A 144179-nucleotide genomic window follows, 5' to 3' on the forward strand; every position below is an offset into this window, starting at 1 on the left:
TAACAATTATGAAGAGAAGCAGGTGGGCCAGTTAGGTGAACACTGCAACTCCTCTCTCCCTAACTATAAGCTTTATCAAATAGAAGAGTTTTAAGTTCATTCTTGAAAGCGATTACAGTGTCTGCCCCCCGAACCCAGATCGGGAGCTGGTTCCATAAGAGAGGAGCCTGGTAGCTGAAGGCTCTGGCTCCCATTCTACTTTTAGAGACTCTAGGTACCACCAGTAACTCTGCATTCTGGGAGCGCAGTGCTCTAGTGGGACAATAGGGTATTAGGAGCTCTTCTAGATATGATGGTGCTAGACCATTTAGAGCTTTGTAGGTCAATAGAAGGATTTTAAACTCAATCCTGGATTCAACAGGAAGCCAGTGCAGAGAAGCTAATACAGGAGAAATATGATCTCTTTTCTTAGTTCTTGTGAGAACACGCTGCAGCATTCTGGATCAGCTGGAGAGTCTTAAGGGACTTATTTGAGCAACCTGACAGTAGGGAATTACAATAGTCCAGCCTAGAAGTAACAAATGCATGGACTAGTTTTTCAGCGTCGTTTTGAGACAGGATATTCCTAATTTTAGCAATGTTACGAAGATGAAAAAAGGCTGTTCTTGAGGTTTGTTTTAGATTGGCATTAAAGGATATATCCTGATCAAAAATAACTCCTAAATTTCTGACAGTAGTGCTGGGGGCCAGGACAACACCATCCAGAGTAGCTATATCTTTAGATAATGAAGTTCTGAGGTGTTTAGGTCCCAGCACAATAACTTCAGTTTTGTTAGGGTTTAACATCAGAAAATTATAGGTCATCCAGGATTTTATATCTTTAATGCACGCTTGAAATTTAGCTAGCCGACTGGTTTCGTCTGGTTTGATTGACAAGTATAATTGGGTGTCATCCGCATAACAGTGAAAGTTAATGGAGCGTTTCCTAATATTGCCTAGAGGAAGCATATATAAGGAGAATAGAATTGGTCCAAGCTTAGACCTCCGAGGGTTAAAACAAATTCACAAAAATAGCACTTGATAATATAAACTCAAATATCTATGAAATTAGAAACATTAAGTTCAGAAGAGACATGTTACCTCTCTACAAAAAAATCAAGACTTGCCTACAGGACTTCTCAGTTGATTGAATCTCTGTGTGGCTTATGTTAACCTCTACTTAAATACAGTTCTAGAAGATATTGACATACTGACAGGTAAAGAGTCATGCAAACTGGAACCACCCAACCTAGGGGCAGCAGAACAAGCAGTAAGCTATGGGTGAAATCTCCAGAGGTCCAAAAATGTTATAATTACTGGAAACAACTAAAAAGGGTAAATTGTGAGGCTAATCCTGCCCATTATGCTCATCCTGTTGGGATTGGACACTAAAGGAAATCAGTTCCCAGCATCTGTTGAAAACATACATCTGCATGCTCGCACAGTCATAACACCATGCAAGCATATTACCGTATTCATTCATTTCTTACATTACTAGATAATGATTTCACAAACTACTGGAAAGAAAAGAGACTGATAAAGCACATGATCAGCCTTTTATCAATAAAGACAGTTACAATATGGTAAAAGTAATACAATAATCTATGTCTGAGTTCCATTTAAATGCATAGTCTTCAGGGTCCTGGCATCACACATGCTGGCTCACTGGGATACTTTAATAGAATAGAGCCACCATTAATGTTACACTTCTTTCCTACATTAAAATGTCAGCTGTGAAAATGGCTTATTAGGATTCTTCTATCAGACACTGTAAGTTATAAAGAAAGAACAAAAATCTGAGAAAATTGAGAAATTTTATTAAATGATGAGTCTTCTCCTTTGCAGTGTTTGCTGTGGAGTCAGGACTTAGCATGGGCACCCAAACCGAACTTTGTAGTCAAGGCACAAGCCAGATTCCTGGTCCGTATTGCGGCAAACCAATCCCTCATTTTGATCGTAACTGAAAAATGATTGCACACAGTTAATGGATCAGTGATGATATTTAGAGCAAGGAGACCATTGAAAGCAAACAAGAACTTAACCGGGTACATGATGAAAACCATAATTATTGGTTAACTGATAAAAACATGCTCTAGTTTATTAAAGTCAAACAATTAAACTCAATTCTCCCCCATTTGTCAGTTTGATGTCAGTTGTAACTTCTTTTCAAATGTTAAATGATGCAGATATCCAATGAAAAGAAACTATGAATACCAAGAAATTGGGTTATTCCGGTTTCATCATTAAAAGCTAATAAAGCGCCGCTACATTTTAATGATTTGGAATCTTTGGGAAAGGTTGAGAAGTATTGATCTATTGTTGGGGTGTTTGTAGTAGATTGTACATTTAACGTTTCAAAATTATTTTCCTATAAAGCTACTTACATAACAGTCTGCCCTGTGGAGATGGCTGGGGTCAATGTGTCAGTGGTAACAGCCTCAATGGACAGTGGGCTGTCACAGATTTGTCCTGGGTTTTCTGTCCTCAGGTTAGTCAAACTCTCCCAGTCCCCTGTTCCACTGGGAGCATCCCGGTTATACCACTGGGTCCAGCACACTGCAAGGAACAAGAGATTTGCTGGAGGGAAACTGCAGAGCCAAAACACCATTCTAAATAAATACTTTGGCACATAAATAATGTAAAAGGGGAAGTACGTATAGCCTACGATGTAGCCTTCTTAAGTGGCCTTGCCGTTGTGAGGATTTCTACTTGTGTGCCAGTATGTCTGTGTTGTTCTCGTGCCCTTTTTATAAAAGGTCCCATAGCATGAAAATTTCACTTTGAGGTCTTTTAACATTAATCTGTGTTCCCCTGCCTGCCTATGGTCCCCCAGTCGCCAGAAATGGTAACCGGTGTAAACAGAGCCCTGGGTTTCCTGCTCTGCCTTTCAGAAAATGAAAGCTCAGATGGGCCGATCTGGAATCTTGCTCCTTATGAGCTCATAAGGAGCAAGGTTACCTCCCCTTTCTCACCCATGAGAAAGAGTGAGAACATGGCTTTCAAACAACCAAAGTGGCAGTTGGCCAAGGCCACACCCCCACCTTGACGCCGCCCCCCTCAATAGCTACAGACAGAAATGGCACACTAAGGAAAGCTCATTGTGGGACTGGCTCTAGTGGCTGTAATTCTACACCAAGAGTGAATTTTGGGAAAGAGACTTCAGATACAGTATTAGGGGACCACTAAGGTCTATATATAAAAGCATCCAAAGAGCACCATGTCATGGGACCTGAGAATAGCAAAGCCGAGAGTGACAGATTAGCTTTGGAGGATGTACTGACTCAGGAAAAGTTAACCCTCTCCATTTCATGACTTTCATGGAGAGGAAGAACCCGAATACAAGTAGAGGAAAATGCGACTCTACCAAGCCACAGCCAAGTGGACAATTCACAGTAGTTGCCGTCTGCGGTGCCACGACACACTGTTACATTTCAGGGGAGGCACTCGCCAGGCTACGGCGTAGAGTACGTAGCTACACAAAACAATGTGCGGACCTATGGCTTGAGTTGAACGCAGAACCCTAAATCAAGCTTAACACTGCACATGAATGTGTTCAGACATACCTTTACAGAAAGAGGGAGGGCAGCTGAAACGAACACGATAATCATTACACCTCTTACGCCTGGATTGGTCCTGGTTCCTGCAGACAAATCCTCTAGTGGTGTCACTTCTGAAAAAAGAAACCGTAGTATGCTAGTGGCATGGCTTTAAGAAAGAAAATGTCAGTCTGTCAATCTTTCTGTTGGTCATTTGGTCCAGACTTTATCATCTTCATAATGATTGGCTGGATCACCATTAATGGACACTCTTGGTGCCTAGAGGATGGGCACTGATAGCACTGTCATTGTGAGCATGTTAGCAATAAAAATTAGCTTGAACTCAACAGGTAATCAAACATGTAGTAGCAATATCAATGCAAATTAGTAGAATACAATATGAATCTTTGCATGAAACCCAGTCAAATTATTCACACTTTCAGTACTTACACATAAATCACATCACCTGCTGCAGCCGCAGTGAGTCCAGAAAGAGTTCTCGCCTCAATAGCTAATGGTGTAGAGCAGATCTTTCTTGGGTACGCGTTGCGAAGATCAGAGAGGGTTTCCCAGTCTCCAGTTCCAGAGGGGTCATCTCTGTCAAACCAGCCTGTCCAGCATCCTGGACCAAGGCATTTAAGTTGAGATAAATTAGCAACAAGACAACTTTTCTATACAAAGTGAACCACTGACTGGTTAAGTCTGTACTTTAAATGTGAGAATTGCCAGTGAAAAGAATTTCTAACCTGGTTTAGGGAGTAAAACTAAGTCAGACACTCTGGCTGTCTGCTGGTTGCTTTCTGGTAAAAAAGGTAATCAGAAAAGCTTTTGACTATTGTGACTGAGTACATTTGTGATTATAGAGTCAAAATTGTAAATGTGATCGTGACACTGGATTACGGTTATTGAGTTGAACCTACCAAAGAATAATCCTGCAACAATGGCTACGCTCAGCTATTATAGACAAAAGAAAATAAGTTACAATCACAGACTATGGCACAGTGCTTATAAAGAACATGTATATCCACAGAGAAAAAAAAAATATATATATATAATAAAGTGATACATTACCAATTGGATCATGATTGCAGATAAAGAGGGATCTTTAAACCTGTAGGAGATGTTCGCATTTAGGAATACATGTGCATTACCAAAGTAAGTTCAAGAGTTGCATGAAGTGATATAAACATGCATTGAAGTGCATGTATAATATTTAAACACATCTCAATTTTAAATAAATCTTCATATAAAAAAAAACTATACCAAATTAGTTTATAATACCATACATTGTTAAATAAATATCCCTGAAATTACATTCAAAATATTAAGCTCAGAGGAGACATTAGGTTACCTCTGGAAAAATAGAGAGACACCCACGGGAGTTCTCAGTTGAACAGTTGTGTGAACTTCTGTGTGGCGTATTGAGCCCGTCTCCTGTCCCTTTAAATACGGTTTGTGAAGATAAAGACACAGGCGGTCACAGTCACAACACCGAAACAGGCACCACCCAAAGGAAACTATGCCCCATTCGAAAAACTAAACCAGATATGTCGGCACAATATTTCTCACATTCAAAATGGTTGAAAAACAATGTTTCTTGTGATGAAGCAGCTGAGGTCATGCCACTTCTTACGGACATTGACTGTCCCAGATTTGTTTGGTTTTAGCATTATATTATTAGTTAGAGTAATTTTTGGGTTAAAACAAAACAGTAGTGTTAAGTTAGTGTATTGGTAAATGTCTATTAGTTATTCTGTTTACTTACCACACCATGTGCTCCAGACAAAAGGAAAGGAGGAAATACTGATTCACTTCCTCTATTTATACTGGATGTGATGTCATCGGTGCCACCTGGGAATAACAGGGACCGCCCCCATGATTATGTTGTTTTTCCAACTGCCAGCGTTCACATGGTCGGGATGTTCTTCTTCTTTTGTTATATTGCCGTTTGGCATAACAACTTGTTGCATGACTGCCACCAACTGTTCGCCGTAGCCGAGAGCATCAGGTGTGTGAAAACACGGAGGCCACAATAACAAAAGATTTTCTGCTGTTTTTCTTATGCGAGCATACAAACAGCACATAGACAGGTGTTTGTTTGTGTTATCTGCAGGACAACAAATACATAGGCCTATACAATTTATACATAGGCCTATTTATGAATAATTTGAAACATGTTAAGTATATGCTTCTCCGTGAACCATCACCTTATCTCGGTGGAGAGGTTTGTGTGTCTCTGTGAACCTGAGGGCTGTGTTGTCTGGAGCTTTGTGCTCCTGGTAGGGTCTCCCAAGGCAAAGTGGTCTCAGGTGAGGGGCCAGACAAAGAATGGTTCAAAAACCCCAATGAAGAAGCAAGGTAGAGATGGAGTGACCCTGCCCGGAGGAAGCCCGGGGCCCCGCCTGGAGCCAGGCCCAGACGGGCGGGCTCGTCGGGCGAGCGCCTGGTGGCATTTGCCACGGAGCCCGGCCGGGCACAGCCCGAACAAGCTACGTGGCTCCCATCTCTCCAGCCCATGGGCCCACCACCTGTGGGAGGAACCGTTGGGGTCGGGTGCGATGCCACATGGGTGGCAGTGAAGGTCAGGGGCCTCGACGGACCAGACCCGGGCGGCAGACGCTGGCTCTGGGGACGTGGAACGTCACCTCTCTGTGGGGAAGGAGCCGGAACTGGTGCGGGAGGTGGAGCGCTACCGGTTAGATCTGGTGGGGCTTACCTCTACGCACAGTCTCGGTTCTGGAACCATACTCCTGGATAGGGGTTGGACTCTTTTCTTCTCCGGAGTTGCCCAGGGTGTGAGGCGCCGGGCGGGTGTGGGGATACTCACAAGCCCCCGGCTGAGCGCCGCTGTGTTGGAGTTTACCCCGGTGGACGAGAGGGTCGCCTCCCTACGCCTGCGGGTTGTGGGGGGAAAACTCTGACTGTTGTTTGTGCATATGCACCAAACAGGAGTTCGGAGTATTCGGCCTTCTTGGAGACCTTGACTGGAGTCCTGCATGGGGCTCCAGTGGGGGACCCATTGTTCTGCTGGGGGACTTCAACGCACACGTGGGCAATGATGGAGACACCTGGAGAGGCGTGATTGGGAGGAACGGCCTCCCTGATCTAAACCAGAGTGGTTGTTTGTTGTTGGACTTCTGTGCTAGTCATGGATTGTCTATAACGAACACCATGTTCGAACATAGGGATGCTCATAAGTGTACCTGGTACCAGAGCACCCTAGGCCGAAGGTCAATGATCGATTTCATAATCGTTTCATCTGATCTGAGGCCGTATGTTTTGGACACTGGGTGAAGAGAGGGGCAGAGCTGTCAACCGATCACCATCTGGTGGTGAGTTGGGTCAGGGGTGGGGAAGACTCTGGACAGACCTGGTAAGCCCAAACGTGTAGTGGGGTAAATTGGGAACGTCTGGAGGAGGCCCCTGTCCGACAGACTTTCAACTCACACCTCCGGGCGGAGCTTTTCGTGCATCCCTGTGGAGGCTGGGGGCATTGAACCCGAGTGGACAATGTTCAAAGTTTCCATTGCTGAAGCTGCGGCGAGGAGCTGTGGTCTTAGGATCTTAGGTGCCTCAAGGGGCGGTAACCCACGAACACCGTGGTGGACACCAGTGGTCAGGGAAGCCGTCCGACTGAAGAAGGAGTCCTTCCGGGATATGTTATCTCGGAGGACTCCGGAGGCGGTTGCAGGGTACCGAGGGGCCCGAAGGGCTGCAGCCTCTGCCGTGAAAGAGGCAAAGCAGCGGGTGTGGGAGAAGTTTGGAGAAGACATGGAGAAGGACTTTCGGTCGGCACCAAAGTGTTTCTGGAAAACTGTTCGCCACCTCAGGAGGGGGGGGGAACCATCCAAGCTGTGTACAGTAAGGATGGGACACTGTTGACCTCCACTGAGGAGGTAATAGGGCGGTGGAAGGAGCACTTTGAGGAACTCCTGAATCCGACTAATCGCCCTCTATGTTAGAGGCAGAGCTGGAGGATAACGGGGATTGTCGTCGATTTCCCAGGCGGAAGTCACTGATGTAGTCAAACAACTACACAGTGGCAAAGCCCCGGGATTGATGAGATCCGTCCAGAAATGCTCAAGGCTCTGGGTGTGGAGGGGCTGTCCTGGTTGACACGCCTCTTCAACATTGCGTGGAAGTCTGGGACGGTGCCAAAGGAGTGGCAGACTGGGGTGGTGGTTCCTCTTTTTAAAAGGGGGACCAGAGGGTGTGTGCCAATTATAGGGGTATCACACTTCTCAGCCTCCCTGGTAAAGTCTACTCCAAGGTGCTGGAAAGGAGGGTTCGGCCGATAGTCGAACCTCGGGTTGAGGAGGAACAATGCGGATTCCGTCCTGGTCGTGGAACAACGGACCAGCTCTTCACTCGCAAGGATCCTGGAGGGAGCCTGGGAGTATGCCCAACCGGTCTACATGTGTTTTGTGGATTTGGAGAAGGCGTATGACCGGGTCCCCCGGGAGATACTGTGGGAGGTGCTGCGGGAGTATGGGGTGAGGGGTCTCTACTCAGGGCCATCCAATCTCTGTATGACCAAAGTGAGAGCTGTGTCCGGGTTCTCGGTAGTAAGTCGGACTCGTTTCAGGTGAGGGTTGGCCTCCGCCAGGGCTGCGCTTTGTCACCAATCCTGTTTGTAATATTTATGGACAGGATATCGAGGCGTAGTCGGGGTGGGGAGGGGTTGCAGTTTGGTGGGCTGGGGATCTCATCGCTGCTCTTTGCAGATGATGTGGTCCTGATGGCATCATCGGCCTGCGACCTTCAGCACTCACTGGATCGGTTCGCAACCGAGTGTGAAGCGGTTGGGATGAGGATCAGCACCTCTAAATCGGAGGCCATGGTTCTCAGCAGGAAACCGATGGAATGCCTTCTCCAGGTAGGGAATGAGTCCTTACCCCAAGTGAAGGAGTTCAAGTACCTTGGGGTTTTGTTCGCGAGTGAGGGACAATGGAGCGGGAGATTGGTCGGAGAATCGGGCGCAGCGGGTGCGGTATTGCATTCAATCTATCGCACCGTTGCCAGGACGAAAAAGAGAGCTGAGCCAGAAGGCAAAGCTCTCGATCTACCGGTCAGTTTTCGTTCCTACCCTCACCTATGGTCATGAAGGCTGGGTCATGACCGAAAGAACGAGATCCAGGGTACAAGCGGCCGAAATGGGTTTCCTCAGGAGGGTGGCTGGCGTCTCCCTTAGAGATAGGGTGAGAAGCTCAGTCATCCGTGAGGAGCTCGGAGTAGAGCCGCTGCTCCTTTGCGTCGAAAGGAGCCAGTTGAGGTGGTTCGGGCATCTGGTAAGGATGCCCCCTGGGCGCCTCCCTAGGGAGGTGTTCCAGGCACGTCCAGCTGGGAGGAGGCCTCGGGGAAGACCCAGGACTAGGTGGAGGGATTATATCTCCAACCTGGCCTGGGAACGCCTCGGGATCCCCCAGTCGGAGCTGGTTAATGTTGCTCGGGAAAGGGAAGTTTGGGGTCCCCTGCTGGAGCTGCTCCCCCCGCGACCCGACACCGGATAAGCGGACGAAGATGGATGGAATGGAATGGATGGATGGAATGTTAAGTATATGTATGTATCTTGGCAGAGGCGTTTGTCCACAATAAACAGTTTATTGTCATTGAAATATTTTCAGTGAACCAAAGTCGCCTACATCAAACGTCAGTTGTCAACAACGCGTCACCAACTGGGAAACTCTGTTAGCAAAATCTAGCCCGAGTTTCCCACCTCTGATTCCCACAGGAAGTGACCTGAATGGTGACCTTGGCCCTCATTTATGAAACGTGCGTACGACCTAAAACAGGCGTACGACGGGCGTACGCCGATTCCTACGCAAAGCTCGGCATTTATCAATTTGGACGTGAGCGTAGGCTGCGATCAAATCTCACGTCTGGTCTGAACTCGTGTACGCAAGTTTTCGAGTCAGTGTGGACTTGCGGTGCAGCATATAATCAGTTTAACAGGAGAAGGAGAAGTCATCAGTTGATCACTTATCAGCAATGGCAGATCTGGCTCTTTTAGAAGACCTCAATGCGCCGGTCTGCAACATTGTTTTAGCCCGTGGGGTTCTGCACAACATCGCACAGGAAAACACGGTGCCATAAATGTAGCGATGGAGCCAGATGACCCGATGCCCAGAGAGAAGTGTCCAGAACAGCCATCAACTGAGGGCTATACCAAGGAGACAGGATATTATTCCTCACTTTTAAAAGGTAGCCTATGTTTGGCCTTATGTTTGGCAATGATATTCAATACAGGAAACATGACGATGCACAACCTTTTTATTTATTCTTCAGGTTTTTGTTTCTCTTTCAAGTGAATGATTTATTTCTGCCATTGACCAAGTTATTTTGGCTTGTTTTTCCAGCCCCTCTGCTGTCAGGAGACAGGGTCCAGCACGGGGGGGGGCGGAGGACACGCGCTCTCCCTCAGCTGTTGCCTCGTTCCGACGAACACGAGTAAAATAAAAGACACTGCATAAACTCCGCTACCGTGTGTTTATTTAATTATAGGTACACCTACATGTAGGCCTAATAGATTGCAGTAGAAGCCTGTATATTACTATTAGGACTATAGAAAATGTGTCAAGGATGTATAAATTAAATAGGCTAAACTTCAGCTGGAGTCCGATTTACTACGGCAACACTGTTGACCGCATCAGTGATCTCTTTTCATCCCGCATTCTTTCTACAGCCTTTAATACCAGTTTTCAGGCTGCCAAATAGTACACACGTTAGTGCAAATGAACCGGAGATATCAGCCATGTCGTAAATTGTAGGGGCGAGGCCTCAAAACCCAGAATATATTGGGGCGTGATATTTAAATGACGAGCGTTTCCAGCCGCCGCATTTATCAATGTACGACCATTCTTACGCTCGGATTGGTGTGATACCAACTTTTCATGAATCCCACGTGAAGCCTGTCGTAAGATGATTTCTGCGCTCATATCTGCGCTGGTTTCTACGTTAGGTTGATAAATGAGGGCCGTTTTCACTGGAAAAAATGTTTTTCCGATGTCCATGAACGCACGGAAAGTATGTTTTGTAATTTATTTGTTTTGCTTTCTGATTGTTTACATGAAATGGTTAAGTCCTAAAGAGACAAAGATAAATGTGTTTCTAAACTTATGATTAGAATGTCAGACTGTTTACTACTTAGCGGTGGTGGGGAAATTATTTCATACTTACCTGTAGATGATGAGAAGGCCTATTTAAGCAGTTGGCCTCGAGCAACTCGGGGGTTAAGATGGCTTGAGGGTGTATCTGTGTGCACTTTTTGTTTTGCCAAAGTTGATCTAATTTTCCGTTGTTATGAGATGAGTTAAGGCCAAGTTATTTAGTTTATTTGTTCTTTTGATTTTTGTACATTGCTTTTGGTTACATCTGTCAATAAACCACACTGGGGATGAAATGGACACAGTTTCTCGAGTCTGCCTCCTACTTGGTTGACTACTCCGGTCAGGCTTTCTCATATTTGGATATAAGGTGTGCATCTCCCCCAGTCTTCATTTTATACCTTTAGATACGTTTTTCACACAGACACATGCAAATTAAAGGGAATGCGTGTATGTAGCTACACGATACACAATAGACATAGTTTGAATTTATGTTTTTTTTATTTGTGCAATGTATCTCTGCATTAGTGCCTAATACTACTTAATACTTCTTCTGAGGTCAGCGCCGTCGCCTGCGACAGAAACACTTAATTTGGCCTGGAGACAATGACTTTTCGGAGACTTTGCAGTAGCTAGTTACAGTTTTTACCTATTGCTTACACACTTTTTGCAGAATTTGGCTCATTATGTCAAAATTCTACACACAAGCCAATCAGACAAAGCAGTTGGGGATTAACAACTCACATAAATGCCAAAATCAAAACTTGACAAAATGAAATTCTTGCAACAAAATCATACACACAAACACCATTTGAATTACTATTTCATATAACCAGCAACACACTAATGGGCTTTATATAAAACACTGCAGTCTTTGGGTTTCTATTCTTATTGTCATTTTCTCAGACTGTAAAACTCAAAAGTAGAATTTCTGCAGTAATCAAACGAGTTTTTATAAAAAAAAACAAGCATTCTTACAGAAATTAAGAAAAATAAAATCACAAATCATCAAATTTAGCAACTAAAAAAAGTTAAAATAAAAAACAAAACAATTACTGGATAAATTACTATTGGGAAAAAAACATAAACTTGTGTTGTGTGTGTGTGGTGGGGGGCTGGGTGGGGGGGCTCATGGATCCCGCTTTCTGTTCGGATATGGCCACAAGACCTCGTCAACATCACAGGCGATGTCTCTTCCACGTCCGACTCCTCTCTCTCTTTGTCCTCCTCTTACTCTGACTGACTCTCATTGCCTCCATGCTTGCAAAGTTCTCAAAATGGCTTACCTGAGGCTTATTTGTAGTGCTAAAGCTCAGACCGATTGGTGTTCTGTTTTCTGTGCAAGTATTTTCAGGTGTGTATGTAAGTGCCTACAATTGCCAAATGAGTTTAGCATTTTGAACAGAATGTTTTCCCAATGACAACAGGAGATTTGGTTTTTGAACAAAGTGTCTAATGTAAGAAAACGTGTGTAGTGTTGTAGAATTGTTGACAATGTGCTTAAGCTATGGTTACACTGTGTTTGAGGTATGCTACAAGAAGTTTAGGTATTAAAGCTTTGGTCTAAGCATTAGTTTTTAGTGTGTATGCAATGGGCAAAAACTGTAAGCGATAAATCCATCTGAACGGCTATTTAGTCATCTTTTTCTCATGATATAACTCTTTGTCTAGAAATTTGAATGTTGCATTTGAAAGGGGAGGCTAAGAAAATTAAACTGCTGGGTGTTGGATTTTTTTAAAGTGGCGTTTTTGTTCTAAAAAGCCTGTTTACACACATTTTCTGAAAGCATGCCTTATACTCTCAGAGGTCCGTTTCAGAGAGCAGGTTTGTGAAAACTCTGAGTTTGTTAACCCTGGGATGAGGGAAACTCTTGGTTTTCCATTTCAGAAAGAGAGGTAACTTAACCTCATAATCAGTTACTATGGTAACTGTCTGAGGTTTTCTTCAGGAAACCTCGAGTCTCCTCCCAACCTCTCATGTTTCTTCTCACTCATTTCCTCATTCATTCATTCAGTCTGTATCAGGCGCGTTTTAATGCAGTTTGTAATCTGCATGAATAAAAAAACGTATTGGTTTATGGCAGATTATAAAACTTGTTTTTCTCAAACATGTCATGTCCTTTTGTCGACGATCCTGTTGATGAAAAAGCTGTATTACTTTACAGAGAGTTTACGTCGGGAGATGATATCGAGTCCCGACTAGATGTATTTTCATTTCCCACATAACCGATTTGAGAGGTATTTTTTTCACAGTCCATTAGATATGTAGATACCTTATCAGTCCTCATATCACTAACATCCACCATTGTGGACAGGCTTTAACCCTTGTGTTGTCTGTCGGGTCACGGGGACCCGTTCAGTTTATTTGACTTTTTGCATTGGCCTTCGGGACTCTGGGACCCGTCCCGTATTCAATCGTATTTCTCTACCACCGCGGCCTCAGCCTTCGGGTCTCTGGGACCCGTCACATATTCAATCGTATGTCTCTACCGCCGTAGCTCTGGCCCTTCGGGTCTCTAGGACCCTGGCCAGTATTCAATGGTATTTCTCCACTACCGCGGCTCTGGCCTTCGGGTCCCCGAGACCCATACATTATTCAATCGTATTCCTATACTACCGCGGCCTCGGCCTTCGGGTCTCAGGGACCCGTCCCGTATCCAATGGTATTTCTCTACTGCCGCAGCTCTGGCCCTTCGGGTCTCACGGACCCATACGTTATTCCATGGTTTTTCTCTACTACCGCAGCTCTGGCCTTCGGGTCTCTCGGACCCATACGTTATTCAATGGTATTTCTGTAGTGCCGCAGCTCTGGCCTTCGGGTCTTGGGGACCCATACGTTATTCAATGATAATTCTCTACTGCCTCAGCTCTGGCCTTTGGGTCTCTCGGACCCATACGTTATTCAATGGAATTTCTCCACTACCGTGGCCCTGACCCTTCGGGGCTCTGGGACCCTGGCCAGTATTCAACATCCAAGGCTTGACCTTGTCCTACTAATACACTTTTATTATACACACAGACACACACACACACACACACACACACACACACACACACACACACATTCTCTGTACACATTTGTCTTGTTGTTTTTCATCTTGCTTCTGCTTTTGGACTTTTGTACGTTTTGTACTTGGTTCAGCATGGCCCGTCGTATGACTCTAGATTTCAACCTGCGTCAGGGTTTCTGCATTGCAAGATGCAATGTCCCAGAAGAGGAAGGAGATGAAAGAGAAGAACAAGAACAAGAAGAACAAGACGACGAAGAATACGACGAAGAAGACGACGAAGAAGAAGAAGATGAAGACGAAGAAGACGCCCACCACCACAACAGCAACTCTGACGAGGAAGACGAATGCAAGTCCGAAAAAGGCTGCAGCGACGACAACGGCGAAGGAGAAGACGATGACGACGACCAAGACGACCGAGAAGAACAAGGAGTCAACGCAGAACAAGAGGGTGGACAAGAAATGGGAGAAGAAGACGAGGAGGACGAGGAGAGGGAAACGTTTGTGTCGAGAAATGGCGAAATCTAATGGTCCTCGGACACGTATCATCCCCGTAGCCGTCAAACTCATGGCCGCGGCACCAAAGAACAAGAAGACGACGGAGAAGACAACACACACGCGCTACTCCTCCACAGAGCCCGGGTCCCACAGAGTACGCTGCCACGCGCGTCCACGACATACTCTCGGTGTTTGACCGGTTTGTCACACCGCGAATAATAGACATTGTGCTGGCCGCCACGAACCTCGAGGGCCTAAGGAAATTCGGCAACGACTGGAAATCGATGGACGCCACGGACCTGTGCGGATACATGGGGCTGCTGATCCTCGCCGGCGTGTACAGGTCCCGAAACGAGGCCTTGGAGAGCCTGTGGCACGAGGAGAACGGCAGGGCCATTTTCCGCGCCACGATGCCAATCAAGCGGTTCCACACGTTCTCGGGAGTGCTGCGATTCGACGGCCGCGAGACGAGAGCCGCCAGACGAGCCTCGGACAAACTGGCGCCCATACGAGACGTATGGGACGAGTGGGCGCGGCGGCTGCCTCTCCTCTACAACCCGGGCCCGGACGTGACCGTGGACGAGCAGCTGGTTCCCTTTCGAGGTGGGAGTGCAGTCTAAACGGTTGTCCTTCAAATTCCCTCTGCACGCAATAAATAGATCGGAGCCCATCAGAGAGTTGCCAGACTGACCCTCTGAGGCGCGCATGTACGTAGTTTGCTGCCTGTGGAGCGTGTGTGTATGTCGTGTTGTGTAGGCCACTTTGTTTGCTCTTTTCACCGTGGCACCGTGGTCTTGTGTGGGTTTTAGCTTTGTTTTGCGCCGTTTCTTTTTGTCTACCTCATAGTTTTTTGTGTGTGCGTGCCTATGCGCACACGGATGTTTTTAAAGATTTTCTTTTTCTTTTTGTTATCCTTGTTCATTTTTATCTTCTTCTTGTTCTCATTTCGTCTCTTCACTCTTATTGACCTTTTGCGCTGCGACAAAACCCGGCGAGCTGCAAACCAAACACACGTGTGTTGGGAGTCGCGCTAGAAATTGCCTGCGGCCTGACACCAAACGATGACGAAGACGACGAGAAAGTTGCCTTTGAAATATGTGAAATGAAATGAAATGAAATGAACCTTGAATCTATTTTGAATAAAAACCCTTTTGGATACTCATGTGCTGTGTGAGATGTGAGATGATGTTACGCACCCGGCCCACACACACCCTGGCACACACAGTTGACGTGAAATGATACACGAGGGTCCCAACAGACCCGGAGCACAACGCGACGACGAGAAAGTTGCCTTTGAAATGTGTGAAATGAACTGAAATGTGTAAAATGAACTGAAATTAAATGAAATTAAATGAATCTTGAATCTGTTTGGAATAAAAACCCTTTGAAAAAGAAAGAAAATAAACTAAACAAGTGACACGAAGGACCACACAAGGGTTAACCCAGTATCACGTGTGACTGGATATTCTATTTTTTAACAGAACATGGCTGGGCAACAGGAGGAGGTTCCATCCACTTCCACAGCACAGATGAACACAGTGAGATGAGCAGCAACTGCCAGAGGTTCTTTCTGTGGAAATAATGTTCAACTGTATGATTTCTTTTTTAATGTCATGATTTTATGTATTCCCAGTTACCTGTGAAGGACCTGTATAAGATGCATCTGATAAAACAAATGCAGAAAAAAGACCTTGAAATGGTATTGTTAGACCGCCAGAATCAAAAGATGGATCTGGAAATCAAAATCCTCAAACACAAGTTAGAGGTGGGTGCATGGTCACAGGTGACTTGTGTTAGTTATTGGAACAATATAATAAAAACCTAACTGTTGCTTTTGTGTTTTTAGGAAATTAAGAAGACAAAATAAAATGTTTTAGTAGAAGTAATTTCTGCATATGATGTCTCTGACCGCTCTTCCATCCTGGGAATCTGCAGGGTGGATGGGGTCCTCATCAGGGTCCTCTACATGTAGGGCAGGGCGGTGCTCTCCTATAATTGTGGCAATATTATGGAGAACAACACATGCCACAATAATGTCACAGGCCCTCTCAGGGGTTACCCTGAGTGTGTAGGCACTGGAAACGAGCTTTCAGCAGGCCTACGGTCATCTCCACCCGGGCTCTAGTCCTGCAGTGGGCCACATTGAAGTTGCGTTGGGGGCCTGGCTCCGGGTCAGGGTAAGGGGTGATCAAAGTGGGCTGGCATGGGTAACCCCTGTCACCCAGCAGAAGGCCTTCAAACTCTCCTGTAATTCATAGTGTATACATTTGAGTGCGTTTAAGGAGGGAGACAGGTGAATAATAGGTTGCTTACCACGTTCCAGTCTGTTGCTCAGGGCAGACTCACCGTATATCCGGGAGTCATGGACAGACCCAGGCCATTTGGCCTCCACGTTGGTTATTAGATATGCAGCATCACATATGATCTTGACAGTGCAGAGAATGACAGATGTTACTTGCAGTATTGTGATGCAGTTTGTTACATTTTGTGACAGGGGTCAATTTACCTGCACATTAATGCTGTGAATGGACTTCCTATTCACATAGTCAGCTTCATTTTCTGAAGGAGCAGTGATTGGAATGTGTGTGCCATCAATGCAGCCAATCACATTGGGAAATCCTAAAAGAAATTCAAATTACTTATACCATTCTGATCTTGCAGCACCATGTCATTATCCAAATTATAATTAATAATTTGTCACTGTAAGGGTTTTACATTATTCACCTGCAATCGTGTGGAACTCTTCTTTAATGGCTCTCACTGGTTTGTGTCCAAGGAACACTACGAACACGTTTAAAAACGTTTCAGAGCGAGGCACACTTTTCTGACGGCTCTGCATACCGTGGCTCTACCAAGATCACCAATGTTGTAAAGAAAACTGCCGTTTGCAAAAAACTTAATGCAACACAAAGAATCTGCTGGGATGTAAGAGCATGTCCACGATGGGTGACGTTAGTGATAGGAGGACGGATAAGGTTATGCACATATCTGATAGACTGGGAAGAAAAACGATACTGCTCAAATAGATATCTGGAAGTGAAAATACATCTAGTCGGGGCCTCAGTATCCTCTCCCGACAAATGTTTAACTCCCTGCTTAGTAATACAGCTTCTTCATCAATGGGATCGCCGACAAAAAGGACATGCCATGTTTTTGAATAAAACTTTATTCACGCAGATGACAAAACTGCGCAAAAATGCTCCTGATCCAGACTGAATGAATGAATGAGAAGACTGAGAGACTCGACTGAGAGAAACTCAAGGTTTCTTGAAGAAAACCTGCTCCCGAGGTTCACAGGCTTAGTTACCATAGTAACTGACTCTGAGGTGAAGTTACCGCTCTTTCTGAAACGGAAAACCCAGAGTTTCCCTCATCTCAGGTTTTCACTAAAACTGCTTTCTGGAACGGACCCCTGGAAGAAGCAGGCAAAATACAAAAACAGGAGCAGGCAGAATCCCCCCCAAAAAAAAATCAGGAATAGCAGAGAACAGGAATACTGAGGCAAACACAGGTAGACTAACACAAAATTTAAAAACAGAAACACAGCGAACAACAGCGTAGCCTCCAGAAACATGCGGCACAGTACAATGACCTGGGGCCTGTTTCACAAAAGCAGAATATATAAATCCAGAATAAGTGATAAAGCGAGGCTTGACCTAGTCTAATCTGTGCATTCTGGCTTGGTGCGTTTCACGAATGTCAAACCAGACTGAGGAGGAGCGACTAGGTTGAGCCAGGCTGAAGTAATTCAGATAGATGCGCGTCCACGGCTTTCCTCAAAAGACCGCGAGGTCGATCACAGATTTACTGATGCCAAAATGGAGAATACGCATTGTACATAGGCTACTTTATACAGAGTGAGCAGCAGCTTCTTGTGGAAGTAGGATGACGTGAAACACATTATTTGTATAAAAAGAAAAGAAACACGGCCGCTGTAATGAAACGGCGAGAGAAAGCGTAGCAGACGATCACGGACCAACTGAATTCGTAATTGTAGTCTAAATAACTGATCACGGCAGTGAATCGAAGCCGTCATAATCATTCCATTCAAGGATTAGGCTACTAATCATTTGCACAAATTAACAGTTGTACTCTTTGCCTTAAAAGTAAGATAAGATTACTCAGGAAATTTACCATGAAGATCAATTTTCTACAACGCTAAAATATGATGCGTAAATATGTCTTTCACTCTACTCCTCTCCCTCTCTCTCATGAGCTAAAATATAAATGTCCTAAGTCATATTAACTTCCACTGCTCGCTTTTAATGCAAAGTGTACAACTGTTCGTTTTTGCAAATGACAGTGACTCATTGAATGGTTTCAGTTAAGAGCAGTAGTTCATAAATGTATATTTTTAGATATATCATTCAGTCTGTCAGCCTATTATCTGCCACACTTTTTCTCACGTTTTTTTTTTTTTTAATAGAGGACGAGTTTCCTTCTCTACATATTATATGCCTTGCTCCCTCATATATATGAAAATAAAGACACTGAAGAAATTGGACTCTAAAATCTAGAAACTATAAAGATAAAGTGATAAATTCCATGCACACTGTAAACATGAATGGAACAGAGTATATTCATCAGTTATATCCCCCCAGCAAAATATAAGGTCAAAAACCATTGGGGTGTCCTTTCCCTGTTACATGAATGTACAGTAGCCTACATCACTATATAGTTACTGGTCCAGTGAACTAAGACATCATTTAGGATGATACAATTAGGATATGTTCTTAAAATTGTACAATCCTCCCAAATTATAGTCCCAGTTTACTGGACAACACAAATTGTGTGCTAAGAATGCCAAATACAATGCACATGGAAGCGGAACAAACATGATCCTTATTGTCAAAGAAAAATTAATCAACAAACAATTCAAGGTGCATTGTTCAACTATAGAAACACACATGTACACCATTGTATGTATTGTCCTTAGTAACACTTCATTTAAAACCCATTTGAATTTTTTTTAATTTCATACAGCAATATAACAGTAGCAATGAAAAAATAATGGTCACAACTTTAAATAATTAAATGAACAGCAATATGTACCTGTTGTATTTTAATCCAGGCTGATAACAATAGGGTAAAAACACTGCTGGGTGATCAGAAAAGGCTCCAGGATTAAATAAATCCTGGCTGTTAGCCTGGTCGGGAGCAGGATAGCTGCACAGAATAAATCTCCATGGTGATTTATGTGCCTCCGCTTTCGTGAAACCGAGTCAAGGCTAAATTCACCCAGGATAACTGAGAAATCCCCGGCTTAATCCCTTATCTTGGTTTTGTGAAACAGGCCCCTGACAACAGACAAAGGAAACACCGAGACTAAATACACAAGTAAACAAAGGTTAACAAGGGGCAGGTGACACAAGGGCTGGGAAACAGGTGAAAGACATCAGCCAATCACAAAGGTGGGAAAACCAAAAGACAGGAAGTAAAAACAAGACAAGACAGCAAACAGAAACATACACAACCATAACAGGTGCAAAATCACATTTTCAAAAATAGATTGCAAACATTAAGAGGGGATGTTTTAAACTTCTAACAAGCATTCTATTATTTTTGGTAAGATAAATTCCTGTTTTAAATATCTTCCATCATGTAACTTACAGATGCCTGCAGTCCACAAAGAGGAGGGGTCCCTTTCACTCTTTTCTGCCTCAACTGTGAGTGGACAGAAAAGTGGGCGGGCTGCTGTGTGAGTGTGATCAGAGGGCAAAGTTTTCCCTCGTGCATGAACAGACGCTTTGAGCACCAGCCGCAGAGAAAACGCGTTCCTGTTGGGAGACAGAGGCAGAACAATCCTAAGACCGTTTCCCTCAGACTCAGAGGACATGGCCGAGAAGAAGAAGAAAGCCGTTTTGTTTAACTTCTGGGGAGTTGCTGTCCCTTCCAGACCTCGTGCAGTTTTCCATAAACTGGAGGAGTTACACAACCTGCCAGGGTAAGGACCATCTTTGCACTGTAAAAAATGACCAGTCCAGAGCAAATTAAAGGTATTATTTCTATAACAAACATCATGAATGCCACATTAAAACACATGAAATAATTAAATGATCTGTCAAAGCAGGAACGTGACTGGAATATGTAGTCTTATAAATCTTTATTAAAATGAGATTTGTCAGTCAGTGAAATAATTCAGTATTTGACTTTAAACTGCTGTTACTCTTAAACACATCGTGCAAATGAGAGCAAGTTTAGATGACAGGTGTTGTAAAGAAAACAGCAGTTGTCTAAACTTGTTCCCAGAAAAGCAGGTTAAGCAAACTCTGCTTAAGTACAAATATGTTGTCCAGCAAGCTGAATCTAATCATCAGCCTTATCTGATTTATATTTATCCATTTCTATTCAACACTGTAGATAAATTTAGTAAAAATAACCCCCGCACACACCAGTTTTCAGCTTTACAACAGAGGCTTTTTTTCACTAACAAAGATCAAACTAATAACAAATGATATCACTGTGTCCCTCCCACCCTCTAATTCTTTGTCATATTGATCACAAAACAATCAGACACCTTTTTTTATTCCTTTAATCCCATTAATTTAAAGGTCCTATGACATGCTGCTTTTTGGATGCTTTTATATAGGCCTTAGTGGTCCCCTAATACTGTATCTGAAATCTCTTTTATATAGACCTTAGTGGTCCCCTAATACTGTATCTGAAGTCTATTTTATATAGACCTTAGTGGTCCCCTAATACTGTATCTGAAGTCTCTTTTATATAGACCTTAGTGGTCCCCTAATACTGTATCTGAAGTCTCTTTTATATAGACCTTAGTGGTCCCCTAATACTGTATCTGAAGTCTCTTTTATATAAACCTTAGTGGTCCCCTAATACTGTATCTGAAGTCTCTTTTATATAGACCTTAGTGGTCCCCTAATACTGTATCTGAAGTCTCTTTTATATAGACCTTAGTGGTCCCCTAATACTGTATCTGAAATCTCTTTTATATAGACCTTAGTGGTCCCCTAAGTCTTTAATTTCCTTTTAAAAATACAGAGAGAGCTTGCCCTGCAGAATTCCACAGTTTAGGGGCGTAAATACAGAATACACTTTCCCTTGTACTTTTATGGGACACGTAAGGAACATTTAAAGAAACTACCTTTTTAAAGCAACACTAGAGAACTTTTCCCACTTCTGTCCCCCTACAGGTTGTCTCATTGGAACTACAGCTTGCACTACCCGATCTGGCAATCTTGCATAATGTAACGTAATGGACAATTCTGCTTCCAACCTGTAGGGGGACCGAAGCGGGAAAAGTTCTCTAGTGTTGCTTTAATAAAAAGCTCTAACCTCAACACACAATCTCTAAACAAATACAGATCGATCTTAAATCTCTCCCTCATGTCCAAACAGAAGAGGTGGTTTCCAACCAACTCACTGCCCACCTATCCAGTAATGACCTCCCTGATGGCTTTGTCTGGTTTCAGACCCAAAGACTCTCCTGAAACGACACTAACTAGGGTGACTAATGACTTACTAGTTGCAATGAACTCTGACCGTACTTCCTGTCTTGCTGCTACTAGACTTTAGTGCTGCCTTTCACACTTTGGACCACAACATCCTCCTGCAACGCCTCAAGAACCTCTTTGGTCTCATGTCGGCACTTTCCCGGCTCCGTTCATACCGGAGAAATACAACGCAAAGAGTTACATACCATAATACTATTCGTCGTCCAGCTCTGATTATCTTCCATAACATGTCTTCTTCAGACTAGTGGAAAGAAACATTTATTTGACTACACTTTGTCCGTTTGTGTCTGCTGACATCTGTTATACATCTTATTACATCTGTAATATTTGACCCTATTCACCGAATGTCTTGCCTTTTAATGTCTTTAAACTTCTTGTTTGTCTCTCTGTGGGTTTCAGCGGTTTTCTGTCCAGTGTGGCGTCCCAGAAGGACAGTGCCATGAGCCGGGCGGAGAGGGGCGAGATGACGCTTTCTCAGGTGGGTGAAGACACGTGCTACTTACTTACCCAAAATAATCTACATTTGATTTTACTGATGTTGGCTGATTATGAAGCCTTTTAATGGGCCTCTTTACTGCCTGCGTCTGTGTGTAGATGATCCCAGCGTTTGAGGCAGAGTGTGTGAAGGAGGCCAAGGTGCAGGGTGTGACTCTGCTGACTGATTGGTCGGTCAGAGCCCTGCTGGAGGAGCTCAGAGAGGTGATGACAGATGTCCAACAAGCCGTGCTGAAGACGGCGGCCAGTCTGCATCACAGTGGTACGCACATTGATACATTTACAGACAGAAGAGATTCTCAGATATAATGCTGTAAATTGTTATGGATTTATGGATGCACACTATGGCAGTCAACACAATTGTGTCCTACTCTACAGACTCTAAAGTCAATGAGTTTTAAATGAACAGAACAAAATGTTAAAGAAAGAAAAGGATAGTTAAAGAGAAATAAAATGTAACTGTATATTAGGGGTGTGCAAAAATCGATTCATATTTGAATTGCGACTCAAGCTCTACCGATTCAAAATCGATTCATAGAATTCCAAAAATTGATTCATATTTAAAAAAGATTTTTTTTATTGTATGTCTACTGCAATCACATGGGAAAAGTAACTATATTTACATACTGTGAATTGTTTTTTGAATCGAAAATCGATTTTGGATCGAATCTTGAGCCTAAAAATCGATATTGAATGGTGACATTTTCTGAATCGTGCAAAACAGAGCGTCTTAAAGACAGAAATGTCGACAGAGATCTCCAGCGGTCCAGCACGTTTCTTAGGGTTAAAAGATGTAAACAGAAAGCCGATTGTCTGACACGGTGGAAAATCATGGATGTAGAAGTTGAAGATACAGAAAATACTTTGGAGAAAGAACAACAATGATGAAAACTAAGAGCAGGGATTTATTAGCTTGGAGCGACGACAAGGTGGATCTGTTACTGAAAGGTCTGTAAGCCATCTAACCGACATGACCGTTCCAGACTACAAAGCAACCGCGGAGTTTTCGAACCAAAACAGGGGCAGCAGTGTTTCCAAATGTCTCCGTTTTAGGAGCTCGGAAAACACTGCAGTAGTGTGAAGTGGAGGTGTAAACGTAGCAAAAGATATTAGCTTTTAAACCAAAATGTAGCTGTGTAGATGTAGCCGCGCCGCGCTCCACTTTATTCCTATAGGTGATGTCGAGCGACTTTAACGCGCTTCATCTTTATGCAAATGAATCCGTTGAACATGACGCGACTATCCAATCGAAGTAGACAAAAATCTTTCAAACGGACCTTTGTCGATTCAGCAACTGTATGGCCTATTTCTCACTTAAAATATTTTCAGAAACACGTTTCGGTGAACTATTTTTGTAAAATACTAGATTGGATTCCCAACTGGCCGCTATTACTGTCGTTTTGAAATTTGGAAGTAGCCAGACCCACGTGACGCGTTCGTCCAATCAGCTGCCGGTCAAGGGCGTGGAGCATCAAACCATGGATGTATTACTGTACGTCGCGACACCACGCTTGACCAGAGGAAGGCCGGCTCTTTGCTTCAATCCCATCAGGTTTACTGACAGCCGTGCTGGCCAATCAATGGCTAGATGACAGTGCTGCTGGAGACGATCACGCCCGCCTTCTCTCTCTGCTGGGCGGCCACTTTGACCTGGTCCTCCAGTCGTGTCGTTTGGGTCACAGGGTCCCCGAGCCCGCCATGTTCAGCTCTGCTCTGCAGCACCTGGGAGTGACATCCCAACAGGTAGACTCGAGACATTTCAATAACTAAAGAAAGAAGTAGTTAATCAGTTTATTAGTACCATTTTGATAATCGATTTATTGGTCTTTTTTTTTTTTAAACTTCGGTGATGTCAGCTTGTTAGATGTGAATATGTTTTAGTTTCTTCTGTCCTCTGGGACAGTAAACTGAATATCTTTGAGTTGTAGACAAAACAAGACATTTGAAGACATCATCTTGGTTTATCGGTGTTTTTTTGCCCCCAACGGTGCCTTCCAGGCAGCGCTGCCTGGAAGGCACCGTTGGGGGGCACTGGTTAAGGTTAAGGTTAGGTGCCTTGAAGGCAGCGGTCACAGCGCTGCCTGGAAGGAGCAGTTGGGGGCAAAAAACACCATCAAGCGTCATCTTGGGCTTTTGGGTTTCACCGTTTTCTGACATCTTTGAGACCAAACAGCTAAACCACTCATCCAGAAAATAATCCACAGGTTAAACAATTAAAATAATTGTTAGTTGCAACTTGCAATGCTAAGCTTAAGGTCGTGACACACCAACCCGATAAAAGTGTGTTCCGTGCCGTCGTCGGTCCGAGGGGCCGTCGGCCTTCATTTTGGCCGACCTGACTTGTTGCCTCGGAGGGCGGGCAGTCGCGCTCCATGACCAATCTGATTGGTGGAGCGCTAACCCGGGAATGAAGAGCGGGATGAGTGTGACTAAGCCTCTCAAAATCTGACGAAAATCTTTTAATGACCTTTATCGATCTGAAGTGAAGACAGATTCAGCAACTGTATGGCCTATTTCTCGCTTAAAGGGGTGATAGAATGATTATATAGAGTATTTCACACTGTTCCTTAAGGTCTCCTAATAGGGTATGTAACATTGGTTGGGCTGAAAATGGCTGAGTGCTATTTTATGGGTCCTAATAAAGCCCTGTGAATTGGCCTTAGAATGAACAAATCTGCCTTATATGGTATGCTCATGAATATTTAGATAAGCTGCACGCTGATTGGTTGCACACACACACACACACACACACACACACACACACACACACACACACACACAGACAGCGCTGCGTGCGCACACACACACACACACACACACACACACACAAAATCTTTCTCTTTCTCTTTCTTTTTCACACTGTAACGTTCCAAACTACAGACATGTCCAGACACGCCCGGCCGCCACTGGCTTCAAACTTAATTTCGCCTGGAGACAAGAACTCGTCAACTAATGTTAATGTACAAAGCACTAGATACAGAGTTTTGTTTGTTTATTCATCCTCCAGTGTGTCACACACACACACACACACACACACACACACACACACACACACACACACATCTATGCTTTCAACACACCCCGAGGATCCATGTTGTAAAAGAACCGCCCATTGCGAGTCCACTTCGCCGCTGCATTAAATCCACATGTCCCGCTCCATTGGCCGATGTCTACTCCTAAACACTTTTTTTCTGGCTCAGTATCCCGTATCTCCTGAGAGAGCTCCCGCCAGCGGGAAGCGGGATCTGAAGGTGTACAGTCCGGGAAGCAAGCCAGCGATCCGGGCAGGAACTGGCCTCTCCCACGTCATACTGTGGAGCTTCTGAAGTCCGAAACAGTCATACTAAATTTGCAATTAGCCATCAATTTTCGTAAAACGGCCCATATTTGACCTCTACATAGTTGATTTCTCCCATTAAAAAAAGTCTCTGAAGTCAATTTAGTAATGAAATATCACACAAACTATTTATAAAAAAACAGTGGGCTATGTAAATTTTGGGGCGTGACAAAGGTAGGAGTTGAGTAGTTGACGTCAACTTTTAGCTTGGTTCAGATTCGCCCGTCTTCAGCGGCAGTTTCAAATTGTGAGATTTGCAGAGGAAAGAAATGTCTTCTATGTATGTCCTATTTACCCTCCAAACTGTCATTATTCAACTATGAGAAGGTAAAATTGGTTTTGCATTCTGTCACCCCTTTAAAATGTTTTCAGAAACACGTTTCATTATACCGGTTGAAAAATCCGGGTGCAGCCAGACACACGTTACAGGTTCGTCCAATCAGCTGCCGGGTTTCATTTTTTGCGCGACAATACAGATTAGCGCCGCCTGCTGTTATGGAGACGTATTACACACTCAAGTCGGCGTCGCTTCGGTGTGTTCCGAGGTACTTTTTGGACCTGGGGAAGCCGACCGATCAGTCTGACTGCCTTTTCTGCCGAGGGTCGGCCGTCTGGTTGGTGCGTCAGGGGCTTTAGACTAACCTTCTGTCTGTCAGCTTGTTATTGGCCGCATTATTGTGCCCTTGACACTGAAACAGGAAGCTGTTCCTGTTTAAATCTGCACACATTTCGATGCTAAGGTTGCAGTTTGTGTTACTAATGACTGCTGATTTCTTCTCGTCTTATTCAGCTGTTGCTCAAAGGGATCTTTATCTCTTTGGGCCCTTTCAGTTGTCCGTCTGGTTGAACCGTTGTACAGCGTTTTGATCTCCATGTACAAAAGCAAAACGACATCTATTCGTAAAGAGGACTTTCTACAAACTAAAAGCCTTCCTCTCAGACACGTGACTGGAATGAAGCTTTGTGGCAGCAGATGACTCACCTTTAAACGGTTCTGTATATACTGTAACTGTATATCATGGAACCGTTTTCTTGTTTCAGGCGCTGTGGTTGGATGCAGATGAGGAAGGCGTGAAGGCAGCAGAGGGAGTGGGGATGGAGGCCATCTTGGTGGAAAATCTGTACGACGCTCTGAACCAACTGGCTGACTTTACTGGAGTTCAGGTGTGGACCAAAACCGTTTATCCTATACTTTAAGGCTGGCTACACACTGCCTGCATGGCGTCAGCATTGTATGAGTGTGGCGTTTCTGTTGTGTGTCGGCTGCGTGGATTTTTCTGTCTTCACACCAGAAACGTGATTTATTTATAATTTAATATTATTATTATTATTATTATTATTATTAAATTACTGTTCATAAACGAGTAATGTACGGTCTTTTAACAATTTCAAGTGAATAATATACCAATTTACGTCCCCCCACTGGTTGTGAATGGTTGGTGCCCCTGGGCACCAACCATTCACAACCAAGTGCCCTTATGGATAATCCGGGCCTGGTCAAGGGGGTAAAGCGAGCATCTTGCAAGCGTAGCTCCTATGGCGCCATTTTGATGCTACCTAGCACTCACCTGCCGTTAGCATCCCATTGACTGCCTTTCATTTTGACGTCACTTGGACAGCGAATAACTTTACATCTGAAGCGTTTAAAGACTTTATTTGTCCATTGTTTATTTATAAAGAAACATGACAATGTATAAAAGGCTCCAGACTCTTTTATAAAAATAGGCTAACGATTGCATCATAACCACGCGACTTACTGTCGCATAGTAGAGGAATTACCGTATAGTACAGGAGAAGCTCACAGGCAGTTTGGACTTACATGAGCTGTTTAGTTTAATTACTAATGTTAACTAGCATGTTAGTTAGCAATAATTAGCCTGTGCCCATGTTATCTCCTTACATATACAGTACAGGCCAAAAGTTTGGACACACCTTCTCATTCAATGTGTTTCTTTATTTTCATGACTATTTACATTGTAGATTCTCACTGAAGGCATCAAAACTATGAATGAACACATATGGAATTATGTACTTAACAAAAAAGTGTGAAATAACTGAAAACATGTCTTATATTTTGGATTCCTCAAAGTAGCCACCCTTTGCTTGTTTTGATAACTCTGCAAACCCTTGGTGTTCTCTCAATGAGCTTCATGAGGTAGTCACCTGAAATGGTTTTCACTTCACAGGTGTGCCTTGTCAGGTTTAATTAGTGGAATTATTTCCCTTATTAATAAAAAAGCAAAGGGTGGCTACTTTGAAGAATCTAAAATATAAGACATTTTTTCAGTTATTTCACACTTTTTTGTTAAGTACATAATTCCATATGTGTTCATTCATAGTTTTGATGCCTTCAGTGAGAATCTACAATGTAAATAGTCATGAAAATAAAAAGGAAACGCATTGAATGAGAAGGTGTGTCCAAACTTTTGGCCTGTATTGTACCTACACTCTCCGTCTCTGTAAGATTGGGAATGATTGAGATTTCTCTCGGCACAGCTACCAGAAGACTTCACACTTTTAGACAGACAGGTTGCTCACGTCACATCTCAGTTGGAGGCTGCTCAGTAACGCTCAGCGCTCACCGGAAAAGTGCTTCTAATATATGTGTGTGTGTGTGTGTGTGTGTTTGTGTTGTGTTGTGTTGTGTTTCAGGCTGTTGGAGCAGAGAGTCCTCCGCCGCCCTGCAGCCCCGCTGAAGTGTCCCATGGATACGTCACCATTAAGGTAGTCTCGCACTGCCAGATCTACCTCCCCAGTGCTGTGGAGTAAGGTCTGGCTACACCACAGATGCATTCTGGGATATAGGAGGAAAAAAACGCTCTGGGTTGTTTGCATTTCTTTAAACCGATCACAATCGTAATAAGCTCCGGACGCAGCAACAGTGGCTCTGCATAATGGTCTGAGGAAGGAACTTGTTTTGGTAGAACATTTGCACCCCGCAAAAGAAAACGCCACATACAATATTAAATCAAGTTAACTGTTCACAGAATACAGTAACGTGAGCTATTTAAATCAGCTGGATACATGGTTGTACCTCATTGGCTCTTACCAGTGTATCGTAAAATAAATCTTTACAGTCATTCCCCAAAAGAACCAAGCAGGCCTGCCTTGTTGCAAGATCCAAATTTCCTTCAAAACGTGGTATTTTTCAGCATGTAGCTAGTTTGCTAGCTCGAAGTTTGTAGTTATCTCCTGAAGAGAAGGGGGTTGATAACAGCAACACACAGAGAGCGGAAAGGGAGGGACAGCATTGAGATTGAATTGAAATGTTTTCTTGTGACATTAATTGTGTGTGTGTGTGTGTGTGTGTGTCTGTGTGTCTCTCTCAGCCTGGTGTGAGGACTCATTTTGTTGAGATGGGCTCAGGTCCCCCAGTGCTGCTGTGTCACGGCTTCCCTGAGAGCTGGTACTCCTGGAGATACCAGGTAACATTATTACACCGCTGCTAAAAACAAGCAGATACGAGGTTCGTGCTCACCGTTTTTCAACCTGTCTGTCTGTCTGCTAGATCCCGGCCATTGCAGCGGCTGGCTTCAGGGTGTTGGCTCTGGACATGAAGGGGTACGGAGAGTCCACAGCGCCACCAGGTGAACTAACAATCAAAGAGCGCCATCATAACTTATTACAAATAATCAAGGGATAAACACATGTATAATATGAATACATACCGTAGGAACACATCATTCATAATATTATTTCTCTGATTTCTTGGGTTTTAATTTGTGTTTCAACTGTTTTTATATTGAAATGTGTGTTTTATGCGTGTACACTAGGGATGTGACGACACGCTCAACTCACGATACGATTCATGATTCATGACTCAGGATTTCTTTAACAGAATGAACTGCAGACAAATGAGTGAAAAATATGTATTTACATAAACTGTGCAAAACAACAGATCCACAACAACAACAAATCCCACATCTAAATAAATAAATAAAAAATCTCTTCAAATAAATAAATTAAATCTCCATTGTGTAATTTTTTGAGTTGATTCTTAGCAAAAACTCCTTTTTGTTCTTTCACAAATATGTACTAATTCATGTGTAATTACTTCCACCAACTAATCAAAGTATTCTCGTAAGCGTAGAATCTGATATTTAGAATCATTCAGAATACATACGAGCGAGTCGCTCGAATGACGGCCGCCATGTTGCGCCTCCATCTTTAAAATACATTAACCAAAGAGGGACATACCTCCGCCTTTCGCCCTCTTACACCTATTAGCACCGTGACGAATGCAAGGGGAAGATTACTCTAAAACTGGAGTGGCTAGAACAGCTGCGTGTAAACGATGGAGAGAGCTAATTTTGGGTTTCGGCCACCGTAGGAGGAAGGGCTAGAAAGTAATATTCAGTTGGTTGTCATATACAATTGTACAGTTATATGGGAGAAATTCTTACACAATGTTACTTTTAAAAAGGCGTAGTGAGGGCACCCAGATAGCTCAGTTGGTAGAGCGGGCGGGCGCCCATATATAGAGGCTTACTCCTCTGTATATGGGTTTGACTCCGACTTGCGGCCCTTTGCTGCATGTCATTCCCCCCCTCTCTCCCCTTTCATGTCTTCTGCTGTCCTATCAAAATAAAGGCTGAAAATGCCAAAAAATAATCTTAAAAAAAAAAAAAAAAAAAAAAAAAAAAGACGTGACATCTGAAGTCAAAGAAGTGGAATCTAAAGTAGATAATGCCTAGGCTGCTGAAACATCACGAATCATTTTATTTTTTTATCTCAGGCGTTACCTTTACACATTGATATCCATTTTTAACCGATGCATCGTTACATCCCTAATGTATACATGCATTATGTGTCTTTGTTTGCTTTTTAATTTCAAAAGAATGTTTCCATATAAGCCAAATATAATAGAATAAAAGTAGTTTTTTCACAGTGTAGTACCAAGTATTTTTACTACAGTAAAGGATTTGAATACTGAATGCGCTGCATCTTAACATTTATTTTTTTATTCTTACATATGACATATGGTTGGTATTGTTTCCTGTTGTTTCTCCACTTACAGACGTAGAGGAATATTCTCAGGAGCAGCTTTGCAAGGTACAAACTCCCCGACACACACTTCATTACATCTAATCACACAAATGTTTAGAAGAAACCTTCTCTACATTTAACAGGAAATGTGAAACATTTTAAATGATTGTTTTAAAGGTCCAGTGTGTGGGAATTTCTCCCATCTAGCGTTGAGATCATATATCGCAATCAACTCTCTCCCGCCACGCAGCACAAAGTAGGTATTCCAGCTACGGTAGCCTTAACGCTTCAAAAAGCCGGTGTCTTGCTCTTTTCAATCTCCTTTTGTCTTTTTCTGGGCAAAGAAGAAGAAGACTCTTGTTCCTGAAATTTGGATTTTGAATACGTGTGGTCCTCTGCGTTTCCTTCTTCAAACTTGCCGGGGCCGGGAAGCGACGATACCCATTAGCAGCATTAGCAGCATTAGCAGCAGCTGTGAGTTTATCATGTGACCGCTAAAACATGAAAGGCGGAGCATCATGTCCTGTATGTCCCTTACCGGCTAACGTATTTCAAGATGGAGCATGAATATGGAGCGTCTACCCCAGTTCATGCGAATGCAAATGTAAAATTTCAAGCCAATAGAAATACTGGGAATTGATGGTGGTGGTAAATATTCATGAAAAAGGACAAGTTTGTGAACAGGGCAACACAGATTTTGGTAACATGTTACACACTGGACCATCTTCCACAGAAAGGCATACCATAGTTTTTTTGGTTAATACATTTAATTGTAATGTCACTAAATAGGCTGACTTGTTCCTGACAATACAGCTGACTTTTCACAGTCACAGACACGTACTATTTAATTATGTTTACATAGATTTATATTAAATACCATTAAACATGCTGTCTTTCCCCAGGATTTAATCACATTTATGGACAAAATGGTAAGTAAATAACACATTGAACACACTAATTAAATTAAATGATGAAAAGAGTTTGAATTAAAGTGTGATTAATGCAGAAACAGTAGCATTTATAAACACTAACGCAGGTCAGGCTACACTTACACTACTACGTTTTCACTTTTAGGCAGCGTTTTGAGACAAAAACCATCTCCATCCACACAAGCGTTTTAGCTCCAGTAGCAGAACTGATCTCCGTCCATATCAAAGCACTTATATTATGCTCATTTTCGGGTTCATAATTGTATTTAGAGGTTGTTGTTTCAAAAAACACCTTAAATTTGTTGCACTGCACATTGCTGCAGCTCCTCTTTTTACCCTGTGTGTTGAGCTCTCGGTTTTAGCTACAGAGTGAGACATCTCACTTCTGTTCCATCTTTGTTGGGAGTCGCACATGCTCAGTAGCTAGGTAAGGACTACTAGCTAGAAGCTAGCGCTGCTAGCGGTTAGCCACCTCGTTTTCAATGGCAAAACACTGCTACAACATAAATAAATTATATAGAAGAACTACTTCCATGTCCCTGTTCTGCGGGTATTCCACGCAAAGTTGGAAGTGCGTCCTCGTTTAGAAGAAGTCTCCCGGCTAATCCTGCCTTGTACTGACTGTTGGAGAAACAGCTAGCTGATGTGGTATTAGCTAAAGTGGTTAGCACACACCAAATGTTTCAGCCGATGACGTAGACAGCCCTCACCCGGAGACTGAAGGCAGGACACATTCAGAAACCGTATCTCACTCAGAACACCATGGATGGTTTTGGTTTTGTATGTTTGTATGCGTGTGGAGCAAGCAAAATAACACCCCAAATCCCAGAAAAAGTGTTTGTTTTTTTCATAATATTGGCACTTTAACACGTCTAAGAACACATATCACACACATGACCATACGCATAAGACTGTCTTCTAAAGGTCTCAGTTTGTGCCCGTTCAGGCTACAACACAACCCCGTTGGTGAGTTTTCAAACTAAAACAGGGACCGCAGTCTTTCCAAATGTCTCCTTTTTAGAGGCTCGGAAACACTGCGGCAGCGTGGACGGACGCGAGGCCTAAACATAGTAAAAGATGTTCATTTTTAAACCAAAACGTAGTAGTGTAGAAGCAGCTTAAGTTTCTATGTATTTGAATGCAGTACAAAAATAAAACTTGCCGCAGACAGGTGGTCATCTCACTTATATTTGTTGTCCATGTTGCCTCTTCTCCGTCTCTTTTCCAGTCGCTGCCACAGGTCACCCTGGTGGGCCATGACTGGGGCTGCGTCCTGGTGTGGACCATGGCCCAGTATTACCCTGAGAGAGTGAGGTGAACACACACACACACAGGTTCAGTTACACTCCCCAGATACTTCCTGCTGTAGTAAACAGTGTGTGTGTTGTGTGTGAAGGGCTGTAGTGTCTCTGAACACTCCTCTGTTCCCCGTGGATCCTGCTGTAACTCCTGCAGAGAAACTCCAGGCTGTTCCCATATTTGACTACCAGCTCTACTTCCAAAAACCTGTAAAACCATGTCTGTCTATTCTGGATCAACGGAAGTCCATTTCCAAAATAATTACCTGACATGCCCAATGTTTAAAAAAAAAAAGATTTTTAAGTCATTTTACCCAGGGTCCTTCATTTTTAAATAAGATATTTTTTAACACTGACATTTTACACATTGCACTCTGAATACTTTTACTTTGAGTACTTTAACTACATTGAGCTGTTAATACTTATGTACTTTTACTTAAGGTTTGAAATGCAGGACTTTTACTTGGATTACTTTCAGTGTAGTATTAGTACTGTCACTGCAGTAGAAGTACCGGCACGTTTAAAGTTCACATTATATCTAGTTTATTAATCCTATACACACACATAAATGCTGTAAATGCATAAAGTATTTCTAGTTTTTCTCTGTGCAGTACCATAATATTTGTGTGTGTGTGTGTGTGTGTGTGTGTGTGTGTGTGTTTGTGTGTGTGTGTTGCAGGGCGTAGCAGAGGCCGAGCTGGAGAAAGACTTGGAGAGAACGTTCAAGATTTTCTTTTTCAGCGGTGCTGATGTGGTGAGGACGGACACACACGCACACACGCAAGTTTGTGGCACTATCTTTGTGGGGACCCGTCATTGACATAATGCATTCCCTAGCCCCTTACCCTAACCTTAACCATCACAACTAAATGCCTAACCTTAACCCTTATACCCTAATTCTATCGCTAATCCTACAACCAAGTCTTAACCCTCAAACAGCCCTTTAACCTTGTGGGGTCCAGCATTTTGGCCCCACAAAGCTGTCGGGACCCCACAAGTATACTGGACCCCACAAATATAGTTAAACAAGCCCCCACACACACACATTAATGTATAGTATCAAGTTTACAGGGCCAAAACTTAACAAAAGCATGTTTCTGTCTCAGGGGAAGCGTCCTCATATCAGCACTGCAGGCGTCTGTGCTCGAGGTGAGACTCCATTTTCCTCCTAAACATCACAAAGTCTGAACAGACACTTTAAAGAGCTCGTTCAGAACGTCCCGTCTGTTACAGGTGGTCTGTTTGTGGGTCTGCCGGAGCAGATTCCCCGGAGCTGCATGCTGACGGAGGCCGACCTGCAGTACTACGTCAGCCAGTACAGAGAGCGAGGCTTCAGGTTGCACACATTCAGCAGTATTCAAAACTCAACTGTCTTGATTAATAATAAGAAAAAAACTGTTTTGACCGATAAAGTCGCAAATTTGTCCCAAAAAGGACTTCACTTGACTGTTTCCATATCAGGATGGAGAATGCTGCTGATTGTGAGTCACCATTTTGATATTAAATCGATATGACTCTTCACGTTTCAGGAGACCGTTGAACTGGTATCGAAACGGAGAGGCCAGCTGGAGGTGGATGTGTTCTCGTCCTACTGGAAAGGTTTGTTACACAGCAACGTTTGATTAAAACTGGGTGGTAACCCTTTTACAGTCAATTCAATTTTATTTATAGTGTCAAATCATAACAGGAATTTTCTCAGGACACTTTACAGATAGAGTAGGTCTAGACCACACTCTATAATTTACAAGGACCCAACAATTCCAGTGATTCCCACAAGAGCATGCATGAATGCGTAAGTGTGACAGTGGCGACGACAAACTCCCTTTTAGGAAGAAACCTGGGACAGACCCAGGCTCTTGGTAGGCGGTGTCTGACGGTGCCGGTTGGGGGTGTGATGAACACACACCCCCAGTTATATAAAGATGAACAAAAAATGACATACAAGCCCCTAATTTGCTTTGTTGTCCTTTTCCTGTTCTTTAAAACATTTGAATGTGCATAAGACTTAGGCTGTGTCTCAAAGCGCCTACTTGCACACTTCAAACACATAATTTTAAGTATATCGTGGAGATAACGCAAAAAGTCAAAGAACTGAAAGTACCCAGATGACCCCCTAAAAACCGTCAAAAAGTTCAGTGTGGAACGATGGACCCTACTTGGACCCTAAATGGGCGCCATCTTGACTACAAAGCGAAAGGGAGCCCTTGACCGGCAGCTGATTGGACGAACGCGTCACGTGGGTCTGGCTGCTCGAGAATTTCAAACCGACCGGGATACAATATCGTATTTTACGAAAATACTTAGGAGTGAAAATGAGTCCTCAACATTTGTTGTGTTCTGTTTTCAGAATGATGGAGACCGTTGGAGAACATTAGAAACAAAAACAGTATGTCGGCTCTAAAATTGTGGCTTTTGCAATTTGTAAACAAGTTTTTTTTTTTTTTTTTAAACTGTGATTTAAGTATAAAAAATATAATGAAAAAAAAAAAACAGGCTCTGACTGTAAATTCCTACAGGTATACCTGTGGGGTCTTAAAAGTATTTAAAAAGTCTTAAATGTATTACTCTAAAAAGGCTTTAAAATGATTAAATTTTGTTAAGGTAACGTGACTTGGTAAATATTTCTTTCTTCTCGCGTTTAAAATCCACACTGATTTTCAATTACGTGGTGAAGTTGGCATTAAATTTCATCCTAGGTGGCGTTAAAAAAGGTCTTAATTTGAACTTGGAGAATTCTGGAGGTACCCTGTCCTAAAACAGCTGTAGTCACTGTAGTTTGTATCACACAACCAGGAGGATGTAGTGACTTGTTTGGGGGAGATTTTACACGATTCTACATTGGGTGCTCTAAGTCAATTGAATTTTAAATGGTGTTAATGGTTTAACTGTGTGTGTGTGTGTGTGTGTGTGTGTGTGTGTGTGTGTGTGTGTGTGTGTGTGTGTGTGTGTGTGTGTGTGTGTGTGTGTGTGTGTGTGTGTGTGTGTGTGTGTGTGTGTGTGTGTGTGTGCGCGCGCGCTAGCTGCTGATGCCTGCTCTGATGGTGACGGCAGGTAAAGACCAGGTTCTGCTGCCGGCCTTCTCCAAGGGGATGGAGGACTTGGTGAGACAACAAAACAGCAGCACAACAATCTCCGTGCACGTGGAGTGCATAAGTCATAGCTACAGTAGCAGAAATATTATAACAATACAACACAACCCCAGAGTTTTCAAACCAAACTGGGGAGGCAGCGTTTCCAAATGTCTTCGTTTTGGAGGCTCGGAAACTCTGCAGTAGTGAGGACGCGAGGCGTACACGTAGCGATACATATTCATTTTAAAAACCAAAACGTAGTAGTGTAGATGTAGCATCAGTCATTTCTTCCTGAAGACAGACAGCGTGAGAATACCTGATTGCCCATGTCTCCGTTTATGACCTGCAGATCCCGAACCTGAGCAGAGGACACATTGAGGAGTGTGGACACTGGACTCAGATGGACAAGCCAGCGGAGACAAACAGCATCCTGATATCATGGCTCAGAGAAACCCTGAAGAAGGCTGGAGGTGGTACTCTGGCACCCAAACTGTGAAAGAGGGAAGATAAAGTCAGAAAATCACTTCTATTAGTCGACAGAGAGAACTTATGCTCAAGGTTCCTGTTTCTGAAATTCGCTTTTCTCTGTTTTTTAAATATTCTAAAAATAATATTTAGCTGTTTTCAGATAAATAACGCACTCGATTTCAACTTTAGCTTTGGGAAATTATAAGGTATAATTTTCACTATTTTCTAACATTGTTTAGACTAAACAATCAGTAAATCAGTTATCTAATGGCAGGGTAATTGATAATGAAAATAAGAGTTTTCAGTTAAAGAAGAATGAAGATGAAACTTTAAAGATACATGTAACAGTTTCTCTTTCAAATGTCAAAAAAGTACTTATGTGATATATATTTAGTTGAGTTGTGTACTTACATTATCCCAAATGATTTCAACAATCTTCAAACCCAGAGAAATCTGTCCTTTTATTCAAGGTGAACGCTCCGTTACATTTTGGTCGCCTGCTGATGACATCAACAGTTTTGGGCTGGCATCTTTCACTATTTCACCATTCAAGGGTGCACAAGTTGATAAATGTTCCGCTACTTCCAATCAAGGGGGTAAGCTCCTCCAACGCGTAGCTCCTATGGCGCCATTTTGATACTAACAAGCACTCACCTCCCGTTAGCATTCCATTGACTCCCATTCATTTGGACGTCACTTTGACCGTGAATAACTTTACATCTGAAGCGTTTAAAGACTCTATTAGTCCATTGTTTATTTCTAAAGAAACACGATAATGTATAAAAGGCTCCATTACCTTGTATCTCACGTTATGGCTCCGTAGCAGACGTTTTTTAAAAATAGGCTAACGATTGTGTCATAACCACGCGACTTTCTATCGCATAGTAGAGGAATTACCGTATAGTACAGGAGAAGCTCACAGGCAGTTCCAACTTACATTAGCTGTTTAAGTTTAATTACTAATGTTAACTATCATTTTAGTTAGCAATAATTAGCCTGTGCCTATGTTATCTCCTTACATATACCTACGCTCTCCGTCTCTGTAAGATTGGGAATGATTGAGATTTCTCTCGGCACAGCTACCAGAAGACTTACAACTTTCAGACACGTTGCTCATGTCTCATCTATGTCTTCAAGCTCAGCGCTCACCGGAAAAGTGCTTCTAATAGACTTCACTGGTCTATGCTTCCAATGGCTTTGGTTACAAACATTTATTTAATTCAGGGCTCCCAACTTTTAAAAAAACCCTGGAGTGAGATTTGGTGGGGCCAACCAAAATTTTTCCGCGTACAAAGCAATTATTTTTTTGCTCATTCAGTATCATTACCTTAAAGCAAAACAATACACATACATACATACATACACACACACACACATATATATATATATATATATATATATATATATATATATATATATATATATATATATATATATATATATATATATCAGTGATTGCCTGGTATTATGGAGCAATGTTTTATTGCACCTACAATTTCAGATTTAGTCATTTTACAGTAAAAATGTTAGACTTTACTTGGAAAAACCTCCATATTCATACAGTTAAAGGTCAAGTGTGTGGGAATTTCTCCCATCTAGCGTTGAGATCATATATATATCACAATCAACTCTCTTGCACTACGCCTTCACGCTTCAAAAAGCCGGTCTCTTGCTCTTTTCAATATCCTTTTTCTGTTTTCTGGGCGAAGAAGACGACTCCTGTTCCTGAAATTTGAATTTTGAATATGTGTGGTCCTCAATGTTTCCTTCTTCAAACTTGCCGGGCCGGGAAGCTACGATACCCATTAGCAGCATTAGCAGCACCTGTGAGTTTATCATGTGACAGCGAAAACGCGCAAGGCAGAGCAGAATGTCCTGTATGTCCCTTACCGGCTAATGTATTTCAAGATGGAGCATGAATATGGAGAGTCTACCCCAGTTCATGTGAATGCAAATGTAAAATGTCAAGCTAAAAGGAATACTTTTGATGGTGGTGGTAAATATTCATGAAAAAGGACAAGTTTGTGAACGGGCAACACAGATTTTGATAATGAACAACTAAACATTACGACAACTAAACGTTAGCTAGCGGCTACCTAACGCTGACGTTAGCTAGCGCTAGCTGATACTACCAATTTCTAGTCGGCGACATATTTTGGGCTTCATTTAATAAACATAACCTGTAGATGTACACAGTCATACGTGTATTGTTTTGATTACAATGTGCAGAATTACTTTACAATGCCTATTTATGTCTATTTATTTCTATTTCTCACCGTTAATCACCGGCGTCTGTACAGCATCAACAGGGGGAGCCATTGTCGTTTATGTGTGTGACGTCAAAAACTGTAACTGGGAGTACAACCATCTGGTACGAGTTCACGGGGAATAAGTTACAGATTTGACTGTCGTTCCAGGGCACTTTCACCGGTAGAAGGTTGTGAAAACACGAGTTGCCTGGAACGCAGCATAAGCACTGCCAGCAACCATAGACAACGCATTTTCTGATCTTATTTAAGTAACATTTTAGATGTGGGAAATTTACTTGCAATGAATCACATCTTCCTGCAGAATAATTAAATAAAATGTCATAAATACAGTATATGATCACCAAGGTTCCTGCAAATGTTACTCTTCTAATGTGAAACCCTCTTCAGAACTTCGACGGTTAGTTAAACCACTTACAAGAAAACATAGGCTGGTTCCAAAATCACTTCCTACAGTAGGGAGTATAAGATGTACAAATGAAATCTGGTGTCCAACTGTGAAAAATGTGTGTTTTATAAAGTCTATGGTTAAAACTCAACAACATGCCTGTTTGTAAAGCCTACTGTATTTCAGTACATTTCCAGATGTTGCTGTCTGTGTAGGAGCAGTTCATCTTTCCAGCAACAGAAAGCTTTTACATTGACCACAAGATGAGTACATGGAAAACACACACATATTTTACATTACATTGTCTGTTGACATGAAAGGTCTGATTTATATAGAAGTGAAATCTTTAACACACTACGTTTAACAGTCATAAGTAAAGATATTCCCTGAAACATGCTGGGATGTTGAAGTTAAGAGCACTTGACAGAGTATAATAGCATTAGTGATGGCTACAAACAGGTGATGTGTTATTAGTTCATACATATGCACCATATATAGCAATTAAAATAAGAGTGGGATCAGAGACAAATGGAGAAAAAAGCTAAAGTGAGGTCCAAGGCTGGATTCACAATCCAGTTAAGCAAGCATCTGCCCAGGGACCACAGACCGCAAGAATCCCCAAAAGGAGTCCCAGCTGGAGTGTTCAGCAAATGGGTTGTGGTCATTTGATTATTTGGAAGAATAGGAATATATGCACCACTGAAGCACAATATCAACTGGCATAATAAAAGGGCATAAGGTGGGTTCTTCTTTATGTGATCTTAAAAAGTGTTCAAATCTAGTTTTAAAGGGGTACTCCACCAATTTAGTATTGAGCTTTCATAAAACTGGGGGAACAGTGAGACAAACTTTTAAGAAAACAAGGGTCAACACCAAAGCAGCAGTCGGAGAAATCCTGACTTTTAGTCCATAGCAGGGGGCATGGGGCAAGCTGGATCCTACATTTCCCATAATGCAACTTATTAGCATCTTTAATAGAGCTCAACCGTAACCACCCACTTTTTTTAAAGGTCACATATTATGCTTTTCCGTGTTTTCTGTCGTCTACAATGTCATAATGTTGGATTTTCATGTTAAACGTGGCCAAAACTTCAAATAATGAGGCAAATGTATTTTAGACAAATCCCTGTAAGTTAAAACGTCAGATTTTTCAACCCTTGTGAACACTCCGGTTTCAACAGTTTTTTTCTACTCTCGGCTAAGTGTTAACTCTAAGCCGGTCTTCTAGGATTGGTCATCTGCTCCAAGTAGGCAGGACTGGATTTTTTAAGCCACTGTGGTGTTAACAGTGTCCCATGTAACTAAATGCTAATGGTAGTAAACAATGTCACCTTGGCTGCCAGTGTCGTTAAATTCTTCCCAATTCCGGGTCACATTACTCCTGAAAATTTCTGATAGTAGTATTTGGTTTAAAAGCCTTTAGTTGCAATTTTTGACTGTAGAAATTGCTGCTATATTCTATTAGTGTCAACTGCTAACTATAGTAGCTACATAGCTAACGGTAGTAAACAATGTCATCTTGGCTGCCAATGTTGTTCTTTCCCCCAAATCTCCCCAATTCCAGGTTGCATTACTGCTAAAACATGTCCGATTGGGTAGTGTTTGGTTCCGAAGCCTTTATCTGCGATTTTTGACGGTAGTACTAAGTGCTGCTTCGTTCCATTACAATCTAACGTTAGCATACTTATGATAACCATTAAGTAGCTAGCTACATGCTAACGAGACATAGCTGTAAGCTTGGCCAATGCTGGTCATTTCTCCCCAAATTCCAGTAACTTTACTGCTGGAACATGTCCGGTTGTGTAATGTTTGGTTTAAAAGTCTTTATTTGTGATTGTTCACGGTACAAAGTCCTGCGATATACTCCGTTGCAGTAGTTCCAGCTTCAACTAGAGTGAAACACGGAGCGGAGGCTCCATGCCACCTCTTTGTGATGCAGGCTTCCTCTTGCAGATCTATGGTCTCCAAGCCCAAGCTGAGATAGGTTTTTTTTCCTCTGACTTTAAAATAAGCTCCCTTAAGGCTCTGACACACCAACCCGACAGCTGACCGTCGGCTGTAAAGCCAGTCGGACTGATCGTTTGGCTCCCGTCGGGCCAAAAAGTGCCTCGGAACACACCGAAGCGACGTGCGCGATACGTAATAAGTCTCCATAACAGCAGGCGTCGCTAATCTGTACTGTCGCCAAAAAAATTAAATGACGAACGCGCCACGTGGGTCTGGCTTCTCCCGAATTTCAAAGCCGACCATAATGGCGAATTTGGAACACGAAAGGTCAGTTTGAAAGATTTTTATCAGATTTTTCAGTGTTTTAACATAAGCGCACTAATTCGCTGGTCAAGGGCTAGCACTCCACCAATCAGATTGGTCATTGAGTCCGACTGCCCACTGGCCGTTTCAACAAGTCAAATCGGCCCAAATTAAAGCCGACGGCTTCCCCCGACTGACAACGGCACGGAACACACCAAAGAGACTCGAGTCACCGACCTCGCCAGACTGTCCGAAGGCCGATAATCGGGTTGGTGTGTCAGCGCCTTTAGAACCACAGAAAATATAACAACTGTACAGGAGGAGTAGTACTCACAACTAAAACTAACTTGACATAAAAATTGAGTTCCCCTTTGGGATCCTAATTATTTCAACTCTTGTGTGCATTTATACATTTCTTTGTGTTTCAGATTACCACAGAGCAAGCCTTGGGCCATGTAATGTAGTATAACATCTTATTAGAATTATAGTAGTATTGTTCTCCCCCCTGCACTCTGGAAAAAGATCCAGGACAATCAGATCCAGAAGCAACAGACTGAAAAACAGCCTTCAGCCAACAGTCAAAAGCACAAACCCTCCTCTCCACCTCCTTCCTCTATAAAGACTTGTGTGCAATAAACCCCAAAAACTAAAAGTGCAATAACATTAAGTATATAGTGCCACCTCATCGTGTTTATTTTCTTGATTGTTAAATTGTACTTTTTAAATGTTCTATTTTGTAACGTTGTTTTTCAACCTATGTTTTTGTGTCTAAGTGACTGATGGGAACTCCAATCTTTGACATTGGTTTTATTGGTTTATTTACATGGAGTTCAGTGGGTTTAGTGATAATTTTATGTTTTAAAAAATTATTACTCTTTAACAGAAAGGTCGACCTTCTTAAACATCCTTTCCATAATGTTGTCAGACACTTAGAATAATAATCTGAGTCTGTCAGCGGCAAAACGAGCACTTTAGTGAAGGTAAATACAAGCTGGACAATCGCCCTATTAACTTACATTGTAGCTTGTTTGGCTGCTGACGACTGCAGAGATCTCGCTTAATACTGGACTAATGTCACAGATTGAACAGAACATAGGGTTGAAAAAATGGTAGTTTCCCTTTAACTCTCAAATTGAGAGATGCTAAACTGTGTTTCATTGTTGAAAACAATGGCAATAAAGAGTCTATTATTTTCTATTCTATTCTACTATAATATAGGGGGGTTGAACAGCTATCGTTTTTGACCTGGGCAGAAATGAGTTCCCCTTAAATTGTCTTGATATGCACTGATATATAATCCACCCATATTAACACTAAATACATCATTCCAGCAGGCACAGAGGATCCTGGGTGAGAAGGGAAAAAAAGCCTCCGGCATTGAGGGTAAGACAAGTTGTCTAACGGATTGAAGAGCAACAAGATGAGGTTGCATCAGTGATGCAACGACAACCAGCAATGATGGCAATAGCAATCAATAGATTATGTTTTAGTTAACTTATAGAAATGTTGGATAGGTGTTACTTTGGTTGACAACACAGACAAATAGTTTTAAAAAAGACATTTTCAGAAGAAGGCACACATCAAGTGAGAAACTATAATAAGAAAGAACAGTCAGTCTTCAACCAGTGAGCGGTGTAGTCCACTTGGCTCCAAATATACAGTATAATTTAAAAAAAATAATAGAATTTAGAAAGAACAAAATGAAACAGGCTCACACAACCAAAAACACAAGATAATTAAAATAAATCTATTTAGACTTTTGATTAATAAAATTAAAGTGGCTCAGCTCTTTAAAAACCTGCTCAAAGCTTTTTTTATACATGAGGTCAGCTCACAGCAGCTATATGACCATGCATAAATAAAGAGAGTGAAGGAGTAGCACAGTGCAGTTGGTCCTAGCTGTGGTAGAGGCGAATGCGCTGGGATATGTTGCCCCGACACAGAGGGCAGTTCTGTAGAGCACCGCTGCAGACCTGACAACAGCACGCATGGCCACAGGGCAGGAAGATTACCTGAGACTGGAGAGAGGGAAACACAAGACACAATCAGTCGCCTGGAAGAGTGTGGACACGTCTACTAAGTTTGATATTTGCACTACCTTACTACATAGTAGAGTAACTGAAGAGAAATTGTTTGGTATGTCTTTTTTTGCTCATTTTTTCTTTTCTTGTTCCCTATTTTTGTCTTTATATTATGTTTGATGATTTACTGCTAAATATGGTCTGTCATGTGACTACCTGTTCACAACAATAATGTGACTCTTTACCTACTGACCAATAGGCTATCAGCTACTATTCAAATGGAAACATTTTATACTTGACCGAGGCAACGGCTGAAACGCATTGCCTTGTTTTAATGATTTAGCCAAGAAATATAATAAAGGGGTTTTAAAACGTACCCTCCCAAGTACCCCAGTGTCCTTAAACCCTTGAACACTTGGATCCCAAGCTGAAGAGCACACACTTTCTACACACCCTGAGCAGCACTCCATGCAGACTGCACTGTGACTGAAGAGCAATCATCTGCCTTTAGCCTTCCAAAACCAATTCAACTTTATTTATAGTGTCAAATCATAACAAGAGTTATCTCAGGACACTTTACAGATAGAGTAGGTCTAGACCACACTCTATAATTTAAAAAGACCCAACGATTCCCCACAAGAGGGGTGTAAGAGTTTTCAAAGTCTTACACTGTGGGCCCCCCTCTGACTAAATCGAGACAAATATGCTTTGTTTACATTTTGGCAGATTGGCACCATTGAAAGTTTCCCGAAATTAGCTTTTAGCAGTGTACACATGGATTGGCCGAGGCTATTTATTGGCTGCACTTCCTTGCCAAAAGCTACATTTTCGTTTTAGAATCAAACGGTCGCCACTCGGAGCAGCCGCCACCGCTGCTTTTCGTAAACATTGCAAGGTAACAGAACTGATCCATCTTTGCGACACGACTGAAGCATGGTGTCGCGACGTAATACATCCATGTTGGACGAACGCGTCACGTCACGTCTGGCTGCTCGAGGATTTCAACTGACTGCCATGGCGGATCGGACAGAACACAATCTCATATTTAACGAAAATAGTTCACCGAAACGTCTTCATTTCGGATCGACAAAGATTTTCGTCTACTTCTACTGGATAGTCGCGTCGCGTTCAACAGATTAATTTGCATAAAGATGGGCATCGGCCAGCTTTTTGACACCCAGCATTTTTTCAAATGCAGCGCTGCCTTCCCGGAATGCTTTGCAGGCGCATTGAAGTCGCTTGACGTCACCCATAGGAAGAGAGTGGAGCGTGGCGCGACAGAAGCGTTGCACGGACAAAGAGATCACCAGCGTAAGAGTTCCTTAAATGCCTCCATGATCGGTGTGTCATAGCCACTGCTGCTGCTCCAATTGCTGACCGTGTTGATAAGCAGGCATTACTAAAATGACTGACCCCTACATCTAAATATGAGTATGTAACATAAATAAAACTACTAGGACAGTGCTCCAATTTGATAGAATTTTATTGCCACACAACGGACGTTTCAGGCAACGCACGTCTCTTGGAGTGCTGTCCTAGTAGCTTTATTTATGATTATTCACTTTTAGGATCCAACACCCAGCGTTCAAAGCTTCTAAGTATCTACTTGAGTTGAGCGCGTCCAGTCCTATATTGTATGTGAAATAAAAACATTTTGAGTAATAAAGACATACAACGACAATAGCAAGCGTAGCATTGATTATTACTGAGACTGAAAGTGTTACTTTCTGGTTTTGCTGAGGATTTTTCTTACCCCGGTCTCCATGCAGACCACACACTCTGAGCCCCCCGGTCCGTCCACAGGGCTGGGGGCGGAGGGGGTGACGGGGGTCCCTGGGGTGAGCGGTGGGCTGGGCATCTGGATGGTGGAGGTGCTGGGAAACGACAGAGGGGAGGAAAGGGGTGGAGCTGTGGGGGCAACCCCTGCCCCCTCGTCCTGCTGGACAGCCTTACAAGCTCCTGGTGGAGGAGAGGGTAAGTGAACAGGTTGGCTTCTCAATGACTTCCCATGAGTTATACAGTCCTACACATCATCCTTTAAACAGGCTAAAAAATAAGTTAGGCTAGTTTACCCTTGTGTTGTCTTCGGGTCAAATGTTGTCCAGTTTCTACATCAGAAATATGGGTTTCTTTTTTAACTACCTCATTTTAATTACCCAAATAAAACATGGATGATTCCATACAACGCGCTTCGCAAGTAGAAGAGAAGATCGGCTCTCTACTTTTTTACTATTTTCAGGTGATTTATTAAATTTTTTAGTAGTTGAATTTATTTTTAAATGTTTGGAAAACAGTATCCTGACTGAACATTGAAATATATACCCTTCTGTGATTATCCTACCGCTAATATTAGTCTAAATTATTCATATTTTTGGCTCAAGAATTGAGTATAATTTCTTATAAATGAGGTCAATTGACCATGAATTCCAAAAATAAGGTTAAAATAGTGGCAATAACTTGGTGTTAGTGGTGTTAATACATGATAATGAAAAGAAGTGTTAAACGTAAAAAAAAAAACGACAAAAATACGTCAGACAAAACAAAACGTCAGAAAAGTGTTGATTTTACGACATGTCAAATGGTCAAATGGAAGACAACCCAAGGGTTAAACATTAATTAATTTAAGTTTGCCAATATATACAAAATGTACTATATTATGTTAGTGCTGTTAAATGATTCAAATATTTAAATTCCATGATTGCCCATAGTTAACTTGCGATTAATCTCACATTCTTCTTTTCTAAATCTACTTTAAAAAGGGATATTTTTCAAGTTCTTAATGCTCAAGTGGTATTTGAACAGCGGCGTACTCTGGTGGTAACTCAATTCACATCAAAAGTACATGCAAATACCTTTAGTCTTGTTGAGAGAACCATCTAGAAGGGCTTTGAAACTCAACTTTCCATTCAAAAGACCCTTTTCTTTATCCATTTCTGCTCGAGGAGTTTTTGTTTCTGTTAACCATCCACAAGGGAGCGGCCCGAGGCCCAAACCACATTACACACTGCTTTAATTGTGCTTCAAAAAAATTTGTATACGGTATTTTCTGTCATATCTACAATGTTGCAATGTCGGATTTTCACATTAAACGTAGCTTCAAATAATGAGGTAAGCATATTTTAGACAAATCCCTGTGAGCTAAAACGTTCAGATTTCCAACTGTTCTGAACATTCCGGTTTCATCTAACTAACTACAGTAGCTACATGCACAGTACCAATGTTGAAAATAAAGAAAAGGAAATCATTATATTGCTGATAAAATTATCCTTCCTGTCATGCATCACAATGATTAATTCAGTAAGACCAGTTATGTGATTGGCTGAGGGTACATTCATTAATCACCACACCCTCCGTTGCCGTAAACATTTTCCTTGTAACTGTTAACAATCATTCCCCAAAAGAACCAAGCAGGCCTGCCTTGTTGCGTGATCCAAATTTTCTTTAAAACATGCCATTTTCATTGTGTGGTTAGTTAGCTCAAAGTTTGTTGTGGTTTCCTGAAGCGAACAGAGTTTGAGTAGGGCACAACACACGCGCCGGATGTCAGGCAATGATCCTGGAAAAGTACTTCTGTTGAATAAGACTATGTGCAGTATAACTGTATTAGATATAGAAATGTAGGATGTTTGTAACGTACCTTCAGGGTAGTGTTCCTGAGCCCAGTCCAGAAGAGCTTTCTGGATTCCTATTTCATTAATGCCAAGCTGAAAACAGAAAAATTAATAATGCTGATTACTCTGCACATTCATTAATAGTTAAACCAACACAATAAGGTGTAAATACAACACTGACATATACTCTTTAGGTGGATATGGCCCAATTATTTACATATCCAGAAGTTACTGAGCAACATTTTCATTCATTTGGAGTTCACCTGATTATTATAAATCCTATATTCCCTCTATTTTAGCTCTGTGTTTGGTCTCCACCAACACCTGACCAGTGGTGAAAGAAGTATTTAGATCCTTTACTTGAGTAAAAGTACTAATACCACACTGTAAAAAACAAACAAAAAAAACTCTGTTACAAGTAAAAGTCATGCATTGAAAATATTACTTAAGTAAAAGTATGATCAGGAGAATGTCCTTAGTATTAAAAGTAAAAGTACTCAACGCACTCACATTTAAGAAACTGGAAACGATCCAAACAGTTCTGTGTTTAATGGTCTAATCATTCCATCTGGACTTTAGGCATAGATTTTGTTGGGTTGTTGAATTTATACTTAAACGTTGCATTTCATGAACTACATGTGTTTTGTGTGCAAAAATCTTAATTTGTAAAGTAACTAGTAACTAGTAACTCCGGCGACTTTTGCGTGCAGAAACTCGAGTGAAGATAATGACCTCTTCAGAAGAGTCCATCATGTTAGTTATAGGAACTTAGCTGGGACCTTCATGGAGACAGCTAAAGTTAATGTTTTTTTTTTCAAGATTACTTTTTGGGGCTTTTCCCTTTTTTGACAGTGGATAGACTGGAACACGCAGCACGCACGAATGACACGCAGCAAAGGGCAGTGGGTCGGATTTGAACCCGCGCCGCTGAAGGACTTGGCCAACATGAGGCAAACGCTCTTACTGGGTGAGCTAGAGGTCACCCCTGCTAAAGTAAGTGTTAGCTGCCCCACAGCTGTCAGAGTTAGCTGTGACTTTATATATTACCATCTAACAACTGTATTCTCAGTAACATGACAATCTGCAAGAAACAGGTTGTTTATAAATCACTGAAATAGTAGTGACAGCACTGTTTGGCTTAGTTCTCAATGCTGTTAGCATCGTTTATGACACTGTATTCTCGAGGAGCAGCACTGGTACGGGTGAGCCAGCATGTCCTGACGGAACGTTTGCTGCGGGGTATGCGATGGACGGCTGGGAGAAATGGCGTGTGGTGTGTCTCTCTGCTCTCTCCGTGGAGGACGTTGAGGATATCTACCTATTCGGAACCATGACAACTGGACTGCTGCTGATTGGAGGATGCTTCGCCCTGGTTTATCGAGAAATTAAAAAAAACTCTGGTAGCTGTCCAAAGCCCAAGGAAGCTGCTTGGCCTGACTGAAGCTGTAGAAAAAGCGATCAGTTTGCAAACTGGGATTATCAGTGCGCAAACTGGGACTATTAATCGCGTGATGGAATACAACATGGTAATGACCCATGGCTTGGATACCATCATGAAGAAGGTCACTGATTTGGAAAGAAAAATTGACCAGTTGAACGGATGAACAATAGAATGACTGTTAAATTAGAGCAGCCACTCGTGTAGCCCAAACAAATTTAATCTTTCGGCCACTTTATCTTGGACGGACTCGCCAAGGCCGTTTCTTGAGACAAACAGTCACCCTGTCGGGGCTCTGCAAGCGAGACGCTCTTGTTCCTCCCCCGTCTTACCCTCTGCCTGCTGATTGTCGTATCGGTTCTGGACTTTTCAGGGGCGTCACCACGGCAACGTGCTGTGTTACCGCTATAACATTCTGTGGACTGAGTCACTAGTGGGCTGCCGGGCTGTGCGTTTCTCCCCCCCTCCCCCGACCCCACGCCGCTAAATGTGCAAATGTACATTTATGTTATGTTATGTTATGTTGTATTGTGTTGTGTTATGTTCAGCATTGCAAATGTACTGTTTGTGTGCTTAAGTGCTGAGGTGTTTTTCCCTTTTCCCACACTGTTCTTATCTTATCGGAGACTTGCTTTTTTATTCCCTCTCCTCTCCTTGATGTCATGCTGTATCTGTCCCTGCGAGAGTTAGGAGAGAGTTGAGATGGCGCCGCATATGGCGACTCGGTGTGTCTGTGCATGTTGCTTAATGTGAAATGCACCTACGATACCAAGATACATTCCTTGTGTGTGTAAACGTACTTGGCAATAAAGCTTTTCTGATTCTGATTCTGGTCCAATGAGGCTGCGTGAAAATATGGAGCCTATCGGCCACTACGTTTTTTAATTTTTTGGGGTATTTCTGCCTTTATTTGATTGGAAAGCTGAGATATGATGATGAGAGAGAAGGGGGGGGGGGGGGGGAGTGAAGACATGCAGGAAAACAGTCACAGGTCGAACTCGAACCCTGGACCTTCTGCGTCGAGGAATAAACCTCTGCACATGTGCGCCCGCTCTACCAACTGAGCAAACCGGCCACGCCACTACGTTTCTTTACATCTTTAGGAAGTGCTAAGTGCCGCTTTTGTTGCAATATCATAAAATAAGACTATTTGCACTAGATGACGCTTCATGACAATTATTTTTCTGGACCTTCATATTACATCCCAGTTTACGTTCCTTTGGTGTGAAGCCATACGGTTCCTTGACCGCTGAGTACCGCTCAGAGCCGGTAAGTGATTGTGAAGTAATTTTTTTTACATCTTTTACTTTTCCCTCGGCTATCAATCCTTGTAAGCCATCTGGTAAGTACAGTTCATTCTTCGCTTCAGTTCACAACTGCTTGCAGTTCCAGTTGTGAGTTGTGTGTTTTATATTGTTGTTGTTTTCTTTTTTTCTTTTTAGAACATACTATGGATTGCTCGAGATGAATCTAATAAATATCAAAGTGGCAACTGGTGGTTGTGTGTTGGTACTGATGACGCACACGGACCTTCTTGAGGTCAGATGAGTTCATGTGGCGAAGGGCCTTCGTTGTCACTCGATGATGAGCCAGGATGGGCAGGTAGTGCTGAGCGGACAGTTTGCATAACAGGTTGACCAACTCCTTCTCCACACCCGCTTCCTGCAATAAGATTACATTTTAACAGCAGCACAGCTGGGGTTTTCAGTAGAGATGTTCCCATAACGATACCAGTATCGGAAAAGCTTCCGATACGGCCCGAAAATGTTGGTATCAGTATTGTAAAGTACTCGAGTTTATGCACCGATCTGATACCACGAAATTTTGAAAATCTACTTTAAAGTGGTTTTGCAAAGAGTTTAACCCGAGCCAGGCCAAACAACAATGATAGCAGTCATATCACATCCATACAGTAGTATACAGCTATTAAAACACAATAGAATATATGTATTTTTTAACACACTGGTGTCGGATCGGCCCATACGCAAGTTCAGGTATTGGAATCGCTATAGGGAAGGAAAAAAATGTCATCGTAACATCTGTAATTTTTCTGTGCTGTACCTGCATGCGCAGAGACAGCGGCTTGGCATCCAACAGCCTCTGGTACTGGATCATCCAGTAGTTCTGCTGATTGGACTCAGACTTCAGCTCCATCTCCACCTAGAAAACACAAAGAGCAATAATTTAACGATCTAAGCGCACGGCGTGAAGCGCCTGGCGTGTATAAATCCACTTTTGCTAGTTTGATGGCCGAAAAAAGGCTCCGTGCGCCAGACCCATGTTTCAAAAGGGTTGTACATAGTGTCTTCATTAATCATAGGTGTGTTTTGGGCGTAACAAGCAATAAACCAATCAGAGTGTCATCTCCCATTCCCTTTAAAAGCCAGGCAAGTTTGGACCTTGGAGCATTGCTGTTATGATGGAGGATTTGCTGAGCAGGAAGGAGAGATTTTCAGGAGAAACTGATGTGCTCGTGCGGAGAAGTGAAAGCGTAAAAGATCATATCATAATACTATTTGACATTGTAATATTTTTATTTTTAATCTTTTGCTTGTTTGTGTGCTGCTGCGCATCCCTGTGTGTGTAACAAGCATAGTGCACGAGCCTAGGCGCATTTTACAAATGCGCTGTTAAAATAACAATGAAATGCTGCGTTATTGACTGTAGACCAGGTTTTTGCTGGTCAATGGCGTGATCACTTCCCGCTGCCTCAAGATAGCAATACGCCCAGAATGCACCTGAACACACCTCCCTGTAAGACCAGCACGGCCATGGGCGCAAAGATGGGTGCAGGTGCATTTGCTATTTAAACGACGTGGGCGCTGGACGGTGATTGTGATTGGTTTAAAGAAATGCCAAAGCAGAGGTTTCCTCACCAGAACCTGCCGCAGCTCCTGCTCTCGCTGGTCTCTCTGCTTCAGCAGCTGCTGCAACAAATCACTGAGAGCTGTGCGCTGCTCCACCAGAACCTCCTACACACACACACACACACACAGACACACACACACACACACAATACACACTCATCAGTAAATACTGTTAGAGACTGATTATAAAACTCTATCCTGGCTGTGATACGATTAATATAATAATTATTATCACTTGACCGAATTCATTGTATTGTATTTAATATCCTTCATTTTCTTGAACCTCAGTGTGTACAGTCATAACTTGTTGCCATGGAGCAATGACATGAAAATAGATTAAAGAAATGATATAGTAATCAACAGAAATAAAGAAAAATTAAAAATTAAATTTGGGAAGGCAATGAAAGGAGGCAGTGACACCCACCTGCAGGTTCTCAGCATCCAGACTGCGTCTTTTAATCTCCAGTCTAGTTAGCTGCATTAACTCCCCCTCTATGAGATTGATCTGGGGACAGTGGAGAGGCAAACATAAAGCAAACAGGGAACAAGGGAAATGCTGCTGAAAGCAAAGTCTGGATGAAAACCTCCATGAAAATGATTCAACAGTGTCTCCTGGGTCACCTGACTGGTAACCACCAAGAATTGCTCAACGAGTATGAGTGAAAGTGAGTTAGCTATGGGCCGGCTGCGGGTGACATAAGATTGATGGAAAAAGAACAAAACGGGAAAAAGAAATGACAATAATGCCCATGCGCTGTAATTTCTCAAAATCGCCCGGGCTTGAATCAGGTCGCGTTTGCAACATTTCACCTTGTAAGTAGCTAATATAATATACTAGTTTCCATGTACTGTAAGAATAGGTATTAATTAGATATAATCAGGCATAAATAAAATAGTCCTCCTATAAGAGAGGGGCAGGGCTCGACAGGAACTTTTTCCCCCAAGGAGCATCTTTGTTACTAAATTAAAAAATGTATGAATGCATAAAGAATTTTAGGAGTGCAATGAAAAAGTATCAAATAATGTGTTTTTCTTTATTAAAAGGTGCTGTAGGTAGGATTATGAAGATCCCGGACTTAGCCAAAGAATTTGAACATCGATAACGTCTCAGTCCCTCCCCCCCTTTCTGCTAAAGCCCCTCCCCCCACAAGGGAGAATGAATGCGTGTGCATGAGCAGTGATTGACACGCAGTTAGACACACCCCCTGGCCCTGATTGGTGCATCTGAACAGGGAGCGGTGGATCTTTGCAAATCACACTACAGGCTGGAGGTGGTGCCAGAGGAGCCGGATTTATTGTTTTAAATGACCTGCTTCATGTAGTTCTACTGGAACATAGGGTTTCAGCAAATATGACAGAAAGGTAGTTTTATAAGGCTTACCTACTGCACCTTTAAAAGGGATACGAGGAGACATTTACAAGCAAAGTGATTCATTTATTTGACTACAAAAAGAATACTAGGTTTTTAATAATTTCTTTTAAACTACTTATTTAATAATTATTTAATTGTCTATACTTTAAACTGCTTCAAACAGCGTATGGTTTACGGTTCATTTATTGTCATTGTCCAGCAGAGCCATTAGGGAAGTCAGCCGGGCGAGTCAGTTACAAACTATAGAAATCAGCTGATCCACAATCCATTTTATCATCACAAACTGTCAGCCGGTAGAAATTGTTTTTAGACGGAGGCTCAACGAGCGGCCGCAAGCGCGGTCATGTGGTCGAGCGAGCTAGAGAGCGACTGAAGAGAGGGAGTGCCGTTAGAACAAAGCAGTAAATTCTGAAAAATTCTAAATGTTGTTTTCTCCGTTTCATCTTTACTAGAAATCTCACTATCCCTATCCTTATTCACACTTGAAGGCGCTACAAATGATATATCCAGCTACAAAAAAAAACTAAAAGACCTAAAATCGGAAGTTAGAACAGAAGTACAGAGAGTCGTTGCTATGGAGATAATACACTGCCTCTTCTCGTCGCATTGGTGTGAACTAGCAGCTTTCAGAACGTTGCAGACCGGTACGTTGCAACAGGTTGCAAGTTTACACTTGTCTCGTCGCAAATCTTTGGTCTGAACGGGCTATGGACATAATCTGCAAAAAAACGGCAAGGGTGAAATTACCCTAACGTTAGGGTATTAGTAACCTGGCCCCGCCCTCCTATGTACTTCCGCTCAATTTTCATTTTCCTTCATTACGTCGTCTGGGTTTGTGGTTTATTCTTTGGTTTTCGCCGGTCAAATCTTTACTGGTCCAATCAGCGAACAGAGGGAGTGGCTGAGAACGATGACGTTGAGGTTGTGCATTAGTTTGAGTTGTAGTTCCGTAATGGCGGCGGAGAAAGCCATTCGGTCTGTTGTGGCAACGCTGCCGAATATCCAGAAGTTAAAACCCGAGCAAGAACAATCTTTGCTGAGTTGTGTTGTTGGCCATGATGTTGTGGCCCCCCTCCCCACGGGGTTTGGGAAAAGTTAGATTTTCCAGCTCGCTCCAAACCTTAGCGATTGGTTATGGCAGATCCAGAGTGGCTCTGGGCAGACCCAATAGTTTTAAACTTCAACAGAGTACCCAACCTTCAAGGCTAACTTGTCTAACTTGCCTAACTTATCAATGGAAAGTGGCCAGACTCTCTGTACAAATGAAATGTACCAGAGTCTGGTAGAACCAGGCTAGGGTAATTAGCACATCCTCTTAAATAAAGTGTACAGTTTGCACACATCTATTTTTAGTCGCAAATGTGAGTGTAATGCCCCGCACTGCCGAGGTGGGTTGAAAATTAAAGTAACTACAGGCTTATGTATTAAAGTTATGTATAATTGCTATGGTTTACAGCTTTAGATAAAACATAAAACAGTGCACATTATAGCTTACAGTCATAAAGAACACTCATATTAACAATAGTTGTTGGCGCCCAACCAACTTACTGCCCCCCATTTAAAGTAGTCTGGAACCAGGCCTGCAGTGTCATCATGACAGGTTTGAATGGAAGCCCTCTTATCTCCACCTGTCCACACAGACCTGGTTGCGGATGTAGCCGTGTACAGCATCTTTCTGCAGCTGCAGGGCCTGGAACGCTGCTTTCTGCATCTCCTCCTGCAGAAATAAAAGGCCACGTGTTCGTTTAAAAAGGTGCGATTTTGATTCACACAGTGAATTAGAGTTAGACGTCTCCACCAGGCTCTCATGACACTAGTGACTATGGTGGCCGAAAGAAGCAAAAAAACGCACTGCAACAAAAAAAATAAAAAAATACATGCAAATAGACTAAACACAAACTAATAAAGAAAACTTCATTCATTTGACAACACATGCAAAGCATTTAGCAAACGCGCTGCAAATACTGTACACACAACACAACCAAATACACAAACGCACTGCAACTGTAGAAACAATGCTAAATGAAAAGCACACAAACCCCGAAAACAACAGAAAAACGTTCAGTTTACACAACAGAGGTTCTAAGTGGAAGAGCTTGATTTCCGACCCCATGGAGGGAGGGAGGGAGAGGGCTACAATACAATCGGCTATCCTAACCTTAACCACTCAAGGTCAATGCCTAACCCCAACCAATCGGGCTGCTTCTTAGGGTGGGACTTGCCTAGAAGTTACGTGTGATTCATAATAACGCGCGCGAGAGAGCAGTTTGTTTTGGAAACGGGAAGAAAAGAGTAGTAAAGAGGTGACATGAAAACGTGCATATTTATTTTTTACGTTTGGCCATAGTCTTTTACAGTATTATAAAAGAGCAACAGGTTTACGTAGCTACCGAGATAGAGACTGACTTCTACAAGAGCTTGCTAGCTAACACTAGTTAGCCCATATATGTTACAGAAAAGTAGAACACTTATTAAAAATCTAATAACAAAATGAGGAAAACAAATGATCCACTCTCTCTCTGACATAACCTTGCCTTCCGTTGTGTAAACTGGATGCAGCGTTTCTCAGTTGTTTTCGGGGTTTGTGTGCTTTTCATCTTGCATTGTTTCTGTATTTGCAGCACGTTTGTGTATTTGGTTGTGTTGTGTGTATTTGCAGCGCGTTTGCTAAATGCTGCGCATGTGTTGTCAAATGAATGAAGATGTTTTCTTAATTTGCTTGTGTTTTGTCTATTCTTAAGATGCAGGGCGTTTGCCCCCTGTCAGCCACCGTAGGTGACAACAACAGAAGACGTACCTAGGCAACACATACCTCCTGTAAGATTTGGGCGATGGCCTTAGATTTGTCCAAAACTTGGAGGGACAGCATCTTATCAAACTTCCTGTCCAAATTCTCCATACTGTTATAAGACAAGGAGAGAGAAACCACACGCTGAGTTGCCAGGTCTGATCGCCAGCTACGTTACTGGCCACCACAGCTTGGCGTTGGGTTGCGTTTCTCCAATAACTGCATCTGTATCAACTTTTCTCTAGGGTTTTTCCAGCTTCCCCCTGCGGCCCCCACTGCTGCAGCCTAAATGCATTACCCCAATTCAAAATGAATGGGATGACCTGCGTTTCGGCTGTGTGAATGCAGTACAATGTAGCTGAAATGTCTACAAAACTTTTGCAATGTTACAACCTATGGTCAGATCTGGTGTGTGTGTGTGTGTGTGCATGTTTGACCTTCTGTAGGCCTCAGACACCAGGCTCTGTCTGCGAAAGTCACTGGCCTCCTGGAGGAGGCTCATAGCACAGCTGTCTGACAGCAGCTTCTGCATGGCAACTAAAAACACACAGAGAGGGAAGAGACGGGATTGGTCGTAGAGGGAGAAACGGGTGTTGTGAGGAAAAGAAATCCCCTACAATATGAAAGTGGTGAATGAAATTAACAGAACACAATACTACAGCTGTAATACATTCTTTGATGTTAAACCACACTGCTTACCTGCCACCTCCCTCTTCCTCAGTGAATTGGTTTCTTCCTGTGTGATGGCAGTCAGGTGCTCCATACGGATCCTGAAGGGGAACATTTTTATAGTAAAGCTCTGCTTACTTTTTACAGTGTTAGGCAAGGTAAAAATGTCCAAATTGTAATAAAAACTCAGTTAAAGTCCAGGTGAAGTAAAACCAGTGATTTCTTTCTAAACACATTAAACATAAAAAATCAATACACATATGATTTATTTTTTTTCACGATTATTTTTTGGGGCATTTTTAGGGCTTTTTATTTTTATATAGGACAGCTGAAGACATGAAATGGGAGAAAGAGGGGGAATGACATGCAGTTAAGGGCAACAGGCCGGAGTCGAACCCGTGGCTGCTGAGTCGAGGAGTAAACCTCCACACATGGGCGCGCGCTCCACCAGGGGAGCTACCCAGCCGCCCAGTGTTGCACTTTCACGTCAGAGGACTTCGAAGATACGGATTAGAAAAAACAACCGGCCGCTGCGTCGAGAAGTGTACCAGTATATATGGGCGCGCGCTCTACCAGGTGAGCTACCCAGGCGCCCTCACGTATGACATTATTTTATTTTTACCCAATTATTTACCTAAATATTTTCTGTTTATACGGTACAGCCGATGGCAACTATATCATATCTGTTTCAAGCAAAACAGACCGAAAGCAAAAAATGCAGAAAATCCATGTCATGTAATAATGTAATAAATGTCAGACTGACTGACATGTCTCATGATTTATTGTCTCTAGAAGTGTATTATTCAACTTTTGACTTTTCACGATATCCTAATTTTATATACATTTTGCTGGGTGGTTAATAACAGATTTAACTGTGGTGTGATAGACTCAGAACACATTTATTTTTGCTTTACCTGGAATCAAATACATAACAATTACTTCATTGTAACTAATCTAGAGCGGCATGAAATGGTAGTATTGTATTAAGATAGACTTGGAAAAATCTGAATCTAACCTTAAAACTCAATTTTACAGAATGGATTTTCTTAATACCTAATAATATTTATTTTTTGCACTACTGTATGATTAGTCTCGCATTGCCAGACCTTCCTCCACAGCTCTCCTTAGGAAGGTCTGGCCAGTCCACACAGCATTCCGGTATGGGAGAAAAACGTGCTCTGGTTTATTGGCATTTCTTCAAACCAATCACAATCGTCTTAGGCGGTTCTAAGCACCAGACGGAGCAATGTGAAGGAACTTGTTTTGGTGGAACACGTGTACAGTGTTTCCTTCAGGATTTTTTTTAGTAGTGGGGGCAGGTCTGTCCGGTACAACAACCCCCACCTCCCCCCACCCCCCGGCGCCCCGCCGCCAAATGTTTTACGTATGAAACGGAACTGACATTTCGCTGCAACACAAACTAATATATTTACTCAGCTCTATTCACACACAATGAGGCATATTTTGAGTTGTGATTAAACTGTATTTTTTGAGGAACTATAGGTCACTTAACATCTACAACAGGTCTACACTTAGAACGGACCCACTGCGGTGATGTTTTTGGTGGAACTGTTCGTTTAAGTCGACTCGGAAGAAAGCGAACGTTTTGACAATAAACTCCATCAACACAACAGTAGGTGGAGTTAAACTGGACGGCCCAAGAACCTCTGAACAGCTCTACTTGTTGTTAAACTGCAATGTGAGCAGCAGGTGCATTATGTCGGCAGGATCATTTAAAAGGCAACTGCGACTACATTTTTTGTTCAGCCCTATTTCTGATCCCGCGGTGGCAGAAACTTTGCCATGGCGGGCCGCCACTACAAAATCAACAGAGGAAACACTGGTGTACGTTTAAAAGTTGTTTTAGTTGTGCAACAGAAGGGTTAGGGAGATTAGAATGCCAACACAAAGAAAGGGAAAGGTGAGGGACATCCAGCCGAAATGAAGGACATCTGGAGGAATTTCCGGCGGCGCTGGAACAATCCCGGAAGTGGAACGCCGTCGATACAGACTACTGTATGATATGTATTAGAGGGTGACAATTTTTCAGTCATGTGATCGGGATATGACGGGAGTATTTTCGTGGGCTTGGGATGGGATAGGAGTGACAACTGATTCCCGTTTTAACCTCTAATATGTATGACAGTTTTAAAGCCTCCTGTGTCCTGTCCTATTTTTATTTTCCTGAAAGCACTTTGTGCACTGACTTACTTGGAAAGTGCTCTATAAATAGGCTCAGTCTGGTAAGTGCAGAACAATTGGATGAGAGCTGCTATGTGTTGGAGTGCCTCATATCTTTCTGCTGTAATAGGTCAGTGCATTATTGATCAGTGGTCTGTCCACTCACCGATCTTCCTCCATGGCTTGAAGAAACTCTGCACTCTTTTTCTGCCTGGAGAGATCGAAACAAATATTCAGTCATACACAGTTTCAGAGACTCGTATGTGACGTGACAGTGTGTGCATAAAGCGTTTATTAAGCGACACAGAGCCACACAAAAGAGAACAAAAGCGTACCCTAGCTAGCCAGTTCCTCCAAGTCCTACCTGTTTTTGTCCATCAGCATGTTGCAGACGCGGCTGCTGATGCTGTCTTCAGCTTGTCTGACTTTCTCCAGCACCAGCAGCCTCTCGGCCTCCTGAGCCCTCTGCTGCTGGCTGACCTCCAGCTCCAGGCGCTCCTGGTCCTAAGAATCAGACAGATAATCAGTCTTGTATAAAGTACTTGAAAGCAATACTTGAGTATCTTACTAGAAAATGACTTTGGTAGAAGTTAAAGTCTCCTTTTAGAATATTATTTGAGTAAAAGTCTTAAAGTATCTGATATTTACAGTACTTAAAAGGTGCTGTAGGTAGGATTGCGAAGATCCAGGACTTAACCAAAAAATTCGACAACTTCTCAGTCCCTCCCCCCTTTCTGCTAAAGCCCAAAACGGAAGAGCAGAAAGCTCTGGACAAGATATGCAACAATATTGTAGGGTTGACAATGGGTGCTTTCACAAAATATTCATTACAATGAGATTTTAGATAAATAGTCACCAATAATGTGGTAAACCGTTTCAAGTGACATTAAAGAGAAAAAATGGTAGGTAGGTATGAAAGCCCCCTATAATGTAAACTGTAAAATGAACTTGAAATGAATGTCTCTTTAGTTAACTGTTAATATCTTAAAAAAATATAAAGATTAGGATTTTTTCCATAATCGAGCAGCCCTTATTAGAATACATAGACATAGTGACATAAAAAGATATAATTTCATAAAAAGAACCAATTAAATGCATATCTATTGAACGCAGGTGCGACTGAGCACGTTGTGTACCTGTCGGACTGAGTTGAGGATGTTTTCCTTGCGGGAGGAGTTCATGAGTATAAGCTGGGTGTGCTCTTTTTTCTTCTCCTCCAGGTGCCGTTCGAAGGCCAGCTTCGACTGCTGCTTCTGCTCCTGAAGGACATAGGGACAAGTCAGTGTCTTTCTACGGTGATATGCTGTATGCCTACACTGTCAACTTCCGAGCTGTGCCACGAGCCTGCAATGCAGTTGCCGCAAAGACATTTTTAGACAGTAAAAAAACCAAACTGGTATATTAACCCTCAAGTTGTCTTTCCGTCGACCATGCAACTTTTTTTCTGGGTCAAAAACACTTTTGTCACTCCTCCCGATGTTTAGTGTTTTTTTTAACTTTTCGTGACGTTTTCGAAGCTTATCCTGACATTTTTATGTCCCTTTTTTTGATGTTTTCTGCGTTTTGTTTTGACGTTTTTGTCACAACATACTTTAATCAATTTCTTTTTTTCAAGTGCTATAAAATTAAATTAAAAAACAAACAAATTTCTGATATAAAAACTTTTTGAAAATTGATCAAATTTAACCAGAGGACAACAAGGAGGGTTAAAGGCAGGGTTGGGAATGGGCAGGCTAAAAACTAGTGGTGGGCGGATCGATCCAAAGATCGATAATATCGATACCAACGTCGGTATTGATATTGATCAATACCAGTGTAAGGAGATGGATACTTTAGTTTCAGTTTCTCTCCAGTATGCACCATTTCATCAAAGACCTGGCTGTCTGTGTCTAAGTGCCGCTCCTGTCACACATGCTGTCACAGCGCGAAGGAGGCACACTTAGCTCAAGCATGAAAACGGGTCAGGGGTGTAAAAGGTGAGAAGGAAAATTTTAAATATTCCATATTTTAAAGCATCCATCTGATGCATTTTGAGATGCATTTTTGCCAACCAACAGTGTATACAAGAGCACACAAGACACGCAATGGGGGAGGGGAGTGTTGGGGTGGAGGTAGTCCAGCACAGGCAAGGAGCCTTCTGGTCCTGCAGCCAAACAAGGCGCTGGTCACAGACACGCCCTCCTGACTGGGGGTACAAAGCGGCGAAGGCGAGATACAGGGTGTGGTGGGTGAGTGCACATCTGTATATATGTAAGGGTTTGTGTGTGTGTGTAGGCCCGAGTAGTCAAACTACGTCTGGCCCTGTAATCTCGTTGTCTCAGTCCGCACGATTGTCATAGCGATACATAGCCGGTTGCCATGGAGTCAACCTTGAACAGGACCCAGTCCGACTCAACAATCAGCAGGTGTCTGTGGGAATCGGGTAAGGAACGCAAGAGTGTGCCTCGCTGTACAGCTACCAGGGGGAGTGATTATTCAACACCGGCCTCGGCCAAGGCCAGCGCTGGTTCAGGGAGCCGAAAACATAGGATTGGAATTTGTTTTGTCTTGGGGCGAGGAGCCGCAGTTAGTCACTCACGTCTCCTCCGAAATGTCCCCTCCGGTCTCCGTATCGATCAAATTTCCTTGCCAAAGCCGTGAGTTTCTCCATGATGTTGTCCAGCTTGTCCAGAGCTGACAGTCTCTCCAAGATGGTATCCAATTTGTGGCTCATGGTGTTCATAGTCACAATCTGAGTTCCGACAGCTCTGCCCACGGCTTCAACCATGACGGGCAGCCTGGTATTTTGCTCGGCTCCCGTCTTCTTCTTAATTTCTCGATAAACCAGGGCAATGCCCGAGCCAATCAGCAAAAAACCTGTTATCATGGTTCCGAATAGGTAGATATCTTCAATATCCTCCACGGAAAGAGCCGCCAGACACATGACCCGCCACCTCTCCCACGCGTCCATCGTGTAGCCAGCTGCGAACGTTCCGGCAGGGCAGTCAGGTTCCCCCGAACCCGAGCTTCTCGTCGAGAAGATGGTGTCAATTGCGCCAAGAGACCAGTTGATCAAATCCATAATTCTTAGTTTAGGAGCAGTGCAGAGAGAGAAACTCTTGAAGTACACAGAGACAAAGACTAGACGAGAGAGCAAAGCAGGGCAGGCTACGGGAGGAGAGGGAGAGAAATAGGACCGCCTTCGTTAAGAGCCAGAAGAAGACAGGGAGGTGTGTTCAGGTGCATTCTGGGCGCATTGCTATCTTAAGGCAGCGGGAAGTGATCGCGCCATTGACCAACAAAAACCTGGTCTAAAGTCAATAACGCAGCATTTCATTGTTATTTTAACAGCAAATTTGCCCATCGCATAATGGGCTCGTGCTGTGCAATGTGCCAAGGTACAAACACGCCTGGCTTTTAAAGAGAATGGAAGATGACACTCTGATTGGTTTATTGCATGTTACGCCCAAAACACACCTATGAATTAATGAAGACACAGACCCTTATATATACACAAGTGTATATTGTAAATAGTTACCAACCCTGCCTTTAATTAATATTACAATATCTAAATAAAAAAACAACCAAACCAAACAATAACTATGACCATAACTATGACTTTATTGATTCACACCCTATCAGCAGATTCACATGCTACCTGTTCTGACCTCTCTGAAGTAAATTAAAAGGACAATTCCGACGCAAAATGAACCTAGGGGTTAATAACACATGTGTACCGAGTCGACCGTTCTCTGGGATATATGTTTTCATGCTAATCGAATGTGCCCAGTTTTAGCGCAAACCGCTAATGAGCTTATAACGCTAGTCGTCGGGGCACGGGTTAAGTAAAACGCTATCGCTATTTCTATTCCACTAACAAGGCTCAAAATAGCAGAAAACTCAGAGGGAAAAGCAGAGTTGGTGATAATTGTCAGTGGGGTTTCACATTACAAATGAAAGGTGTGCAACAGAGAGCCACTAGAGACAGGCTGAATCTAACAGTGATTGTGTCACAGGAGTCCCGTACCTTTCTCTTCTCGTAGTCACTGAATTTATTCTGCAACAGAGAGTGAGGAGAATTATTTAATAAGACTTCCAGTATCATCAACAGAAACTAGTTAACACAGTGTCAGCAGCAACTAAAGAGCTCCTCTTATACTCCTTTTCAGCAACATATTTGTACTTTTTGGGTCTACTGAAATAGATTTACATGCTTTGATGTACAAAAAAACATACTAGGTTTCTCATACTGGAAAAACTAGGCTTGTTAGAGATGAACTAAGCCATGCCTGTAGAGTGGACGAGAGCAGGCGGCAGCAGCTGGGGCGGGGGGGGGGGTGACAAAAAGCTGCGGTCAAGATGGACAGTTTCCAGCCGTTTCCAGCAGCCTTCAGGCTGAACAGGAAGTCACAGAAACACTCACATCTTGTTAGGTCCGATTCCGATTTAATAAAATGTAATCAGGCCCATTTATTTATATTATTGCGCAGGCCTGGCTCATCTTGAACGAGCCTACTCTCTGAGATCTTGTCCCGCCTTGCTGAAAAGCCCAGTCTGCTGTGACTGGTCAGCTGGCCCACTCTGTTGTGATTGGTCAAACAAATTCGAACAAGCCACTGGGCAGGCCATGCTTGCGCAGGCAGCACCAACGGGCAGCACAAAAACAGGGCTGGCTTTCTCAATCAGTGACATCATTAATTGAGTAATTTCAAACAGGAATGTGGGCGAGCCAGTTCAGGCAGTTGAGGAAATGTGGTGTCTGTGGGAGAGAAAGCTCCATTTGAAGTGTTTTTTTTTTTTGTATTTTATATATTTATTACATATACATAAACTATATAACCTACTAAAAGACAGGAAATGCATAATAGGGGCTCTTTAACAAGGTCCAAGTGAACAGAACTGAATAGTCAGTTAGTAGTATAGATTGTACTCCTGCATAGGGTTGTGTGTGTGTCACCTACAGTACCTGCCAGGCCTCGTCCAAGCCATCCACACAGTCAGAGTTCTGTTTCCCACACTCACTCTCCAGCACCGGCAGGAGATACTGGGATGGGGGGCAGTACTCCTCTCCCAGCTCTGAAAAACCATGTCAACCAAGAAATTCAACATTATTCTCTTATACAGTCCGATATATTGACGCATAAAATAAATTGAAATCTTTGGATTTTCCACTGCACGAAAAAGGGCCAGAATCCAGAAATATTGGATGGGATGTACAAAGTGTATGTGACTGCGGATATTGGAACACCAATCTATTAGTTGTTTCTTGTTTAGCTTATATGTTCGGTTTCAAAGTATCCAATGGGCCCACATTGTGTGTGTGTGTTCTTGTTTGACTATATTCGTGTGCGCTCCCTCACCGGTGCATAGGAAGCGTTGGATGCTCTCTGTGCCCTCTTTACACACGGACGCAGGCGGGTAGGACATCATGGCCGCATCAAGTGTAAAACTCTGTCACAGCACACATACAGAGTTTATTAAAAACTGGACGTTTTTAGCCTTTACATTCCTGTTAGCGTGAATCCTAAGACACACACCTCTAGGGTGCGGATGTAGACCAGAGCTTTGGGGAGCTGGATGATGCTGTTGTCACTCAGATCCAGGGTGCGCAGGCTGCTCAAAGAACCAACTGAGGACGGCAGCTCACTGAGACAGTTACCTATACAGATACAGAGTGATGTAGGAAAACATAACCAACGCCATTCAACCTGCACATGTCATTCATGGGAGCAAGCAGGACGCAGTAAGCAGGATACCCTTCAAATTGAGTGTCTGGAGAAGTCGCAGATCCCCGATACGGTCCGGCAGTGCTTTTAAACGGTTCCTCTCCAGATTCAGAATCTGACGAGGCACAAAAAGGACAAACATGGATGATGCGTAGCATTCATCTACACTCACTTCCTTGTATATTTTTTGATTTAACCTTTATTTAACCAGGTAGGCCGTTGAGAACAGGATCTCATTTGCAACAGCGACCTGGCCAAGAAAACCATAATCGTGCAGGACACCATACGGTTTCCCATTCAATATAATAAAAGAATACGGAATACAATAGGCTACATAAAGTGCAGATTAAGTAGGCATTACAAAGCCGGTGCAAAGTGAGGTGTAAGTAAGACGATGGATATGCAAAAGTGATATGATAATAAAACAATATACATGAATAGACAGTCTATAACACTGCTGAGGTGTAGAAAAGAGTAAAAAAACAGTTGGTGCAAATTGTGGTTTTTAGTGATGTGTTAGTGATGTGCGTCAGTTATAACGCAATATATATGAATGCTATATAACTGCTGAGATGTGGTGAAGAGTCAATACAAAGTTAGTGCAAGTTGTGGTCTAGTTAGTGATATAGATCAGTAATAACACAATATGCATGAATAGACAGTCTATATAAATGCTGAGATGTAGTAGAGAGTCAATGTACAGTTAGTGCAAAGTGTGGTCTAGATATTGATGTAGATCAGTAATAACAGTATACATGAATAGACAGACTATATAAATGCTTAAATGTAGTAAAGAGTCAATATACAGTTAGTCTAGATAGTGATGTAGATCAGTAGATGTACAAAAAGTGTGAGACAACAAAAGGTGGGAAGAATAACAGAATAACTGTTGAGCAGTTGAATAGTGCAAAAGAGCGCCAACAGATATGATAGCAACGCAGGTGAAGATTTGCATCGGTGCAACTATGCAATGGGGCACGACAGAGATAATGGAGTAAAGGTAAAGGTACTTTATTTGTCACATACACGAACATGTAGCGAAATTAGGGTAAGGGTGTGCAAATCAGGAGTCGAGTCTAGAATGGCTTTACCTGCAGTGACGCCAGCTTCCCAATGTCTTCTGGGAGTGAAGTGAGCTTGTTCTCATGTAGATCCAAAACCTTTGGAAGCAAACAGATTTGCTGTTTTTGTGATGAAGCTGGGGTCAGAGTTTAGGCTTTTAACAGAAATCAAAAAAAATCTGGTCTTTTGGTAAACCATCATAAATGTTTAAACATATGATGGAAGGCTTGCACACAGGAGTCTATATATCCTCTGCTTATGCCGTCCCAGAAAACCTAGCCTCACGCAGCTTTGGGTTGGAAATGAGCGGAGAGAGAACTCCCACTAAACTAGTTCAAAATGGACAACTGGTTTTAAAATCATTTAAACATTTTTCTGCTAAATATTCAATTCAATGTGTGATTTTTATTTTTTTAAAGATTAGCTCAAGTTCAATATTCACGACGTAACAGATAAAATAAGCAATAGGAGTTTTTCTTTTAATAAGCGTGGAACACTGGACCGTCAAACACAGAAAATCTATCACAAAAGCTAAAGTTACAATTACAAAAAACTATTCCAATAGAAAAATATCAGTACTTTCCTGTAAACTGACATTTCTAATATGCCTCAGTTCAACATATTGCACCTTCTACCATCATGTTAAATTAAAGTAATAAATAAAATCCCCTCGAAATAGGATCATGACGAAGGCTCGGTCACTTTTGGATGGCACATCATGGGTAAAGCCACTCAGGTCACAAAGCACCCAGACAATGAATTTGCAGTCACATGTTTATACATATCGTTCAGTAAAACAATGTTGGATAAAACACCACACTACATTAGTTTAGTCAGTTCAGTTTATTCATTTAAGTCATCTCTATTCTATTTTGAACTCTCTCTCCTCTCCAGTCCCTGGATCTGAACCAGAGCTGAGGCAAACTGCCTTGACATACACCTGCCAGGAACTGCTGAACCTGGTACATGGCTCAATATTCAGGATTCAACATAACATACCGAAGGGACCTTCACGGAGGAGGCATCGGGGAACGCGTGCTGGGAGGTGAAGAAAAGGAGAGGAGTGTGGCGAGAACATGGAGAGGGACTTTTAAACCAGCCCTACCATCTATCACACACTTGACAGCATCACCTCATCCCGCTAAAAAAACCTAATCAAGGACCCCTCTCACCCAGGCCACCAACGCTTTCACTTACTCCCTCAGGAAGGCGTTACAGGTCTGTCAGAACCCGCACATCCAGGTTCAGAGACAGCTTTTTCTCCACAGCCATCACAACTCTAAACATTCAATTACGATTTTAATGAATAAGTGTCCCATTATGTGTATGTGAGGGTATAGTTTGTGGAAGGGTATGGCGTGTGCGTATGAATGTATACTTCTAGGCACCAGAAGGAGTAGCACTTTAAGTTGGTTGTGACAATGTTTTACAATGTTTTACAATGACAAATAAAACAATTCTGATCACAAAGGGAAACATTCGCTGCCTAACGAACAAATTAGAGGAGCTAGAAACCCTTGTCAGGAGCCAGAAATTGTACCGGGAGAGCAGCATCGTACGCCTGACAGAGACGTGGTTGGACGAACAATAACCATGTAGGGCTGAGAGCAGTCACGCTCAGGTGTGCTGATGGTTGGAGATACCATATACCTGGGTCACAGGTGAGGGTAGATTTTGTAGTTGAAAATGTGTGTACGTTTTTGTGTTTTCTAAAGTTAGAGGAGACCGTACAGTTGCTGAATCGGTCTTCATTTCAGATCAACAAAGGTCAGTTTAAAAGCTTTTCGTCAGACTCAAGTCACGCTCATTCCGCTCCCCGTTTCCTGGTTAGTACTCTACCAATCAGATAGGTCATTTGAGCCCAACTGCCAGCAGTGCCCGCACCGCTGATTATACATGTCAAATCTGCCAAAATGACAATGGCATGGAACACACCGAACAGACTCGAGTCACTGACCTCGCCAGACTGTCCAATGGGCGATTATCATTTTGGTGCGTCTCAGGCTTTAGAAATAAATGCCAGTAAGACAAAAGAGCTTGCTATTCAAAATGGGATAGAGGGGATAAAGCCAATAGCGATCAAGGGACAGATAGTTGAAATGGTTAATGATTTTAAATACCTTGGCACTTATATTGATGGCAAACTTACTTTTAAGGAAAACACAGATTTTATCTTTAAGAGATGTTCTCAACGGCTTTACCTGCTACGAAAGCTTAACTTCGCAGTGAACCAAAATATCCTGGAAACTGTATATAAAAGCTTAGTGGAAAGCATCCTATGTTTTAACATGATCATGTGGTATGGTAACCTAACCATCCAAAGGAGGAACAAACTGCAGAGAACAGTAAACATGGCCTCAAACATTATAGGGAAGCCACAAAAGCACTTAGGACAGATTATTTATGAGGAACGCATTACAAACAAATCTGAGAAAAGAATTAGTGACCCCTCCCATCCATTACACAGCAAATTGTAACTCCTACCCTCAGGGAGGTGTTTAGAGTACCAACAGCAAATAGAACCATCTTTAAGAAATCTTTCATCCCCAATGCTGTGAATGTGCTAAATAATACTGGGAACCGTACTTAAGAATGGAATGTAGGGGGAGGCAGATTTCCAGGTTGCAGGTTTTATGCACAAACTTAAACTTTTATGCACAGCAAGCATTTTTAGTAGGTTATATTTATCTATTTATTTACTTTTGTAAATGTAACCTTCGTAAAGTCACTTATTATGAAATGTATTGTCTGTTTTTGTCAGTTTTGCCGTCCTAGCTATGTACTGTTTGTAATGTCCTGTCTCTCTTGTATTCTTGTTGAAACCGAAGAAACCTTTTCACATCTGTGGACAATAAAGTTTTTCCTATTCGTATTTTGTATCTCGTTTCCGTAAATGGAAGGAAACATATACTGTATTTACATTTTTGAAAAGCACCGGACTATTTAGAAAATTATAATGAAATCAAATAGATAACGAGTAATTACCAGTAGGAGGCAGTAATGCAACGCATAGGATGCCAACTGCTGTAAAACCCAAAAGAAGAAGAAGAAGAAGCATGGGAGTTCAGTCTGAGGGTGGATACAATGCAGACAGGTGATGAGAAACTTTGAGAAATGTTGCTGGTGAAAATCTTGTGTAAAAAGATGTTTTTTTTTGTTTCTCATGGTTTTTGCTTTGGACTTGCTGCTTTTGTTTAACCACTTTTTTATAAATAAAAGCACATCACGTTTTGCAACTCAAGCCATCGTGTTATCACCTTTTTTTGTTCCGATTCCCAATGCTTTCTTTGACAAGGACATTTCTGTAAACAATCTGTGATATGTAACATTATTCCAGCATGTATCTTATAAAAAAAACAGTAAATATAATAATGAAAAGAGGAATACAAAATGTTGAACCAAATATTCAACTAAATATTCACATGCGATTAATCGCGGTCTTCACGATTAGCTAATTGCTTTCTTTCAAATCAAGATTTGAAAACGATTAATCGTTCAGCCCTGCTTCATACAGGCACTTACAATTTCCAGCATTCTAAATGTATCTGGGTTACATTACCTTTAAAGTGGCAAGAGCGTTGATGTCACATCCTTTGGGCAGCAATGACCTCAGTTCGTTGTTATGGAGGATAAGGACCTGAAGGAGAGAAACACAGGACTGTTCAGCCAGGGACACAGTAATACTGACTAGGGATGCACCGAATCCAGGATTTGGCTTCGGATTCGGCCGAATATTGGGCTTTTTGACAGGGTTCGGTTTCTGCCGAACCTTAGAATGTTTTTCCAACGAACGAACCCTACGCGCGCTACGCTGGTCAACGTAACGACGTTGACGTTGATTACGGGAAGGTGTTTGCGTAGGTGGACCGTTCAATGCAGTAGGCTGTGAGAAAGTGGAAATGGAACTGTGGAAAAAGTGTTGTTTGGCAGTACTTTCAGTCAAAAGAAGACCATTTAAGTCGAGCTATACAATGCCAATTTGTCTCTTGGTGGAAAGGACCCTAAACAATACACAACATTGCCACTATTAAAACATTTGCATATGAAACATCCGAAAGAATAGGAGTTGTGCATGAAGGAATCTCCAGACAGCAGCCAAAATGCAGCAACTTCAGGTACGGCAAAGGAAGGACAGTCACGGTTAACTTCATTAATGTGTTTACTGTGTTAATGGACTGAGGATGGGAGAAGGATTCGGTATTCGGTTTTGGATTCGGCAGAATCTTAACCAGTGGATTTTGTATTCGGCCGAACCCCAAAAATCTGGATTCGGTGCATCCCTAATACTGACACAGGGGTGGTTTATAGGTTACATATTGGTGATGCAGTATTAAAGCATACACAGAATAGAAAATAAATACACTATGTCTACATGTTGCATTCTTACCTTCTTCTGTAGCACCTTGCAAATGGAAAAGGCACTCGAGGGAACCTGTGGCAGAACAGACCATTGATGTCATCATCTGCAGTAGTAACCACACACCAATTAATACAGAATTGTACAAACAGTTGCTTATGCAGCCAGGTGCAACAGTAATGTAAAAAATGGAATGGTTCAATCCTAGAAGTGAACAAGCACACAAGAGCATGACAAGCAGGTCCCTATCAGTCCTGAAGAATACGTAAATAAGGCAGGGTTTCGCTCATGAAGAGAGCAAAATGTGCTCCTATTTTAAAGGGTAACTACCTTTTTTTTCAACCTGGACCCTAATTTCTTATGTTTTTGTGTCGAAATGACTGATGGAACAACAAAAGCAATACTTTTAGCGTGTATAGAGCAAACGTATTTTCACATGTAACTCGGTAAACTATGTTTATTTCAACCAAAACAAGAGTTGCGATGGTTGGAAAAGTGATAAGACGACGCAAAACGGCTTTTCATAGTTTTATTTTGTGTCCATCGACTTTGAATGAAGTGTGAAGCTAAAGTGACTGTTTATTTACATGGAGTCTGGTGGGTTTAGCGAACGCTATTTCACAGAAGTTTTTATGTTTAAAAAAAAGGATCTTACTCTTTAACAGAAAGGTCGACCTCCTTAGAAATCCTTCCCATGATGTTGTCAGACACTTAGAATATTAATCTGAGCCTGTCAGCGGCAAAACAAGCACTTTTGTGAAGGTAAATACAATCTGCACAATTACCCTATTAACTTACATTGTAGCTTGTTTTGCCGCTGCCGACTGCAGAGATCTTGCTTAATACTGGACCAATGTCAAAGATTGTTGTTCCCATCGATCACTTAGACACAAAAAACATAGGGAAATAGGGTCCAGGTTGAAAAAAACAGTAGTTAATTTAGTTCCAAATTTCAAATGATGTCCCCAAAGGAAACATCTGTTTTATCTAAACAGATAAATGTCTATTTGTTCATCTCACTTCAATTGTATTGCTGCAAAATGGGATTGTCAAGCAGACAAACCGACCAACACATATATAATAATACATTGATTCTTCTGTCGGCGTCTGTGTATCGATAAAGCATTGCCACGGAAAATATCGCTTCGATTTACCCCCACCCCTACTACTAATAGACTTTTGTCACAAATAATCATAAAAGAAGCTTGCCTCACCGCTGTTGACAGCAACATACTCACCTCTGAGAGCTCACAAGCTGAAATATCAAGAATGTCATCAGCACCTGCCTCCTTAGACTGAAGGACAAGAAATAACCGTTATTGGGTTTGTTCGATAATAGACATTTGTTTATTAGGACAACAAGATGCATAATGTTATGCTAACAAAGGAAATACTTCCACACTAGGGATGATGCATTTTTGATGAAGAAAATCGTCTCATACTCATGACCAGGGTCCAAAATAAACTTTTTTGTCCACAAGCCAAATGGCTAGCCTGGTCGTACCAGACTCATTTCATTAGTACAGAGAGTCTGGCCACTCTCCATTGACCAGTGTTAACTTCCTTGAAGGCGGGTACTCTGTTGAAGTTTAAAACTATTGGATCTGCCCAGAGCCGCTCTGGATCTGCCAGAACCAATCGCTAACGTTTTGTCGTGACGTCGGCCTAGCTTTAATCGAACTTTTCCCGAACCCCGTGGGGAGGAGGGCCACTACATCATGGCCACCAACACAACTCAGCAAAGATTGTTCTTGCTCTGGCTTTAACTTCTGGATATTCGGACCGAATGGCTTAGCTGGCATCTTTCTCCACCGCCATTACAGAACTACAACTCAAACTAGCGCACAACCTCAACGTCATCGTTCTCAGCCACTCCCTCTGTTCGCTGATTGGACCGGTAAAGATTTGGCCAGAGAAAACCCAAGAATATACTGCAAACCCAGACGGAGTACTGAAGGAAAATGAAAATTGATCAGAAGTACGTAGAAGGGCGGAGCCAGGCTACCAAATGGCTAGTGAATGTTCAAATTTTACCAGCCACTCAATAGATTAGTGTTGTTTTATTGGCTGGTGAGTAAAGCAAATCTACCATATTTTACCAGGATTTGGCTAGAAGCTGGTGCTTATTTTGGACCCTGCTCATTGCCACACTAAATGACTGCAGGTTGTCCCAGTAAATATCACGCAGGCTGTTGATGGAACCCTCACCGCCAGCAACAGGGTGGTGACTAGAGGTCAGGAGCATGTGCTGCTGAAAGGGACCCAAAGCCAAATTGGTCCCAGGGGAGGGGCCAGCCTAAAGCTGCATTCACACAAGTCTCGCATTGCCAGACCCTCCTCCACAGCACTGCGAAAGAGGGTCTGGCTAGTCTACAAAACATTGTGGGATGGGTGAAAAGAGGATGTAGAGGATCTTGCCTGTTCTTTTGCTTATCTGCTGAAAACACTTCACTGGATAAAACACATCCGGTAAGATAACGTTACATGTGCTGTGTAACGTAGCTAAGCTAGCTAGCTAGCGAGCAACTAGAGCATCAAGCGAGGTGAACGTAAATTGTGCGAGACGAGAGATGTAGTTCACCGAGTGGTTTCATGCAAAACTAAGTGGTCATACGACAAACTTACAACAAACTGAGACTTTTTTCTGTTGAAAAATTATCTTTTAAATTGACGTACATCATATTTGCAAACCATGGCTCAATTCAAACGGGATAAAAATATTATTTGTCTATCCCCGTTCACAACCATGTATATTCTTTCCGAATTAAGGTGCCATGAGGTCCGCCGGAAGGAGAGGGACTTCGCCTCTGTTTTAGTCGTGCAACAGAAAACTCTGATTGGACAGATAGTCTAGCTAGCTGTCTGGATTTACCCTGCAGAGATCTGAGGAGCAGTTAACCATAGTCCTCAGAAATCCACCGGAGGTTAGAACGCCAACACAAAGGAAGAGGAAGGAAACGGACATCTGGCGGAATTTCCGGCGGCACCGGAGCAATCCCGGAAGTGGAACGTTGTGTATATAGACTACATTCACAATGACTGCGTTTGCCGTCAGACGAAAACACAAGTCTACCCATTTATTTTGAATGGTGTTTCTGTTTTTGAACAGTGGGGGCCGCAGGGGGGAGCAGATTCAACTTTTTGGATAAACGCTGCAGTGTAGGGCTGCACAACATTGGTAAAAAAAAATTACATTGTGATATTTTTTTACCTGCGATATATATATTGCGATATGAAAAAAGACACATTTATACAAGATGACATAAATAGCTCTATTTGGAAATAATAAATAATTCTCGACTACGGGGGTGATTTTGTAGGGGAGTGCATCTACATAGAAACATTTCTTTTTTTAAAGGAACTTTTCTTATGTAAACCATTCTTTGTTGAACTTTAATGCTTTACATAAAACACAAAAGCAAGTAAGTGCTGTGACTACTCTTCTGATGTGAGTTTGGAGAGGGAAATAAGGTAGTTAAATACACCAGTTGACTCACATGACACCATTGTATTCATATAATACTATCAATCCAGGCTAAAGTGAATGATAGTAATAATTCATGCATGTTGCTTCCTTTAAATTTCAGGTTGTGGTCGACTAGCGGGGGCCTGCTTTGGTTAGTTGACTTGAATTTATCAACACTGACTGTGATTGGTGGTTGGCTGTACATGCAGAGCCTGCATGTCACACACTAGTAACAAACTGTGTATCCAAAAGCACTTAAATCAGTGTAAATTACGTTATATCAGACACAGACTTCTGTTGTAGATTAGTGGGTACATTACCAGCTTCGCGGCTCCGAACCGTAACGTTAGTTGGGACAGACGCCTTGTTTCTTAAAGCTAACTTTATTAGCTTTAGCCTGGCTGGTAACGTTAGCAGCTTTCTGGCAACTCTGCGGTGAAAAATCGTCGTGATAACATTGCATTAATGAGGCGTTTTAGTTTGTCTTTGCAGCGACCATAAAACACTGACTACTGTAGCATCACGACCCATGGAAAAGCATGTGCATCACTTAATCTGTGGCAGCTGCCGCTTACGGTACTTTTCTACACACGGGAGAAGACTTCCCCTAACAAACCCCGTCTGACTAACATTACGTCACATACACACAGCTCACGTGGCAACCTGTCTAAATGGGAAGGCTTGGCCAGTAAACAATCGTGTAAAAGGAGAACGGTCAACGTTTACTTTTCTATCAAGCAGCAAAGAAGGTGTAGCAATAACATCGCACGTCCTGCGATGTAACTATCGTAGATGCGCACATTGCCATGTAGACGATGAAACAAATAATCGTCCAGCCCTAATGCAGTGGCCAATCATTTAACTGGCAATCAGACTTGTGTAGAATAATGCCCTTACTATTTGCAGATAAATATAATAAGAATGTAAAAGGTTTCCATTTTGGTGTATGCTTATTGCACAGAGTTATGTGCTGTCATAGAGACGGTGGTTGCGGGTTCTCCGGGCAAGCCACATCTGCATTCCCCAAACAAAGGAAACTCTGACGCACAGAAGGTTTAGCTTAAGCCATAACTATAGAGTAGGTAAAGGTCCTGAGTCTCCAGCAAAGTACATTGAGTAATAGTAACAAGTGAAACAGGAACAGAATGTTCGTGTGAGAGCAAATGAGAACGAGACATAACACAGTGGCCCCCACCCTGGCATGTGTTGTGTGAAGGTAACAGTCCCTGTGCTGGAGAAGAAGAGGGGGCCCAAGAAATAAAACATAAGAGATGAGGGGAAGAACAGATCGGGGCTCACAAAGTGTGACAGTCTAGAGATACGTGGACCGGCTCCGGCTTTTTGTCTGGTGCTAGGGAAACTGGTCCCAAATATTGTCCCAAAAGGGGGGACACAGAGGAGGTAATCCTCAAAACTTGGCAGTGTGTTTTGAGGTGGTGTGAGACTCCCGTACAGTAAACAGGAAACATCACTGCCAAAAGACTGTTTGAAAACACTATGAGGGTAAAAAAATTTTGTTACATTGTTCGGCCACAGTGTATGAATGTGAATGGGGCCTGTACTGTAAAAGCGCTTTGAGTAGTCAAAGACTAGAAAAGAAAAGACTAGAAAAGCGCTATATGAATACAGTCCATTGACATTTATAGCCTGCTTCCACCGCCCCCCGGATAAGCAGCAGGAAATGGATGGACATTTTTACATTGACAGACTCTTCTTACCAGGCACAGCTGATATTCCAGTCTCTTCTGGGAGTCACTGCTGGGTTTCCTCTTTCTGAAGAACAGAGGCATGCTGAGTCCTGCCTGTCCTGCTGCCTCTCTACCTGCTGGGTTTCGCTCCTGTCCCTCCACTACGACGAGAGCTACTTCAGAGGACGGATGGACAGGTTGGAAAGCCCTGACAGCGTCTGCACACTGAAAAATTTAAATAAAACATTTTGATTATTCAGATGAAGCAATATGACTTGAACTTATATTGCAATAACCTTTTAAAAGTTCCACAGTACACCATACGATGATGTTAAAATTTTATAAGTCAAAGCTGACTGAATACATCTTTCGGCCACTTGGGGCAGCAGAACAAGTTGCAAAAAAACTGCACTGACACGTTATCACCTTAAAGTGTTATGGTGAATGAGTTAGCCCTTAATTGTCTATTTACAAAAAATTACAAAATGCAGAGCTACGTAATCATACATTTGCAATCATGTTTCTGGCCACCTGATGAATGTAAGTCCAACATTCAACCCATTTATAGTCTCCACCTACCCCTGAAAAATATATCTGCTTTTTTAGCAGCTACGTGCTACTTTGTCGGTCAGCTGTTTGGTAGTGTACAGTGGTGCTCAGCTGAAAACAGCTGCCTGCTATGTCTGGAAACAAAGCTGATGAGAATGGAGTTTGAGGTCAGGAAAGCCAAGACAATTAGCTAAAAGAGGCAAAGTGATAATGTATGTCGGTTTGTTACGAGTGACACCTATAGTAATTTGATTTGGTTTAATAATAAAATAAAAAATATTGTGTGTATTTTTGCCTATGTGTGTGTATGTGTGTGGCGAAGGGCAAAGGCACACTGGTAAACGCAAATGAGGTGTAACAATGTATCCAGTTACTTTAAATGGCTCACGTTACTGTATTGTGTGAACAGCTAACTTCATTAAATATTTTATGTGCCGTTTTCTTTATTGGGGTGCAAATTTTTTATCTTTTAATGTTTTATGAGATCATTTTACAGATCCACCGTATTTGCGACAGGAGATTAGCTCCGCCCCAAGACGATTGTGATTGGTTTAAAGAAATGCAAACAACCCAGAGAGACAATAACCTTAATGCTAGTTCTGAACAGGTGCCATAGTGTTTTTTCTTCAGGGATCCAATAAAAAAATAAATCAGAAAAAAACTTTTATTTAAAAGGTTTGACGGAAGTTTGTACTTTAATCTCAATAGGGTAATTCATATGTGTTTGTTTGCTTTTATTAATATTTTTTATTGTAAAATAAAAAACTAAACTTATTTAAATAATTCCTGTGACTTTTGTAGTTTGTTTTCAAGAAGAAATAAAAAACAATTAAAATCTTAAATCTGGGTGTGGTGTAAAAAAAAAAAAAAAAAAAAAAAATATCAGAGATTTTAAATTTTAGGCTGTATCGCCAGCACTACTGCTGCATAGTAAAAGCCAACCAGTATGTTTTTCATTTGATTTGGGTAAACAGGGAGAATATGAATCATTATTTGTAAAGCAACAAGACTCCAGAAAAGCAACCCTCAGGGTCTGCAATACATGCCAGTTGGACTTCTCCACTCATTTAAAAACAAAAAAAGGAGAGCAGACAAATATGTAGATTGTAAAAGCACAAAAACAAAAATTCTGTGGCGAGATAATCTACTTGCAAAACGGCTTTCCCCACGGACACAGCAAACACAACCAGGACTGATGGCCGACGCAGTGAATCAAATTGTTGGTGCGGGAGTTCAGTGCAAGGAAGTCTCGCATTGCCAGACCTAGGGGTCAGCCCTATGTTCCCACAGCCCAATGGTCCCACAGCCCTATGTTCCCACAATTCTAAAAATCTTTTTTTCAATGAAAATCAAGGCCTATGTTCCCACAGCCCTATGTTCCCACATTTCTAAGATTTTTCTTAAAATTAGGGTTACATTCCATCTGTTGTCCATTGCTACTGGATAATAGGTTAGGTATAATTGGCTACCAAATTAGGAGAAAGGGGGATAAAATCTGATACAAATTCATGAAAAAGGAAATGTGGGAACATAGGGCCTAATTTTGAAAAAAATCTTAGAAATGTGGGAACATAGGGCTGTCGGTTCCTAATAGGGGCCTAATTTTAAGTGAAAACAAAATTCTTAGAAATGTGGGAACATAGGGCTGTAGGAACATGGGGCCTAATTTTCAGCGAAAAAAATTAATTCTTAGAAATGTGGGAACATAGGGCTCTGGGAACATAGGGCCTAATTTTAAGTGGAAAAAAAAATTTCTTAGAAATGTGGGAACATAGGGCTGTGGGAACAGCAGTGTAAGGGTAACAATCTTGTTCATATTGCAAACATTAGAGATAAAAAATACACCTAACGTTGTATTGCTTCGAGGTCTGGCCTAATGGGACTACTTGAAGAGAGGTTTTCGATGCAGAACTGACTATTCCCCTGAACTGCTCGAAGGCTTCGGAAAGTGTTGATTCTGCATATTACATTACAACATTGAAAAGCAGAAATAGGCATCCATTACAGCTCCCATGCAAGCAGCAACCATCACAGCTGAATGCTGAAGCCAACACAGATGGAATTAGAGAAGCAGTACGTAGGGCTGTGCAATTAAAGCAAATTTGAATCGCCGTTAAGATTTCAGCTCCTACTGATTACAAAAACTGAATAATCGAGAAAAACTATTATTTTGCACATTACGTTTTTGCAAACAACAAAAACAAAGTTCAAATGTAGGGGTGTGACGAGACACCCAGAGATCGAGACGAGACAAGATTGCAACACTATTTTATGGAAAAATTCGATGAAGAAATAAGACTGGAAAAATAGTCCTTTTATTCAATCGAAAGTCACAAAATGAAAAACGAGCGTTTGTGGTTTGGCCACAAAACGCAAATGACTGTCTTCTCTCCTGTAGAACTAACAGTTCCACTGTTACTTATTCCATATGTACGGTGGAGAGAGAGTCTCTTCACTCAGAGAACCAAGTTACAAACGTAACTACCTTCGGCAGAATAGGCAGTCTGCCTCCCCGAGTTGGTCAAATAAGTGCCTCGGAACACACCAAAGCTTGAACTTGAGCGTACGTTCTGCGCATTTGGGAGATGTAATACGTCTCCATAACAGCAGGTGGCAACCGGCAGCTGATTGGACAAACACGTCACATGGGTCTGGCTGCTCCCGGACTTTACAATCGGGCATAATGGCGGCTCGTTCGGAATACGATCTCATATTTTACGGAGATAGTTCACCAAAACGTGTTTCTGAAAACATTTTAAGCGAGAAATAGGCCATGCAGTTGCTGAATCTGTCTTCATTTCAGATCGACAAAGGTCAGTTTAAAAGAACTTCGTCAGATTTTGAGAGCCGTTGGTCACGCTCATCCTGCTCATTTTCGGGTTAGCGCTCCACCAATCAGATTGGCCATTGAGTCCGACTGCCTGCCTTCCGATTCAACAAGTCAAATCGGCCCAAATGAAGGCCGATGGCTTCTCCGACTGACGACGGCATGGAACACACCGAACAGACTGTCCGACGGCTGATAATCGGGTTGGTGTGTCAGGGCCTTTACATTCTTTAACGTCCCCCCACTCCCCTATTAACATTCTATAGAAACACCAAGGGAAAACAGGGGGACAAGGGGAACACATCACCCAACAGGGAAGAATTTTTTTTTTTTTTTTTTTTTAAAAAGGTCCAATGGCATTAAAAATGTCACTTTATGAGGTTTTTTAACATTGATATGAGTACACCCAGCCGGCCTATGGTCCCCCAGTGGCTAGAAATAGAGATAGGTGTAAACCGAGCTCTGGGTATCCTGCTCTGTCTTTGAGAAAATGAAAGCTCAGATGTGCCGATCTGGAATCTCCTCTCTCTAGTGGCTGTAATTCTGCACCAAGGCGGAATTTTGAGAGACTTCAGACACAGTATTAGGGGACCACTAAGGTCTATATAAAAGAGACTTCAGATACAGTATTAGGGGACCACTAAGGTCTATATAAAAGAGACTTCAGATACAGTATTAGGGGACCACTAAGGTCTATATAAAAGAGACTTCAGATACAGTATTAGGGGACCACTAAGGTCTATATAAAAGAGACTTCAGATACAGTATTAGGGGACCACTAAGGTCTATATAAAAAAAGAGACATCAGATACAGTATTAGGGGACCACTAAGGCCTATATAAAAGAGACTTCAGATACAGTATTAGGGGACCACTAAGGCCTATATAAAAGAGACTTCAGATACAGTATTAGGGGACAACTAAGGCCAATATAAAAGAGACTTCATATACAGTATTAGGGGACAACTAAGGCCAATATAAAAGAGACTTCATATACAGTATTAGGGGACCACTAAAGGCCTATATAAAAGAGACTTCAGATGCAGTATTAGGGGACCACTAAGGTCTATATAAAAGAGACTTCAGATACAGTATTAGAGGACCACTAAGGTCTATATAAAAGAGACTTCAGATACAGTATTAGGGGACCACTAAGGTCTATATAAAAGAGACTTCAGATACAGTATTAGGGGACCACTAAGATCTATATAAAAGAGACTTCAGATACAGTATTAGGGGACCACTAAGGTCTATATAAAAGAGACTTCAGATACAGTATTAGGGGACCACTAAGGTCTATATAAAAGAGACTTCAGATACAGTATTAGGGGACCACTAAGGTCTATATAAAAGAGACTTCAGATACAGTATTAGGGGACCACTAAGATCTATATAAAAGAGACTTCAGATACAGTATTAGGGGACCACTAAGGTCTATATAAAAGAGACTTCAGATACAGTATTAGGGGACCACTAAGGTCTATATAAAAGAGACTTCAGATACAGTATTAGGGGACCACTAAGGCCTATATAAAAGAGACTTCAGATACAGTATTAGGGGACCACTAAGGTCTATATAAAAGAGACTTCAGATACAGTATTAGGGGACCACTAAGGCCAATATAAAAGAGACTTCAGATACAGTATTAGAGGACCACTAAGGTCTATATAAAAGAGACTTCAGATACAGTATTAGAGGACCACTAAGGTCTATATAAAAGAGACTTCAGATACAGTATTAGGGGACCACTAAGGTCTATATAAAAGAGACTTCAGATACAGTATTAGAGGACCACTAAGGTCTATATAAAAGAGACTTCAGATACAGTATTAGGGGACCACTAAGGTCTATATAAAAGAGACTTCATATACAGTATTAGGGGACAACTAAGGCCAATATAAAAGAGACTTCATATACAGTATTAGGGGACCACTAAAGGCCTATTTAAAAGCACCATCATGGGACCTTTAAATAGAAATAATAAAAAACACAGAAAGACCCAATTGATTTAACATTACATATTAATTTATCTTTTAAATTATACTGGATTCATTTATAACTACTGACTCTTGAGAGACTTCACTGGACCGCTCCATTTATTTACACATATATTTGTAAGTGTATTTGTTTTTATGGTATATGTTTTAAGTTACATGGGCCCTGTGGGTGTGGATGTGGGCAGGGTGGATTACCGTAAAATGATGTAGCGAACGTTGTATCTTTAAGAGCGTAGCACTAGCACACAAAAACTCAAAGGTGATCAACCTAGCAATACTTTACACCATATAACAACCACTGTTAAGACACCCATGCTAATCTAATTAACAACCATATGGATATTAGCTCGCTGTATGTTATTTAGTTAACTCAATTCACACTGATAAAGGCTAAACGTTAACGTTAATGTCAAGGCAGATCATGTTAGCTTCTCTATGACAACTTACCACTCGGTCTACATTCAGCAAACGCGAGCTAACAAAGCTAGCATGTAGCTAAACAATACACCAAAAACTAGCTATAACAACACCACGAAGTTCATTTCATACTAACAGGCTGTGGGTTGATTCGCTGCTCCTCACTCTCTTCTGGGTAACGTTAACGTTAGCTGGTCAAATTAAAGTGGGACGTTAGGCCAAGTCATTCGTCGAAAAAAAGAAGGGGACCGAAAGTAGCAAACGTTATTCAACGTAACCTTGCTAGTTCATAAAATACGAAAAACGCAGCAATGTTCCCGATATGAGCCCTCCTCAGCTGATACCGCTTCCCTATGAATGTTGCTAAATCATAACAAATAACTGCAGCTCTTCTTCTTAGCTCAGTTATTAGCGGATTGCAACTAGCTTTAAGATGCAGTATCGCCCTCTACAGGATTGTGTAGTATCACAATAACAGTCTATGGTAGTTTCATGAATTACCATGAGCATAAGGCCTAGGGCCTTACTTTGGGTTCAGTTTAGATTATTGGGTTTGTAACCCCCCCTTTAAATTACGCCTATGGCGTAGTCCATAATGTTTTCTGTAAATAAAAGGTAACCTTTTATTTAATGGTTCCCATTGATTCTGGTATACATGTGAATTCATAGGAAGCATTCGGAAAAGACTATGCAATTATTTGGTACTGGGGAGTGTCTATAATCAGGTACCCCACAGTTACCTCAGAGAATGTCTAATAAGGGGAGAACTTCCACTCTCTGGAAACTTCCGGCTTCTAAACTGGTTGCAGTTCCATATGAGGCATATTATGGCGCTCACGGGCGAGTGCAGAATGAATGGAGGTCTATGGAGCTATACCCCTCAAAATCCACTTTTCTCAGGATATATTTTTTTGTCTAGTAATTTGAATGTTGCATTCGAAAGGGGAGGCTAAGAAAATACACACTGCTGGGTGTTTGAATTTTTTTAAGTAATTTTTTTGTTCTAAAAAACCTTTTAAAATGTCAATGACGTCATACACATCGTACAACCAGAGATACTGCTTTACGACAAGCTCTGAGTCGCTTCCTTTGTTCTCTCGAGGCATCGACAACACAGCTGACAGGTTAGGCTCTCTCTGTCAATACACGTGTTAGAAAGAGGGTTGCTAATGTTTTAAAGACCAGTCCAGGCCGAAATATTCAGACATTCTGGTTCCGCTTCGGATGCCATCAAGCGGAATCTCTGGTCGTAATCAGTCCTTTACTGACCAATCAGCATTCAATAGCACAAAGCTAGCATGTTACGGGCAACAACGACTCAACCTGTAAGAAATCTAAAGGACATGAGTACTTGTTCATTTAATTTTTGACCTATAATCCATGTTGAACTTTCAAAAACTACAAGCTATATACGGACTACTAGCCAGTAAGAAGCAGAGTACGAGGGCGTGCCCTGACAGTACCTAGGTAAGGACTACTGGCCAGTAAGAAGCAGAGTACGAGGGCGTGCCCTGACAGTACCTAGGTAAGGACTACTAGCCAGTCAGAAGCAGAGTACGAGGGCGTGCCCTGACAGTACCTAGGTAAGGACTACTAGCCAGTCAGAAGCAGAGTATGAGGGCGTGCCCTGACAGTACCTAGGTAAGGACTACTAGCCAGTCAGAAGCAGAGTATGAGGGTGTTTCGCGCTAGCAGCTAGGCGAGCATTATAACGTGTGTTCCAAAGTGACCACGTTTGTCTCTGAAGTAAAGGCTGGACTACAATAGAGCTGTTTGGAGCAGTTGGTGAACAGTGTTTTCTGTTGGAGATGGTAAGTCCCTTTGGGGGGACTTTGGGCTTTTTCACTTTGTAAACCTATAACATGCACAAAAAATATATATAACACAATAAAGTAAAGGGAAAAAGCCAACAAGCATGAGCATTTAAAAAAAAAAAAACAATAAAAAAAAAAATTAACTACCTATACATTTATAATACTAAATACTACTTTGATATGAATTCCATGAAGTTATGTACTATTTTCAATAATAGTAACATTGTACTGACTACCAATTTTGCTATTATTACTATTTCTAACTAACAATCGATCGGTCTTTGATCGCCGTGTGTTTACAGTTAGCGATACTCACAACATAGTATGCCATATATAAGTGGAAAACAATGAGGATGGTCCCATAAAAAAGGATGTTTTTCCTCGCCACTGTTTTTGGGGGAATGGTTGGGTCTTTGTAAATTATAGAGTGTGGTATAGAGTTACTCTTTCTGTAAAGTGTCTTGAGATAACTCTTGTTATGATTGGATACTATAAATAAAATTGAATTGAAAAACACCCAGTAGCACTATTTTTTCCACAACCACCTTACTGTGATGCGATTGGCTAGTACTCGTCATATCGACAGTTTGAGGTCAGACACGGTTAGGGTTATGGCAAAGCCAAGGAACCTTTCGGCCAAGAGGTCATGGTTAGGGTTAGACCTAGCCCCCACACGGGTGGGGGGGAAATACAAAGGATTATCTTATCTTAGTTGATATGCCTGATTCTGTATGTACCTTGCATGTTAGCAGTTTGTCCACCAGAGGTCACACTCTGCACATTTTTTGGAATCGCAGAGGGCAAGGTATGAGACATACTGTAGGCCTACAATATGCCAGCATGTGGTAATGATTGCAATCTCAGCTTTCTTTTGTCCTTACTGACTGAGCTCCAACATGTCAACTGAAATGGAACTAGAAGTATCCTCCACCCTTTTATAGCTAAGTAAACTAATACAAGCAAATGTTGAATATGGATGTTTGGATGTGGTTTTTAAGCCACATCACATACTAATGTTTTATAGTCACCTCAGCTATTTGCAGTTGGTGCAAATAGCACAGCCAGTTTCACTTGTGCTTTATTATTCCTGCTCGTTAACCAAACAGATTGGTTCCCCCAACGTCTTCACATATAAGCCTATTCTGGTTAATAAGACTATTTAGATCGCCAGTCTGGATGCCTGAGCAGCACTATCCCAGACAATAACCCTCTGCTGCGCTTATTACAGACCTCTGCAGGTGTAATGTCGGACTGTGGTTCAGGCCATAGGCTTAGTTAGACCACAGGAGACACACGGAGCGGACTATAAATAACCACATAATTAAAGGCGCTGACAGGGAACTGACATTGTGGTTAGAACAGTTTTCCCCTTAGCCCCCCTTTGGTTCAAACAAAGTCTCACTGCACTGCAACCCTAATGATAAACACTATATCCTTAGAACAGGGGGGTCAAACTCAGTTTCACTAAGGGCCACACTGGAAAATTAAAATCACATCAAGGGCCAGACATGTAAAGTTTATTGACATGCTTTTATTTAAATGAAAAAAGTAAAATATTTTGGACTGTATAATTGCATGTCTCATATAACTGGGCGGAACCATTGTTTGGGGTGGCAGTATCTCAGTCAGTAGGGAGTTGGGTTTTTTGGTTCAAGTCCCCATACGGACCACAGTATGGTGGTGGACTGGTAGCTGCAGAGGGCCCTGGGCACTCCCATGTGCTCTTGAGCAAGGCACCGAACCCCTAACTGCTCGGGGCACCTTTCCATGGGCAGCTCCCTCGCTCCGACATCTCTCCATTAGTGCATGTGGAGGTACTGAGCATGTGTGTGTAATTCAGGCCTGTGTGTAATAACAACAGAGTGAAAACATAGTAATTTCCCCTTGCGGGATTAATAAAGTATAAATTAAATAAATAGTCTTCTCGTTTACAGTTTGGTTGACATAAAACCCTAAAAAAGTCAGCAAGAAACTTCCTTAGTCATCATAGCATTTAGCAAAACAAAGATTACATTTTTTTCACAGCCTGAATATGCAAACTCTCTGCTTCTGAGGGAATTTCAGAGTCTCAAAGTTGGCTTGGAGTGTCGTGTAATTACAGTTTCCCCCCCGTCTTTTTGGTCTGGCGCACAACTAGGCGGACCGAAATTCATTGTGAACCTAAATTGATATACGGGCTAGAAGATGGATACCTGACCCAAGCCCGAGCTTTCTCACAGAAAACAGCTGCTTTTCTGCTGCTGGAAACAATGTTTCAAGCAGTGAGAGTCAACTTAAACAGCAAAGTTGTGGGCCATGAAACCAAAACAACTAAAAGATGCTGAAAAAGTTATGTAGATCTAAGGGCAACTGCGGAGTCAGGTGATAATTCTCTGTAGGTTTGTCACTACCAGTGACACTTCTTACATGACTCATTTGATCCACTATTAATGTAAATAAAAAACGATAAGTGCAGCTTTAAAGCTACATTGTGTAAGAATTTCTCCAATCATGCGGTGAAATTGTATATGACAACCAACTGAATGTTATTTTCTAGCCCCTCCCATTCCGATCACTTTTTTAACTGCTACGGTGGCCGAACCTGAAATTAGCTCTCTCCATTGTTTACAAGCAGCTGTTCTAGCCACTCCAATATTAACTTTGGTCTTGTTGCTTTGCCTGTCGCGTTGTCGTTTTAATTCTCTTTTTCGCTTCCCTGGCGAGTAATCAACCCCTGGCATTTGTCACAGTGCGGGGCGCCACTGAGTGTAAGAGGGCGAAAGGCGGAGGTATGTCCCTCTTTGGCTAATGTATTTTAAAGATGGAGGCGCAACATGGTGGCCGTCATTTGAGCGACTCGCTCGTATATATTCTGAATGATTCTAAATGGCAGATTCTACGCTTACTTTGATTAGTTGGTGGAAGTAATTACACATGAATGAGCACATATTTGTGAAAGAACAAAGTTTTTTTTGCTAAGAATCAACTCAAAACATTACACAATGGCGGTTTAAGTCATACCTTCTGTTTTGATGGCCTCCATGATCTTCCTTTGGTCATCCACAGAATCCTCGTTGATGACCTTTGACCCCTTCTCAGTGGATGCTGTATGAGGTTTTGGTCTGGTCTTTCGAGACTTTGGGGGGGTCTCCATATTGTAACACTCTGAAAGGTGCAAATCTGCACAATGTGTACTTTACATGTAGGTACATTTAGCTGGTAATACCAGTATTTTTACTCAAGTAGAATTGTGGTATTGCTACTTTTACATAAAGGAATACTTCACCCTGAAAATGATCATTTGTATATCAATGACTTACCCTGTGTTGCCTTGAATTCTTGAAGAAAAAGAACTGCCTCAAGAATCCAAAAACTATGCAAAATAATTCTTGATGAATTGAACTAATAAGAGGATTGCATGTTTTTGGATTCTCTGTTCACAGTGGAGGCATGCTAGAAAAACAACGTTTTCTTCCAGACTAGAAGGTAACACGTGGTGAGTAATTGATACAAATAGTCTCGCATTGTCAGACCTATCTCCACAGCGCTGGGGAATAAGGTCTGGCTACACCACAGATACATTCTAGGATAGGAGAAAAAAACACTCTGGCTTGTTTGCATTTCTGTAACCAATCACCATCATCCTGGGCAAAATAGTCTTGGGAAGGAACTTGTGTTCGGGGAACATTTGCACCACACAAAATATGAAACTGTTCACACAATAGAGTAACGTGAGCTAACAAAAAGCTGGAACCATGGTTAAACGGAATTTGCTGTTACCAGTGTATCGCCGTGTGTACTTCGTCCTCAGCAAATCCACCAATCGGTCCCAAAACGTCCCAGTTAGAGAGGAACGCTGGAAACATATTCTTTGTTAAATCTTTATATCATTCCCTTAAAGAACCAAGCAGGCCTGCCTGCTGTACGATTCAAAGTTTCATCAAAAGTTACAATTATTAGCTCTTGTCGTTTCCCATAGAGAAGGGATTTTGATAGCAGAAATGAAGGGGGCAAAACTGCACCAGATGTCCCGCTTGTCAGGCTTATCCTGGCATAATTCGGTTGATCCAGATTCCAGACTAATATACAAATAATCATTTTCAGTGGTGTAGTCTACGTGATACGCAGAATAAGCAGTATACCCACTAAGAAAGCTCCAGGATTTCCATATACCCCCCCATATAATAATAATAATTCCATTATATTTTGGACATATTTTGAATTGTCATCTGTGTTTTTCTTCTTTGCATAGGATAAATAAAGGGATTGAATAAAAAGTTAAAAAGTTACCCGAATGCAGGAAATGAAGTCTTTGACGCTCAAAATAACCCTGGGGGAGGACACCCAGACCCCCCCACTATGATATGCCCCCCTCCCCCAAAGGCAGATTCTGGCCCATATATATATATAGGCCAATATATTTATATACAGTACAGTATACCCACCACAATACATTAGACTAGACCACTGCCACAAGGAAACAAATCATTGCTGTCCTTGCAGCTACAAGGATAGTTACAAGTTACAAGGATAAGCATACAAGTACAACACAGAACTAAAATGTGAGGATTTTTCTGCATTGAGTATACATTTACTTTTAATACTTTATGTAGGCTACATTTTCCTGATGATACTTACATATACTTACATATACAATACATTGTCAATGCAGGACTTTAACTTGTAACAGAGTATTTTAGTTTCACAGTGTGGTATTAGTACCTTTTAATTAGTAAAGGATCTGAATACTTCTTCCACCACTGGTTGTGACTTATTTTGAACATCCTAAAGTAGGCAAAAGTCTCCCCAGCAGTCATCCATTATCCTGACAGCAGGCAGAAGCCACGCCCCCTTTTAACACGTCAGAGACGGAGTAGTTATAAATCCGTTTAAATGACCGGAGAGAACTTACTTCTGTTCTCTGTTCGCGGGAGCACGGCTCTTTTCAGGGAGAACAGAAGCTGTACCGGGGACCGGTCGGTCAGAGATGGGATTGGCTGTCAGTGAGCTGTCGGTGTCCGTCCACAGCCACAGCCAGAAAGCTTTGTAAATGGGAATAGAGAAGAGAAGGGGAGCTTAACGCTACTCGGGTTTTCACCACACAGACCAACCGGCGCGTGGAGAACATACTGTAGCATCTGAGAAGTTCACGGCTCTCTCTGTAACATCTGACTTTCCTGTACTTGAGCTGAAGGCGAGAGAATAAGCTATCAGCCGCCGTTGTTTCATCAACTCTTCCCCCCCGACGAGTTCCCAGTTCACGGTTATAAGGTGAGTTGCAGCGCGCCTTTATTTCCCACACATTAATAAACCGACTTGCTTCTTGTAGCCTCTTCCAGTTCTTATATTTTTGGAAAAGCACATCTTAGCTAACGTTACACATCGGATACTGACACAAACACAAAAGGGTAGCCTAGACAGTAGAAATAATGGTAACACTTTATAATAACATATTTTAAAAACTTTATTAATTAGTAAATGGTGGTTTTACTGTTAACAAACAATCTCATGATAAGGAATCCTGTTTAGTTATTAGTAATGCTATCATGTACACTACCGGTCAAAGAGTTTGGGGTCACTTAGACATTTCCATTCCACTCCATTATAGACAGAATACCAGCTGAGATCAATTGCATTGTTTTTTTTTTAACCAGGGCAGCAGTTTTCAGATTATATTCTGTGTTTACATAATTGCAAAAGGGTTCTCGACTGTTGTAGAAAGAAGTGGCTGATCTTTAATGCAATATCTACATTGCCCATTATCAGCAACCATTCATCCAATGTTCCAACGGCACATTCTGTTTACTAATCTGATTTGAATTTAAAAGGCTAACTGAGAAAACATTGGAGAACCCTTTTGCAATTATGTAAGCACATAATATCTTCTGAAAACTGCTGCCCTGGTTAAAAAAAACAATGCAACTGATCTCAGCTGGGATTCTGTCTGTAATGGAGTGGAATGGAAATTTCTAAGTGACCACAACATTTTTACCTGTAGCGTATGTTATTTTAACAGTTTATTGTTGCACACATCATAACATTTTATATATCTTGTTGAGAAAATAATTTGGGAACCTTTAGGCAATCGCTTGTAAACCGCCAATAAACATTATTTGGATGCTACCATAAAGTTGATGATTATAGTACCTTGTGAAAGGTTTATGAATACTTTGTAAAGCATCTATAAACATGATTTGGACTAACTATTATCAGTGCACAAGTAATCAATGGTCATTTATAGATCACCAAAAACACATTTTATGGGACCAATGTTACTTGATGCTTTATAAACCACTTATTATTAATCATTAGTTAATTACTATAAACATAAGTTACAACTTGATAATAGCATCCAAATATTGTTTATAGATGGTTTATAAAACAATTATTAACCATTGGCACAGTATTAATAATGTAAATCTAAATTTATAAACCAGTTATTTCATATTACATTAAACTAATCAAATATTCATTGTTTCATTGTTTGTTAACAGTAAAATAACTATTAACTATCAATTCCCCATTTATTAGTGATGGTTATTATGTTAGCAGTTACAAGCTTGTTAATGTTAAATATGAATAATGTTTGCTCCAGTGCATGCAGCCTGCTTTGCTTTGCGTGGGTCTTCAGCACTAATAGGGCATCTTTATAATTTGACTGAGAACACAGGAACTCGTGCCCGTAGTGTTGAATGCTTTCGGTCTGTTTTGCTGGAAACGGATGTGATGTACAGTAGTTGTCTAAAATATTTAGGTGAATCATTGGTAAAAAAATATAGCCTATATATAAATGCAAAAATATCAATTCTAGGGAAAATAATGGGTTTTATAAATCATTGCAAAAAAAATCACGATACATAAGATTTTTGATTCCCCCCCAACCCCCTAGCACTCAATACCTTTCCCCAGACTTCTATGAGCTGAGCTTATTTGCTAATTATACCTCAGCTGAGGTGTGTGTGTGTGTGTGTGTGTGTGTGTGTGTGTGTGTGTGTGTGTGTTACATGATATAATTAGTGTATGTATTTCAAAAAAGGAAGGAGGTAATAACTTCTGGATAAAATGGCTGGCCCAATAAAGTGGTGTCATTATACAAAGTTGGGCTGTAAATTAGGTTGTCACCAAATTGTGCCTAAATTCCAGCCTAATTGTCTGGAAAACAAAGTGGATCAGTGATGGCTCACAAGACTGATTAGTCGAGCCTTTTGAACAAAGTTTAAAGCGTACGTTTTGTATATATCTCTGTGTCCACCTAAAGACACCTGCCAGTGATAGTCTGAAAATATTGAAAATGAATGCACATCTCAATTTCCTCTTTATATTGCTGCAAATGCAATGCAAAAGATATTCAGTTTACACGGATATAAAACAGAGAGAAGCAGCAAATCCTCACATTTGAGTAACTGGGAACAGAGATTGGTTGATAATTAACTTTTATCTATTCTATTGAGCTATTATTAAATAAATAGTTGCTGATTATTGTTATGTTGTTGACTAATACATTAAATGGCCCTCTTTTCAGTCGTAATCTTAACGGTACAATATAATACATTTTTAATAATAAATGGAATTTATATAGCGCTTTTCATAAACTCAAAGTTGCTTAATGTAACTTTTCTGCATTAAAATGTCTAAAAACGACCATCCCTATGTTATTTAATTTTTTGAGTTGTTACACTATCCCAAATGTTTCCATCAAATGGCAAATCCAGAGAAATCTGTTATTTTATTTTCAGACACGTCACGTTTCATTTAGTCGCCCGTCAGTGCCGTCATATAACCTTTCACCATCTAGTTACTCGTAACTTCGGTCAAAACACGGGCACCCAGATGCTACGTTCGAGAGTAATTGTAAATCATACAATGTCACAGAAAAAAAGACTGGTAACACTGCTTTTTCTGCCAAAAGGCATAATTTTGTGATTAATTACATGCCACTTTGCAACACAGTAATACAGCAGAAACCTTATTTATTGATATTGATACATATCAATATTAATCCAGCTTAATGTTACTACAATGTATGTGCTGGTTGACAAGTAGCTAACGTTAATGCTAGCTAATGCTTGGTGGATAACATTATAGGGTTACAACATCGTTCAACATGCTCATAAAGTTATTAGTAGTATGATTGTTTTGACCATGGATGAAAGCAGCACTGCGCTAACCCACAAATATGTTCACTAGTAACATTAACGTTAGCTGTATAAATAGACGATTAATCTAATGCTAATTTAGCCAGCTTACACACTCCGGTCTGCCTGCCTCACTCCCCCGGCACAAAGAGACTTCATTCGGGATGATAGCTGACAACACAGCCGGGACATGTAGCAATAGCTAGTTACCGTTAGCCCCAGCCAACAATGAAGTGTCGGGAAACAGAGAATATCAGACCCAGGCATCCTAGTCACAACATCGGCCATCCATAATGTTAGCTTGCTATGTCTCCGTTAGTGTTACCGGTGTTTGTACTGAAAATCTCCTCCCTGACGAATTTCTCCCCCCTTCGCGTTTAGCTGTCTTTACAGTTAGCTAGCTAGCTAAATTAACCCGACAAAAGGTGGGTTAAGCACCAAAATGAATAGTTAAGATTACAGAAAGTGAACGGGGTGAACGGGGAGATCGGGCAGCTGGGAGATGTTCTGCTGCTGACAACGGAAATCGAACATCCTCGTCGTCCTGGAGATTCCCCCTGCAATCTCCACCCACACCCGTCTCTCAGCCTCGTTGAGTAGCTAGCTAGCGTTACAACAAACCCCGTCCGCCCGGTAAAATCCAAAAGGTGACATGGCATGTGAAATATACTTTGATAGTGTGGTTTTAGCTGCTGGCTAATCATTAGCCAGCAGCTAAAACCTGCTAACGTTAGCCGCTAATGTTAGCTTGCTGGCTCACTAGCTAATTGGTCAGCTAGCTACCAATACAGATTGAATCAAGAAAAACATAATTATGTTGGGGAAACTGCAGCTATTGTATTAGCATGACATGAATAAACGTTACTAAACGTAACGTGAATAAAGTTGAATGGGTAAACTTGTCCGCGAACAGATGCATTCTAATCGACGATAGTGTTTAGCAATAAAAACTACTATAGTTCTCAACGTCATCAAACGTCTGTGTTTACAATCCATTGTTTTGGTTGAGAGACCCCTAGCGGCAGAAAGTTACATATTGTACGTTAAAGGAATACTTCCCCCCCTCAAAATGACCATTTGTATATAAATCATCTCAGCGTGTTGCCTTGAATTCTTTAAGAAAACTTTGTTTGTGTCGCATGCCTCCACAGTGAACGGAGAATCAAAAAAATTAGAAAAGTCTTGATGCATTAAAGTAATAGAGGGGTGCGATTTCAGAACCAGTAATAGCAGAAGTTGGGACGTTGTGTAAAACGTAAGTAAAAACGGAATACTATGATTTGCAAATCCTTTTCAACCTATATTCAATTGAATGCATTAGAAAGACAAGATATTTGATGTTCAAACTGATAAACTTAATTGTTTTTTGCAAATATTTACTCATTTTGTATAGTATAAAAAGCTCAGTCCTTCACAAGCAAGGATGGGGCAAGTTTCACCACTTTGTGAACAACTGCGTGAGTAAATAGTCCAATAGATTAACGTTTCTCAACGTACAATTGCAAGGAATTTAGGGATTTCATTCACTCCATAATATCATCAAAAGATTAAGGGAATCTGGAGAAATCTCTGCACATAAGAGACACGGCCGAAAACCATCTTTTAATGCCTGTGACCTTGGATCCCCCACGTGGCACTGCATTAAAAACCGACATCATTATGTAAAGGATGTTACCAGGTGGGTTCAGGAACACTTCGGCAAACCATTGTCAGTTTACACAATTCATCGCTACATCTACAAGTGCAAGTTAAAACTCTACCATGCAAAGCGAAAGCCATATATCAACAACACCCAGAAACACCGCCAGCTTCTCTGGGCCCGAGCTCGTCTGAGATGGACTGACACAAAGTGGAAAAGTGAGCTGTGGTCTGACGATTCCACATTTGAAATTGTTTTCAAGGCTTTGGAGCAACATATGCTGCCCCTCCAAGCAAAGTCTTTTACGCTTATTGAGTGTTAAAAGGAAAGGTGATGTAACACAGTGGTAAACAACTTCCCAGCTTTTTTGGAAGGCATCAAATTTGCAAAAAAACTAAGTTTATCAGTTTGAACATAAAATATCTTGTCTTTGCAGTGTAGTCAATTGAATATATGTTGCAAAAGATTTGGAATTCATTGTATTCTGTTTTTATTTACGTCTTAAGGCTCTGATACACCAACCCGACGGCAGACCGTCGGCAGAAAAGGCAGTCCAACTGATGATTCGGCTCCCCGAGGTCCAAAAAGTGCCTCCGAACACGTGCAAGACGTAATACGTCTCCATAACAGCAGGCGGCGCTTATCTGTACTGTCGCCCAAAAAATTAAAACCGGAAATGACTAACGCGTCACGACCATAATGGCGGCTCGTTCAGAATATGATCTCGTATTTTACGAAAATAGTTCACCGAAACGTGTTTCTGAAAACATTTTAAGAGAGAAATAGACCATACAGTTGCTGAATCTGTCTGTTCTTTTTGATCGACAAAGGTCAGTTTGAAAGATTTTTGTCAGATTTGGAGAAGTGTTAGTCACGCTCATCCCGCTCGTCATTTCCGGCTAGCACTCCACCAATCAGATTCAACAAGTCAAATCGGCCCAAATTAAAGCCGATGGCTCCTCCTCCGACTGATGACGACACGAAACACATCGAACAGACTCGAGTCACTGAACGAGACAGACTGTCTGTTGGCCGATAATTGGCTTGGTGTGTCAGCGCCTTTACACAACGTCCCAACTTAACTGGAATTGAACATCAGTTTACAAAATCTCAAACAAATCGTGCAGTTTAATTCAAGATTATCCAGTCCTGCTCAGTACTTCCCATAAACGCATGCATTTTCGCTAATACCTTACTAATTAAAACACTTTCGCTACATGTCATTTTGAGGGTGAAGGATTCCTTTAATACATGTATAAAACTCTGTCTGCTTCAACACACTGACCAGCCATCATCCTGGATACACAAACCCCTGCATGCCTAAAGAATCAGAGATTCTATACTCAAAGTGATAAATGATTAGATAGAGCATGCCAAAGGAGGACTACACTACACTTTAAAAAGTGAAGAGTGTCACACATTGCCATGGCCTCATAACACCTCTAATCAAACAAGCCTGTGTCCAGAAATAGGCATCTTAATGGAAACAGATAGCATGCCATATACCCTTACACCCATGTCTTTTTTATACTAATTGTGATAGTACTGTTGTCATGGAGTCCAGGAGTACATTACAATACAATAGTTATTCCTGTGTGAGAGGCATCAGTCAATTGCATTCAGTTTGGGGAAAATGAGCCATCATTGGCTCTGTCAACCTGAAACTGCATGCAATTCATCGGTGTGTCCAGATTGCAGTAGAATTGGGTTTAATTAGCTCCTGTTTCATCAGTCAGTTTATTACCAGGGCAGAACACAAGTTGCTAGCCTTTGTTTTGGGCGGGGAGGGTTCAAATGTCTAATGAAGACCAAACAATGGTTTTCACGTCACGTTTCACGTCTCAAGCTGTCCTGTCTAAAAAGGCCTAAAATGGCCAAAAAATAATCTTAAAAAAAAGATTATGTCACCTTGGATACATCAAGCAAACTTTTCTTCACTTTCCTGGAGGACATTTTGGCTAGCTGACAGGAACATCGCAACTGTTGTGTTGAAAAAAGGTTGAGAAAAAAAAGGTTTAACCATAACGCTGGCTTTTTCATGTCTACCCTTCACAATAAAAGCCCAGCTTAAATTCACTGAAAGCATTTTGCTAAGAGGAAACTATCGGTTTCACATCACGTTTCACATCACGTTTCACGTCTCAAGCTGTCCTGTCTAATAAAGGCCTAAAATGGCCAAAAAATTATCTTAAAAAAAAGAATATGTCAACTTTTTGGATATGTGTATCTCAGGGGAGTGGCAAAAAGCTGCAGTCAAGTCATACAGTTTTCGTCAGCATCACCAGTTTACACAGGAAGTCACATAAACATGTATTAGATCCTAACTGAATAAAATTTTATATATTAAAAGGTGCTCTAAGCGATGCTGGGTGACGGCACTTCTTGTTGACGTTCAAAGTATTTTTAAACAAAACGAAGCTAGCTCGCCCCTCCTTCCTCTTCATCCCGGCCTCTCTTCCTCCATTCCCGTGCACTAACCCCCCACCCCCAAATCCTTCTTGTCAGTTATTGGCTGGAATGCTGGAACACTGTGTAGGTTTTGTGGTGCAGGTTGGCCAGTGTGTTTTTGTTTTGGTTTGTGGAGCCTGGGCTGTCTACAGAGGCCGTGTTTTTTTACAGTGTGTTCAGGGGACAGGCAGCTAGGGATAGTGAGGAGATGTTTGGTGTATGTGACAAAAAATGTAAAAAATGCGTGACATTGAAAATATGTTGGCTCTGTACACGCTAAACATATTGCTTTTTTAAATGGAGTCTGGTTGGTTTAGCGCTAGCAACTTCAGAGCTGTTTCTGATTAAACAGAAAGGTCTCAAATAGATTTTAAAGGACTGTCTTGGAAGGGATCCTTTCGATAATGTTGTCAGACACTTAGAATATTAATCTGAGCTCTTTTGTGAAGGTAAATACAAGGGGGACAATTGCCCTATTAACTTACATTGTAGCATGTTTCGCCGCTTCATCCTGGACCAATGTCATAGATTGGTGTTCCCATCAGTCACTTAGACACAAAAACAAAGGGAAATAGGGTTGAAAAAATGGTAGTTACCCTTTAAGGCCTTCATCAGTCTCTTATAGCTTATTGGCAAGTGATCACATGGCCAATAGGTAAAAAGTAGGGCTGGTCCGAATACCATTTTTTGAGCTTCGAAGCTTCGGTAGTAATGAGCATCGAATATTCGAAGCTTCGGAACATATTATCTCTAATAAAGGCAGGAATCTCTATGTGTCTGTCTGTTTGTTTGCATTTTGATTATTTTGAGAACCTTTCATCCAAACGACTTCACAAAGGAGTGCAGTGTCGTATTTGGTGCAATATAGATAGACAGGCCAGACGCCAGGATCACCGTCTTGTCAACGGGACACTTTGTGACTGGGGGCGTCGCTGTAACCTCGATAAAACTTCCACTCATGAGCGTTTTTATAACTTTAAAGCATTAAATCTTTAAAATATAAAGCCATGTACCCAACTGTTACAAAGTAAAAGAAAAAACAATTTAGCCGTAATCTGCGCAGCCGAGAGTGCATGCATACGTGTTGTCGTTGTCCTGGTGGTACAAAGTGGACCAAAACTTGATTTTCATTAATCCCCAAGAGTCCAAGGAAATGTAATATCCAAGCTTTATATTCCAAAACGATCTCTTCGCCTCACAATGTTGAAGTTTCTGGCCGAATCCCAACGGAAAAACACAAAACCGTTTTCCATTTCCGCACTTGTTATCGCCGCTAGCTTCTCTGCCCAGCTTGCTAAATGCTCGAAGTGGGCGTCATCGTGTACCGACAGTATCTTCTTCTTCTTTCTAGTTTATTGGCGGTTGGCAAACCAACTTAAATGTGCATTACCGCCACCAACTGGACTGGAGTGTGAACGAGAGATAAATGCAGAAAATAAATAAACCAAAATAAAAAATAAAAATAAACGAATATTCGAATGTCAAATTTTAAAATCGAATACCATCCCACCGAACGAATATTCGAATATTCGGGTCCAGCCCTAGTAAAAAGTCACCGGCTTGGTGTCAACAGGTAAAGTCACATGACAGACCATGTTAAGCAGTGGAAATGCTTACAAACTTACATATGAAACAACTTTAAACCTAAACATTATCTGTGCATAGTATTTAATTTGTTCAACTTAGTTGTACATGTTTTAGCAAATTTTTGTATTTAGTCTATTTCTGGGTATGTTTGATTGATTAAAAGCAACAGAAACCCAGAGTCAAATTCCTTGTATGTGTGCAAACATACTTGGCCATTAAAGCTCATTCTGATTTGCGGAAATATCAATATCACTGCTTCCGCTCCCTGAGACTGGTGACAAATCAAGGCTTTGCATTGCAGAAGATGATTAAATGCAGGATTTGCATTTTAATGGGATATGAATTGTATCAGAGAGCCATTTGGCAGATGTCTTGAAACGTCTTGAATTAACGCAGGTGTTTGCATGATGATTACATTGGCTGCTCCTCTGCAATTAGTTTCACACGTGTCCAAGAATATTTAACTTGTACTAAGATTAAGGAAATGTTTGAGGTTTCACTGTTAGCGCACATGCTGTGTTTAGGATTTAAGGATTCATTAATCAAGGCCTCTTATCCTCTTTGGCTGAACCTTGACTGCTGTATCTTCCCCTTAAAGGGAAAATTCGCCAACTTTAATGGGGATGTACAATCAGCACTGATGGTCGACATATGTCGTCTATTGAAGAAATGTAATTCCCCCAGTGTGTGCTATATTAAGCTTAAGGTTGTTGGAATCTGTGGACTCTTTTAAAAAGCAGCTTAAAATGCCATATTATATAGCATTTTCAGGTTCATACTTGTATTTTGTGTTTTTACTAGAACATGTTTTTATGCTTTAATGTTCCAAAAACACTTTATTTGCTGCTGCACCTGTATTCACCCTCTATATGAGACGCTCTGTTGGAGCGCCTATCTCTTTAAGCTGTCTCCGTACAGCCGGTGGCTTCAACGGAGTATACAGCAACAACATTGATTGTAGTTTTTGCAAGTTCAACATGGATTATAGGTTGAAAGTTGAATGAACGAGTACTCATGTCCTTTTGACATGAGTACTCGAGTACTCAAGCTTTTCTGCTAATGAATGCTGATTGGTCAGTGAAGGACTGATTACGACCACTTCATGGCATCCAAAGCGGAACCAGAATGTCAGAGTGAATATTTTGGTGTGGTCTTTAAAAACATTAGCAAAGCTCTTTCTAGCACGTGTATTGACAGTAGGGCTGCTCCCTCTTAGTCGATTTGTCGACTAATCGGTTGTTTTGGTCTTATTCAACTTAGATTTCTTTAGTCGATTAGTCATATTTTATTCTTTTTTCATGCTGAATAACTTATTTCCAAGAAACGTACGAGCACATCTCTGGTAAAACACAAGAATGAAAGTGGTGCTTTTGCATGACTCTTTGCGGAGAAACTCAGATTTAGAGATCTGCCGATTAAATCAACTAATAGATTAGTCGATACAATTGAATGAGTGTTAGTCGACTAAGAATTTCTTCAATCTAACACAGCGCTAATTGACAGGGTGAGCCTAACCTGTCAGCTGTGTTGTCGATGCCTCGAGAGAAAAAAGGAAGTGACTCAGAGCTTGCCGTAAAGTCATTGACATTTTAAAAGGCTTTTTAGAACAAAAAGGTGACTTTAAAAAATTCTAACACCCAGCAGTGTGTATTTTCTTAGCCTCTCCTTTCAAATGGAACATTCAAATTAGTAGACAAAAAATTATATCCTGAGAAAAGTGGATTTTGAGGGGTAGGTATCTCCATTACTATAGTTAGCAGTGGACAGTTCTAGAATACTTTCTACCATCAAAACAATCGCAGATAAAGGCTTTAAAACCAAATACTACACAACTGGACATGTTCCAGCAGTAATGTGACCCGGAAATGGGGAGAAATGAACAACATTTTAACAACTTCTCTGGCGTTAGCATGTAGCTACAGTACTTGTGGCCCGGGTTCGAATCCGACCTGAGGCCCTTTGCTGCGTGTCATCCCCCCTCTCTCTCCCCGATTTCCTGTCTCTCTTTAGCTGTTCTAAATATAGGAAAAAGCCCAAAAGAATATCTTTTAAAAAACATTTTTCACACCATATCCCTCGTTGAGATAGAGATGAGGTTGAAAAATGGCTAAAATTTCCCTTTAACACTTCATTAGATGTGTCTGAGCATGGGACACCCAGACTGCTTCTAGCAACCAGCTGCAAGTGAAGGACAAAAGGAGAGACAAACTGCAAGGTAAAATATGTTTTCACGTTGGTGGATGAGCTGTTGGATCCATCTAAAATTGCTCTCACGGTATTTCACTGGGGTGGAAGCTGTTGGATTATGCAGACTCTGCCTGCTAATTGATTTCATGGCTCGTGATGTGCCGCCCAAAGGAATCTGGCACTGAAGACAGGAAATAGATGGGGGGGAAAAAACAAGTTCATTGAGGGTGACCTAAGACATCCTGTGTTCTCAGTATAAATCTAGTTGAACAACGATGATGTAGTGATTTGCTCTTGATTGTAACAGTACTCTGAATATGCTTGTATTCTGATGTCACAGCTCTGGCTGGAGTGAGCTGAAGCGATGACGTTCCATGAGCTTCTCTAACTCCATGCATCTGTCTATAGCTAATGGGAAATGCTATTCGTTAAAGGCCACTAAAGATAGAAATATTAGATCCAGACATATGTAAACCACATGACATACTGTTAAGCTATGTTCCATGGAGGCTCCTGGGAAGTGTAGTGTTTAGCGCAGCTTCACATACAAACTGGTTTCTGAGAAATAAAGTTGAAACATTTAGAATATTTATACAATAAGTTATAAAATATTATAAGCCTATAGTATGAATGAATTATTCAGGAGACTCTTTGGTTCTGTATACAGTGTTTCCAACAGGTTGAGAATTTACTTGTGGAGGAGGGTGGCGTATTCAGTAACAAACTAGTCAAACAAAGGTTTATGAACTATTTTTGCTTAGCCTTTTGAAAAGAAATGACTACATAACAAGATCATTTAGAAAGAAATAACTATTTATATATTAAACAAACCACACTAGAAGATGATACAGATTAAGTGTAGCTGTGCTTTGACAACTAAATCTGGTTGCTTTGTCAAATAAAATGTATGGTTCAGCAGATAAAATACCTGATTAACGTTAACCATAGCTGCAATATTGTATTAACAACTTAACCTTAAAACCATATTGACATGCACGCTGCGCGTGGGGGAGGACCTTTAGGCCGCTGGTCTGTCTGTGTGCTGTAAAATGACATCGATGATTGGAAAAAAAAATTAATTCTGATTTTATCCACCATATTTATTCATTCATAAAGGTCTTAAAAGGTCTTGAATTTGACCTGTTGAAAGCTGCAGAAACCCTGTAAGAGAGATGCTGATTTAAAGTTATTTTAAGTTTTGCCCACGGTTTGAGCTGTTGTTGTAAATTTGCACTGTGAAAGTTGAAAAAGGGCGCACAACTGGATACACCTTAAAGTTATTTCAGCCTCTAAAACATGAATGTAATGCTATTTTGGGAACACCAAGATTCAAGTGGTTTATTTTGGAAGTTAAATTTGTGAATTAGTTCCCTTTTCAATTCATTGAATAAGCCTGCACTATTATGAAGGTTTGGTTCCTGGTGCATGAGGCTGTTTGGGGGTTTTAATGCTGCCCTAACATGGTGTTCCTGTGGCTGATTGGAGCCAGGTGTCTACTCTAGAAAATGAGGGTATTGAGGGCAGCCTGCTTCACTGCAGAGGACCAGCTGCTGCAATCGCAAATAATCTTGTGGGAAGGCTAGTCGTAAAGCTAAACATGCCCTTGCTGAAATTAGACGCTCTGGAGGACAAATTGTGCTGCTGTTGCTCATTTGGAAAATGAAATCTAGCCCTGCAATTATTTTATGTTGTTGTTGGCGCTAATTATAAATCACGGAAGCGGCTGAAGAGGCAGTGCTGCTGACTCATTGCTGAGTAGCACACACTGCTATGGTTGTCCTCAGTGTGATTCAAATGCAATATTATTCCCAGCTGTGCATGAAATCAGTTCAGTTTTGTAATGGAAAAGTGAAGAAATGAGAAATACAGTAAATGTTGCCTGATGGCATATGTGTAACACTCTTTCCACCAACAGCTATAGCGACTTTGCTTATAACCATTTCATTTTGAAACTGTTTTACGATAACTTTGGTTTCTGTTTCCATGACGTTTGGAAGAGATAAGTAAGAAATTAGCAGCTGCGTCAAATGAACTACATTTCCAAAAAGGGTAGGCTTCTGCATTCTGTCATAGAGCAGCCATGCTGCACAGCTTCAAAGAGCCTCCTCCTATATCAAGATATATTATCAAGTTAAAATAAGAGGTATTTGCAGGCCCAAAAAAAGTGTGTGTGTGTGTGTGTGTGTGTGAGTGTGTGGAGGGGGGGGGGGGTACATTTAACAATTACTTATTAAACACTAAATATTAAATGTAAATAATAATATGTAATTAATAAATTATATCCATCTATATGGTTATCTGCCACACGGCGATAAATGTTTTTTTTACGACGTTAAGGCGGCAGGCGCATGTTGCTAAGGCAGCCGAATAACAAAAACGTCAACTACATACACACACACACACACACACACACACACACACACACACACACACACACACTGGATTTTTGAGGCTGATACCAGTATTTAAAATCTAATGTTGCAGACCGATATTCATACATTCAAGAAGAAGGATGATTGTGGATAGAGACATTAATTTCAGAAAAGTAAGCAATTTGGAACTGCTCAATCAAGGACCCGCTATATTTAACTATTTCCATTGAATATTCCACTGTCCAGACTCAATTGTCTTCTCTTCTTCTTGCCCTTTCTTCAGGTTGCTATGGTGAACAGCAGGGTGGAGGCGCCCACAGTGGCAGTGATGGGCGGTGGCGGGGGGACAGGGGGCAGGTTGTGCGCAGGATGTGGAGGTCGAATCGCAGACCGCTTCCTGCTCTTCTCCATGGAGCGGTACTGGCACACGCGATGCCTCAAGTGCTCCTGCTGCCACGCTCAGCTGGGCGAGTACAGTAGCACCTGCTACAGCAAAGGAGGCATGATCCTCTGCAAGAACGACTACATCAGGTGGGCCCTGATGATCTTTGTAAACAGTGGTCTATAAAATGTCAGAACATAGTGGAAAACATCCATCACAAAAAGTCCAAGGTGATGTCTTCAACAGTCCAAAACACAAAGATATTCAGTTTACTGTCACATAATACAAAGAAAAGCTGCCTATCCGTACAAATTGAGAAGCTGGAACTAGGTAATGTTAAAGTGATGGTTGGGAGTAATTTCACCCTAGGGTCCTTTGCACTATGACCTCGAGCCAAACACCCCCCCAGAAGCTTTTTTCACCTGGGTCGAACATTGGGAGAGTTAGCGTAGCAGCGTTATCAGCTGAATAGCTTAGCGCAGGGGCTAATGGATCCGAAGTGTCTCTTAACATTACCCCACTAATAATGCCCGAAATGATACCAAACTTCTACACTAGTACAAATAGGTTATACACTCATTATTAAACGATGGATTGGAAAGTTTGTAAGTACACCAGAAGTTTATAACACTTGCCTGCTGGCTTCTGCTCTCTGCTGTTGCTGCTGCTGCTGCTGTTACTACTGGGCAGTAAGAGTGCTTAGGGCCGTCTACAAATTACTACACCGAAAAGAGATGCAACAAAAATATTTATTAATTTAATGATTAAATAAGGTAATGTCTCCAAACTTACCTCAATTATAACTTCTCCTGCTAGTTATTCTACAGCACTTACTTTAAAAAAAATGTTGCATCTCTTTTCGGTGTAGTAATTTGTAGACGGCCCTAAGCACTCGTCTTACTGCCGGCAGCAGCAGCAGCAACAACAGCAGAGAGCAGAAGCCAAGCGCCGAGCGGAGCCCCAGTGCTGCTGCAAAAATAGCCTCGCAGAGGAACTTGTTTTGGTGGAACATGTGTACGTTCAAAAGTTGTTTTAGTCGTGCAACAGAAAACTCAGATTGGACAGATAGTCTAGCTAGCTGTCTAGATTTACCCTGCAGAGATCTGAGGAACGGTTAACCATAGTCCTCAGAAATCCACCGGAGTTTAAAATTACATCACAAAGAAAGCGGAAGGTATCGGGACATCCGAAAACGGACATCTGAATAGAGTGACACCCGGCGGAATTTCCAGCAGAACGAGAGCAACCCCAGAAGTGGAACGTCATGGATACAGACTAGTATCTGTGAGGCAGATTGGTGTAACACAGATGGGGATTGTATGTGTGCCCACATCTCCGGGGCAACTGCTGGGCTGGATGTTTGAAAGCTGCAGCTCAGGCTTGCTGAGACACAGCACACTTTGTGTGTCAGGCCAGTAAAAATACAGTGGCTTTTTTGGGCCTCTCTCATGAAATAAATAAAGTTCTTACTGTTCTTACTACACCGAGATTTGCAAAAAGATACACTGTACAACAGTCAACAGTTCCAGTTACACATTTGGTCCACAGTAAAATGGGTCAGCAATACTGATGTTTATTCAGGTGCATATCAAAATGCTCCTGGTTGATATTCATGTGGTATTAGAGTGGCGTTACTCCAAATTAGAAGTTGGGGGTGGCTGTGGTTTGCGACTATCCCAAGGTTGAGCTTCTTAAATCTCATCTAAAAAGATACAGGCTTACATCTAAAAAGGTAACGTCTTACATGGCAAAAAAATCCGGCTCTGAAGGGCCCCATGGGAATTCTTAGCAAACTCAAAAAGTGGTTATGTCCCAAATGTCTACTGGATGTGGCTGCGATACACCTGGACTCCATCATTGCTGCCGGAGATGATCAGCTGCCAGTCTAGGCAGTGTGCCCGTGTCCGACTGATGCTATCTTTACCCTTTATGTCTGCGTTCAAAAAGCAGTCAACCAGTCTGTTCTTCAGCAGACACATTTCCGATATTGTTAGAGTTGTTTTCTGGATTTATTGAATATGTGTTTTACAAGCATTGAATACACCTACAGCTCATTTTTGATCAGTATAGTTACAGAAACTGTGACTGTACTTACCTTGTTGTCCGTGAAGCAGAAAAAGGAATTCTACCGTTTTGTTTCTGCTAGTATACACTAGAGATTTGAAGGTATGCTGGTTTTACTATATAATGTGCTGAAACATACTGATGGTAACAATACTACCAACAATTTCTATCGATCAGCATTCACCCTGTTTACCTTACTCCGATCATGTACATCAGCTTGTAGTAATCGCTGCCTTTCATCACACACGGCCAGCGCCACAAACGCACCGCCAGACTGCCTGGATGCCAAAAACCACGATGGGCGGCGGCCTCTCACTAGTGTGTGTCCACATAATGTCCCTTAGCTTGCCAGCCCTTGGCAACAAGTAAAAAAGTCTGTCTTTCTTAGTCAACCGTTTTTTTACAGAAGCGGATTACTCCAATTCTTCATCCTTTTTCCTTGAGTCCACCAGGAAACCAGCTTACAGGCTGTTATTCCCTGCAGCCGACATCGGTAAACACGAAAAGAAAATCAAAGATTGACTTTTAAGTGCAAGATGCGTCACTAAGTTTAGTATTCGTTGTCCAGCAGGAAACCTGAGAGATTCTTTGGTTGGGGGTTTGCTGGGATCCTAAAGCAAACTGTTTGGGTGTTGAGAGAAAAGACTAATTTGCTGCAGTAAGTTAAATGTATTAAGCTTTAAGACATATTTTAGTTGCTTTGTTTACTTAGTTATTTTTGTGAACAAATAACGGTGGGCAGTTCTATTATCGATCTATAAGTATCGGATCGGGACTCTGTATCGGCAGATATTCAATATTTAAAAAATCAGATCGGGCGTCAAAAAAGCTGATCGGGACAGTTATAACCATGAATACTGCTGTTTTCAGAGAGTACTGTGAACACAACACAGTGCTCCTGCCTCCATTTGCAGTTTTATTGTGATTACCTACAACTGAGGGCCTTTCTACTGGTCAAACAGAAGCAGAACCGCCACAGCAGGTCATTCCATGCTATGGTAATAGCCTGCTATGCTTTGCTTGTCAAGCCACCGAAACAAGGCCAGTTTGCAGGTGCTAAATTGGAACCGTAAGTGAGAGAGAGAGCATGAATTTTACATGACTGACAAAGAGACTGCTTCAAGATCTTCCTCACATGTCACTACTAGACTTGAGTTGGATGAGTTGATTCTCTCACGAATAAGTTGCTTTAATTGCTGAATAGCATATTAAAAGCAATATTTGCATAGAAGAGTAGTATGCATTTCACGATAGTATGAATTGCTTTCTACGTTTACCCGTAGCTTGACTATAAATTATTTGTTTATTTGGAGTAGCAATTTCTACTTCTGTACTCTTACTCAGTACTCGGGACATTTGGCATTCATTTATTTAGTTCTGTGGCAGCGATACAAATAAAAAGCTCATAAACGTGTATAAGAAGGCTTATAGTGAAAGCTGCCCCTGCTAATTGTAATAATAAAAAGAAACCTCGGTAGCCTGCACGGCTGCCTCCTGGCAAGCGCAGCGCTCTTAAAGTCTCTGACATGATGAATCCACATTACACATTTGCATTTTGTTTGGTTAACTAAGGATGCAGCATGTGCTGCTCATTTTATCAGACTGCGCGCTGGCCCTGCGGAGCTGTCCGGTCCAATCAATGACATTTTGCACCAGACCTGCAAAGTTATTAGGACCACCCAACCCTGAGCTGAGAAGGACTAGAAAGTGCTGACCCAAGGCCTAGTCCGTGTCAGGTACTTAGATTCTTGCCCTTCATGGCAGCGAAGCAGGATGAGATGTAACTGAGCCGTGTGTGTGTGTGTGTGTGTGTGTGTGTGTGTGTGTGTGTGTGTGTGTGATAATTAAGGAGAACATGAATCCTCTCAGGAGTGAACATTAAATGACTGTTTGGATTAAGATAAAAAATTCATTACTCTGTGCAGTCATTGAAAGAGAGACACAGAACACCCACACTGGTCAAGTAAGTGTCACAAGGCATCAGTTTCAAAAGAGGATGTAATGATGACAGAGGCTGACTATTAAAACTTCAACCTGCTGCAGTTCAAAGGGAGACATGCTTCCAGCCTCTGATAGATGAGGGCTAGTCTCGCATTGCCAGACCTTCCTCCACAGCGCCGCGGAGGAGGGTCTGGCTAGTCCACACAGCATTACGGGATGGGAGAAAAACTTGCTCTGGATTACTGGCATTTCTTCAACCAATCACACGGACGGAGTAACGGCGCCTCTGCAAAATGCCCTCTGGAAGGAACTTGTTTTGGTGGAACATGTGTACGTTCAAAAGTTGTTTTAGTTGTCGTGCAAAAGAAAACTGAGATTGGACAGATAGTCTAGCTAGCTGTCTGGATTTACCCTGCAGAGATCTGAGGAGCAGTTAACCATAGTCCTCATGAATCCACCAGAGTTTAAAATTACATCACAAAGAAAGCGGAAGGTAACGGGACATCCGGATGAAAATGGGGACATCCGGCATAATCCCGTAAATGAAACGTCGTCGATATAGACTAGATAATGACTAACTGCTGCTGTGCGCTGCTACGTTCAAAAAACACAGAGGTGACTTTTTCTGGTAGGGTTTTATGTGCATCATTTGTTAGTAGTGCAGTGGTCGTTTGGAGCATGTGCCTGTTCTGAACTGATTGCTTGGTTTCCGATATTTTCTTTCCCACAACTTTATTGATTTCTAAATTCTCACAAACAATGTGACGTGACAGAAAATACAGTTAGAAAACGCTTGGTTCCCAGTATTGCTGCTTGCAGTGTTGTCGGGTGCCATGCCCGTTGGAGGTGTTCTGGAGAGCCACTCATCCCAAGGCAAATGGCAAATGTACTGCATTTATATAGGGCTTTTCTACCTATGCCTCTCATTCACCCATTCACATACACGGATGGTGACGGAGCTGCCATGCAAGGCGCTGGCCCCCTGCATGACGCTAAGGGGTTCTGAAAAGTCGCTAAGTTGGCAACACTGCCTCGCCCGTGCTGCTGTACAGAGCCTCCTAACAGCGTGCCAAGTGGGACGTCTTTTGTGCATTAGGGATTGTTTGACACACACACACACACACACACACACACAGAGGTTCCTCGATTTATAGTTAGATGTGCTCTTATGTACGGAGCTGGTATTTAAAGCTGCAGGCATTTTCATCTAGAATTGTCTATTTTTTACAATCTGCATATATGTGATGAAGAGTTTAACATCACCAAAGCTTATTTGGTTTATTTCTGCTGGATGCAAATGAAATCTAGAAGGCACTCTAAATAATTCACAGTATCTCAAGGTGCCACGCAACAACAAATCCACATGGCTGTGTTTGCTATGGCAACACATAAACCATGGCATACAGCAGTGAAGGTAACAGACATATCCCGCAGCCATTAAGTATGATCAGCTTGATGAGTATGATGAACGCTCACTATAACAAAGCAGCCTCGCCACGTTCAACCCAACAAGGAACCAAGCGCAGAGAGTGCATGTTGTAACATGTTCTTCAATAAGCCTAAAAACATCACTGCATTAAATTAGCATAAAGGCCTGTGTTGGTGTTGGCGTGTTGTTTGAGGTACAACTGAGACGATGGAATATCCGGGGAAGCCAGTTTGAGTAATGGATCCATGGGTTGGAGGGCTAATCAGATGCCAAACACGCTGCACAGCAGTTTATAATTCAATAAGATAGAATTCTGAAAAGGAACGATGGCGGCAGTCACACCGCTGCAGGAGCACATACGTACTTTTTACGTAAATTTGAGTATGTACAATAAATGAAAACTGGCAACACTGCAGGGACAAATAATGTAAATTGCTTACCTGTGATGTCTGCGCTGAAATCCAATTTAGTCAATTCTGTTTCAGGGACCGTGTGTAGTCTGTATGCCACCACTGATGCTCTGACGCCAGGGTTGATCAGATTGACTTTTGAGAAGAGTGCTATCACTGTTTATTTTGTCATGTAGGTGAGGGTCCTACGGGACACCATTCATCTTGGGAAATCTTGGGGCTTAACTTTATGTCCATTAGGTCACTTTATTAAGTCCACGACCACTGCAGGAGAAAACCTGCGTAATCTTACCGTAATCTATGCTAAATGTCATGCCGTCTCTTTCCGCTACGTCTCTGGACACTACACTGTATCCAACAATTGGCCTAATTAATCAATGCCAGAGGAGCAGATTGACCAAAGTAGAAGAATTTAAAGGAGTGGATTGTATGTGTGTCTACACCAGGGGCGTTTCGTAGGACTTGAGGAGGTTGGGGGCTTAGCCCGGACCCATTTAAATAAACTGAATGCAATGCAAAACGGCGATTGCCCAGCTTGTTAATAGCCAGTATACACTCACCTTAAAGGGGTGATAGAATGATTATATAGGGTATTTCACACTGTTCCCTATGGTCTCCTAATGGGGTATGTAACATTGGTTGGGCTGAAAATGGCCTGGTTGATATTTTATTGGCCCTTATGCATCCCTGTGTTTTGGCCCTATTTGTAACAAGTGCTCATGAATATTTAGATGAGCTGCGCGCTGATTGGTTGAGCGAATTGCAATACGCACACATTAGAGACGCGCGCTGATTGGTTGAGCGAATCCCCCATACACACACATTAGAGACGCGCGCTGATTGGTTGAGCGAATCCCCCATACACACACATTAGAGAAGCAACAGAATCTCATGTTCCAAACACTGCAATGTTTCATTACCAAATTCACTTCTGAGACTTTTTTATGCGAGAAATCAACTATATAAAGCTCAAATATGGGCCGTTTTACGAAAATTGATGGCTAGCTAATTGCAAATTTGGTAAGACGTGTTAGACTTTAGGAGCTCCACACAGTCTGACGAGAAAGCGGCAGCCTGCTGGGCTCCATACCCAGGGCAAAGTCACTCTTTGTGGATTACTGCACTACGGGGCTCCGCGGCCGGCTGCCGGCATAACTATAATATATTTACAGTTTGAATTTCATCACGCCACTTATATCACAGCTATCCCAATGTCTTACAAAGCTAACAATGGTGTCAGATTTCAATTTAATGAATTTATGTGAACACTAGCTAGCTAGGGGTTTCGTTAGCTGCGACAGTCCCTTCAATCCTATGTGTACAGATTGCAGCTAGTTAGCTTCATTTTTGGCATAATTTGAGTATATTTACAGTTTGAATTTCATCATGCCACTTATACAACATCTACCTAAAGGTCTTATAAAGCTAACAATGGTGTCCGATTTCAAGTTAATGAATATTTGTGAACTGTAAGGGTTTCGTTAGGTGCGACTGTCCCTTCAATCCTAGCTATGTGTAGCTACAAATCACGAATAGTTAGCTTCATTTTCGGCGTAATTTGAGTATATTTACAGTTTGAATTTCATCACGCCACTTATATAACCTCTACCCCAAGGTCTTATAAAGCTAACAACGGTGTCCGATTTCAATTTTATAATTTTGTGAATTTCAGAGGAATTCTAAGAGGAGGCTAGCTAGCTCTCATTGATAGAGCTCCATCCAGCCGCAGGCTCTATCAATGAGACTCGCGGACAAGCGGCGTTTATTTCCCCAAGTAGGCTGCCAGCCTAACGGAGCTCAGGTCAGTTGTGTAGCCTATGTACAGTGGGGGAAATAAGTATTTGACCCCTTGCTGATTTTGCAGGTTTGCCCACTTACAAAGAATGCAAAAATCTACAATTTTAATCATATGTACATTCTAACAGTGAAAGACAGAATCCCAAAGAAAATTCCAGAAAATCACATCATATGAATTTATTAAAATTGATAACCATCTGATGAGGAAAAACAAGTATTTGACCCCCTGGACAAAACAGCATGTAAATATTTTGTAGAAAAGCCATTATTGGCCAACACAGATGTCAAACGGTTTTTATAGTTGGTGACAAGGTTTGTGCACATTTCGGCAGGGATGTTGGCCCACTCCTCCCTGCAGACAGCCTCCAAATCATTCAGGTTCCGAGGTTGTCGCCTGGCAACTCGAATTTTAAGCTCCCTCCAAAGATTTTCAATCGATTCAGGTCTGGAGACTGGCTAGGCCACTCCAGAACCTTGATGTGCTTCTTCTTCAGCCACTCTTTTGTTGCTTTGGCGGTGTGCTTAGGGTCGTTGTCGTGCTGAAACACCCATCCTCGACCCATCTTCAGCTCTCTCACTGAGGGAAGGAGATGTCGGTCCAGAATTCCACGATACATGGCCCCGTCCATCCTCCCCTCAATACGATGGAGTTGTCCCGTCCCCTTGGCTGAAAAGCACCCCCAAAGCATGATGTTGCCACCACCATGCTTGACGGTGGGGATGGTGTTCTTTGGGTTGTACTCGGTGTTCTTTGCCCTCCAAACACGACGAGTTGAGTTGAGGCCAAAAAGTTCTATTTTGGTCTCATCTGACCACATCACCTTCTTCCAGGCCTCTTCTGAGTCGTCCAGGTGGTGAATGGCGAACTTCATGCGGGCCTGTACATGTTTCTTCTTGAGCAGGGGGACCTTGCGTGCGCTGCAGGATTTCAATCCATGACGGCGTAGTGTGTTACCAACTGTTTCTTTTGTAATTGTGGTCCCAGCTGCCTTCAGTTGATTCATCAGTTCCCCCCTTGTGGTTTTGGGATGATTCCTCACCGTTCGCATGATCAGGGACACCCCACGAGGCAAGATCTTGTGTGGAGGCCCAGACCGAGGGAGGTTGGCGGTGGTGTGGTGCTTCTTCCATTTCCTGATAACTGCACCGACAGTTGATCTTTTCTCTCCAAGTTGCTTTCTGATTCTCTTGTAGCCCATCCCAGCCTTGTGCAGATCAACAATCTTGTCCCTGATGTCCGTAGAAAGCTCTTTGGTCTTGCCCATGGTGGTGATGTTGGATTTTGGTTGTTTGGGTGTTGACAGGTGTCTTTTATACAGGTAACGAGGTGAGGCAGGTGTATTTGATGTAGATAATTGGTTCGGATTGGGGCTGTGTCTTAAAGAAAGACTAACTGGCTTGTAGGAGCCAGAATACTTGCTGTTTGTCCAGGGGGTCAAATACTTGTTTTTCCTCATCAGATGGTTTTCAATTTTAATAAATTCATATGATGTGATTTTCTGGAATTTTCTTTGGGATTCTGTCTTTCCCTGTTAGAATGTACATATGATTAAAATTGTAGATTTTTGCATTCTTTGTAAGTGGGCAAACCTGCAAAATCAGCAAGGGGTCAAATTCTTATTTCCCCCACTGTAAATGTTGGGGCGTGACTGTTCTCTTAATACACCCATCGGCATGACAAAGGTACAGGTCTTGGGATGTTGACGTCAACTTCCAGCTTTGTTGAGATTCGCCCGTTTTCAGCAGCAGTTTCAAAATATGAGATTTTCATAGTAAAGGGGTGTCAGCGGGACTTTGAGCTTCTATGTATGTCCTATTTACCCACCGAACTGTCGTTATTCAACTATAACAGGGTAAAATCGGTTTTGCATTCTATCACCCCTTTAAAAATTATTAGGAACACCTGTAAGATTTCTCGCTAATGCAATTATCTAATCAACCAATCACATGGCAGCTGCTTCAATGCATTTAGGGGTGTGGTCCAGGTTTAGACAATCTCCTGAACTCCAAACTGAATGTCAGAATGGGAAAGAAAGGTGATCTAAGCAACGTTGAGCGTGGCATGGTTGTTGGTGCCAGACGGGCTGGTCTGAGTATTTCACAATCTGCTCAGTTACTGGGATTCTCACCCACAACCATTTCTAGGGTTTACAAAGAATGGTCTGAAAAAGGAAAAACATCCAGCATGCTGCAGTCCTGGGGGGCAAAAATGCCTTGTTGATGCTAGAGGTCAGAGGAGAATGGGCAGAGTGATTCCAACAGATAGAAGATCAACTTTGACTCAAATAACCACTCGTTACAACCGAGGTATGCAGCAAAGCATTTCTGAAGCCACAACACACACAACCTTGATGCGGATGGGCTACACCAACAGAAGACCCCACCGGGTACCACTCATCTCCACTAAAAATAGGAAAATGAGGCCCTATATTTGCACAAGCTCACCAAAATTGGACGGTTGAAGACTGGAAAAAATAAAGACATTCAGACGGTAGAGTCAGAATTTGGCGTAAACAGAATGAGAACATGGATCCGTCATGCCTTGTTAATACTGTACAGGCTGCTGCTGGGGGTGTAATGGTGTGGGGAATATTTTCTTGGCACACTTTAGGCCCCTTAGTACCAATTGGGCATTGTTTAAATGCCACAGCGTACCTGAGCATTGTTTCTGACCATGTCCATCCCTTTATGACCACCATGGACCCATCCTCTGATGGCTACTTCCAGCAGGATAATGCACCATGTCACAAAGCTCAAATCATTTCAAATTGGTTTCTTGAACATGACAATGAGTTCACTGTACTAAAATGGCCCCCAGAGTCACCAGATCTCAACCCAATAGAACATCTTTGGGATGTGGTGGAACGGGAGCTTTGTGCCCTGGATGTGCATCCCACAAATCTCCATTAACTGCCAGATGCTATCCTATCAATATGGGCCAACATTTCTAAAGAATGCTTCCAGCACCTTGAATCAATGACACAAAGTATTAAGGCAGTTCTGAAGGCGAAAGGGGGTCAAACACAGTGTTAGTAGGGTGTTCCTAATAATCCTTTAGGTGAGTGTATGTTCATTTCAGCTGCCCAGTTTGTAGATGTAACAGTTTGTAAGATGCATTAAACACTTAATTTTCTGCATTATGGTGAATTTGTATGCACCTGTTTTCTACATTTTCTGCATTAATTAATGCTCAAAATATCTTTATGTAAAGGGAAATATAGATTACAATCCAAATATGAAAACATAATGGAATATATTGCAGTAAGGCTCTCAGGCTTTCTGCATTTTTTGCAACTATTTATTCTCCTGTAGATTGACTTTTGTAATTATATCTGAGTCAGCACACATGTAGCCTAGGCATAATTTACTCCTCCCTCCTCTTTTCTGCTCATGTTCAAAACTTTGTGCACATTAAAAATATATCCCATCTGTGTTCTCTGAGATTTGGAGGAGTTGTGATATTTGGTGAAAAATACAGTTATAATAGGCTATTACAAGAATAAAGTCACAATATTTCAGAAAATAATCTACCTGCACCATAGCCTGCTGTGCATTACGTGATTGCTCTGCTGAAACGGTAGATCTCAGACCTTCTGACAGACTCAGAGCCACTTTAGGGAAGTGACTGAACGCTGCTCTACATCGGAGGTCGAAAACAGAAACTATGACAGAAATACACGGAGCACAAACGCGACACATCTGCCGCAGCATCTCCACAGCAGAGCACGTCCATTATAAACCTGAAGCTGCACAGACCACAGAAGGCGTGCTGCTCTTCTCTATTTTTACAGCGAAGGGTGGACACTAAGCGTAACAGGTCTGCTTCAGAGCTCCGTGTGTCTGAGTCTGAACCATAGACTGGAAACGTCACGTCAAATTAATTTAAAACTAAATCATTAGTATTGCACTCCTAAATTTTGTGTTGATGGCATCAATGTATTAGACTGATTTGGAAAATTACATCTTTCACAGCTTTCCTCAGACGGTTGCTATGTGATAGCAACATACACCACGGCATGATGATCGGACCCCGCACGTAGCTGCACGTTCTGTTCACCTCGGAAAAATAAACTGGCAAAGTTACAGTTCTACCATGAGTTCTATAAAATAAATTAAAAATGTAAGAACTGTGAGTGCCTTGGAAAATACTTGTTTTCTTAATTTGCATGTGCCATTCTGGGGCTTTTTTAAATTATATTATACTTTTTTTTTAAATGTGTGAGAGAGAGAGAGAGAGAGAGAGAGAGAGAGAGAGAGAGAGAGAGATCCAGGGCTATTCATAACCTAACGACGTCCCTGGTCTACACCGCATGAAGCTCCAACACACATTCTGAGAAATTGTATAAGTGGATGTTGGTAAACCCTCAGATGGCCTTTTTATTATGGCCTCTTAGCCAGTTAGGGACAATACCAGCCCAGTTAATCTCATGTAGCCAAAAGTCTGTGTCATCCAGTTTTCCATTTGCTGACTGCATTGCAGGGAAGCTTCGGTAGGGAATCCGCCGTAGCACCGGAGCACGGTAGACCCCCGCAGGATTTTTCCCTTTAATAAATTATCCACATATTTTACCACAAATCTATTTTTGGAATTCTATTAATCGATTTTGAATTGGTGGAGCTTGAATCTTTTTGCACACCCCTAGTAAATTCACTCAATGCAGCCTTTAAAACCAGAAAAAAACAACACTTGAGTCATATAACGAAATTACGATATCCAAAATTTAAGACGCTATCTAGCCTCATATTGATGTCGATACAATATCAATATATTGCCCAGCCCTAGTGGGAATTTATAGCAATGTCGGGAGAGGCGCGGTTGAGGTGTGGCCCTGCTCCCGAAATTCGGCTAGGTAGCTTTCACTCTCTCTAGGCTTAAAGGATGGCTGTAAAAGGTTTGTATTTTACAGTTTACAAAAACCCGCAGATGGTCTTTTTGACTTCATGTCACTTACATAGGATTCCAATGGTCACACGTTTTTCCTTCTACACTGCTTCCTTTGCAGTTTGGGGATTAGCAGCTGTTTTGCAGCAAAGCGCTGATGTAGCTGTTGAGGCAGTGGTGTTAAAATAGTTGAAGTGACAGACTTGTGCTATGGTTTCATGTGCAGGCTGTTTGGACACAGTGGAGCCTGCAGTGCTTGTGGACAGTCTATACCTGCAAGTGAGATGGTGATGCGAGCACAAGGCAACGTTTACCACCTTAAGGTAAGTGTGAACATGTGGATGTGTTACTCCAACATTCGCATTACCAGGATCTTCATGCTGTTATCAATTAAGTCATCTAGTTAATAGGGGTATGAATCTTCACTGGTCTCACAGAGTAGAGGATTTATAAAACAAATGACTTAACTCAAGGGTCCTGAGGAAGACAGGCAGGCAGGCACAAACAAGATAACCAAACCACCCCCCAAAAAAAAAAAACACTAGAAAAACCCAGACGACATAAAAAGGGGAAAAACAACCAGGAAGAAGCAACGCAGGGAATGACAGCGAGGGAAGGCAATGAACGACAAGAGACAAATGCTACGTTTACACTTGGCCGGCTATTTTCATAAATGGATATTTCAACCTCTCCATTTTCAATAATAACATCGTGCACAGCTGTCAGTTTTCAGAAAAGTGTTCGTTTACATGTACCTGTGTATATATGCCGTCAATGCAGTCAAGAGCAAGCCAGACCTGTAGGTGGCGGTGTAGCGAGAAGCTCAAGCCCACGTTAGCCAATCAGAATCCCGAAAATAGCAACAACAGCAAATCACTCACTTCCTCTTTGTCTCAGTTTACATGCAAACGTGCAAATAAAGATTTAAAAAAATCTCCACTCTGGATGGAGTTTTTAGAAAGAGGCAAATTCTCAACAAAAAAGGGAAATGTCTCCGTTTGTAAAAATAACCATTTACGTGTAAACAGGGTCAAAGACAGCACAGAGGATAAATACACTAGGTAACGAGGGTAAAACAAGACAAAAAACAGAGAGATAACAAAATAAAACAGGAAACTAGGCATGAAACACACATGGCAAAACACAGATAACAGAACACATGAGACAGTAAACCAGGAAACATTTAATACAATAAGTAAAATATATATGAACTACCCTTTTTCGCGATGCATCAATGCCATGATTACTTTCAACACCCCTACTAGTTAATAACTTGATAAAATAAAATGACACGTGACACTTGCACTCCTTTTCTTCCTAGTGTTTTACCTGTGCGACCTGTAGGAACCGGCTAGTCCCTGGGGATCGCTTTCACTACATCAATGGGACTATCTTCTGTGAACATGACCGGCCGGGAGGGGGTCTGCTCAGTGGACATCCAACTCCACTGCAGGCCAGCAGCATGATGTCTGACCAGAAGGTAAGAGGCCATGTGATGCTAATAAGCATTTCTTCATCTAATTTTTATAATGATCATAAAAAAACTACCTTTGGCAACAGAGCATAGTGTTGCACCTCAGCAAATTAGGCTATAGTTGTTCTCTTTGTTTACACATAATGGTGGAAATGAGGTGAAAATAACTTTGATGAGAAAGGTTCCATTGGCTCATAGAACTCATTGGGCCCTATCTTTCACTTGGCGTGGCGCGGTGCAGCGCAAAGCCCGACGCGGGCGTCTTTGCTAGTTTAAGACCGACGCAGTTGTCAATTTCCCATCCAGCACCCACGTCGTTTAAATAGCAAATGCACCTGCGCCCATCTTTGCGCCCATCTTTGCGCCCATCTTTGCGCCCATCTTTGCGCCCATCTTTGCGCCCATCTTTGCGCCCTAACCCTAACCCTGATCTCACACTGGGGAGAGGGGAAGACAGAACTTAAATACACAACTAAATTAGACACAGGTGCAACACATTAGGGCGGGGACAGGTAATCACACAAGCGGAAAAATACTAGCAGGACGTAAAACAAGACCACAACAGGAAGAGAGAAAACTTACAAAATAAAACAGGAAGTGGAAAACAAAACTGAAAATGTAACACAAACTCAAACAACTAGACACAGGGACAAAGCATGACACACTCTAAACGCACTTGCGCCATGCGCTTCACGCCATGCATTTAGATCATTAAAATAGGGCCCATGGTGTGCACGTCAATCCAAGAACAGTATCAACAATTTATTAGAACGGCAACCAGGAATGGATAAACTGATTTTTTTCTACACACTCAAAGCAAATACAGTACATTTACAGTAAATAAATGAGACGTAATAAGCCGTACTTTGTATCAAATTAGACCAAAACTTTAAATAATATGGTTCTCATTAGACAGTGACAAAAATAGTTAGACATCACATACCTAAATTATGCTGCAATGAGAAACCGCACATAACGCCATATTAGACCCAAAATATACTACACTTTCATTCCATACTCCAAATAGAAACAAAATAGGAGCTCCTTATACACAATTAGTGTTATATGTTGTCCAACTACGGTATAACTGTGTTTGTTTAAAACTAAAGACCACATTATTTCTAGTTTGGTCTAATTTGATACAAATTATGGCTTGTTACGACTTAATAGTGTAAAATAAAGTGCGACCGGAAATATTACAAAGCAGAAATACTTTCGTTAACAAAGGAGTTTAGGAGTATATTAGGAAGGTAAATGAAGTCATAATTACTTACATCAATTAATGCGTCCATATTTTAGGATTAACATCCCCAAAATATAGGATCTAATATTTTTCTTGACTGCTCGAAATTGTGGAAATCTCAGTATAGCACACTACGTACAAAATGTTGAGCTACACTTTGCGTAGCTTTAATTTACGTTACCTTTGGATACAGACAGGCAGAAGTTGAGGCTAGTTGTGCTACAGCTACAAATGGATCCTAAAACTCCGGTCCATACTCTGCGCCTTTCAGACCCGATTTTGACCAGGGATGACAACTGCCAACCAAGGAGGAAAAGAAATCCCAAACCAAAGCACATTTTCACATAATGTTGTCAGACACTTAGAATAATCTGAGCATGTCAATGGCATAAATAAGCACTTTTTGTGGATGTACATTGGCAGTGAGCATTTGCCCAATTGTGTTACATTGCAGCTCGGTTTGTGTCTGAAGGTTACAGCGTTTTTTGCTCAATACTAGAGCAATTTCAAAGATTTTGTTCACATTAGTCACTTAATAGCTGGTTGAGTAATTCTCCAGCCAGAAGATGGCACAACAAGATATATTTCAAAGAGCGGCAGTCAAATCTCAGTTTTTACATGCCTCTGCTCCAGCAACCGTCTTAACGGAGGCATTATGTTTTCGGATTGTTCTTCCGTCCGACGTCCCATTCTCGTGAATGTTATGTTACAAAGCTAAGCTAACCTGGGCTCGTATAACAAAGAAACACAGCTATTAAAGGCTAACCTAGCGCGCAACAATAATGGTATTGTCTCTTCTACCTGCGTGATGCATTTAGGGGGAGAATGAGATCTAAACTGGCCTGGATGAGTGTATACTTTCCTGCTTAACCTTTGTGCTGTCTTCCCGTCAACCTTGAAAAAAAACACATTTTTTTTCGACGTTTTTGACGCCTTTTTTCAAAGTTTGTTTTTGGTTTTTCCAATGTTTTAAATTGTAAAATTTTTCTTTTACACATTTTCAGCGCTTATTTCTACGTCCCATATTTTCTGATATAAAACAAAAATTGAAAACCCGAAGTCAACAAAAGGGTTAAGAGGAGTTGTGCTGTGTTAAACTGACTCACCCGGCCATTGTTTCAATTTGCGCTCCAGAGCCGGGCCTGCTTGCTTGAGTGTCCTCCGCTCCCCTTCTGCTTTCCAGCATCCTTCGTCGGTGTTGGGACTCAGCGTGCCCGCTCTCTGTGTTGTAGTTCAGGTTTTATTGTATTTACCAAAAGTCGTGTTGTGGGAAACAAAAAAACGTCTCTTCAATCAAACAATCTTTTCAAAATCTTTGTCTCCAGCATGTGTAGCATGTATCCGCTTGAGGCTCTCCGCCTCTCTTTCCTGAATCAATCCCCTAAATGAATTTCCACATACCTGCAATGGCTGGGTTAAATCAGATCAACACCACCACACCCCCTCATGTGACGTGTCAGTCTGACCCTGTCCATCAGTAACCCCGCAAACTTCTCTAAAGACACTAGACTGATATAATAAGGGTGATGTCTCAGGAATGCCTAATGAAAGGAGATTTTCTTCAAATATTGTAAACGTCCACTTGGACTCAAGGAGGAACTGAATAGATTTTGGTGGTCAAAGGTCGAGGTCACTGTGACCTCACATCCCTCCCATTTTCGTGAATGTGATATCTCAGGAAAGCCTGGAGGGAACTTTTGGGAGGTTTAAGCACAAATGTCTGCTTCGAGTCAAGGATGAGGATTACAATTTGGTGGTCAAATGTCAAGGTTTCTGTGACCTCACATAACACATTTTTGGCCATAACTAAATAATTCACCCACTCATTTCACACAGATACAATAGCATAAAATGAAGTGATGACATTTTATACCCCAAAGATCAACTTAACTGTGACAGCATGTTTTGCAAAACTGGCCATTAACTCTATACCAACTCCATAACTCAGGAACAGAAGGAGAGACATTTGGGCGGATGCTAAATGGATGTCACCAATCTTGGGTGCCCACCTTGAAACTGTGGGGATTGTATAGATCTTCTGTGCTGCCAGGCTAAAGATGTGTGTAAAGCATCCATGTTTCGCCAAATAATACACTAAATACCTTTTCATTAAACTCCATCAAAGTCTTCGCTACATATAATATATGAGTCTGGACAGACATGGATGTAACTGGACTGGTTGGTGCTTCCACTAACCAGTCAAGTTGCAGTTTATAACCATTTTATGAACAAGTGGATGGAAGGGCACTTAGTGTATGGTGAGAAAAGCACAGATGTTACTGTAACATTTACAACCTCTTCTTTCCACTGTTTACAGGTCTGCTGAGGAAGAGGATGAAAAAACCAAACGTGTGCCTTCTCCCCCTCCTTACTCCTCTGTCTCTCCTTCACCCTCCTCCTCTACTTGTAAATCCCACCGTTGGTTGACCACCCTCAAGTCTGATGGACTGCCACTTCACAGTCTGGATATAGTCAATACTGCTACAATACTCATTCCAATTTCAACATCCCAACAGAAACTGGCTTTTCCTTGTAGACTGTGAGGAGGTAAATATGGGCATGTGCAGTAGTCTGATGGAGGGATGAGGATGCTGAGGATGGTTGGAATTTTATTTATACAGCAGACTGTTGTTTGTTGTGAACTGTGGCAATGTTATTGGTAGGAACTGGCATGGCTAAAAGGGAAAAAATGGAAGACTGCCATGGAATTATCTCATAAGTGTGATTCAAGCAGAATCATCCACTACCTTTACTCAACTAGCCAGTTACAGTTTGCATTGAATACAGAGGAAACACCGAAAGCAATTTAATTCCTGCAGGAAGCAAAATATATTTCCAAAACCGCACAGACCACACACGTAGTTTGACAATTTTCTTTTGGTCTGAGAAAAAAATGTATGGATCTATGGTGGGGATGTCAGCTACTGGATCCTCCCACACTCCGAGAGACAGGTGAACAAGAAAACATCTATATGGAAACTTACAATATTTCTGTGTAATTCTCTTTGAAATATTTAACAAACATGTTAGTCTCTGTTTTGGTTTTTACCACATTGGGTTGGGGGAAGTGGCAACGTTCCCACCTCAGGCATACGTAGCTTGTATTCTCCATTTTTGTACAAAACTGTTCTAGCCCATTAACTACAAATTGTGTACACCATGAATTCTGAAATAGTGGCCAGGGCCTTTATTTACCTCAATGAGAGAGAACTATGCCTTTATTAGACAAAGGCTCTTTATTTTAAATGTCCGCTGATCCCCAGTTAAAACAAACGCAACGGTGTTTCTTTTTTATCTTAAATTCAATATTATGTCCATTTCCACAGCACACATTGCATTAGCACAGCAGGAGTCAGGTGTTCCACTTTGTGTCCCACAGGTGTTCCACTTTGCCTTTTTCCTCCCCGATCTATGTTAAGTTACCATGAATGAAATTCAACATATCGTCAAGAACTTTTACATAAAAAAAAAATAGTGGCTTTCCCTTTTATAGGCAGGCTTTAAATGTAAAAAAAAGAAGAAAACACTATGACTATCGACAAAGAGAAACAGTATTAGTTGTGCTTCATTTGGGGTGATGGCATGTGGCTATGAGTCACTTATCAGGATCGGGAAATTAACTCACCCGTCTCCTGCCGACTCTGCTAACCTCCTGCCAACTCTGCTAACCTGGGCTAGCTAAAGAGCTTGTTTTCAAATGTAAACATTAAAGTCAAAACCGAGGAAAGACGGAGAAGATGAGATTAAGCTAGCAAGACCTTCTCCGCGGCCATCTTACGACTACAAGTTGCTCACCAGGATCGGGAAGTCCACTCAGCAGTCTCCTGCTGACTCTGCTAGCCTGGCCGGAGTAAACACAGAGGAGAAGGTGGAGATGGCTATCAGCTACGACCTTTGGCTACGAACTCGACTACATGGAGAAGGAAGACCATCTCCCTGCGGGATTGCCGGATTGCTGGTGACCTTTTGCAGAGACTTGGCTGAATTCTGAAGGGCCGGGTGATTCTTTTTCTGTGTGCTGAAGTTGAAGGAGCTGATGGGATAACCTTTCACTGGAATTGTACCTTGTACAATTTCACGTGACAAATACATTGATTTATTGAGTCATTGTACTGTCCCTCCAGGAAATTCGCGATGTCGCGATCGCAACAGTTCACGCAAATTCAACCAATCTCCGTGAATTCAGTGCGACACCGCAACTTTATTGCAAATTTGACCAGTAACCGGAGTTCCCCGCGACTTCAACCAATCACAGCAGTCCCACGTGCCAGACTTTTGCGTCAGTATGTGACGCTGAGAGCCACAAACCAAGCGGGTTAATTCATTTCACTGTTTCTGATATGAAGACAAAAGTGTGTGACTTGAACACCTCACATTTACCAACCTGTATACATTTTAACACCAAAGTACGCTGTAACTATGTTTTACTCTAAAGTTGCTTAAATTCAGTCCCTCCAGGAATTCGTGATGTTGCGGTCGCAACAATTGACTCAAATTCAACCAATGACCGCGAGTGACTCGCAATTTTGTCCAATCACCGCAACTTTACCGCAAATTTGACCAATAACCGGAGTTCCCTGCGACTTCAATGAATCACAGCAGTCCCACGTGCCAGACTTTTGCGTCAGTATGTGACGCTGAGAGCCACTGACCAAGCGGGAGTGAGAACGGGTTGACGTAAATCCCGTACGTCGCCAAATTCATTTCCTTGTTTCTGATATGAAGACGAGACGTGGGTGACTTGAACATGTCATATTTACCAAGAAAACGTACAGTGAAAGACCGTGCAAAACAATTTAGACCGTCCTGCCAACCTGTATACATTTTAACATGAATGTACGCTGTAACGATGTTTTACCCTAAAGACGCTGTTTCAATCCTGTCGGCTCTCTGCAGCGGGCGGGGCTGCTGCTCAGTTCTCCCCACAACTGACTCACACACACAAAGTTATTCACATACAAAGTTATTCACACACGCACACATACGATGGATGCAGGAAAAAACAGAGCTGAGTCGGTAATTACACAATGACCTAAATTGGGGACAGCTACGCTCGTTATAGTGCAATAAAAAGTAGACTACTTTATCAAACCGTATGAATGTGTGTCCCAGGCCAGGATGGGAAATAATTGTTTTTACAATGTAAAGATCAACCAGCCACTGGCAGATATGTTCAAATTTGATTTATTCAATAAATTATTATTTTGTGTTTTAAATCCATCAGCCATTTTCATATTATACCAGCATTTGCAGCATCCTGAGCCTTTTTGGTAAGGTTACAATAGGACCACTCAGCCCAGAGTAGTTTTAGTCTTCTTGGAAAAAGTGTCCTTTTATTTTTAAAAGAAGTATACCAAAAAATCGCTACTTTTTTTATAGCAATTTTCACTGTCTCCTGCAATTTCATCGCAAGAAAAAAGACATCGCAACTTTTATCGCATTTTTTTTTTACAAAAGCGGACGCAAAATCAAACATTTTGGGCCGCAACAATCTAAAAATAGACCGAAATCCTGGAGGGACTGATTGTAGTAATTCCTGTCAATGTTTTTACCCAGCCTCTCTTCTTGCTTCATTTTTTTGTGCTGGCCACTATTATTTGATACTGGCATGAACTAGCTCTAAGAAATTTTTTTGTGTCTGGAATATATGCTTTGGGAAATGGTCATCATTGTCAACTATTGAATGAAATGTTGTGCAGACCTTCACGTTCCCCTCAGGATGAATAGCTTTGGATATCCTTTAACTTTTCCCCTTTTCCCCATCATCAGATTTGTCCAATACTTTATGACCTGCAAAACTGCAAAATCAGCCTCAGCTGTACTCTCTTTTGTTCAGTGCTGCAGTAATTAGCATAGTCAGCCAATGTTAGCATGCTAACAATCTAAACATAAAAGGTGAACATGGTAGACATTACCTGCTTTGCGTCAGCATGATAAAATTGTGGTTTATTACCACTTGGATTTTATTGCTGTCCCTCTGGCCATCTGTTACTACAACATTGTACTCACCAAAGTAATTGCCCGATCTCAGAACACAGCGACGTTGCTTAGAATAGGTCCAACAGAGCAGGAAACAAGCAGTCAGGTTGAAAAAAACCAAAACTCACTTTCCAGTAGGTTCATGGTATCCGCGGTGTTCGCGGCGTGAGGTGCGTGCGACATAAAATGACGTCACCACGGCTGTCATTTCCAGCGTGAAGGCTCCGCATGCTGTCGCAGCGCGTGGCTATGCACCTCTGGCTGTGACAGGTGTGCTCGCTTTAAATTTTACCTCCAAATAAAGTGGTTGAGATAATAAAAAAAAATTAATTGTAATAAACTGTTGCTATATTTGCTTTAACATTGTGAGGATGTTAGCATGACTACCATCCATATTTACATTTACTTCACCTAACAACAAACAAACTTTGGACCCCGAGTTTGATCCATCTTATAATTTGGTTCTCTCTCTAAATTGATCGTTACAGTCTCAAGGAGCTGCTAGCATGGTGGTAGACTTGTTAGTTGATGGGCTATAACGGGCAAAACCACTTGTGCAATCTTTCAAGCAGGCGATGCCACTTTAATTCCGCCTTTATTGCTTCTGAATATCTTTACGAAGAAATGGAACAAACAATAGGGTTTTTCCTTGTATTTCATTGTTATATATTTAACCAAAGGCCCGTGGCCTAAAAAAGTAAGCTGTGGACATATACACCATGATTCTTGACTTTGGTAGATATACATCACTACAGGGCCCAGAAGATCAGTTCTTTTCTTCATACTTTATCATGCTGTACCTCCTGTTCTTCAGCTGTTGATGGTAGTTGGTACTATTGTATAGAGTTCTGTTGTTGACAGTTTAAACTGATCTGTTCATAGTTCATGAATACGTGAAGGAAGATTGGGAGGATGTTTAAAGTGCACTAATATTTTTGTTGTGTTGTGTGCTACAGTGTGTTAATCATGTTTTCTGTATTTTGTTGTGTTGTTGTTGTTCTTTCAATCTAGAGTTGTATTGCCCAAAACTGTATGGAAAGAGAATAAGTCCTCTCAGAAGAATTGATATTAATTTAGCCATTCAGCTGTCACATGTGATGTGTGTGTGTTGTGGATGATCTGGCTAAAGCTACAGTTAGTCTGTAGCGACGGGTTACAGGTAGTCAATGCAGACTGAGCAGTAAGTAAGAAATGCTTTCGGTTCTTGGACAAACATGGCTGATTACCCACAGGAATGGGATTTCAAAGACCTAAGCCGAAGCCATTACAGAAGCAATTAAAGTGGGATGCGCTGGAAGCCTGCATGGGCTTTAGCTGCACTCCAGTGTTGCAGCCTAATGAGGCCTAATCTGGTGAGCTGGTCTAATTAAAAGGGAGGGAGCTTTTTTCCTGTGGGCAACAAGCAGCCAGTAGTTTGTGCTCGCTCTCTGAGGGGGGGGAAGCAAAGTCCAAGTCAGAAAATGCATTGTTTTCAACAATTAAACGTTTCATATTCCTCCATTCTCTGTCCGTTTAAATTAAAACATTCAACTTGACATTTTTAACATGGTTTCTGGTCTCTGATCTTTCCAAGGTCTCTACTCTGGTTTGTCATGATTGCTTTTTGGCACGAAATGTGCCTTTTAAATGAGCCTTTTTTATATGTACGTTTGGCATGGAAACTCCAAGATCATCTCTTCCCTGCTAATTTTAGGATCACTTCTTTTCCACATTGTGTGTGTGGCTTTCTACAGAGCAGAATTAAAGGCTAATGTGAAGCAGGCAGGACGGTTAGAAGCACACATGAGTGGCCAGCTGTGACTCTTCAAATTAACAGGCCACAGAACTCAGCAGCTCCTCTCACATGGTTAGTCCAATTAGCTTCACATTCATGGGAACAATGAGGCTTTTAATGGTAGTGTTTCAAAGTGCCCTTTCATAATGATGGAGGGTGAACACATTCCTCTGGTTTTTCAGTCATGACTCCAAACCCAAGTCCCACCAAGTTTCCTCTGAATCCACTATAATGCTTTTGGTTTGTCGGGACTGTTGCTTCAGATCACCATGACGATTGCAGAGAATATAATAAATAAAAAGGCACCTAATGTGCCAAAATGACACTGAAAAATGCCCCCATAAGATGTTGTACAAGCAGCAATTACGACCCATATTTACACTTATTGGTTGGTGGTTGTAGTAATTATGACGGTAACAAAGGAAGCACAAAGAAAGTATAAAGCTGGGTTTCCACCGGCAGCTTTTTTCAACTGCAACTCCACTGTATCTGTTACCCCTGTTCCACCAAGGCAGAGCTGGTGCTGGTTTGGAGCCAGAGCCTAGTTTCAAATCGTTTTTTTGTTTTTCGACCACCAAAGCCACAGCTCCGAACCAGTAAAAGTGGTTCTTCAGTAGCACCAAATCATTGCTGGGCCAGAAGTAAGAACCACTTACGTCAGCGGCTGGGGGCGGAGTTTTGTGCCTAAACGTAACCAAACTGACCGTTTTAAAACATTGACGATGTTAAAAAACCGTGACTGTTGTGTTTAGGTATGAGGATGGAATACGCTCCAGTGGGTCGTATTTCCTGCCACCCACTAGGGGAGCTAATTAAAGAAACTTTGGTATGGGTCATATTAGAGGGTAGGAACAAGGGACCAATGTGGTCGTATGGTTTGGAGGACATGTTAAAGACAGCTTCTAACAACAAAGCCAGCTTTGTGTTAAACTTAATTAAAGGGTTGATTTATCCAAGCCTCACTTAACTCTAGTAGTATGTAGCCATTCAGTTTTCTCTTTAGCCCGGATCAGACAGAGCACTTTATAGCAGCCTAATTTTGTAATTGTTTTCAATATGAGTGAGGCTTTTTTGCATGTTGCTTTGGTGTTGCTGAGCACCTCAAGGTTTTCCGCTCTATGCGCCTTGTGTTTTAGCAAGAGCACCCTGAACGCCTCGAATTAAAAAAAAAGTCAACTCAGAGCAGAAAAGCGGCAGACTGTTCCCCCCATTGTCCAATCAGATGAATTGAGAGGCGGGCCTTTTGTGGCCTTCTACAATGAAAAAAAAAAGCTGCTCTTTTTTTAAATTGTAGGCTTCAATGTCCAATACTTTATATTCAAGCACCAGCGAAACTAACAACATTTGCTTTATTGTCATAATTTTTTTAAGTAAGCCATTCACAAAATGCAGATAAAAACTGTGCACCCCTACCTTCAGGAGATTGCTAAATAATCTGGTCAAATTGTCACAGTGACACAGTGATAGAACTCACTGGTCAGTACAGCACTTCTACATGACATAAGCATACATAGAAATAACATTGTTTTCATTTCTATGCTTAGAAATGATCTAAGAGTAATTTATATCAATAGACTACTACATATGAATATGTGCAATTGTGTGAGAGAATGGGAAGCTTGCCAGCCCATTACTTGACCAGCATTGTTTTAGCAGCTGTAACAACAGCTAACAATATTCTTTTCTGCCGGATTGAGAGATTTAATGAAGAATGGTCATTAAGAATTCTTATTTTAATTTTGGTATTCTGATGTTAAAGGTGCCCTGCCACATGTATTTCATTACTTTGTGGTAATGTCTGAAGTTCTACCATGGACTCTATTACATTTTGTGTTGAAAAAATGCCTTGGTTACCTTGTTTCAAGCCATTCTGGTGTGGTATAGAAAGCCTGCAGGAAGACTCCGCTCAATTTCTGCCAGTTCTCATTAATATTCAACAAGCTAAGCTGCTTGACTCTGATTGGGTAACAGCAAGCCAATAAGAGCCTGGCTATCAGCATCCTTTACCCAGTGCAACTGGGCGAGCTCATGATTTGTAATCAGCTCAGGCAACACCACGTCAGACTGACCAGCTTTTGTAATTGGCCTGATTTCTCCACTTATTTCTTTTCAGTGGCCAGAGCGGACAGAGGAGGTAGGAGTTCATTTTCAAATTCACAACATAACACAAACACATATGGACCTAACATATTTCAAAAAATGCGGGGCAGGGCACCTTTAAGAAAATTACTCAAAACTGAGGATACGCGTCTTCAAAAACTGATCACATTAGGATATTCTCAATATGCATAAATGATTCTATGGGTGCCTGAGGAAATAAGCTGCAATCTAGCGATGATGCAAGTTTCACTGCATGGTGCCTTCAAGGAGTGAGATAACTTACATGCACAAATTTATAATGTATTTATTGATGGAGAGTGTTTTTAGAAATGAGGGGATACCCATCAGCCTCAGCTTCAATGCTAATTTTCATGTTAACAAATGTCACACTAAACTAAGACGGAGACCATGGTAAACAAGTGCCAAACACCAGCCAATCGACATTTTCATGTTAGCATGGTGATGTTAGTATTTAGCTCTTCTGTGCCTCAGAACAGCTGAGGAAAGTTTGATCTGTCCATTGGTTGTTCATTAGAGCTGCTCACATGGCTGTTTCAGCTGTTCAGTCCAACTGAACCGAAGTGATCGTGACAGCTTGGACTAGCAGCAGACTGATCGTGCTACTGAACCCCAGACAGTCAGAATCACTGAACGTTGGGCCGTGTGTAGTCTATAGCCACGACGTTCCACTTCCGGGATTGTGCTGGTGACGCCGGAAATTCTGCCGGATGACACTCTTTTTGGCCGGATGTCCCGTTACCTTCCGTTTTCTTTGTGTTGTAATTCTAAACTCCGGTGGATTTGTTTGGAGGAGGACTATGGTTAACTTCTCCTCAGATCTCTGCAGGGTAAATCCAGACAGCTGGCTAGACTATGGGCCTAATTTACTAACACTAGCGCAGTTTGCGCTGTGTCTGTTTATGCGAGTTTGGTAATGGCGCACGCTATGCTTCCACATTTTGCGTAGTATTTATCAAACCTGACACCCATCAGGCAATCAGCGCATACTCCGCCCTCCATTAGCGCGCCTCTAAAAGAGCAAAGAATGGCCCGCATGTATCTATCATGGATCTTCCTACGGGAAAAACAAAGCGCAAGCTTAAATTTAGTGACAATGAAATTGACCTATTAGTGCATGAAGTAACAACAAACATGAACATATTACAGGGCAGAACACACACAATCTCGGAAATGAATTCGATTTGGTTTGCCATACAAAATACAATCAACTTGTTATCATCTACACGGAGACAAGTGGAGGAGGTAAAAAAAACAGTGGCAAGACATAAAGCGCAGAACAAAAGAGAAGGTAGCGTACAACCGGGCACAATCGAGGAGAACCGGTTCAGGTCCACCAGAAATAGACGAGACTACTGAAGAGGCGGTGCATCAAACTCGTTGCCAAACAGGTGGAAGTTGTGGACGGCATAGATACTTCTGAGATCTCTGTAGAGAATGAAGACATGTGTGGTCTGTTATGACAATGTTGTGTTGGCTCATATGTATTTATACATATGTTTATATAATTTATATGTCAACCCAACCGATGGGGTAAAGTCATTAAAGAGAGTGTTATATAGTTAAATCAAAATTGGAACAGACATGGAGGTGGTTTTTTTTATTTAGTTTTTAGTCTGCTCCCATTGAGTAAGGTAAATCTTTACACACAGGAAAACGCACTTCTTGGTTTAGACCCGCTTTTAAGAGGCAGAGAATTCCCCCAGCAGAATAGAGGCGCGCTCTTACTGGCAGTCTTTGTAAATACAACGGAATATATAATTAGGCGCACTTAAGCGTATCCTCCCACCTTTTTGGGTGGAACTCCCACTTTCCCCATGACCCTCCCACAAACGCATATTGAAAGCACAACTTGTCTCTTCTCGCTCATGGCAATCTGCGATTTTACCCAAGTGTGCCCTGTTTGTAAATAGCCCGCATCGGTTACGTCCGTCTTTGTGACCAATTAGCGCCTGGAAACAGGCGCAAACGGCTTGATAAATCTAGCCCTATCTGTCCAATCTGAGTTTTCTGTTGCATGACTAAAACTACTTTTGAATGCCCCACCAAAACAAGATCCTGTTAGGGTTTAGGGAAATGACAGACCCAGAAATGCAGAGACAGCAGGGCAGTGGTGAGCTTGAGGATTTAATAAAATAAAAATCCATACAACCAAAGGAGTCCTGAAGACAGCAGGTAAAACCAAAAGACCGGGGGGCTATTGCACAAAACCAGGATAAGGGATTAAGCTGGGATATTCAAGTTATCCTGGATGAATTTAGCTGCCCAAAAGCAGGTTGAATTAAATTCTGAAATTCTTTGCAGTTAGCCAGGCTAAAATTAATCCCGGAGTCTTATGTGTTAAATCAGTTGTCTCTCTGATCTGAAATAATTGTGTTTAACATTTAAAATACCATTGTCTTCTGAATGTGTTCTGCTTTATGCATTACTTGTCACTATTGCTGTCACAAGTTTAATTTAAATCCTACTATTGCAGTTGTTTAGAGGGTTTGAAATGGTTGATGAAGTTGCAACGGTGGTTTCTATGATGTCAGTGATGAGCAGTGATGCCACGTAACACGTTACTTGTAACGGTTACTCTAATCTGATCACTTTTTTCAGTAACGAGTAATCTAACGCGTTACTATTTCCAAACCAGTGATCAGATTAAAGTTACTTATCCAACTCACTGCGTTACTATTTTTGTCATTTTCTTCTTGTGTCTCGGGGAGTGAAGTCACGTATGCGACAAGTCACGTTTTCAGCATGTGGACAGGTCATGTGTACCACGTAGCGACACAAATGTAAACAACAATGGAGGCAGGAGAGAGATGCACGTTTTCTAGCTTAAAATACAGTCACTATTTAGAGTTTGTGTCAGCTAAAGACGGCAATATTAAGGTTTGTTGTACACTCTGTGCTGGTGGAGACAAAGTGCTATCTAGCTACAAAAACACTACGTCACATTTGAAGAAACATTTGGAGTCGCAGCGCTGCAGTCAAACCTACAGAGCAAGTCCCACCAGGTGGAGCGAAGCAGAGAGGAGGAGGACCCCCACCACCCAAACAACAAAAGCTGGACTTCGGTGCAAAACCAGTAAGTGGGGGAGAGTTGAAGAAGTTGGTCAGTATGTTGTAGCGGAAATGCTTGTCGGCAGTTGCTGAATGTAACTAATAAAGTAACTTGTAATCTAACTTTGTTACTTTTAAAATCAAGTAATCTGTAAAGTAACTAAATTACTTTTAAAATCAAGTAATCTGTAAAGTAACTAAGTTACTTTTTCAAAGTAACTGTGGCAACACTGGTGATGAGGGCAATATATAAAGTCCCATTCCCCTGTGTTTCTTGCTGCAACATGGCATGCCCATTTCTGAATGACGTTTTGGATGAAGAAGCACTGAGACGTGCTTTCAGATGTGAGAGGGTGTTTCAGGACAGATCTGACCCTTTAGCTTTTCCCGACAAGTATCTGCATGAGAGGTATAGATTTTCTGGAGATGGAATCCATTATTTGTGCAGACTGCTGGGTCCCAAAATTCAGGATCGCACAGCGCAAAGCCATGCTCTCACCATCCCACAGATGGTCTGTGTGGCACTGCGCTTTTTTGCAAGTGGCATGTTTTTAGATGCCACTATTTGCCGTTCTGTCAGAAGTGTGTGTTTGGCACTGAAATCCTTGGCACACATCTTTATCACCTTCCCTGGCCACATAATAATCTGCTTCATCAAAGAGGATTTCTACAAGATTGCAGGTACCATGAATTACAGATCTCAAAAAAGTGTTACGTTACAACAGTCACAGGACACTCAGACTGTTTTGTGTTACAGCTTTCCCTAATGTCATTGGTGCGCTGGATTGCACACAGATCTGTATTAACCGCCCCTCAGGGGCCCATGAGGGAGATTATGTCAAGACAAAATCCTTCCACAGTATCAATGATGTCCTTCTCTAATAAAGGATAGTTTGTGTTACTCCTTAATATAGGCCTGATGTTTTTATTATTAGGTATTAGTAGCTTACTTTGGTTTCATAACCTTCTCAATTTTAGTCTCACCTCACTGGACCAATAACTTTGCCTACATAGTGTGGTGTACATTAATCACACAGGGAATGCCACAATGCTTCATAATCTTTTCATTTTGGTGCTGTCACTTGTCAGCTTGGAGCTTGGGAGAGAGGGAAAAAAAAATGATTAAAACATTGTTTTACAGATATGCTTACAGTATGTATTGAAGTCCCTTACTTCTTTTTCTAGTTTCTGTATCTCCAGATCCAGTTTCCTGAGTGTTTTTTTCTTGGAGATCCTGGAGACTCCTTTTGCTGACAGCAACCTGTACATCTGCCAGCTCTATTTGCTTCTTCAGATGTTGCGTGTACAGCTTTCTGACAGTTTGTGAATTCTGTAAACCACCCATTGATTAGCACAGCAGGAATTGTGCATAATTTAGATTTCCTTTAGCCAATACTCACTATGTTGCCAGGCTGGCTGTCAGGCTGTACTGCATCTGGACCCTGTTACAAATATATTTTCAATGAGTGCTATATCACTGACTTCTCATCCATTATGGGCTAAATACGCATTTCCATAAGATTGACATAATACCTCAGGCCTTCTGGAGTCCAGTGACACGGTCTCCTCATCATCTACTGCAGAAGCCCCTTCCCATTCTGCAGAAGTCCCTTCACCCTGCCATATTGAGTGTGCCAAGCCATATGCTTTTAATAAATAATACTCACTGGATCATCGTCTGGCGGCAGGAGAGCAACGGTGTAGCCGGACACTGCAGGTCAGACAGTCCACATATGCCCGTATAAATGGTTTATTGGGTTTGATGTGCAGTACTGGAAAATGTACCTTGTATGAAGAGGGCAGTTTCTGCAGGTGGAACAGAGACCGTAGCTGTCCCACCCTGAATCCCTTCCATCACAGGCCTTCCTTGATTTAAAGGGGTGATAGAATGATTATATAGAGTATTTCACACTGTTCCTTATGGTCTCCTAATGGGGTATGTAACATTGGTTGGGCTGAAAATGGCCTGGTTGATATTTTATTGCCCCTTATGCATCCCTGTGTTTTGGCCCTATTTGTAACAAGAGCTTTTCTTCCAAATATGGTATGCTCGTGAATATTTACATGAGCTGCGCGCTGATTGGTTGAGCGAATTGCCATACGCAGACATTAGAGATGCGCGCTGATTGGTTGAGCGAATCCCCAATACACACACATTAGAGAAGCGACAGAATCTCATATTCCAGACACTGCAATGTTTCATTACCAAATTCACTTCTGAGACTTTTTTTATGTGAGAAATCAACTATATAAAGCTCAAATATGGGCCGTTTTACCAAAATTGATGGCTAATTGCAAATATGGTAAGACGTATGGTAAGTGTCGGACTTCAGCGGCGGTGCTGCTGCCTCGCCGCCCGCCCAGCCTTCCTTCACAGACCCCGGCCTGCTGTGAGCTCTGTTACGGCTGGCAGCCCTGACTCTCTTACCACATGTTACACACATGTCACGCCACTTAGCTATACAACATCTAAATGTCTTATAAAGCTAACAACGGTGTCCGATTTCAAGTTAATTAATATTTGTGAAGTTTAGCTAGCTAGGTGTTTCGTTAGCTGCAACTGTCACTTCAATCCTATCTATGTGGAGCTACAAATCACGGATAGTTAGTTTCATTTTTTGTCGTAATTTGAGTATATTTACAGTTTGAATTTCGCCACGGCACTTACACAACATCTAACTAAATGTCTTATAAAGCTAACAACGGTGTCCAATTTCAAGTTAATGAATATTTGTGAGCTGTAAGGGTTTCGTTAGCTGCGACTGTCCCTACAATCCTAGCTGTGTGTAGCTACAAATCACGGATAGTTAGCTTCATTTTCGGCGTAATTCCGAGTATATTTACAGTTTGAATTTCGTCACACCAGTTATACCACATCTAACTAAATGTCTTATAAAGCTAACAACGGTGTCCGATTTCAAGTTAATGAATTTTTGTGAATTCCAGAGGAATTCTAAGAGGAGGCTAGCTAGCTCCATCCAGCCGCAGGCTCTATCAATGAGACTCGCGGACAAGAGGCCTGTATTTCCCCAATCGTTTGTTTAAATAACTCAACACATTATAATTACACACATTAAAAGATTAACTGAAACCTGTGGTAAGAGATTGTTGGTGTAACAAGCTCGCTGACCGCGCTCTCACTCACATACACCGGGCATTTAGCTAGCAGGAAGAGGGGAGCTGCAGGCCCTGGAGCTCTGTCAGAGCAGGGGCATTTGGTTGTCCATTACCCCAAGAAACGGTGACTTTGCGCGGGTATGGAGTGCTGTGGGCTGCCAGTCGTGACGGAGCTGCAAGTACCTCATAGCAAGCCGGGGTCTGTGAAGGAAGGCAGGCCGGGCGGCGAGGCAGCAACACAGGCAGCACCGGCACTGAACTCCGACACACAGTCGGACAAAATTTGCAATTAGCCATCCATTTTCGTAAAGTGGCCCATATTTGAGCTTTACATAGTTGATTTCTCACATAAAAAAGTTTCAGAAGTGAATTTTGTAATGGAATAGCAGAGATCTGCGTGACCTAGCTAGATTCAGAAGACTATCTGATCTCAGGTCAGTTGTGTAGCCTATGTAAATGTTGGGGCATGACCGTTCTCTTAATACACCCATGGGCTGACAAAGGTTCCGGTTTTTGGGAGGTTGACATCAACTTCAAGCTTTGTTGAGATTTGCCCGTTTTCAGCGGCAGTTTCAAAATATCAGATTTTCATAGTAAAGGGATGTCAGTGGGACTTTGAGCTTCTATGTATGTCCTATTTACCCACCGAACTGTCGTTATTCAACTATGACAGGGTGAAATCAGTTTTGCATTCTATCACCCCTTTAAGACAAGGGACATTTCCTCAGCTGGGGTGAAGTCTGAAGTTTGGTGAAGTCTCCACTATGTTCACCACTTAAACTCTAACTGTGTCTGTCTGCTGTTTGTGTGCTGGGCAGAAAACATACAGCATCACAACTTTTTCCTAAAAAAGAAAGTTGATGGGAGCGCTGAGAATAAATAGTAAAGTTGCAGGTGGTAAAAGCAAAAATAATGAGCTCAAAATGGTGATAACTCTCTGTGAGTTTGTTAGTATGAACGACCCCTTTCACATAACAAATAATGGGGTCATTTGACCCATTGTTAATTAACTTATTGATTAGTAAAGCTTTAGACAGGAATTGCAGTGCAGCATTATCAGCCTTAAAAAAAAAACAGCCTTTTCAACATTTATAGCAAAAAAGATTTTTTCATGAAGAATACAGTTATGATTACTCAGGCTGTTGCCACTAATAGGAAAGAATGCTTCATGTTTGAATATACATTATTGTTACCGTACAACATATGTTATTCAGCATTCAGATGTTACAATTATCAAAACTAGTGAGTTTGGTTAACGTCCTGACACTTACACGACACTTTTGTTCAAACAAAGCGATCGCATTCTATCATAAAATGATACAGATGAAAAGCCAATCTGGAACACTGAAACTCTATCTTAGTGTAACTGAGATAAAGATAAAAAATATAAATCCTAAAATTAAACTTAAATTAATTGCTCACAGATGTTGACATACACCTGAAACACCCTTCATGTGTGGTGTACTGTACAGAATGAGGCCAATTGTGAGTCATACCCTCTGAAAACTTTTATTCACCTCACCTTGTATCTTTGCAGTCTTGCTAATTGGTTCTTCAGTTCCTCAGGCTAATTAATGATATGCAGATGAGGCTTGATTGGTTTGAGAGCGGCATGGAGATGCACCATGGAGGGAGATTGGGAGACCCCCCTCCTTGCTTATCAAGCTACGGAGATAATTGCAATTAAAGTCATTTGCATGCATTAATTAATTTGTCTTATGCTTTTCATGATCACAGTCATGGAGTAAATAATTGATTTACTATCAGCACTAAGCATGTCAAATCGCCTTTGTCACAACTGTCACAACTGGACAACCATAGCTGTAGTTTTGCTTTATTCCATCGATTACTCTGTTTGTTTGACAAAGTTGACTGAACTGAACTGAACTGAAGTTAAAGCAACAGCCTCTTTCCACTGGGCACTGCAAAATTGACACCCGCCAACACGTCAAATGCGGGTAAAAATGAACTTTGGCAGGTAACATTTGAAAGTTACTAGCCAATTTGGCCAGTGATGAATGAAGTAGCAAATCATCTGTTTGAATCAGCAGACTGCAAAAATGTTTCCCGATACAGTTTTGCGCCAAGAAATTTGGGCGGTTTTGTGTGTCTTTGGCTTGGAAACTTAATCTTTATCTGGCATCACTGCTTGTATTACTAATCCTACAATTCCCATGAACACTTATGTCGTGACATGTCATAAAACCGATGGCTACGTGCCTAGCGTGCGTGGTATCAATTACGAGCTTCACTGAAACGGAAAAGACGAACAGAACGGAGCCAAACAAACCAGAGGAGCTGAAATTAAAGTAACGTTAGTTAGGCAAAAATAATCAAACATGTGGCAAGTAGCAAATCTGATTGAACTTTTAAACAAATCTACTATCTGGTGATGAAAAAAGTTAATTTGAAGATCTGGTTGCAACACTTAAATGGACACAGACAATTGGTACCATCAGAGAGTAAAAGACAATATTCTTAATAAGTTAGATTCAAAAACCAAACCTGAGCTCAACCCAAGTCCAAAGATCGACAAAATGTCCAACATCTGATATTTTGTCGGGACCCGTCAGGTAGCAGAACTGTACTCCTCAGCTGCTTGATTTGATTTGATTTATTTAATTGTAAGAGAGTGCCTTACACATGATAAAAGGACATCAAATACAATCGAGGATAAAAACACAATAAAGTCCAAGACTTATTTCCATTGTGGTCCTCAACACACATCAGGACAAGACAAGATACTCATTGACATAACATAAAAACATTTTTCTTAAATAAATAAAAATAGTAACTTGCCCTTTAATCTATTCCGCAACCCTCTCTAGTAACCAGACCTTGATGCTCTTTTTAAAAGAGTTCAGGCTGGAAATAACTTTAATATGACGATCTAACTTGTTCCACTGAACTGCCCCCATATAGGCAAATGTTCCTTTCCCTAACACTGTCCTAAATTTATAAGGACACAGGTCAGATATGCTGCCACGAGTATTAATATTGTGTGTGTCCTTTACCTGCTGATGTGAGGGACGGGAGCTACTGGTCAAATGACTGAGAACCATATTAACGCACAATACATTCGATATTATTAAATGTTCAGCATTATTACATTTGGGTGCATTGTGTTCCAAGTGTATAACAGCTTAAAGAAAAATTACGCTTTATTACAACGTAAAATATGTCCAACAGGGCATGATCAGATGATACGATACAACTGTTTTGTCAGTTTACACAAAAATATTTTTGCATCCTTAGACAGCTCTGTTCAAGAAATTTACACACAAGTTGAACATAATAGTTAGACAAAAACAACCCACATTAAACAGTCATGTCAAGTACATATTACATATCGTCTGGATTTAGATCTCTCAGAAAGCAGCAAACCAATTTTGTGCTGCTACTGTAACTGATGATCAGACAATGATATATTACTTTGGATCTACCTCTTTGCCACTCTGCACTTGTATTTTGTATGTGTATTTATATATCAACGTATGACTTAATAGAGGTATGCATGTGTTAAATCAAAACTAAGTTGTAACAGATGTTCCATCATACACTCTGCCCACTCCAGATGTTAAAATCCAGGGCATTTTACTGACAACTAAGAGCATGATGTGGCACAGCCTGTTCACTAATGATGCACAGCCTCTTTAGTCAGCTATGCCTTTAACATCCATTTTCCAAAAATCACTTTTCAGGTGAATTAGACAAACCTCATGGGATTTTCCATTAATTGTTTGCACTGAGGCAGTTTCCCAAGTTCTACAATGTGGTATTGAATTTCTGAGGATATCACTTGTTCTATAGTATTACATTCAGTTCCCACTGCTTCACCAAGTGAGAATATAAAGTTAAAGGGGCAAATAAAGACAACATTATGCTTGTAAGCTATACTCATACTCACAAACCGACTAGGTAAAATATAGTCTTGCATTGCCAGACCTTCCTGCACAGCACTGCGGGGGAGGGTCTGGCTAGTCTACACAGCATTCTGGGATGGGATAAAAATGTGCTCTGGTTTATTGGCATTTCTTTAAACTAATCACAATCGTCTTAGGCAGTGCTAAGCCCCGGACGGAGCAACGGTGCCTCTGCAAAATAGCCTCGAGGAAGGAACTTGTTTTGGTGGAACAAGAGTATGTTTAAAAGTTGTTTAAGTTGTGCAACAGAAAACTCAGATTGGACAGATAGTCTAGCTAGCTGTCTGGATTTACCCTGCAGAGATCTGAGGAGCAGTTAACCACAGTCCTCATAAATCCACTGGAGTTTTAGCCTAGCTCCGCCCTCCTACGTACTTATGCTCAATTTTCATTTCCCTTCTGTACTACGTCTGGGTTCGCAGTATAGTCTTGGGTTTTTGCCAGCCAAATTTTCGGCAGTCCAATCAGTGAACAGTGGGAGTGGCTGAGACCGATGACGTTGAGGTCGTGCGCTAATTTGAGTTGTAGTTCCATAATGGCGGCGGAGAAAGATGCGAGTTGTGTTGGTGGCCATGATGTTGTGGTCCTCCTCCCCACAGGGTTTGGGAAAAGTTCAAATTTCCAGTTTGCTCCGTTAGTGGTGAAGGAGTTGGCTAAGGCTAACGCTAGCTATGCTAATGCTAAATATAAGCCTTGTCGTTCTCCCCTCTTGTTGCACATGCGCATGACATATACGTCATGACCAAACGTTAGCGATTGGTTACGGCAGATCCAGAGTGGCTCTGGGCACATCCAATAGTTTTAAACTTCAACAGAGTACCCGCCTTCAAGGAAGTTAACACTTGTCAATGGAGACTGGCCAGACTCTCTGGAAAAAGGAAATGGACCAGAGTCTGGTAGGACCAGGCTACCGGAGTTTAGAATGCCAACACAAAGAAAATGGAAGGTGACGGACATCTGGCGGAATTTTCGGCAGGCACCAATCTTTGACAACAATCCCGGAAGTGAAACATCTATATATATATAGACTAGGTAAAATATAATGATAGAAGACCACATGACACTAAAACATGGAGGGGACCCCAGTTTTGGCCTGCTGTGAGCTGATGGTCCACAATGTGAGAAGGTGGAAAACCACCAAGAGTGTATGGCTGCAGTCGGGAGACCTCCTGGCTCATGGCTCACGTCTCATGCCTGGGCGTGTCCAAAGGTAAGTTCAGAGGGTCAAAAATACGAAATTGCAAATTATTTTCCAGATGGAGTCACGGGTCACAAGTTTGTGAGCACGTTTGTTGCAATCAATAGAAAACGTTTAAACCGTTAAAGTACCAATTTTAGCCATACATATAGTTCGCTGATTTCTGGATGTTATTGTTGTGTCCCTGATGTTGACGGTTGATGAAACCTGCGATGACTTTTCATTTAAAACTTTAAAAAAAATAACACGGTGTGCTGTACCGACCAAGGGCAGGATTTCCTGAGGAGGGATACCGAGGATCTGCACTCACAAGAATAAAAAAATAAACATGTTACACTCTTTCCAAGACTCCCTTTTATTTTTATATTCTATATTGTTTTCACACTTCACTGGGAAATTTCTGCAAATAAAATTGCTTATCAGCAAGGCGAGAGGGCATGAGACGGGAGGCTCGGTTGCAGCCAAAGAATGAATGGATTTTTAGTTGTCTATATTTTTAAGTATTTTATTCATTAGCATGATAGTCTGCATTTATCATATAGACAGATATTTTTTTAAGTATTTTATTCATTTGTATGATCGCCGTTACTGTTTAGTTAAAAAACCAACCCAGTCTCACGTCAGTTCGTGATGGCATTACGAAATTAAATCTATTAGAACGTGATACCATTACGTAATTGTGAAGATTTACGTGTTGGGGTCACGTTTTTTATACTAATGTATTTCAATGAGAAGCATCTTACGTAATCACAGCACGAAACGTTCTGCCACTCGGCTGCAGCAGAGAAGCTGGATACCACTTTGATATTATTGGTATTTTTAGCCCAATAATCGCTGTTTTAATCAACATTTATTCACCAGATCTTATCACGGTTTATATGTATTTCTTTTAATGTTATTATTTCGGTCTATTTCGGACAGACCGCATTGTACATTAGAATATAAGCAAGCCATGTAATAAATATATATAATCAGTAGTTTTGTCACCAGCAACAAAACGTTGCTCAGTTTTGTTCCAGTAAGTTATGCATCGTAATAACGTTTAAAAGAAATCAGCTGAAGACTCCGGAAGTGACGTTCGGCGGATAGAAAAGATACAAATACATAATATTCGTAATATTGATGTTTTTGTCTAACGTTGTATTTGAGGAGTTAAACAATAAAGATAGCATCAATAATAAAATACAGTTTCATGTATTTGTCTCATGTATTGTGTTCTCGACCGGCCGGCGGGCGGCATCAATCTGAAACGGAATGAAGCCCACTCACGGCAGACAGCAGAAAGAGGAGCCGAACACGTCCTCCCACCCACCCCGGAAGAACTACAAGTGCTCAAGCTTTGTAACAGATTCTGGGCCGCGTCTATAGTGGGAGTTGTAGTTTTTAAATATATTGGTATATTTCTCATAAGTAGAAGTTGGTAGTGTAGAATTTTGGATACACCCTGGGGTTTTCTGGGATGGGGAACACACTGGTGTCATCAGATTTTTAAAATAGAATCGTTAAATAGGTGAAAATAGCTTATTGCCATATTTGACAGTGCTTACAGTGGATAAACTTTGGTGACCATATCTACATGATAGCTGAGGTCCAGAGCTTTCTAAAACAGCTGGTTTTATGTGTGTAGCACCTTCTGTTGCTAAATGACATCAGCTGAAGACTCCGGAAGTGACGTAGTAATTACCACTCAGTGGATAGAAAAGATTGCTGCACGTAAATAAATAAAACAAATTGCTGCACGTTGTATGTGAGAATTTATACAATAAAAATACCAATAATGAAAAAATTGTGTTTTATGCTAAGCACTTTGATTTGCCTTGTTGCAGAAAAATACTAGGCCTATATAAACAAACTACAGTTGAGTGTTTAGAACTACAGCCTAATGGCATGTTTGACTAATGGGCATTTGTTTTGACTTGTAGGCTACTGTTGTGAAAAACAAAAAATAAACTACTTACAAAGAGAAGCATTTTTCATTTTATTTTCCATGCATAGTTATTTAAAAACGCAATTTTCTAATTTTGCAGTTGATGAATGTTAATAGCAAAGACTAAAGGGGAAAAAAAACATGAGGATATTTATGTGTGGGACTTAATTTGATTTAACATCACACTGCATTATTAGTTGTTTTAAATAACTGACTTTTTAAAAATAATTTATGGTAGGCCTATCATATTAATTGTTATTCAGAAGATGATCCTCATATCAATCTGTCATGCCTGCTCCTGTGTCAAGTTCTTGTTTTACGTTTGGTTCTCATTGTTGTAGATTCTTTCCATGTCTGGTTTTATTTTGAAGGTCTCTGTTAGTGTTCTTATTCACTTCCTGTTTGACTTTTTCCCTCCATTGTGATTACATGTCCCCGCCCTAATGTGCTGCACCTGTGTCTCATTGTCTCAACTGTTTTGTGTATTTAAGGACAGTCTTTCCCTTACCCAAGTGCGAGATCGTCTGCTTCCTTTGTGTTCAGCCTTCAAGGTTTTTTCCTAGTGTCCTGTTTTCTAGTTTGTTGTTTCCCTGGATTTTGACCACTGCCTGTTTTTCGGATTACCCTTTTTGCCTACCGATTTTGACACCTTTGCTTGTGAGTCTCCAATAAACTGTTTTTTGGCATTTTACGTACCTGAGTTGTGCATCTGTGTGTCCATACATCTGTGTGCGTGATAGTACGATCTCGCCACAATATGGACACTGCCGACTCAAACAAGGTACAGAACGCGCTGCGATTTCAAGGACACCAGTTTGATCTTCCACTTTGAGGAAGTGCTGTCCACCATTCAACAGGAGTTGAGTGGTATGGCGGAGCGTCAGCTGGGATTCCAGAAAGCCGTTGGCGATCAAGTTTCCCTTCTGACTACGCAGTTCCAAGCCATCCAGTCTGCTTCTACGTCATCTGCTTCTCAAGGCTCCATGGGTCCGGCTTCTACTGCTGGGCCCACGGTGGTTGTTGGTTCTGCTGCTTCATCGGTCCAGCCGCCTGCCAGTTACTCTGCTTTGCCTCATCTGTCCCGGCCGGAACGGTTCTCCGGTGAGTCCGGTGACTGTCGAGCCTTTTTAACGCAGTGTGGATTGACAGACAGGGCTAAAATAGCGTACCTGATTTCTCATCTGACTGGTCGGGCAGAGGCATGGGCTACGGCGGAGTGGAATAGGGATTCTCACCTTTGCAACTCTTTTGCCGACTTTACCCAGGCATTTACGCAGATCTTCCAGCATGTCGCTCCGGGCAGAGAAGCGGCCCAGGTGCTGGTGAATCTCCGTCAAGGCAGGCGGAGGGTGGCGGACTACGCCATTGAATTCCGCACGGTGGCAGCTGAGAGTGGATGGAATCAGACTGCTCTTTTGGATGCCTTCCTGTGTGGCCTGTCTAGTGCTTTAAAGGATCACCTGGCGGCTTTGGATCTGCCAGAGGACCTCAACGGTCTCATCGCTCTGGCCATCAAAATTGACAAACGGTTAATGGAGCGTGAGAGAGAGAAGGGCGCCTTCAAGAGTTCATCGCAGAATTTTCCCGGTGGGGGCTTCTCGGCCACCTCAACCGGTGGCTTCTCTCCTGCAGCCGGCTGGGAGGGAGGAGCCCATGCAGCTGGGAAGAGCTTGTCTCACTCCTGAGGAGAGACAGAGGAGACTCCGGGACGGAGCCTGCATCTATTGTGGCCATCTAGGTCATTTCATCGGGCGGTGTCCAGTAAAAGGAGAGGCTCACCAGGGCGTGATCCTGGTGAGCCATACTGTTACTAACATCCCCTCTCGTCCATTGTTTTCTGTGACTGTTTCCTCCACGGAGATTTCCAGGTCTCTGGAGGTTATGGTGGATTCCGGGGCTGATGCCAGTCTCATGGACATTTCCCTGGTGAAGGAGTTTAGACTGGTTTCGATTCCCCTGCCCACACCGTTGAAGGCTACAGCGCTGGACGGCCGGTTACTCTGGCAGGTAACTCATCGCACACCTCCTGTGGCTCTAGTTTTTCCTGAGCAGCATTCTGAGACTCTTTCGTTTTTGTTGGTTGATTCCTCTCTGTCCCCAGTTATTCTCGGGTTTCCCTGGCTCGACAGGACTTCTGGGGTTGTTACTGGGTGGGGGACAGTGTTCCAGTAGGTGTTTCCAGTCCAGACCAGCAGGCATGTCGGAGGGGGTCGTTTCTGTGCCTACTCTGGCCAGGGTGGCTATGGACCCTGTACCCTCTCCGGCCGGCCCTATACATTCCGTGGAGGAGATTCCTGTTGTTCCCTCGGTGACCGCGGAGGTTGCTGCAGAGGGCTATTTTCTTGACCTATCCTCTGTTCCTTCCTGTTACATGGATTTGAGGGAGGTATTCAGTAAGTCTCGGGCTTCTGCCTTACCGCCCCACAGGCCATATGACTGTCCCATTGACTTGCTACCTGGGTCCGCACCGCCCAAGGGACGTCTGTACTCCTTGTCTTCACCTGAGACACGGGCCATGAAGGATTATATCGACTCTGCTCTGGAGGCCGGTATCATCAGACCCTCGTCTTCACCAGCTGGCGCTGGATTCTTATTCGTGGGTAGAAGGACGGGTCGCTGCGTCCCTGCATTGACTATCGTGGACTCAATGACATTACAGTGAAGAACAGGTTCCCCCTTCCCGTTTATTTCTTCTGCTTTTGAACTTTTGCAAAGTGCTGCTATCTTTACCAAGCTTGATTTGAGGAATGCTTATCACTTCGTTAGGATTAGGGAGGGGGACGAGTGGAACACTCCTAGTGGACATTACGAATATTTAGTTATGCCTTTTGGTTTGACTAATGCTCCTGCTGTTCAGGCTTTTGTTAACTACGTCCTCAGAGATATGCTGAATGTTTCTGTGTTTGTATCTTGATGACATTCTGATTTTCTCCCGTAACCCTGATGACCATGTCCGACATGTCCGTGCTGTTCTGCAGAGACTGCTTAACCATGACCTGTTTAAGGCGGAAAAGTGAGTTCCATGTTTCCAGGGTGTCCTTTCTGGGATATGTTGTGGAGGAGGGGGTGATGCGCATGGATCCCGAGAAGGTCAAGGCAGTTAGGGAGTGGCCGGTCCCCGCTACTCGCAAGGAGGTTCAACGGTTTTTGGGGTTTGCTAATTTATATCGGAAATTTGTGAGAAACTTCAGTTCTGTTGCTGCACCATTGCATAGACTGACCTCTTCCAAGACTAGGTTTGAGTGGACTCCTCAAGCCGACTCTGCCTTCCAGTCCCTGAAAGAACGTTTTGTGACGGCTCCTGTTCTGACCATGCCTGATCCCTGCCGACAGTTTGTGGTGGAGGTGGATGCTTCCACTGTTGGGCTGGGGGCGGTTCTCTCCCTACGCCTTCCCTCGGATGGTAAGCTACATCCCTGTGCTTTCCTGTCCCGTAAACTGTCTCCTGCAGAGAGGAACTACGATGTTGGCAACCGGGAGTTGCTGGCCGTGAAAGTGGCATTGGAGGAGTGGTGACAGTGGTTGGAGGGGGCGGAGCTTCCTTTCTTGGTCTGGACTGACCACAAGAACCTGGAGTATCTACGGTCTGCAAAACGGCTGAACTCTCGGCAAGCCAGGTGGGCGTTGTTTTTCGCTAGATTCAACTTTACACTGTCTTATCCTCCTGGTTCCAAGAACGCCAAGCCTGATGCCTTGTCTCGTCTGTTTTACCCTGGTTCATTCCCCAAGTCGGAGGAGACATCCTTCCTGCGTTATTGGTGCTGTTTCATGGGAGGTAGAAGAGAGAGTCAAGAGTGCTACTGTTAACTTACCTGTCCCGGTCGGCTGCCCGCCGAACCGCTTGTTTGTCCCTCCTGAGTTCAGGTCTACAGTGGTCCATTGGGCCCACTCCAGTATGTTGTCGTGTCATCCTGGAGTGAAGAGAACAGTTTATGTGGTGCGTCAACGGTTCTGGTGGCCCGGGGTTGTGGATACTGTGAAGGAGTACGTGGCAGCTTGTCCAGTGTGTGCCCAGAACAAGTCTTCTCATCAACCCCCTGCTGGATTGCTCCATCCGCTTCCTGTTCCCTCTCGACCGTGGTCTCACTTATTGCTGGACTTCGTCACAGGTTTGCCTCTCTCTGAGGGTAACACCACTATCCTCACCATTGTAGATAGGTTCCTCCAAGATGGTTCATTTTGTTCCGTTGCCCAAGTTACCTTCTGCCAAGGAGTTGGCGGAGATAATGCTTTCCAATGTGTTCAGGCTTCATGGACTTCCCAAGGACGTGGTGTCAGATCGGGGACCCCAGTTCATCTCACGATTCTGGAAGGCTTTCTGCAGTCTCATTGGGGCCACCGTGAGTCTGTCATCTGGCTATCATCCACAGTCCAACGGACAGACTGAACGGCTGCACCAGGAGTTGGGAGGTGGGTCTTCGCTGTCTGTCCTCCAGGAATCCAGCTAGCTGGAGTCCGCTGGTTCCTGAGGCTCCAGCTCCTCCTCCTCGCATCATCGATGGGGGTCCCGTGTATACGGTTAGGAAACGTCTGACCGTCAGGAAGCGCGGCAGGGGTCGTCAGTACCTTGTGGACTGGGAGGGTTATGGACCGGAAGAGAGATCGTGGGTGTCGTCCAGCAACATCTTGGATCCTGATCTCATTCGTGACTTTCATCTTCTCCATCCCGAGGATCCTGGGCCGTCGGGTGTCGGCCCTTAAGGGTGGGGTACTGTCATGCCTACTCCTGTGTCAAGTTCTTGTTTTACGTTTGGTTCTCATTGTTGTAGATTCTTTCCATGTCTGGTTTTATTTTGAAGGTTTCTGTTAGTGTTCTTATTCACTTCCTGTTTGTCTTTTTCCCTCCATTGTGATTACATGTCCCCGCCCTAATGTGCTGCACCTGTGTCTCATTGTCTCACCTGTTTTGTGTATTTAAGGTCAGTCTTTCCCTTACCCCAGTGCGAGATCGTCTGCTTCCTTTGTGTTCAGCCTTCAAGCGTTTTCCTAGTGTCCTGTTTTCTAGTTTGTTGTTTCCCTGGATTTTGACCACTGCCTGTTTTTCGGATTACCCTGTTTGCCTGCCGATTTTGACACCTTTGCTTGTGAGTTTGAGTCTCCAATAAACTGTTTTTTGGCATTTTACGTACCTGAGTTGTGCATCTGTGTGTCCATACATCTGTGTGCGTGATATTAATCAGCATGGTTACAGCTTGTAGCTATAACC

The 144179-nt window shown here is 42.0% G+C and overlaps 5 protein-coding genes across 5 annotated transcripts; 2 read left to right on the forward strand and 3 right to left on the reverse strand.

The window, feature by feature from the left end:
* Positions 1 to 1774: 1774 nt before the first annotated feature.
* Positions 1775 to 5390, reverse strand: LOC114570884 (cartilage intermediate layer protein 1). Its single transcript, XM_028601487.1, has 9 exons — positions 5281 to 5390; positions 4867 to 4955; positions 4587 to 4626; positions 4436 to 4469; positions 4262 to 4315; positions 3966 to 4137; positions 3543 to 3649; positions 2364 to 2535; positions 1775 to 1939 (listed from the first exon to the last, which is right to left on the reverse strand). The coding sequence occupies exons 3-9, from the start codon at positions 4596 to 4598 to the stop codon at positions 1846 to 1848; spliced, it is 645 nt and encodes a 214-aa protein (XP_028457288.1). The 5' UTR covers positions 4599 to 4626; positions 4867 to 4955; positions 5281 to 5390; the 3' UTR covers positions 1775 to 1845.
* An 8023-nt stretch (positions 5391 to 13413) lies between these two features.
* LOC114571095 (putative nuclease HARBI1) lies at positions 13414 to 17046 on the reverse strand. The gene is made up of 4 exons (XM_028601888.1): positions 16849 to 17046; positions 16631 to 16743; positions 16471 to 16549; positions 13414 to 16369 (listed from the first exon to the last, which is right to left on the reverse strand). Exons 1-4 carry the CDS (start codon positions 16961 to 16963, stop codon positions 16173 to 16175), a joined length of 504 nt encoding a protein of 167 aa, XP_028457689.1. The 5' UTR covers positions 16964 to 17046; the 3' UTR covers positions 13414 to 16172.
* Positions 17047 to 19575: 2529 nt separating this feature from the next.
* ephx2 (epoxide hydrolase 2, cytoplasmic) lies at positions 19576 to 36842 on the forward strand. Its single transcript, XM_028602198.1, has 19 exons — positions 19576 to 19606; positions 19737 to 20068; positions 21999 to 22077; positions 22194 to 22356; positions 23647 to 23837; positions 26473 to 26595; positions 28084 to 28155; positions 28761 to 28856; positions 28940 to 29018; positions 30449 to 30483; positions 31320 to 31346; positions 32575 to 32660; positions 32743 to 32854; positions 33324 to 33398; positions 33751 to 33793; positions 33878 to 33980; positions 34174 to 34243; positions 35665 to 35745; positions 36065 to 36842. Exons 2-19 carry the CDS (start codon positions 19959 to 19961, stop codon positions 36209 to 36211), a joined length of 1692 nt encoding a protein of 563 aa, XP_028457999.1. The 5' UTR covers positions 19576 to 19606; positions 19737 to 19958; the 3' UTR covers positions 36212 to 36842.
* A 5789-nt stretch (positions 36843 to 42631) lies between these two features.
* Positions 42632 to 80524, reverse strand: lrsam1 (leucine rich repeat and sterile alpha motif containing 1). Its single transcript, XM_028602348.1, has 25 exons — positions 80240 to 80524; positions 74344 to 74538; positions 70398 to 70454; positions 69190 to 69234; positions 68362 to 68439; positions 64832 to 64900; positions 63771 to 63855; positions 63552 to 63673; positions 63375 to 63465; positions 62981 to 63090; positions 62042 to 62071; positions 59172 to 59294; positions 58400 to 58539; positions 58202 to 58246; positions 55885 to 55955; positions 55623 to 55722; positions 55210 to 55297; positions 54040 to 54114; positions 51450 to 51530; positions 51035 to 51130; positions 50220 to 50318; positions 49689 to 49820; positions 46747 to 46813; positions 44863 to 45068; positions 42632 to 43106 (listed from the first exon to the last, which is right to left on the reverse strand). Exons 2-25 carry the CDS (start codon positions 74413 to 74415, stop codon positions 42984 to 42986), a joined length of 2205 nt encoding a protein of 734 aa, XP_028458149.1. The 5' UTR covers positions 74416 to 74538; positions 80240 to 80524; the 3' UTR covers positions 42632 to 42983.
* Positions 80525 to 86789: 6265 nt separating this feature from the next.
* On the forward strand, positions 86790 to 118609 carry lmo4a (LIM domain only 4a). Its single transcript, XM_028601748.1, has 5 exons — positions 86790 to 87167; positions 100548 to 100795; positions 113396 to 113492; positions 114491 to 114649; positions 118204 to 118609. Exons 2-5 carry the CDS (start codon positions 100554 to 100556, stop codon positions 118210 to 118212), a joined length of 507 nt encoding a protein of 168 aa, XP_028457549.1. The 5' UTR covers positions 86790 to 87167; positions 100548 to 100553; the 3' UTR covers positions 118213 to 118609.
* The last annotated feature ends 25570 nt before the right edge of the window (positions 118610 to 144179 follow it).

Source organism: Perca flavescens, chromosome 16 (assembly GCF_004354835.1).
Source record: "Perca flavescens isolate YP-PL-M2 chromosome 16, PFLA_1.0, whole genome shotgun sequence".
NCBI lineage: Eukaryota > Metazoa > Chordata > Actinopteri > Perciformes > Percidae > Perca > Perca flavescens.

Coding starts and splice junctions, on each gene's coding strand:
- LOC114570884 (XM_028601487.1), bottom strand. Junction 4,138..4,261: donor AGTTTTACTCCCTAAACCAG/GTTAGAAATTCT, acceptor GCCTTGGTCCAG/GATGCTGGACAGGCTGGTTT. Junction 2,536..3,542: donor CCCTCCCTCTTTCTGTAAAG/GTATGTCTGAAC, acceptor TGTTCCTTGCAG/TGTGCTGGACCCAGTGGTAT.
- ephx2 (XM_028602198.1), top strand. CDS start 19,959: ATGGCCGAGAAGAAGAAGAAAGCCGTTTTGTTTAACTTCTGGGGAGTT. Junction 23,838..26,472: donor TGGGAGTGACATCCCAACAG/GTAGACTCGAGA, acceptor TTCTTGTTTCAG/GCGCTGTGGTTGGATGCAGA. Junction 26,596..28,083: donor CTGACTTTACTGGAGTTCAG/GTGTGGACCAAA, acceptor GTTGTGTTTCAG/GCTGTTGGAGCAGAGAGTCC.
- lrsam1 (XM_028602348.1), bottom strand. CDS start 74,415: ATGCCTCTGTTCTTCAGAAAGAGGAAACCCAGCAGTGACTCCCAGAAG. Junction 58,540..59,171: donor TCCTCAACTCAGTCCGACAG/GTACACAACGTG, acceptor TCTGATTCTTAG/GACCAGGAGCGCCTGGAGCT. Junction 58,247..58,399: donor ATGCTGATGGACAAAAACAG/GTAGGACTTGGA, acceptor CGATCTCTCCAG/GCAGAAAAAGAGTGCAGAGT.
- LOC114571095 (XM_028601888.1), bottom strand. CDS start 16,963: ATGCAGAGCCGTCAGAAAAGTGTGCCTCGCTCTGAAACGTTTTTAAAC. Junction 16,550..16,630: donor TTCACAGCATTAATGTGCAG/GTAAATTGACCC, acceptor TGCACTGTCAAG/ATCATATGTGATGCTGCATA. Junction 16,370..16,470: donor CCATGACTCCCGGATATACG/GTGAGTCTGCCC, acceptor TATGAATTACAG/GAGAGTTTGAAGGCCTTCTG.
- lmo4a (XM_028601748.1), top strand. CDS start 100,554: ATGGTGAACAGCAGGGTGGAGGCGCCCACAGTGGCAGTGATGGGCGGT. Junction 100,796..113,395: donor TGCAAGAACGACTACATCAG/GTGGGCCCTGAT, acceptor TTTCATGTGCAG/GCTGTTTGGACACAGTGGAG. Junction 113,493..114,490: donor GCAACGTTTACCACCTTAAG/GTAAGTGTGAAC, acceptor TTTTCTTCCTAG/TGTTTTACCTGTGCGACCTG.